This window comes from Furipterus horrens, unplaced genomic scaffold (assembly GCF_987537825.1).
Source record: "Furipterus horrens unplaced genomic scaffold, mFurHor1.1.pri manual_scaffold_10, whole genome shotgun sequence".
Taxonomy (NCBI): domain Eukaryota; kingdom Metazoa; phylum Chordata; class Mammalia; order Chiroptera; family Furipteridae; genus Furipterus; species Furipterus horrens.
In genome coordinates, this window is record NW_028327180.1 from 66601257 (window position 1) to 66720844 (window position 119588).

Consider the following 119588-nt stretch of genomic DNA (forward strand, 5'->3'; position numbering starts at 1 on the left):
CCAGGCCTATCAGAAGTGGGCCTCTGATGTCCTCTTAAGTACAGATGTCATCAAGAACCTACTGTGGGGTCCCTGACTGGTATGGCTTAGTTGGTTGAACATCATGGTTCAATTCCCGGTCAGGATATATGCCTAGGTTGCTGGTTTGGTCCTCCAGTTGGGGCGTGTATGAGAGGCAACTGAATTGAGATGTTTCTCTTCCTTTCTTTTTCCCTCCCTTCCTCTCTAAAAATAAATAAATAAATAAATAAATTTTTTTTTAAAGAGCTTACTGTGGGGGAAGACTGTCATGGACCCTGGAACTGCACCAGAAACTGTACAACAAAATGGGAAAGTTCATGTACCAGATTCTGGAAGAGTCACTCCCCGCCCCACCCCATACAGTCAGTGATAGAGGTTGGTTGCTCCACTCCCCAAGTTACTCAGTGACATCCAAGTCCTAGGGAGCCTCTGGCCTAAGGGCTTCTGAGAGACCATCCAAAGACCACCTCTCCTACTGGCCCTTCCACTGTGTCCATGTGGGTCCCAGAAACCGGTGCCACCTTACAGTACTGAGTGCCCAATGACTGATGCTCTGTGGGCATGGACACCCTGCCTTCCCCACACACACATACACACCACTGCTCCTCATACCACTCACATTTCTCTGCAAACTCAACAGACAGCAGCACCCTGTCTAGCCCCCCTTCCTTGGCCTACCCTAGGTTTGTGCCTCTCAAGCAGCCATTCTCCTTGGGGGTGCTAGAGACCTACGGACACATCTCACTGCACAGCCTGTTAGCCTCCTGAGTACAGGGCCCTTACCAGAACTCAGCCAAGAGGGGACACAGGGTTGTCAAAAATGGCTAAATTAGGGACCTCCTCAGGACCTGGAGAAGCAAACACTGTTGCCCTGATGTAGCCAGTCCCAAAGTGTCCAGGAGAGCGAGAGGGTGGTAGGCGGTGCCCTGGCCAAGCCATGGCACCTGCCAAGGCTGTTCAAGGACGCCCCTGGAGCACAATGGTAGAGAGTGGAGAGAAGACCAGGAAGGGCACCAAGTGAAGGGCTGCCCACAATTCCACCCCCTCAGGCACTTCATGCCCCTCCTGGCAGCACAGCCACTACCCCAGTCACCCCAGCTGCTCCTTTTCCAGGAAGCCTTGCAAGGGAGCAGGAGCAAGGGCTGTGAAGGAGAAAAGCCTCAGTGTCCTGGGGAACAGTGACACCTAGAAGGACAAGACAAGGCAACTTGCTTCTAGACACAAGTCAGGGGCCACCTCTTCCAGAGCCTGCCTGGCCCCCAGGAAAGAGGTTGAGGACCTTTCTGTTCCCATCCCCATACTTGGCATTGCAGGCTGTCATGCTAGGTCTGTGTGTCCCTAACCCAGGCCTGTTCAGGCCCAGGGCCCCCCAGCAGAGGACTCGGCACAGGAAGGGACGGGGGCGCAGGTTTGACTGCCAGGGCTTTGAAGAGGTTGTGAGCAAGGCACGGCCCCATCCCCCATCTGGGCCGCCCCCCACCCCCACCCCTTCCCCGCCGATCCTTCCCTGGGTCGGCACCGTCCCAAAGGAGCTACTTCAAAGGGCCTGTGCCCGAGTTTCTGCAGCCGGGCTTGGGTCCACGGCCCGCACTTCGCAAGCCGGGCCAGGATCCCGGACGTCGGTGCCGTCCCAGCCCTGGGGGTCTCCGAGAACTCGGAGAGGGTGCGAGGCAGGAGGCGCCAGGGCTGAGGGGCGGGCCCTCACAGCCCCCTGAAGTGGGAGGGTCGGGACCGCCGCGGGGCCAATCCGGGAGCGCGGGGGCCGGGCGGAGGGGGGTCGGAGGCCGGGCGGGCCGGGGGCGGGGCGCAGCGTCCAGGCAGCGGTGGCGGCGGCGGCGGCGACGGCGGCGGCTTCTTAAGAGTCCGGCTGTGGTTCCCGCTACGGCTCCGGCCAGCTATGCCCCACTCGGTGACTCTGCGCGGCCCTTCTCCCTGGGGCTTCCGCCTGGTGGGCGGCCGGGACTTCAGCGCGCCCCTCACCATCTCTCGGGTAAGTCCGGTAGACACAGGCCGGTGGGGAGGTCCTGGATCGGTGACCCGGTCCTCGCGATCCACCCGGGACCCGTATCCGCGACGTTCCTGAGGCTTGCAGGCTAAGGGTTTACGTGGGTAACCCACAGAATGTAGAGGAGGCTCCCAGGCCGGGCAGTGTGGCCCCAACCCCCTTTCCTCCCTGCTGCTGGGCCTGCCTGCCCTACCCCTTGGAGGAACACCCCAAGAGTTTACACACTAGCCTCCCTGCTGGCTCATTTTGGGGGAATCACTGTAGGCCAGGGAAGGACCGCTATCATGGGCCTGGGGTCAGGACAGATCTACAGAAGTTCAGAAACACTGCTTAGACTGAACCCAACCTGAAGATTTGGGGCAAAATAATGGAGAATCCCCTCCCCTTACCAAGGGTCTCTGCCAGAAGAGCTGGGGTCCTCCCTGAATCTGAAAAGAGAAAGATTCATTCACTTGGCCTCTCTGGTTTTGGTTAGGTTCTCATCGATGACCTCAGTTGACCTAAGGGGAAGTAACCAGGGTGAATCTTCAGTTTCCAGAGGAAAGAGAGACTTGAGCATAAATAAGCCTGTGAGACCTCTCCCCACAAGGCCAGTGGCCAGAATAGCCTCAGCCCAGTTCCTCAAGATCCCAGGACCACACACTGCCCCAGGCTTAGGACAGAGGAGGAGGGGAAGAGGGCACAACCCTGGGCCGAGGCTAACCTGAGGACAGAGAAGCAGAGGGGGTGCCCATTCTGAGGGAGATGGGATCTTGGCCCATACTTAAGATCTCACAGTTTGAAGGGCCAGAACAGGGGACTCAGACTTGGCCCATTGGAGTCCCATCCTAGGGGAAAGAAGAGGAGAAAACCCAGGCCCAGTCTGGAGGGAAGAGAGGAGGGGACCTGGGCACTTCTGAGAGCCATCCCTTGCTCCCACATACCTGCTTTGGCCTTTCAGGGGCCTGAGTCAGGGGACCTGAGAACCACCTTCCCTCACCCTCATGCCACTTCTTGCCATGGGGGCTGGACCAAGCTAGCTGAACTTTTACACTTCTTTCCAGTTCTTGTGGAGGGGGTGGTCGCCCAGTAGAGCATGGAATCATGGAATCATGGAATCCCGGGATCCCATTTCTGGGTGTTAGGGTGACAGGCAGGCCCAGCTGTCCTGGGAGGCTTCCCATATCCACCCTCACTGCACACTGCCCGGTCCCTGGGGCTGAATGAGGTAGGTCTTCGGCACATCCGGGAGCCTTTCATCTCCCACTTTCCTTCGGGAGCCCGACTGGGGGTGCGTATGACCGTCTGTGTCTGCCTGGGTATGTCATGCTGTGTGTTCACAGAGGCAAGCTGGTGGGGGCACTAGGCCAGCCTGTGGGCCAGGCACCCTGGGTGTGAGGCCGCTGACAGGCTCAGTGGCGGTGGCTGACAGCCACAGGCGGCCGGGAGCAGAGACATCTGTTGCCCACGCGGCTGCCTGCCCGCAGAGGAAAGGCCTCCACACGTCCCAGCAGCAGCAGCAGCAGCGGCGGCGGCGGCGGCGGCTTGTTTGGAGCTGAGAGTGATGCAGGCCCCTGGCAGTCAGGCAGGCTGGGAGATGGTTTGCCTGAAAGAACCACCGCCCCGCCTTATCTCACCCCCCATCCCCCAAAGTCACACCGGGACAGCCCAGGCCTGAGGAGCCAGGATGGCTGAGCCTGGGTTTGGGTGGGATCTGAGGAGATTTATGGGGTTGGGGAGGCACAGGCCACAGCTTGCCCAGCAGATACCTCAAAGGCTGGTCTGCAGACACTGAGGATAAGTGGGAGTGCCCTCACCCAAGGGTTTGAGACCCAACGCGTCCATGCTTCCAGGACCTTTCCCACTCAGTAGGGAAAGCCACACTCAGACAGGACGGAGGCTGGCTGCCTGGCAGAGCTGGCACTTTGCAACCTTAGCCCACACAACCTTCAAGAACATTGTCCAGGGCTCCTTCCCCACACACTATAGTGATTTCTGGCTTTGGCGAATCCACAGCATTCCAGGCCACACCCTAAAGGGTGTTGATCCCAGGTCCCCAGCAACCAGTGCCTGAAAATGAGCACCATTGTGTGCCCAACTCCCCATGGGAGCTTTTTGCCCTGATTATATCAGATAGCACTCACAGCAGTGCATAGAAGAACTGCCTCTGGCCTTACATTATAGATGGGGACAGTGAGGCTCAGAGAGGCTAAGATGATGTACCCAGAGAAGCAGAGCAGGGACAGGCATCCAGGCCTATCTGGAGCTTGCTGTGACTGTATGGAACAATATGGCACCTGAGTCTCTGGCTCCTAGTCCATCACAGCCTCTAGGTTGGCCAGAGTAGAGCAGTGGCTGGGGATATATTAGCAGCTACAGGTGAGGAGGCTAGTTCATGCCCCAGCCTCCCAGTTCTCCTCTCCCTTCCTTCTGTCTGTTTATCCTGCACTCAGCAGCCAGAGGGATTGGCTTGAATCCAACTCTGTCTTGTGACTTCCCTGCTTAGAACCCTCCATGGCTCCCACCTACCTAGGAGAAATGCCAGCTTCTCACCTGGGCCCTCCGGTCTGGCCCCTGCTCCTTCTCTGACTTCATCTCTTCCACTCTCTCCTCACTAACGATGCTTCAGCCACAAGCCTGCTTTTACTCTGTCTCCCAGATGAGCCGTTATACATGATGATCCTTCTACCTGGGACACTTTCTCCCTCCCTCCTTTTTGCAGAAAACCACACAGTAGTTCTGAGCATAGGACTTGGAGCCAGTTGGCCTGGGTTGAACTATAACTCCCATTTTTCAATTGAGCGTCCTTCCATACTTCTCTGGACCTCAGCTGTCTTGTCTAGCAAACGGACTTGCCTTCGGGATTAATGAGACAATGCATGGAAAGTCAGTTGGGAGAGTCACCATTTCCTGGCCTCACGCCCTGTCTGACCAGAACTCTCCAGGCCAGTGGAACTGGCAGGAGTTTCAGCCACCTCTGCTTTCGAGAACTTCCCCACCCACAGGGGCCTGAATGAGCCCTTGTGCTGGCTGAGTCATCCTACAGCTATTGGCCCCCCTGCGGAAGAAGACTCCTCTCCAGGGTAGGGACTGGGGTGAGGTGCCTCTCCCCCTAAACCTCTCTTTCTTTGTCTATAAATAGGGAGGACAATGCCTCTGTCTCACCAGGTGCTGGGGAGGTTGCCATGAGCTAGTTATAGGTAAAGCACTGAGCCCAGGCCATGTCACAGAGCAGGTGTCCATGAAGGGGAGGGGCCTGGATCAGAGCCTTGAGGGCAGGATGGGATGGTGCCAGATGGATGCCTCCCCTGAAAGAATAGGCCTGTGTGGGTACCAGGCCCTATGAGTGAACATTAATGGCGGCAGGTGGCTGAGGGTGTCATGCTCCAAAACATTCCCTGGGGCAGCCTATTTCAGGGCAGGTCAGCTCAGGCAGTACCCATACCAGGACTACAGCCAAGGAGCTGCCAGCACCTCAGCTTTGTGCACTCATTACTGAGCATGTACTAAGCTGAACCTGGCCAGGTTTCCAGAAGCTCTCCCCCACCCAGTGGGAACAGGTGACTGGCAGTTCTTGAGCCTCAGTTGGGCACGGCTGGAGAGACTGGGTAAGGATGGGGGTGCCTAGAATCTGTTTCCAAAGACTACCAGGACTGCAGACAGGGTAAAGGGGTCCCTGGGCTGCCTACTCCTACCTACCTGTATGCCCAGCCCCAGCCTCAAAGTGGCCCTCATCAGGGGACCAGCATTGTAAGAGGTTCAAGCTGTGGACACCACTTGAACCTCTGGGGCAGCAGTTCTCAACCTGTGGGTCGCGACCCCTTTGGGGGTCAAACAACCCTTTTACAGGGGTCGCCTAAGACCATTGGAAAACACATATATAATTACATATTGTTTTTGTGATTAATCACTATGCTTTAATTATGTTCAATTTGTAACAATGAAAATACATCCTGCATATCAGATATTTACATTACGATTCATAACAGTAGCAAAATTAGAGTTATGAAGTAGCAACGAAAATAATTTTATGGTTGGAGGTCACAACATGAGGAACTGTATTAAAGGGTTGCGGCATTAGGAAGGTTGAGAACCACTGCTCTGGTGTCAGTAGTGACCCTGGGGTGGCCTGAGTGCCTGTGCTGCAGAGGAAGTAGAGGTGAAGTTGTGACTCAGGAATGCAGGCTGGCAGCTGGAAGCAGATGACCATGGACGTGCTTGTGGAGGCGATGCCCCAGACCTAGAGTGCGGTGCTAACATTGTTCAGAGAACAGAGGGTATAGGGGCTGCACGAGGTATGGTGACAGTCCAGAGTGGAGGCTCCCAGGGAAAATGGCCTCTCTGCTGGGACCTGAAGGATGAGCAGGAGTAAACTGGTAATGAGGATTTGGGGTCAAAGGAGAGAATGACTGTTCCAGGTAGAGAGAACAGCCTCTGCAGAGCATGGAGGTGGGAGAGACCCAATGCCTGTGGGTACCCCCCTGGACATTCAGATGCTCTAGACTGAGTGTGGGTGGGTGAGGGGAATGTGGGGTGGGAGTGAGAGGAAACAGGTAGGAAGCCAAGGTCACTAAGGGTTTGAATGTCAGTCAAGGGGCTACTATCTGATCTGGCTGGGTGGGGCTCCGTGTATGTAGGGTATCTGTGACATGTGCATGCTTTGTGTGTATTGAAGAGCACGTATATCCCTGTGTGTCCCTTGCATATCCTTGGGCACATAGACAGATCCAAGCCCAGAGAAAGACTCTCACAGGCCCTCACGACCCACCAGGCTTTCAGTGCTGGAGTTGGGGTATTTAAAGCAGAGGCTACAGCAAGGCCATGTGGGAACTCAGCCAGTCTCTTGGCTTGCCCACCCACAGGTCATGTTGGCAGCAGCGCCACACTGACTAGGTTCTGGTGGTTGGAGGGGGTCAAGAGCAAAGCCTGCAGCAAGGCCACATAAGTGACCGTGTCCAGCCATCTGGTTTGTCTACCCACAGGTCCATGCTGGAAGCAAGGCTGCACTGGCTGCCCTGTGCCCTGGAGACCTGATCCAGGCCATCAATGGTGAGAGCACAGAGCTCATGACACACCTGGAAGCGCAGAACCGCATCAAGGGCTGCCATGACCACCTCACACTCTCCGTAAGGAGGTATGCATAGGGCAGGCTGGGCCAGAATCATTGCAAAGGGGGGAGATTTAAGGGGAGGGGAAGTTATGGGTGGGCAGCATCCTGAGTGAGCTGGGCCTCATAGTCTCTCTGCCTCAGCTGCTGGGCACCCTGGTCCTAAGGGGTAGAGCTTTCATGGGGGCCTGGCAGGCACTAAGTATGGGAGGTGGCTCAAGAAGTGAAGAAGCCCCCTTTTAACTCAATGCTGGATGTGTGTTGGGGGACTCATGGCAGGGGGTAGGCATCCAATCCAAAATCAGGGCTGAAATAAGACCTTGGGTAGCCTCTGAAAGGGTGACTTCAGTCCTTTCCCCACCCCATGTGACCAGCTTGATGACCATTTCAAAGAAGTTTCTTATTCAACACCTCTTTGAACCCTCAAACCAACCTGATAAAGTAAAACCTAATGTAGACCTCACTCTACAAGTGGGACAACTGAGGCTCAGAAAGACTAGAGGGTGCTTATGGTCTCACAGCAAGGGAATTGGGAAACAAAAGTTGACCTCCTGTCCTTCTTATCCCAAAGACTTCCCTCCTTCTACTTAACTGCTGAGCACTCCTACCAGCCCCATAGGTATAGTGCCTCAGCTGTCCCCACTGTGGTCTGTGCCTCTGTGCTGGTTATGTCTGGATGTCATGGACTGTGTAATGTTATACAGTCCATTATAAGGGTGAGGGTTGGGAGTCACCAAGCCCCATGTGTGTGCTATAGATGGTCTGGGATAGAAGGTCCAACTGGGTGGTCCTGGGAGGTCTAGGATGGAAGGTCCACCTGGGTCATCCCCAGCTTTGCTCAGGCCCTGGGTCTTTGTTCAGCTCTGATGGCAATTGGCTGGGTTGTAGCTGAGTGGGATCTTCCTGCCCCCTGTCTTGCCTGGATCCAGAGAACTCAGACATAACTGCTGAGCTCTGCCACATTCACTGTTAACAGGGACTTTCCACAACCCTCTCTGGATATGTGTGGGAGAAGTCTCCCCAAACCACAATACAGCTAACCATGCCTTAGAGATGGCAGGGAGGGGGTGATCCATCAGCTTGGAGCCATTAAACATGGTGGGAAGGCTTCTGAAGTAGCCCCTTTTTGTGTCTGGCCCAGGTCTGTGTCCAGACGGGGGTCAGGGCCCCTGGCTGTGCTCTCTGTGCTAAGTGGTTCCAGCTGTAAGTCCAGGCCTCGTGCACACCACCTGGCCCATAGTGAAGAGGCCCCGGCGTGGGACTTCAGCAGAGATGGTCCTCATCCAGACTCTGGGATCTTAGGTTCCCCAGATGACCTCTGTGAGCCTGGGTTTCCTTCTCCATAAAGCAGGATCACATTCTTCGCCCTCTCCCAGACTGAGGCACAGGCTGGCCCGGGGAAACGTCAGCACCGTTCTGGCCACGGGTGGCCTCCACGGCCGCCCACTTGGCTGGGCTCCTGGGCCCTGACTCACCTCTAGCCTTGACTCTCCTGGCTGAATAAGGGAAGCCCTGGTGGTACTGGGGCTGGGGATGGCGGGGGGGTGGGGTGGGGGGGCGGGGAGGAGGAGGCTCACAGAGGGCCTGAGTCAGGAGGTTCTCAGAGGCAATGATGTCAGGGAAGGGTGGTGGGATGGGGGCAGGGTGGAGGGCCCCCTTCCTTCCTTCCTCCCCTCTCTGGTCATTTGTTCCAAGCCCAGCATGGAGGGAGCCAGGGGTCCTCTGACCTGTTCCAGTCTGGGCATTTCAGCCCTCAAATGCTGCCTGGCCATGAAGCAGGTGCAAGCACACTCTCTTTATCGCCATTCCTGCCCCAACTCTGCACTTGGGAACTGCTGTCCTCTAGCCAATAATTTAACCTGAGAGTCCTTAGCTTCCTCAACTCCAAAATAGGGGCTGTCCTGTGATCTGGGGATTGAGTGATGATGACGTACGTACCAAGTCTGCTTGCTCAGGGTGAAAACCTGGGGCCCGGTCCTCCAGGCCCCTATCCTCAATTATCACATCTGCAGATTCTGAGGGATCACGACACAGGGGCCACATTGAACCTTTGGGCCAGCATCTCTTCTCCTGCAAGGCCCCTGACTCTGTTCTCTATCCTGCCAGGACCTGTGCTATGCTTGGGCCCCAAGGACGCCACGTGGGCTTTACCCAGACCAGCTTCCCTCCCTGGCCTTCTGTGTACAGAGGGCTCTTATCCTTCACAGGCTTTTCCATTGGATGAATGATAAAGCAAAGGCCCAGATTCTCTGCTATGCTTATTTTGTCTGTAACTCAAAGCCAGGTGTCCAGAAATTCAAGCTAATCCACAGTTTCTGGGCATGTTCTACAAGTCCAGGACTGTCTGGCAGCAGCTCCAACCCTGGGGCCTTTGGCGGGGCCTCTGTTGCCCATCATTTGTGGTTCAGGTGCTTTTGTACAGCCCACCTTTTTGCTGTCATTTTGCTTAGAGATAGCAGGTGGAGCCACCTGCCTAGCCTGAAGTGAAGGCCTGGATGTGCAATTTGACACATGAATAAGCCCTTCATTCTGATCTGATGCCTTGAGTCAGCCTCGTGGCTCTGGGGACTTTGTGCCCTCTGACCTTCAGACCTCAGACTTGTACTTCTCTTCTGGGCAAAACTTCAGGGAAGTATGAGCAGATAGCCACACGAGATGTCCCAGGTTTACCCCAGTAGAGTTCTCAGTGGGCGGAGGCCCCAGTGAGAGCTGTGAGTTGGGGTGGTCACTTGGTAGCCTGGCTGAGAGGGCTAGAGCCAGATGCCAGCAGTGGTGGTGTTGCCCCCAGGCAGCAGAGGTTGCTGTCATAGACCTCCAGAAGGCTGTGGGAGAGAGAAAAGTGGCTCAAGGTGAGGAAGAGCAGAGTGGGTGTCGACTAAGACCCTCTGCTGAGTAAGCGAGAGAGGTAGGGTTGAGCTGCTGTCCCAGTGGTAAGATCTAAGGAAACCCAGGAGGCCTTTTGGGGTGAAGTGGGGACATTATTCCCCTTTGGTCTAGCCAGCCTCGCTTCACACCCACCGGCCAGTCCAAAGACCATGAGCCCTCCTGGCCTGCCTTCCCACAGGGCTACTGAGCGGCAGGCCTGGTCCCCAGGCCTATAGCCTCTCAGCCCGTCTGCCCTGCTTAGGGCAGGTTTACGATGTTTTTCTCTCTCCTCAGTGGTGTTTGGCTTTTGGTTTCTATGGTGAAGCAGGAATTTCCTAATGGCCTGTTTCCCATCTGGGCTGAGCAGACATTGGTGATGACTCTGCCGGCATCAGCAGGAGGAGGTGCACCCCTCAGATCCTCCGTTCCACCTCCCCCAGAGCCCATGGATGCCTGACCTGCGGGGCTGCAGACAGAGGAGGGATGGGGGATGAGCTGGCAGGTTGACGTGTGAAGCCTGGCTCACCCTGCTGGGAGGGGCCTTCTTTGGGGCCACGGAGAGGGTAGAATAGTGGGGAAGCTATAGCTTCCCCTCTAGGAAGCAGACCAGAGAGGGATAAAGCAGCCAGTAGGGAAGGGACACACAGCCCCATCCCAGGTGGATGGCAGATCTAGTCATGTCTCCTTGCCACAACGGCCACCACTGGGGTGATGTCCTTCTCTGTACAGGGTACCAGGCCTGGTCCTGGGTGGCTTTGGGCCCAGAACCCAGCCCCTCTTGGTCTTAGTTCCCAGGCATAGTAAGCAGATATATCTGACCATTCTAATTCCTGCCACAGGACTGAAGGCAGGAGCTGGCCCAGTACCCCAGAGGATAGCAAGGCTCAGGCACACAGGATCCACATCAATCCCGAGGCCCAGGTACGTAAAGGCTCAGAGCGAGCCCAGGGAGGAGGGGCCAGGCCTGGACCACAGGTTCAACTGCATTGGATGTCCTTACCAAGGCTCTCAGATGCCCAGGCTAGACTGAAGCAGAAGGCCTCTCTGGGCCATGCCCATGTCCCATCTCATGATCCCCATGTGATGGACACCTGTTTGGGGCTCTGTCCTAGATTCTGGCATTAAGGTGTTTCTGGTGGGGAGGAACTGGGCCAGGTCTTGGCTCAGGGCTCCCACCCACACAGCTAGGGTTCACTCTGGTGCCCAGTGATGCCAGACCAGGAGGAAATCACCAGGCTGTGGAATGACCTCAGGCCATGGGGCACTCTTCTGTTTCATCCTAGCCTTGGGTATCCATCTGTTGGGAGCCAACCTCAGGCCACAGGGCTGGCTTTAGAATGTCAGGCGCGTCCTTGCCCTATCCAACGCTGAAATTTTCTCTTGGCCATCCTGTGACTATACCTAGCAGACCTCTGGCTGAAGGCCTACCTGCTCAGTCATCTCTTTGTGTATAACAAGGTGCTGTCCTCAAGGACAGTGAGGGGGTTCCGGCTGCCCTATGGCCTCTTTGCCATGGGCTTGAGGGGCAGCCAGTTGGCAAGAATGAGGTATCCATAGCCAGCTCAGCATCCCTGTGCCCCTTAGCTTGGCCAAGGTGGAGTTTGGACTGGTGTGTGATGGAGCCATAACTGTGAACCCCACCATGTGGGGCCATAGCCTCCAGGGTCTGCTGCATCCACTCTTGCCATGGAGGCTTCGCAGTATCAGAGGAGAGGATCTTCTGTGGCCTCTCCCTCACCATCTATCCCAATTCTCATCTTGCTCTGACATTTGTTCCCTATATTTCCTTTGCTGGTAAGGTCACATGCTTATCACATGCTAGGGAGTACCTGCTCTCCCTGCTCTGGAGACACTTACCCATTCTGGGATGGCAGAAGCCAGGGGTCTAAGAAGTCCATATGACTCTATCAATGGATCATCAGAAAGGGCTTCCTGGAGGAGGGGGTATCTGAACCAAAACTTGAAGGAGGAAGAATAAGGTAGGGAAAAGCATGGAAAGGGGACGTGTGCCAGTAAGCATATGCAAGGGCCCAAAGGTGAGTCTGTACACCACAGAGCAGAGGAAAGAAAAGTCTCAGGGGGTGGGAGGGGAGAGGTGAGGAGTCAGGTGATGGAACAGGGTCACAAAGAGGCTCTTGGTTTGCTCTGTCTAGGACCTCAGCTGTACTTGCAGAGATTCATGGCCACACCTGTGTCTCAGAAGCTTGCTCTGGTAGTCACATGAACCCAGGGCCCGTAGGAGCAAGGGGAGAAGGGGATGAGAGGGACTCATGACAAATCAGCCACACCTGACATGGGCCAGGCAGAGGGGAGCAGCATAGCACAGGCTCCCTGTGTGAGGCTCACGCCAGGAGGGATAGGACAAAGGGGCCTCAGCTTGCTCTGTTCAGTCTCCAGAAGAGGCTCAGGGCCAGTGGGCCTGGGGCTGAGCACTGTGGAGCACCTCCCCCTGCCCTCACACTTCCCTCACTGACCTCCTCTAGGACCAGGCTGCAGAGGCTGGAGGCAAAGGGATTTTCCACAAGCATCAGAGCTGCTGCCCTCCTTTTGTACTTAAAAGGTCATGAACTCCATGGGTGGCAAAAGAAACACCCCCACCCAGCCCCTGCAAAGCTGTATCCCCAGTAACACAGACACAAGGCCCATTGTCCCTCACTGTCCCCACCCTCTGCCGGCAGGCGGGGAGGAGGGTGAGCCCAGCCTGAGCCATCAGAGGAGAGAAAACCACAGTTGGCCCTAAGATACTCTGGCACCAACCCCATGTGGGATGCGACAGGGCTAACAGGAGCTTCAGGCCCACCTTCCACATAGGGTTATAGGAGATGTTCCCATTAGGCCCCACGTGGGAACACAGGAGGCACTTGGCACAGCCCAGAGTGGAGAAAGGATGATGATAAGGAATGTTTTCCTCAAGAGGGTGGCATTTAAGCTGAGAACCAGATGAGGGGTTAAGGCAAGCCAGGTAGAGCAGGCAGCCCTTGTGCACTCAGCCTGTTCTCTCCAGACTAGCAGAGAGCTGCAGCTTGGGTTCTGGAAGGTGCCATTGACTCAACACACACCTCTATCCAAGCTGAGTATCCCACATTCTGACCACAGTCACGTGGAAGCTGATGAGCAAGGAGGCAGTTACCCCCATTTTGCTCACTAACCCAACTGAGGTTTCAACAACCAAATCAGCAGCTGGCAGGTATCCAGTGCGAGCACGTGGTACCAGGTGCACCACCACACAGAGAGGGGAAACCCAGGAATGGGGCTCAGGAATGCCCACAACAGCTGTTTATCCAACGAGCGTTTGCTGTGTAGCAAGCACTATGCTAAGTGCTTTGTATGCAACTGTTTCATTTTATCCTCACAAGGAACTTAGGATAAAGAGATCATCACATGCTCCATTTCACAGATGAAGAAACAGAGGTTCAAAGGTGAAGTGACTTGCTCAGTTAATGAGTGATTGAGCTGGAACTCAAATCAAGACCCAGGTTACCATGTGTGCCCTAACCACTGAATTCAGACCTAGTGAGGCTGCTGCATGGGTGGTCATGCAATAGACTCACCCACTGCTGGGTGGGGGTGAGTGAGGGCCTCCTTCCTCCAGGTCCCTCTGACTTCCCCTTCCTGTTGCAGCCTCCTCTGTACTGGACCCAGCCCTGCCCCCATGGCCCATGGCCCATCTGGTCCCCATTAGAGGTCAGGCCAGCCTTGCCTGCCTGCTTGCCCCGCAGACACACATACTTGAGTGCTCAGATTTCTAGGGGCTCTTGTTGGGCCCAGTGGGGACAGGGACAGGGGTTTTCTTGCTGCTATTGCCTCCTGGGCAGTGAGAGACCCTCTCCTTTGTTGGGTGGGGGGTGTGGTGGTATCAGCCCCATTCAGCTGCTGGCTCACCCATTCATAACCCAAGAGCCTGCAGAGAGCAGGGACAGTCAGGTAGAGCCCTGCAGCTGTGACTGTGCCCCAGTGCTGGAGGCAGCTTGAGTTCAAGTCAGACTCATTCCCCCTAGGTTAGGCATCCTTTCCTCCGTACCTAGTGTCCCTGTCCACACTGTAGAGCAAAGGGAAAATTTATATGTCACCTTCCAGGCGGCGGCTGAAACTACCTTCATGGCCTGAAGGATTGGGCCCCACCCTTCAGTCAGGCTGCTCTGTCCACCAACCTTCTTCCAGCCCTGGAGGTCACCATGGTCAACCTCAGGGTGACCAGCACTGGCTCCGAGTTTGTGTGACTAGGTTATGTAGGTGGATTGGCTGGTGTGTGTTGTCCTCATGCATGTGTTTGTCTGTAAACGCACTTGTGAGAGTGTGTGTGCCTGTGTTCACATTGCTCTGTGCATGTCCCTGCAGCTGGAGTACCACAGCCCCAGCCTCTGCAGGGACAGAGATCCCCAGACCCCATTCAGACCCACACAGAGATACTCCTCTTCTTATGGGCTGAGGAGGCATGTTCAGGGCACTCCTCCCCAAAATGTTTCAGCCATGGCATCCGACTGGCCGTGGAGTAGTGGGCTGGGGAGCCTTGAACCCTGGCAGCCTGCCTCTGCCCCTCAACTGCTATGCCTGCAGAAAGCCACCATTTTGGCCTGATCAGCAGGAAATGGGGGCAGAGGCACAAGCCTAGAGGGGGCTGGCCTCACAATGGCACACCTGAACCTCAACCTCCCTCCCCCCACCAACGGCCCCTGGACACAATGGTTGATGACCCCTCCTGGCTTCATGACAGGAGTTACTTTTTTGTTTCTGTTTCTAGCCATGGGCCGATCCAGTACCCAGGCCGGTTCTGGCAGGTAGGAAGGTTTGGCATGGGGAACAGCTCTACAAGGAAGCCAAACATTCTGCTCCAGCCACATTGGCCTCAAAAAGCTACTTGGGATGGCCCTGCCCCAACACCATCTCTCAAGGGCACCAGTGGTCAGAACCATGTAGGACTCATGAGTCAAGGCTGAATCTCAGGCATTCAGGTTTTTTGTGTCTGACTTTCCAAGGGCATTTCTCATTTCGGGGGGCGAGGGGGGGCAGCGGGGAGAGGCTGAACCAGGAACAACGCTCAGCCCTTCCCCAGACCCCCTCCCTGGCTGGGCACCATCTCCCAGAGATGCCAGAGCAGGGGTAGCCCGCCAGCATCCAGGAAGGCCTGGCATAGCAGAGTAGGGGGTAGGTGTACTAGGAATGGCCAGAGGCCCTACCCCAGAGTGTCCCCCAGTGCCCCAGGCCTCTCTTTCTCTCTCACAGGATGGCAGTCCAACGCCCAGCAGGTGGCCCTCAGCCACAGGGGTTGGCCCAGAAGATGGCAGACCAGGCCTGGGATCTCCTTATGGACAGTCACATCGTCTCCCAGTCCCTCACAATGGCAGCAGCAGTGAGGCCACCTTACTGGCCCAGATGAACACCCTGCATGTGTCTCCACCCCACAGGTAGTACCGGAAATGTGGCTTTTGCATCCACACCCAGATCCCATCTTAAGCCTTGATCCCTCAAACTTCATCAGGTCCCATCCTGACTCTGATACTTGATCCTTGGGTCTCAGCTGCTTGCATTCTGACCCATGAAACTTTCACCAGACCCCAGAGAGGGCAGAGTGTGGCTGGCACTGCAACCGTGTCATTCGCGCATCTCTTTCGCCCAGCACTGACCCAGCCAGAGGCCTCCCGCGGAGCCGAGATTGCGGAGTCGACCAGGGCTCCGAGGTGTACCGGATGCTGCGGGAGCCCGCTGAGCCCCCCGTCACCGCCGAGCCCAAGCAGTCAGGCTCCTTCCGCTACCTGCAGGGCATGCTAGAGGCCGGCGAGGGCGGTAAGACGCCCGCCCCCTTCCCACTCCTGAGGGTCCTGGGACCGGCCCCCTTCCGCCCCCCAGCGGCACCTTCGCAATCCCACGCCCTGCCTCCCAGCCATCCGCCCCGCCCTCTTCTCGGCGTGGCCCCACAGCCCTGGCTGCGCCACCCCTTTTGGGGCCCCTTGCCCCACGCCCTCTAAGCCCTCTCTTCAGTCTGTGTGCCCGTGTTCCCGGAAGCCGGGCTCAGCCCCACACCTCGCAGAGGTAAAATCTTTACCTTTTTTTTACCTTCGCCCGTCCGCACCTGGCTCATGCCACCTGCGCTCCGTCTTTCAGGGGAGCGGCCCGGGTCTGGTGGCCCCCGGAACCTTAAGCCCACGGCTGGCAAGCTGGGAACCCCGCTGAGTGGCCTGCAGGGCCTGCCGGAGTGCACACGCTGTGGCCACGGCATCGTGTGAGTACCCGCCCTGCCTTCCCCACCCCCCTCCCCCCACTTCTCCCCTGACACGCCCAACGACCTGGACCGGGCGCGCTGGCGACTCTGTCGCCCGACGCTGTCCTCTACTGGCATCAGGGGCACCATCGTCAAGGCGCGGGACAAGCTGTACCACCCCGAGTGCTTCATGTGCAGCGACTGCGGCCTGAACCTCAAGCAGCGCGGTTACTTCTTTCTGGACGAGCGGCTGTACTGCGAGGGCCATGCCAAGGCGCGCGTCAAGCCGCCAGAGGGCTATGACGTCGTGGCGGTGTACCCCAATGCCAAAGTGGAACTCGTCTGAGCTGCCCCCGGAAACCCGCCCCCATCCCCCATTCCTCTGCTTCTTTTAAGGCCCGCGTAGCTCCTGTAAATATGTGTCCCCCCCCTCCCCCCCGCCTCTCTAATAAACTCCCTCTACTGGGCCTCGACCCTGTCACAGTCTTGGTCTGCCTCCCTTTAGCGCAGGTCATGGCTTCCAAGGGTTACCTCTGTTCGGAGTCCAAGCATGTCCTGAGCACTGGGTGCTACGACAAGCAAGACAGGGACTGTGCTGTCCAAGAGGCCACAGCCTGGATGGAGGGCAGATGGGAATCACAAGGGGCAGTTCTATTCAAAGAGGCTAGGTCTGGGGTGCTGTAAGGCGACGTCACGCCAAGGGGTATGATCTCGGTTGAGTCGGAAGGTGTCAGCTGAGAACTAAGAAATGAGGAGGAAAGAGCTGTACAGAGTGAGGAACTGTGTGCAAAGGTGTGGTAAGGGTGAGTGCAGACAGGAAAGGTCCTGTCTGGCCACCGGACCAAGCGCGGGCAGCCCCTATCAGCCACAGGAGGGAATGCACAGCGGGGTACCTGGGGAGATGTCAGGGCTCTGTGGGCCGTATCTGTCGCCCTGTATTCTCTGCATTCTCTCTGCTGGTATCACTCTCTTTCTCCCCTCTTTTTTTTCCCCCCCTTCCCCTCTCTTACCACCAGCGAGCGCGCTTAGTGGGGGGTAGGGAAGTTGGGTGGAGAGAAGAGGATGTTTTTAGACTGAACATTCACCTAGGGCCGCAGCACCCTTCAAGATACTGTCCCCAAAGCCCAGAGTAAACTCCACTTAAGTAAGACGCTGGTTGTTTCAGCGTGTGCGGCAATCTCGAGCCTTTCATGGCTCCGTCGCAGGCACGCCAGTACAGGCTCGCACTTTTTAAAAATGTTAATGTTGCTAGACCTGGTGAACTGTGGCTGCTCACAACCCAGGACGCTCCTGGACTCGAGGTCGTGCTCAACTCCCCTCCTTAGCTTGCTCCGGACTGGAAGCAGCCTCGTTTATTTGGTCCCTGTTTATTTAATGGGCCCGAATAATACACGTTTGTGCTATTGTCAACTTTGTACTATCATAAACCACAAAAGACTGTTACCAGTTCACACTCTCACCATCAGCACACAAAAGTACTCACTTCCTCGAGCTCTTGCCAATACAGGATTTTTTTTTTTTTCATTTTTGCCTATCTAAGTAAAACGCGATATGTATTATAGTTGCTTTAAGTTGCTTTTCTCTGATTACCGGTGATGAACACTCACTCAAATATATGTTGTGTTTGCTGTTGGGCGCTGAGCTGAACTCTAAGAGTTCTTGTGTGCAATGCTCTAAACCCTTTGCTCTTTTTTTCTGAGGTTTATTTAAACGTCAGAGATAATTGGTAGGAACTTTTCATATTTTTGTAAGAATCTGTTACTCCCACTGATCTATTTTCCTATTCCTGTGACAATATCACATTGATGTAATTACTACTGTTTAACGAAAAACTTGTTCTTCGTTTACAAACATGTCAAGGCTGTACTTGTACATTTTCAGTTGTCAGAGATTTATATTCAGTTGTCAGGCTCTGGAAAAACAAGCAAACAAACCTCTGAACCCTGAATCTAGGGCAAGCTGCTAGCTGAGAGCTGCCGTCGAGTCCTTTCCTCCCAAGGAATACTGTGATCTGTGGTTACTGCCCCATTTATTCAGGTGCCGAGTGCGCATTCTCATAAATGCTTCCATCAGTTTTCTTCCTGTAGATCTTGTGTTCCTGCTTTCATTTGTTAGGATTCCTTCCAAAGGCCCCTCCCGCCGCTCCCTCCCTCCCTCCCTGAGGGTACACAGGCCAGGGCATTGGGCAGGGGCCCCCGAGACGTGAGATGAGAAGAGAGGCCTGGAGTCCCGGGCCTGGCTCTGCGGGTGACTATGGCCCGCCCCAACCCCGGACCCTTCGGTCCTCGCAGGATCACACAGTGTGCAGCGAGGCCCCGCCCCGCCCCGGCGCTGCGCACGCATGCGCACTCCGGTCCCTCCGCCCCATCCGCTACCCAGCCCTGTTGCCGAAGAGGGTAAGACGGTGGGAGAGTCTGCCCTTTCCTCGCCGTCTGGCCTGCTCACAGGGTCCGGGCCCCATCCTGTCATAGGCAGGAATGGAGGGGAGGACGGGAAGCTGCGGAAGCCATTAGGCTCAGGAACCGGGTTCAAATACATACCGGAGACGCGGGCACAGGCTTCCCACCGGCTCTCAGACCCAAACCCGCATGCTTGGCTCCCCACTCCTACCCAGCCTCCCCACTCCACCCCATTCTCACCCGCCGCTGTAGATGCACCAGTCGCCGGTGCTCCCCTTAATCCCTGGGCGCACAATCACCCTCCCGCCGGGAACTGCCACCCAAGTTGTGGGGTCTTTGAGCTCCCGTGGTATCATCCGCACCCGCAAGACCAACGGCTCCACCCTCACAGGGCTGCAGCAACCAGAGCAGCCATTGCCTACGCAGGCATCCCGGTGAAGGGTCGGGGCACAGGAGCCAACGGGAGTGGCTCCCAGAGCTGTCAGCTGATTTGTCCTCTCCCTCGTTTACTCACTACCCAGTCTCTCTCTGCCCAGTGCCCCAAACACTTCTGCCTGGGGCCCCTGACCGAGCGCAAATGTGATGGACATGAAAATCTAGTGACAGGGCCATATGGGGCAATATCTCTGACCCAGGGTCCTAGTGAGTCAGGGCAGGAGAAAAGACAGGTCACGTCCCCCAACTCCGAGGGCCTCAGCCCACTTGGCCCAGGCCGAACTCTCATTATTGTCCTCAAACCTGCCCCTCTCTTAGATCCCCACCTCTGGAACCTTCACCAGAGACTTGGACATCATCCTCTAAACCCTCACCTCGACCATCCCCGTCCTACCCAGCATTCTGTCAGGGGTTCTGCCCCCTAGGCATTTCTGTGGCCCATTTCAAAGGGCAGCTGGAGGATTGCCTCTCTCCCTTGCTTCATGGACCCCTCCATGACCCTCAGGATTGATCAAGTTATAGGCCTAGCATTTGAAACGTCTCTGACCTCAGGTTGCCAACCTCTTGGTCTCACTTCCCTGCCGCACCAGGCAGTTCACCATTCTTTGAGCCATCTGTCTTTTCATGTGCCTCGGATCTTCTCTCCAGCTCAAAATGCTTTTATTCTGCCTTCTCCATCCAGCAAACTCCTACTCACTCTTCAAGGCCCATCTGCACTGTCCTCTTCCCTAGAGCAAAGCCTTGGTCTGCCCATCCGCAGGCAGAGGTACCAGTTCCCATCCACATGGCCTCCATCCTCTCCATAGCCTGTTACCAACTTGGTAAGAGCCTGGCCCAGACCTACTTCTGTCCTGCCCAGACCCTAGGCCAGGCACTGAGAGGTGCAGGAGCCCTGGGGCCAGCGCGTGCACACACATGCACACACGCACACACACACAGCCTGGGCTTCCTTGCCCCCTCCCCCCGAATCCACCTTCTTCCTTGATGGCAGCTGCCTCCCGCCTGCAACCTTACCTCACTCATTCAACTAATTATTGACTAAGATTTACTGTATTCCAGGCATTGTACTACCTAGGAAAACATTTTGAACAAACATGAGTATGGATGATAGGCAGTGCCGTGAAGGGAATAAATGGGCCATCACAGTAGAGAATAGGTGATCCCTTCATAGGAGGAATTTAGAAAGACCACATGAATACAGAGAACTGAGGTGGTGAGGGGGTCTCTGTGTGGGTGTCTGAGGAAACTGCCGTCCAGGCAGAGGGAATAAGAAATACAATGGCCCTGGGCAGGGCAGGGAGAGGAGGCATGGGCTTGTACATCCTAAGAACAGTGAAGAAATAGCCGGAGTGGATAAGCGAGGTGGCCAGGACCATGCTGACCTTGTAAACCAGGAAGGACTTTGGATTTTACTCCTAGATGAGAAGCCAGAGAAGAGGCATGGCCTGGACTTTTACGTTTTAACCAGGATCACCTGGGCTCCTGAACAGAGAAGAGTGTAAGGGCAAAGGTGGAGGAAGCAGGGAGACCAGTTAGCAGGCGTGACTGCATTCATCCTCACTAATTCCTAACAAGCCCACTCCCCTCAGCTTCCAGAGCTCCAGCCCCAGTCCAGGCCCCCACATTCTCCTGCCCAGGTGCTGTAACAGCCTCCTGCCTGGCCTTCCTGTCTCCTGTCTGGCCGCTCAGTCCCCTCTTCACCCAACAGCAAAGGGAGCTTTTAAAAAGGCAGCTCTGATTATGTCACTCCTGTCTATTAAAACTCCTGGCCCCGCAATGCTTTCAGGACAAAGTCTAAACTCCCAGTCACCGCCCACAGGCCCCAGGATATACAGCCCGGCCCACCTCCTGACAGCCCTGTTTCATGCCCCCACAATTCCAGTCACACTGACCTGCAGGTTCAGCTTGATCAAGTCATCTTCCGGACTCTTGAGGCCTCCCTTGACCCTCCAAGGCGCTTGAAACAAAAATTGAGTCCTTCCCTTAAGTTCTCTGTGTGACACTTATTGCTCCACCTTCCTCCTTGAGGACCAAGGGAAGAGGTGAGGGCAGGAGAAAGCTAGAGGCTGTGTTATGCCAGCCCTCCTCCCTCCCTGGCTCAAGACCCGGCCCCTCCACGGGGCACAGTAGCCAGGCCCTGTGCCCATGAACAGCTGAGGGAGGGAGGGGGGTTGTGAGCTGTCCTGTGATGCCCAGATGACTAAGCTATGGGCCCAGAGAATCCCTCAACCACTTGGGGAGCACCCTGCTGGCTCCTCTACCTCTGGAGCTCCCTGCCCAGCTCACCTACACTCCAGCTCCATTCCACCCAAGCTTCATTCTTACCCAAGGTTACAGCTTCTTACCCTTGGGTCCCAGACTTCACAACTCTGGGTAAGTTCATGATTTACCATTTTCCCACACAATATTCCTCAGCAGCCCTAGAGGGAGGTGGAGGCTTAAAAAGGATTGCGGGTAGTAAAGTGGTCTCTTTAACAAGCAAGGACTGTCCTCCCATGCCCCCACTACCGCAAGTGGGAAACTATTTGGGTCCCTATGGAAACCAAGTTTCATCTTTGCTCCTGTCTGACATGAACCATGTGTGGGGCTGAAGACAAAGCCCAGAAATCCCAGGAGAGGTTGCCAGAGGCTTTACCTGCTCCTGGGGTTGACCTCAGCCAGGAGGGCTCAGAAACCCAACCCTGTGGGCAGGCCTGTCTCCCCAGTCAGGCCCGGTTAGCCCAGCTCTGAGGCCAAAGCACTACCCAGCGGCTTGTTCGCTGACAAAAGTAGCAGTGGAAGGACACTCGGTAGTTCTCCAGGGCCTAAGGCATATTTTCAGCAGAAGCCAGAGCACAGCCATAAACTCTGAGGAAGAGACACAGGTAGATAGCAACTGTAACAGGAACTAATGTGTCCCAGGCATTCATTTCCCAGTCCTTGGGGAACTGATATTACTCTTTTTTTTTCTTTCTTTTTTTAAGTATATTTTATTGATGATGTTGTTACAGTAGTTCCGGTTTTTTTCCCTTTTCTCCCATCTGCCCAGTACCCCCCCCTTCCTCCAGCAATCCCACCCCCACTTAGTTCATGTCCATGGGTCATGCATATAAGTTCTTTGGCTTCACCCTTTCCTATATTATTCTTAACTTTCCCCTGTCTATTTTGTACCAGCCGATTATACTTCTTAGTCCCTGCACCATTTCCCCACTTCTCCCCCTTCCCCCTCCCAGCTGACAACCCTCCAAATGGTCTCCATACCTATGATTCTCTTCCTGTTCTGGTTTGCTTATTTGGATTTTGTTTTTATTTTTTAGATTCAGTTGTTGATAGTTGTGAGTTTGTTGTCATTTTAGTGTTCATAGTTTTGATCTTCTTTTTCTTAAGTAAGTCCCTTTGACATTTCATATAATAATGGCTTGATGATGATGAACTCCTTTAGCTTTACCTTGTCTGGGAAGCACTTCATCTGCCCTTCCATTCCAAATGATAGCTTTGCTGGATAGAGTAATACTGGTTGCAGGTTGCTTTTCATCACATTGAATACTTCTTGCCAGTCCCTTCCTGCCTGCAAAGTGTCCTCTGAGAAATCAGCTGATAGTCCTATAGGCATCCCCCTGTAGGCAACTCTCTGCCTCACTCTTGCTGCCCCCAGGACTCTGTCTTTATCTTTCACCTTTGGCATCTCAATCATGATGCATCCTGGTGGGGTCCCCTCTGGGTCCAGCTCACCCGGGACCCTCTGTGCTTCCCAGACCTGTATGTCCATCTCCTTTGCAAAATTTGGAAAGTTTTCCTTATTTTTTTCAATTCTTGCTTCCTTATTCTGCACTGGTTGACTTTTTTTTCCCTTTCTTATGTTCCAAATCATTGATTTGAACTATGGTTTCCTTCCCTTCACCATTGGTTTTGTGTGGATTTTCCTTCATTTTACTTAGCATAGCCTTCCCTTCTTCTCTTACGTGTCTGCCATACTCAAGCATATCTGTCAAGTCTGTGAACATCTTTATCACCAGTATTTTGAACTCTGCATCTGTTAGGTTGTCTATCTCCTCATCTGTGAGGTTGGCTATCTCCTTGTCGCTTAGTCGCTTAGTTCTCCCACTGGAACCTTGACCCATTTCCCCTTTTAGGCCATACATATCTGTCTCCTCATTCTGACAGGCTCCTGTGTTTGTTTCTCTCCACATCCCAGGTAGAGCTGTCACTCCTGTTATGTTGTAAGGGGTGGAGCCTTAGGGATTTGTCAGTGCAGGGCAGCCTGTTTCACCATGTTGTGGCACTATATGTGGAGGAGGAGCCTGAGAGGGAACAATGCCACCTGCCCCTTTTCCAGGCATCTCTCCCCCTTCCGCACCAGACTGGCACCTCTCTAGCTGCTGCCCTGGCCATTGTTCCCAGATGGGTGGGTCTGTGGAGGTTCTAGGACCGTGGGGGCCCTTTAAACACATGGACTCTGCTGAGAGACCAGCAATTTCTGCCTCCGCCCCAAACCCCACTGGTCTGCACAGTCAGAAGCAATGAGGCTTGATTTTCCCTGGTGCTGGGACCATGAGCTGCGAGGGCCGGTCAGGAGCTGGGAATGCTCCCAGGTATCCCTCCCAACTTTTTAAAACGTGTGACTGGGCTTTCTGCCAGCCTGCTGCTGCTGCTGCTGCTGCTGCCGCTGCCGCCACATTATGTCTTCTCCATCCTGGCTCCGCCCCTCCTACCTGCCTGGATGAGTATTTCTTCTTTATATCTTTGTTTACTGGAATTTCATGTAGTTTGATTTTCTGGAACTTCTGGTTGTTTCTTGTTTTGAGGTAGTTGTATTCCTTCTTAGTTGTGGAGGGAGATGAAGCGTGTCTGTCTATGCCTCCATCTTGGCCAGAAGTCCTCTGATATTACTCTTCATTAATCCTCATGTCAACCTGAAACGACATACACTTACTATCCCCATTTCATGGATGAGCTCTGAAAGGTTGAAAAACTTGCTCAGGGCACCCAGAGCAACCTCAAGTACTCATCTTCCCTGGAGAACACTGCCTGCCCTACCAATGGTCTGGTGACTCTGAGCAGGCCACTCCTGAAGGTTGCTAACCTGTCTCTGCCTCACACAGGGCTGGGCTCCCAGTCCTCTATGGGGAATGGGATGGTGGAAGCTGGGCTTAGACAGGATGACCCTTGAAGATTTGGGTCTGAGTGTAGATGAGACTGGTGCCCACAATACCTGATTGTGGGCTCACATGCATGAACCCACCCCATGCCTACTTGACTTGTTCCTGAGGTCAGATCAGAATCTCTGCCAAATGGCTATTCTGGCTTCTCACCAGGTCCTCAGTGGTTCCTGGAACTGCCAAGATGTTGCAGATGGAGGTGGAGGAAAGAGATAAGAGATAGCTAGAGGTAAAACAGGAAAGAACCTGTTTGGTGTGGCCCACTCTCAGCCTCCAGAGCTCTCTGTCGCTGATTGCTGGTGCCTGCCCAGGCTGGTGTAGTCTCTTACTCCTCAGCACCATCAGCCTACATCACGCTGTGCGTTCTCAGCCTGTGTTCCTGTTCACTCTCCTGACTGTGCCCAAAGCACCAGCATCCTCAAGGCCCTGGCCCAGCTCCTCCTTTCCTCTTCAGGTGCTCATTCTCTAGAGTGGCTTGGGTTGTTTGGGCTGCTTTCCAAAGTGCCTCTGCCCTCCCTTTGTAGACTCATCCAGTCCCACTGGATTTCATCTGGAAGAACAGAGCTCAGAGGCCACCCTAGCCCAACCAAGGGGTGGACGTTGTCTTGCAGGCTCGATCTTAAGCAGACTGCCCTTCTAGGACTTCACCTTGGTTTGTCTACTACCCAGTACCCAGAGCTACCTCCACAACAGAATCCTACTAATCCCCATAGGGTGTCCAGCTTTCCCATCAGTTTTTGGAGCCTGCTTACAACCAGCAACCCCGACTGGCTCTGCTCTCTGGTGACCTCAGCCTCAGAGAACTCTGCCCAAGTCCTCAGGAACTCTGCAGTCCTGACCACTTCTGAAGATATATCTCCAATCCAGACCTCTGACTGACTGGGCATCCCTGTGAGGGCACCCCAAACTCAAGATACCCCAAACCCACCTCCTCATCTTCTCTCCAACCTACTCTTACTCCTATGCTTCCATCTCAGATAAAAACACCACCAACCACTCATCCACCCAGCTTCCCATTTTTGGCATCTTCCTTCCCTTCCCCCCATCCCTCAGCTCACATCTAGTTGGTCATCAAGACCTGTCCTTGTCACCTCCTTTGCAGTTCTTGAATTCATCTCTTTCTTGGCTGCTACCTCCGTCACCCTCTTGGAAGCTGCTAGTCTCCTTGCTGCTGTCTCTGTTTCCACCCTCCTCTCTCCTTTATTATTCTCAGCTTGGCCACCAGAGGGATCTTTCTAAAAACAAAAATCCCATCAGGTTTTCCTGCTGACTCTCATTGCCTCAGAATGAAATCTAAAGCCATTTAACAATTGAGAAAGACTTTTTAAGGTCAGAGATGGTTTTGCCTCTGCCAACCTTTCCAACCTCTTCCCTCTGCTTTTCCCCAACCCTAATTTCGGGCTCATATGGGCAAGTGTCAGGGCTGGACCAGATTGTTCCAGGGTCAGTAGATGGCCTGTGGACCCTCTTGATCCACAGTGTTGACTCTAGGTTCTTGGCTAGAGCAAGCACACAACAGTGGCAAATTGTAAAGGTGGGAAATTGTAACCCACCCCACCATTCTTTTGATGTTATTTCTGTAAGTACTGACTCTGACTAATATGTAGCTGGTAGATGAACAGCATGTTTCTATAAGAATCTTGGGAACTAGCTTCAAGAGATACAGACCTCGACCGTCAGGCATCTTAGCTCTGGGGGATTTGCTGACCTTCATCCATGGGGCCAGGATGACGTGAAGCCAGGATGACTAAACTGGGATGACGCATATGGGACCTTCGCTTGCATTATCGGAATGGCCTGTGCTCGTCCACACGTAGAGAACTTTGCAACCCCCTCCCCTGATCTCTTTGTTCTGTTCTCTTCTCCCTCCTTACAAAAACCTCTGCCTCCACTGAGAGGGAAAGATGGGCTTTGAGACATGAATCCCCCATCTTCCCAGGAGATGGGCTTTGTGACATGGGTCCCCCATCTTTTAGGTGGCCAGAATGAAAATAAACCACTTTCCTTTACATCAGCATCTGCCTTCCAAGTATTGGTTTTTGTAGCAGCAGGCAGCCGAACCTGCAGTTTAGTTACAAGCACAGGCAGGAGTTGGATGTATGAATGAGGCTACCAGGGTCCTGCCTTCCTCATGCTCCTGGGCAGCACCAGTGAGGGGCAGTGCCACCTGTGTCCTCCCCAGTCCTATCTGAGTAGGATGACAGGCATATGACTCATGGCTTCAGAGTCTCTGGGCACACTGTTTACTCCAGCCACTGCTGTGGCAGCCAGCTCCTTCAAAGTGTCCCAATCTCAGCTGCACTATTTACTTCTCACTTTCTGCTGCCAGACTCCTCAGACACTGAGGCATGGGATACCTAGAGATACCTGCTCAAAACTGACTCAAGTGTGGGGGAGTTAATGCCCGATGGGGCATGCCTGAACTAGTGAGGGATAGACACCTGTGGGATATGGGATAAATGCCACCTACTTCTGAACCTTACATTTCCAAGACACATTCCCCCAGATCTCCACAGCTGTAAACAGCTGTAGGCTATGGCCTTGTAGTTGTTTTTCCCTGCAGTCCTTGACTCCTGTTCCCTTAGATCTATTCCCAGGCAGAAGCAGTCTATAAGGCAGACTTATAAGGAAGGGATTCTTCTTCTTTAAATTGTATTTATTCTAAGAGAGAGGGAGGGAAAGGGAAGGAGAGGGAGAGAAACATGGATGTGTGAGAGAAACATCCGTCGGCTGCTTCTCATACATGCCCCAACAGGGGACTGGGCCTGCAACCCAGGAATGTGCCCTGACTGGGATTCGAACCATCAACCTTTCCCTCTGCTGGATAAAACTTCTCAACCAAATGAGCCATTCTGGTCAGGACACAAGGAAGGGATTCTAGAATGGGAACATTACCTTCCTAATAGAGATGGGGCCCCCACTGCTGTTGGTAAATAGGATAATAATAATCTCTGGCATGCAGTTATCAAAACTCTTACCCAAGGTAGTTTGGAATGTGACTCAAGCAGAAACTAAAACATTGCCTTTATGTCAGTGCTTTTGAAATCAGGGGAGCTTTTACCTCCCAGGGGATACTTAGCAGTGTCTGGAGACATTTTTATTACAACTAGAGGAGACTGCTACTGGTGTCTGGCACATAAAGGCCAGAGATGCTGCTCAGATGCATAGGACAACCCCCTACAGCAAAGAATGATGTGGCCTAAAACTTCAATAATGCCAAGGATGAGAAACCCAAGTTATGGCTCTTAGAACAGGGTGATTATAAGGATCATGAAGACAATAGTGATTGTAAGGATCCTGGAGTCGACTAGCTTTTGTTAAGTGCTTTAGAAGCCTTAAAAAAGAAAATGACACATCCCAGTCAGCCAACTGTAAACTTCAGGCACACTGTGTAAGACAGGAGGCCTTCTTCACTTCCCTCTTCTCCTGAAGCCACAAGGCAGATTGTGCTAGAAATCAAGCCTAAGATTTAGTTGATTTAATTGGAATGATGGGAGAGCACAGCTTTCATGGGTCTCCTGTGACAAAGTCATGGCCCTGATTGGAAATGCATAGAACCCTGAAACACAGAATAGGGACATTTGGGTAGATTGTGAGAATTCCCCTGACCATTCAAAGCTAGCAACAGCATTCTCTCCCCCTTGCTACAGGAGAGCAGCTTCTCCTTGCCTGGAATCCCTGCCAAGACTTCTCCTGGGGCAAGTGTCTCCAAAGACGCTTCTTACGCTCCTTAAGATCCTCTCCTACCTCCCCTCATTGCCTCCAGACCCATACCTAAGGTTAGTTCACAGCACAGCCTAAGTTGCTTGCAATACAGTTCCTGAACCACAAGGAAATAGCATACACATTGAAAAAATGACAGGACTTATGTTCTGGTAGGAAGAGAGGTAGCGTGTGGGGATTTATTAACCTGGGAGCACACACTATTCTAGGTTTGATATTCAAGCAAAGATACATAAAGCCATCTTCATATGCTTCTGAGATGACTCTTTGAGCAACTTGGATACAGTGATGGCCTACAGAAATGAGGTGGTGATGCCAGAACTTTCCTGACAGAGTATCAAAGAGTCAGAAGGCACAGGGGAGTGAGAATGTTAGATTGTATTTATCATACTGGACCAGAGAACCTATCACCAGCTTATATTCCCAAGACAGGTCCAGAGGACTCTCCTTTCTCTGATGCAACACAAAATGCACAGGTAAAGGATGCTTAGTGTCAGGACGGATGGTGGGACTCTAGAATAGCAGCAGCTGGGTAGTGGCACTGAATCAACAGAGATGGGGTAGATATAATTATAAGACCAAAGTAACAACCAGACTGCCTAGACCCATGGGGTCAGTAGTGATGGCTAATAGACCATGGTATTCTTAGGGTTTAAATAAATGGGCAGATGACTGGGTATTACATGAATAGCAACCTCACTCCCAAAATTAAAAGCTAGGGAACAGAAACCTAATGTCAGCTGCCCCAGTGGAAAATAGTATTTCTTCATAAATTTCCTAGATCCAGGCCACTTCACAGTCTCTGACCCTTTTGATTGAAAGGGAGGCCAAATCTCCATAAGGAATAACCCTCTTATACTGTCTAAAGTATATATGATCATTATTTCCCCACAAGGTATCAGTGGCTGTCTTAGTCTGCTCAGGCTTCCATAATAGAATACCTCAGACTGGGTGGCTTTGGCAATAGAAATTTACTTCTCACAATTTTGGAGGCCAGATAGTCCAAGATCAAGTTGCTAGCTGATTCAGTTCCTGGAGATAATTTTCTTCTTGGCTTGTAGATGGTCACCTTCTTGCAAGCTCTCTGGTGTCTCTTCTCATAAGGGCACTAATTCCACCATAAGGGCCCCATCCTCACGACCTCATCTGTAAATACCATTGCATTGAGGGTTAGGGCTTCAACACATGAAGTTGAGGGGATATAATTCAGTCCATAGCAGTGGCCTTTTACCAGAGTATGTCCTGAAGAAAAAGGGAAAGACCCAGACCTTTCAAGGGCAGTTGGATTCAGGGTATGAACTGGCCTTGATGCCAGAGGATGGGAGACGCTCAGTTAAAGTGGAGGCTCATGAAAGCCAGGTGGTGAATGAGTTTTCATGCAAGCAGGTCTAATGGGTCTAAAGATTCACACTATATAGTTCCTTGATCCCTAAGTGCATACTGGAATACATATGCTTAGAGCTGGCAAGTCTCTAATATTTGTCCCCTATCCCATTAAATAAGAGCCATTATGGTAGGAAGGGCCAAATGGAAGCCTCTAAGCCCCTCACATTTTTGATAAATTTATTAACTCAGAAGTAAAATCACCTCCTGGGAGATTAGCACTTACATCAAAGAGTTTCTTCTCAATAGCTGTTTGCTTTGATGTGAGATGAATAGCTGTACATACTTGCTTTTTTGCCCCTGGGCCATATGAACTCTCTTGTTCTCTTTCACAACATAGTATTTAGTGACTTTGATTATCTTGATATTCCATGGAAAATCATGATGGTTCACAGTATCGATGGCATAAATGTTAATTTGACCAAATCCTCTAGATGTCCTAGTGAGGTGTAATACATGCATTCCAGAAGACGGGCGGTGGGGATGGGGGTGGGGTATGGCGATTCAGGGCCTCCTCTACTGGTGAACTTTTTTCTTACCTTTTTGTTCTGCAATGACTTAAATGTATATTAAAGTAGACAAACTAATAAAATGAACCCCTAGAACCACCATCATGGTCAATCTTGTTTGATCTGTATTCTCACTTCTTCCATCTCATCTTATTTTGAAGCAAACTGGTTAAGTTTCTGGAGCATGCCAGGTCATCCCCTGTAAGGTAAAGACAAGTTGTTGTACCCTGTACCCTCCACCACTAATAAAAAGACATAATGCTTGGTGGGAATATTACTCTGACCCATTTATTGGGTGCCAGTGAAACCCAGAGCAAGAGAGCTCTACAGTGAGTCCAAGTATAGTGCCAGGTTCCCTGCCATTTGGTCCACATGACCCAGCAGAAGGATGGTGCTAGAGGTGTTTGTGGTGATAAGGATGCTGGGTAGAGTCTCTGATAAACCCAAAAAAGAGTTTCAATACAGATCTCTACATTTCCAGAGCAAGGTCATGCCTTCTGTAGCAGAGAGCTTTTTGCCTTTTCTGAAAAGCAGCTATGGCAATGGAACAAGCATCTATGAAACTAGAGTTGTCCAGTATGAGTTGGGTATTGTCAGATTCTATCAAGTCATAACATTAAGCAGGCACATTAGTAATCCATCTTATAACGGAAGTGGTAGAGGCAGGATCAGGACTGAGCAGGTCCATAAGGCTCATGTAAGTTAATGAACAGGATGCTCAAACTCTTGCGACACATATCTTAGCTATACTAACACTTCCCTTAACTCAAAACTATGGTCTTATGGGATGGTTCTCTATAACCAACTGGTGGAGGAAAAAAAAATACTCAGGCCTGACTCAGATGTGTTAGTTTGATACTAGCAAAAATGAATTGTTACTGCAACACAACCCCACTTAGGGGTAGGGGGAAATTCTCCTAATGGGCCCAGTTCTAAGTGGTGCATTTTGTGTGAAGGGCAAAATCATTTGAGATATGGATTTGTATACTCTCATGGGTAATAGCAAATAGTTTATTTGAATGTTACTGTTTGGTTCTCACACATGTGCAATCTGGAAGTGCAGGGAAGTTAGGCAATGGAGCAAGAACAAGGAAACAAATACCTCTGCATTCTCTATAGCTCTTATTAGGTCCCAGTGGGATAGAATCCCAGTCAGCCATAGCAATGAGGATTGGGACAAGGCTAAGGCAAGTGTAATGAGTGAGGCATTTGGCTCAGGTGCAAAATTTAAGGGGACACTGAAAAGTTCAACGATCAAGATTAATAATATTTAATATATTTAAAAAAATCAAAATCCGTATAAAAACCCATATGAACAAAATATAAACATTTTAAGGGAAGACAGGGTCAATATTGCTAATTTTTTCCTTTGACCTCCAGCTCCAATGTGTCTCAGCACAGCACTGTTACTGATCTTGTTCATGGCCAATGACCAGCTCAATGACACGGTCTTGTGTTGGCCTTACCTTCTTCCTTCTTCATTTTCCCCAGTTCCTCACTCCTGTTCCTAGGATTACTACTCAAAATAAACTACCTCCACATAAGTTCATGTCTCAGGCTTTACTTTTTTACTGGGGAAGAGAAGAATGATGAAATCCAAGCTAAGTAAGATAGTGACCACATTACAGTTAAGTACTCACTTAACTTCATTGATAGATTCTTGGAAACCTTGACTATAAGCAAAACAACATATAAAGAAACCAATTTTGTTTTGCCATAGACTAATTGATATAAACAAGAGTTAAGTTTCCACAACATATTTCTGGCCACAAAAAAAAAACACCAAACTTCTAAATAAAGACCCAAACACTTCTAATAGTAAACACTGAAGTAAATGTGAGCTATACATACACTTAAGAAAAATTAACAAAAATAAGTAAGATCATTATTTTCCAACCTGCTTCTTACAGGTCAGGGTCATGGGTGGCCAGAGACTATCCCAGAAGCTCAGGATGCAAGGCCAGAACCCACCTCACACAGGACACCCTTCCATTGCAGGGCCACTCACACACACACACACACACACACACACACACACACACACACACTCCGACTGGGATGATTGCAACACGTATAGTCACCTTATACACACAATTTTGGGATGTTGGAGGAAGCCAGAGGACCTGGAAAAAACACACAGACTTGGGGAGACATAAAGACAACACACAGTGGCCCAGGCTGGGAATTGACTTTTTCTCTTCAACATTATAGCAAAAAGACATTGAATGAAATGTTATTCGAGGACCTGATATATATGAAAGAAGGATACTTTCATAAGTAAAGGGAAGTGCTATTAATAATTTCACTGAATTACAAGGCATAAATCAGAGTTGTTTTGGCACATCAGGGCATATGGGCTTATTACAGACAAGGACACTGAGGTGACAAGGTGGTGGGAAGCCAGGCTAGGAGGAGGCTTCAAAAAAAGGTGGCAGCAATGTCCCTTGGCCTCTTGACTAGGGCATGGAGAAGAAAACACACTTGTACACAATCTCCAAAAAGGCAGGCCCTTCAGCTTGTCAGTTTCACCTGTCTCAGGACCCTGTGGAAGTCTCAGGTTAGCTCGCACCACGACAGAGGGGACTTAGGCCTGGACACTGGGCAGACTGTGGTCCCTCTTTGGTTACCCTGCTAGATCTGGGCGCCAGACTGGATCTTTTCTCTCCCTCCCTCCCAGTTCCTGGACTGGGGGCGGTCCATTCTGCCAACGGGCGGCTTTCCAGCTGCCCCATAAAGAGCCCTGGGGACATGGAGACAGCGAAGGGATCAAAATTAGAATCTAGGCGTGGTGACAGCAGCGTCTCCATTAAGTGCTCTCACCGTGGGCCAGACTCCCTGTTGAATTCTCTGGAGGCCCAGGCAGGAGCCTGGGATGACCCTGCCCCCTACCTCCTATCGTCCCAGCCAATCTGTGACGCGGCGTGACCTTGTCCATCTCTTCCGGCCTTTGGGCCTGTTTCCCCTTTTTCAAGGTGAGGTTCCAGAGGCGCTTCTCTGGGTGCTGCCGGCTGGTGACTGAATCCAGCCATCCTGGGACTGCTGGGGAGTGAGCGCCCTGTCAGCTGTGCCCGACGCTTGCGCGGCGCGCGTGCCAGAGGAGGGGGCGCGCTGTCACCGCGCCCGCAGAGGTTTCACTGATTCCACTGACTCCCGTCCGCCCCTGCCCGCCCGAGCCCAGCTGAGCTCCGACTCCGGATTGGAAGGGACCTCGGAGAGACCCCCGCCCTGGGCAAGGGTCGGACGCCGACCGCGAGGGCCGAGAGCCTGCCTCTCGAAGACTTTGCTCTCCAGCCTCGGCTCCTCCCTTTCGCCAGCTCTCTCCGGTGCGGCCCAACTCGGAGGCCCGGGTCTGGTTGCTCAGCTCTTCGGGGTCGCCGGGGACGCGAAGGGCTCTGGAGCCGAGCTTCCTCCTCGATACGCAGGTGGCCTCGCTGTGCTCCAAGCTCCTGAAAGGTCCACAGCGGGGTCTAAGGCGGCGGGGAGCCGGGGACCTAGGCGGAGTCGGCCGGGAGCCCCACCCCAGCGGGAGGACTGCCCTTCCCTCCCCAGCCCCAGCCGGGATGGGGGTGTGGTTCCGAGTTTCTGCGGTGGCTGCCAGCTTTGCGTCCAGATCCCACGAACGGTCCAAAGCCCGCAGCAGGTTGCCGGGGAATCGAACCCGGCAGCGAGTCCCAATTTCCGCAGCCTGCCTCCGCCAGAAAGCTCTGACACCCACGGGTAACACCCTCGACCGCGCCTAACACTCCGGGGAACGCTCTTATCATCACCTCCCGTTGCAAGCTGCCGAGCAGCGGCGGGAAGCATGCGGGACTACGACGAGGTGACCGCCTTCCTGGGCGAGTGGGGGCCCTTCCAGCGCCTCATCTTCTTTCTGCTCAGCGCCAGCATCATCCCCAACGGCTTCAACGGAATGTCAGTCGTGTTCCTGGCGGGGACCCCGGAGCACCGCTGCCGGGTGCCAGACAGCGCGAACCTGAGCAGCGCCTGGCGCAACCACAGTGTCCCGCTGCGGCTGCAAGACGGCCGCGAAGTGCCTCACAGCTGCCGGCGCTACCGGCTCGCGGCGATCGCCAACTTCTCGGCACTCGGGCTGGAGCCGGGACGGGACGTGGATCTGGAGCAGCTGGAGCAGGAGAGCTGCCTGGATGGCTGGGAGTTCAGCCAGGACGTCTACCTGTCCACCATCGTGACTGAGGTGGGTGTGCGAGCAGCCCTCCATCTATGTCAGTCCCACTCCAGACTCCCCACTCTGAATGGCATGCCACTGGGTTATGCTTCTAACATAGGTGTGTAGCCCAGGAGAGCAGGACCCATATTAAGCTCATTCTTGATCTCTCTGTCTAGTGTGGAGTAGATGGAGAAGGGAGTGTCACCACCAACTGTCTTCTCCTTTTAGAGTTTCACAACAGATGAAGTTGTTTCTCAAGAGCCTAGACGCTGCCCTAGGGAGACCCAACCCCAGGCTTCCCAGATGTGCAGGCTGAGTCATGTTCTGCCACAGGCAGGAGCAGGGGTGCAGGAGACACTGCTGAGCCCAAGTGCAGACACAAATGGGCAGGCCTGCCTGTTCCTGGCTGCAAACTTCTGGATGCCTCAGAGGGTCTACTGCTCTGCCATAAGCCTAGGGTGAGGCCTGGGGTCCTGTCCTGAGGCTCCAATTTCTCTGGAAAGAAACAGGTCCTGTTGATGCTGGTGTGGTGCAGGGAACCAGAGGGGAGTACCCGTGGTCCCAAGGCACATATGAAGAAGCAGACACACAGAGACCCCTGAGCATAGGGCCCAATGGTGGACAGGGCCTCCAGTTCATGCCATTAGCTCCTTAACACCTAAGTGACGTGGTGGCAGGTTTACAAGTTTCAGAAGTCCAGATACGTACGTACTTCACCCCCTTCATTTCCTGCCTCGCATCTGGTAAGGGCCTGGAGATGCTGGGTCAGGGCATACTTCCTTCTGAGGATGGTGCCCTCACAGACTAGTTTCCTGCCACTAATGCAGTAGGTAGGATTCCCCGCTTCTGGCCCCCCTCTGCTCTATCCCCTTCCTTCAGCACAGTGTGGCAGTCATCAGACATGTGGTTGGCTTTGTGCTGGGCACCGGGCTGTAGGCATCTCAAAGCTCAGATGCCCATGAGGCACACTGGCCATGTTACAGAGAGGGTAACATCAAGCCTGGTTAGTAACGGGGTTCAGGAGCCTGAATTCAAATCCTGAATGGCTTGCTGGGTGACCTGGGGCAAATATATTACCTTTTCTGTGAGGATACCAGGGTGAGGAAATACTGCAAGAAGGGGCAGGGGAGATAAAATTTGAGCTGAGCCTGGAAATATGAGCAGGGCTTATCCAGGCAATGAACATGTCAGATTTTGGGAATGGAATTCCTTAGATCAGATCAGGGTGGCTGGATCTCAGAAGGTAACAGGTGAAGCTAGAAATGCCTGCAGCAGCCAGTTTGCAGTGGGCCTTGTAGGAATGTAGAGGAGTTGGCTTTATTCTGAGAACAGAAAGGGTTCCAAGCAAGGGGTAACATGGCCAGATTTGTGTTTTTAGAAAGAGCTCACTGTAGCTACTATGAAAAGCAAGAAGATTCGTGAGGAAGCTGTGGGAGTTGCCTTGGCAGAGACTGGTGGCGGACCAGGAGTGGTGGCTACAGAATCTACAGGGACTGTGCAAAGTGGGCTCTGCCTGTGGGCCACCCCAGGCTCCCACTGCATTGGAGCCATGCCCACCATGGGCCCTGAGGTGGCCTTGCTTCTCTGGCTTTGATTCCCTAAGAGGGCCTCCTAGTACTTGCCCATCCCTTGCTCACAGCCTGGCCCAGGGGCACCTATGGCTCATCCCACCTCAGTTCCTGGAAGTGTTGTCAGCAGCTAAGCTGGGGCTGGCCCCGCTCGCCACAGCCCTCCCTGACAACTGTGTTGATCAATCTCTTTTCATTTCCTTGCTGGTTTTGTTTATGTCAGGTGTTAGGTGTGGGTAGCTGCTGGTGTCCACTTCCATAGTTACACTGTTGTGCGCTGCTGTGGGGATGCACTTCATCACACACACACACACACACACACACACACATTCCAGGATTTTTTTTTTTTTTTTTCATCAGCCTTTCCCTTCCTTGCTTCCTTTTTGAGTAGTGGAAGTAAAGTAAAGGGCACATAGGCACTGGTGGTTGGGAGGAAGATGGGAGACATCAACAGAGAATTCTCATAGACCCCTTCACCCAGGTTCCTGTAATGTTCACAATGTACATAACCATAATTTGTTTATTTAAGCCAGGAATTTAACATTGGTTACAATACTATTAACTAAATTTTAGACTTTGTTCAAATTTCAGCAGTTTTTCCACTAATGTCCTTTTTCTGTTTTAGGATCCAATCCAGGATTTTACATTGTATCGGGTTATAATGTCTTTTTAGTCTCCTCTAATCTGGGATAGTTCCTCTGTCTTTCCTCTTATTATGAATCTATCAGATATTCTAATGGGTGTCCCTCAATTTGGATTTGTGTGATTTTTCTCTTGATAAGATTGAGTTTGTGAGTTTTTTTAGTAAGAATATCATAGAAGTGACATGTCCTCAGGACATCATAGCAGTGGGTACATGATATCAATGTGGCTTATTCCTGGATCGGTTGTTTAAGTTGGTGTCTGCTGGGTTTCTCTACTGTAAAGCTACTATTTTTCCCCCTTGTAATTAATAAATATCTCAGGGGAGATACTGTGAGACTATACAAATACCCTCTTCCTTGTCAAACTTTTACCCACTGATTATATCATCCATCACAGGACCTTAACTAAAACAACTATTTCTGTGGCACCTGCCTAGTAGTGATTTTTGCATCTTCCACACTCCTTCCAAATTTTGATCAGAATTCTGCAAAGAAGAGCTTCCCCTTCACTCCCATGTATTTACTTACACAATTATTACTTTACAGCAGTACAGATTCATGCATATTTATTCCATTCTATGAGTTATAATCTAATACTATCCTTATTCATTCTGTTGCCTCAGTTGTGCCAGCTTGAACCAAATTATGTTTCACTTTAAAGATAAAGAATGTAAAAGTCAGGGTAGGATCCTTCATCTGTCTCTGGAGTCATGGCTAGAGGAGAACTGGGCGTGGCCCCAGTGTGAGGCATGCCAGTCCCCACAGGAGCATGAGAAGGAACAGGAGTGGGTGGAATCTGGCCCAGCAGATGGAGACTGAATCTTCTGTTGGCGAAGGAAGGGACCCCGAGCACCTCAGACTGTCGGACAATGGAGTCCTTCTCACTGGGACCTGCTGCAGTGGTGAGAGCAGACTCCACAGGCAGGACCTTCTATACAGCCCTGCAGTGTTCTGGGCCCAGAAAGCAAAGGCCCTATGTTTGGGGAAGCTCAGAGGCCTCCAGTCCTGAGGCTGAAGGAGCAGGGAGGGCAGCACGTGCCCTGCACTCCAGGAAGACTAGATTGATGAGAAGGGCCACAGGTGCCTAGCTTTGGGCTAGGGCCTAATGTGGGCAGGCCTCTGCCTCAAACACATCTACTTTTACCATACAACATCAGGTAGCCTCAGCCCCTTTCAGTCTATGGGCAGGAAAAATGAGTCATTCACATCTGAGCCAGGCACCAGTTCTAGGCCCCATGCTCCAGAGACCCTGAGAGAACCTGATTTTGGTAAGAACCAGCCTTCTGTGGCAAGCCACCAGTGGCCTGAGGCAGGGCTGCTTCCTCACCAGACAAACTTGTAACCTCTCCTGCAGCTGGGTGCTTCCTCTAGAAACCCATGGGTGGAGCTGCTGGTGGTTATGCCTTTAAGAATGATAGTGTCTCCAGCAAAGGGCCTGGATCTTTGGAGGCACTAGCCTTGTGCGTCTTTCCTGGGACCTGGGGTCAGGGCATGTACAGAGCAGGACACACTGACTTCCACCCATGGTCTCAAGTTAGTAGGTAGGAACATGGGGGTGTCATCTCTGCTAACAGAACATTTATGGGAGGCATTGGGAGCAGCAGAGGAGGAGACGATGAGCCAGACCGAGCCTGGCATATGACTGGTCACTGCATGGGAGTGCATTCGGCAGCACACAGGGATGTCCCTCCTCTGGAGCCTGGCTGGGCATGACTGGGCTCTGGCAAAGATGAAGACTTTGAGCGGTAAGCAGGTTGAGGCAGTTTTCTTTCCATCATGCCTGCAGGCTGCCTTGAGATATTGTTAGCCAATGTGGAGACCCACAGTTTGGTTATCAAGATAGCCTGAATGCTAACCAAGCTCATACTCGGACCTGCCCTCTGGCAGATCCCAAAGGGGGTGAGGTGTGGGAACCTCTGCCTCCAGCCAACACCAGCAAGACTATTTATTTCCAGTCAATGCTTCAGAAAGAGCTTGCTGGAGAACAAATAAAGGAGACTCAGGGGCACTCCCTAACTCTGGCCTGAACGTGTTTCCCTGTTTGTTTATTAGCTGTCTCACCCCAAACAATTTGCTTGTGGCTTCTCAGCTATGTTTCTCTGACAATGGCCACCAGGATCTCAGAATGCACTTTTGTCCAGAGGCTGTTTTCATCTACACCTCCTGCCAAGTTTCTAGATAAACAGACTTTGTCCGTCCCTTCTGGTGGGCAGCCGAACCCTCACACAGAGTCGAAGAGGTAGAGTGGCATGTTGTCAAAAACAAGGCTTTGGCAGGGCTGGTCAGAAGAGTGGCAGATGCCTCCAGTCCCTGAAAGGACTGCAGTTTCTCCCTGGTGATAAACCAAATTTGTTTCATATTCAAGGCTAATGCAGGCTCGCCTTGTTATCTGCAACCCCATTGGAGTAGTAAACATATTTCTGGAGCCCCAAAGAAAAGCAAGGATCCCCATTTGCAACAGAGCTGGTGCAGAGAATGGAGGCTCTGGGGAGAGGCCGGGTTGACTCAGATGCCCTAGCAATTGGCACAGACAGCCCAAGGCTAGTGGTTCCTGCTCTGTGTTTGCTGGACTGTAGGGAAGGCTCACAGTGGCACAGACCCCATTCCATTTGCTCACATTCCCAGAGTGGCGTCTGGTAGAGCTGTGATCGATTCCATGTTGGGATGCAAGAGGAGAGCCAAGTACCTGAGTGCCCCTTCTCCTTCCCTCAGGTTCTCCTACCTACCCACCCCTACCACCCTACTCAAGGTGCCTGGCTCTTTTGCTTTAGTTAAGCCTCCAATGACCACAGAACTCTTCACTGAGGCCTCTCTACCTATGGTTGCTTCTTATTTACTCCTTACGGGAAGAAAGAAAGATACTGAGAACATTTTAAGGTTTAGCCCACCTTAATCTCCTGAGATCTAAGTTGCAGAGGCTTAATTCTTGATGAATACAGCTGGGATATTAGAGGATCCTATCCTCTAATCAGCCCCTACTTCGATGGTGGCAGCTTTACCCCAGGTTCCACAAACCAAGAATATGGGGACCCTTGTCTCAACTCATTTGTAGGGTGGAGCTTCCATGGCAAGAGAGGCAAGCTGAAAAGACAGAGGCATCCAACTTATAAAGTAGATGTGTCACTCTGAGGGCTACTTTCTCCGCCCCAGCTCTGGATCAGGAGCTCAGAGATTTTACCTGGGGGTCAGGGGCTGTAGTCCCATTAGAACAGAGTTCTGAAGCTGTCCCTATAGGAAACAACTTCATTTGAAAGAGTGTGCAGAAGTTGAAGGCTGAGTGCTATTGAAAATGATGTGGGTTGTGGTGATAAAGAAGAGGAGGATGAGAGTTCCATTAGAGCAACAGATGTCACTAAGAGTTTGGCCAAGTCACTACACAAATCAACAAGCAAATAAAATCAAGCCTCCATAGGGTGTGGGTGGGGCTCACAGAGTTTCCACAATATATTTCTTAATATGTCCAGTTTTCAACCAAAAAATTACAAGACATGCAAAGAAACAGGAAAATATGACACAAACACAGCGGAAAAAGCAGGCAATAAAAACTGAATGATAAGGCCCAGAGGTTATATTTAACAAAGATTTAAAAAAGTAAAAGAAGGTATGGTGACAATGTCTCATCATATATAGAATACCAAGTTTCGATCTACCCTTTCCCACCCATCCATGACCTCCATTTGCCTCATAAGCAGGAAAGGTCATGCGTTGCCTTCTCTTGATACAGCATTCTCTCTTACCCCATGGTCCCTACCGTCTGAGAGGCTGCTGGCCCTACCAGGTCTCCAGCACCAGGCTTGAGCCACCAGAGAAATTCAGAATCAGAGAGGCTGAAAGAGGAGGAAACACTGCTGACTCGCCCAACTTTATCAAACTGGTACTGATTGGCTGGATTCGGAGTTCTCTTTCCATGATCCCCAGGGTACAAACAGCTCAGGACTGAGTCAGGAGACAAGAAGTCACTGGAAGGAGAGGAGACAGCAGTGAGAATGCCATCCAACACTGTGTTGTGAGGTAGACTTGGGCATTCGGGGATGGTAGTGCCACCTCCCACTAATGATCAATGCCACCATTTATCAAATGCTTCCTGTGGATCAGACCCTTTATATGTTTGAGCTCATTGGATCTTCATAACCCCATGAGGTATGGAGTATTATTCAATTAAGAGATAAAATTAAAGTTATATTAAAAATTAAATAGAAGTTCTGGAATTGAAATATATAGTGACTGAAATTAAAATTTACCAGAGAGCCTTAATAGTATATTTGAACAGGCAGAAGGAAGAATCAGCAAAATTTAAGATAAAGGCATAGAAATAATGCAATCCCAAAAAAGAGAGAGAGAAAAGGAATGAAGAAAAAAATGAACAGGGCCTTAGAAAAATGTGGAACACCATAAGTACACCAACAAATGCATCATGGGAATACTAGAAGGAGAAAAGAAATAAGCAGGAAAAAATCTAGTAAAAAAAATAATGGCTGAAAACTTCCCAAATTTGATGAAAAACATTAATCTACACAGATCAGAGCTCATCAAACTCCAAGTAGAAGAAACAAAAAGAGCTCCACACACAGACACATCATGCTAAAATTGCTGAAAGACAAAGGGAAACTTTTTAAGCAGCAAGAAAAATATGACTTGTAATATACAAGGGAACCCCAATAACATTTACATTTGACTTATCATCAGAAACAACAGAGGCCAGAGGCAGTGGAATAGGATAACATATTCACAGTACTGAAAGAAAAATGATGTTAACCAAGAATCTTATCTCTAGCAACATGATCTTTTGAAAATGAAATATTTTCAGAGAAAAATGAAGAGAAGTTTTTGCCTGCAGTACTTCCTTTAAAAAATACTAAAGGAAGTTCTTCAGGAATTTTTTTTTTTAATGTAAAATGTGCTCTGAAAGCATGTTTGAAAAAAAGTCAAGACCTAAATAAATGGAAAAAGAACTCTTGTTCTATTCATAAAGCAGAAGATTTAATATTGCTAGAATGGAAACACTCTCCAAGTTGATCTACAGCTTCACCACAAAAGATGCTCAATGTTATTAGTCATTAGGGAAATGCAAATCAAAGCCACAATGAGATACTTCTTAACACCCATTGGGATGGTTACAATTAAAGACATACAGTACAATAACAAATGTTGGTAGGAATAGGGAGAAATTGAAACCCTCATTCATTGCTATTGGGATTGTAAAATGGTGCAGCCATTTTAGAATAAAGTCTGGGAGTTCCTCAAAAGGTCAAATGTAGACTTATCACACAACTCAGCAATCCCACCACATATATAAAAATAAAAACAAAAAATAAAAGCATATGTCCATGCAAAATCTTGTACACAAAAGTTCATAGCAGCATTATTCATAATAGCCAAAAAGTAGAAACAACTCAAATGTCTGTCAATCTATGAAGGGCTAAATAAAATATGATATTTCCATACAATGGTATGTGATTCAACCATAAAAAGGGATGAAGCACTGGCACATGCTACAACAACAAGGATGAATCTTGAAAACATTATACTAAGTGAAAAAAGCCAGTCATGAAAGATCAGATATTGTATGATACCATTTACATTAAATGTCCACAATAGGAAAATCCATAGAGACAGATAATATTATCAGTGGTTGCCAGGTCCTGGGGGAAGGGAATGGGAACTGACAGCTAATAGGTGCAGGGTTTCTTTCAAGGGTGGTGAAGCATTCTAAAATTAGATAGTGCTGATGGTTGCACAACTCAGTGGATATACTAAAAGCCACTGAAATGTACACATTAAAAGAGTGAATTTTATGGCATGTAAGTTATATCTCAATATAGCTCTTATAAACAAAAAGAATGAAATAGCCAGCTTCTTTTACCCCAATAGTCAAGAAATTTCCAGCTTTAAATCAAAACTAAGTCATAAAGAAGAAATTGGGGTGATGTGTATTCTATTATTAACTAACTACTACTTCCTGTGTTTCCCCCCCTGGAATGAAAAATAACTATAAGAAGGTGCAATCAAATTCCATTTTTCATTCATAAATGGATTAATGTTAATTTTTCATTTACACTCATCTCTGAGATTGAAGGCTATTTATAAAGGGATTTTATGCCTCATTGTAAAAGCTTTTTGGTCATTGAATACAAAGTTCTTGTTTCTAAGAATCTCTTTTGCTTAATCAGGTTTAAGTGTAACCTGCTCTGCTTATTCATTCATGCTGTTGTTCTAAGTCATCATTTTGCTTAGGACAAAGGTGTGAAGTTAGTAGAGAGGGAACTGACATTTAATGAGGCTTATAACATGTCAGACACCATGTCAGACACTCTACTTACATTTCCTGTCCAGTGCTCACAACATCCCCACAAGGAGGATTACTGTCTCCTCTTTGAAGATGAAAAAGTAGGCTGACAAGGGTGAATGAGTGGCTCAAAGTCACACAGCTGTAAATAGCAGGGCCCAAGACAGCCTGTGCTCCTTGCTCAACATCAAGTTGCTGTCCAGAGTGCTCAGTTCTGTGCAATTCTTTCTGGTCCTTCATGGCTTTGGTAAAGGCTAAAACTTTGGCTACTTGGAGATTCAAGGATGAGAATGATTTTCAAAGCACAGTGTATGATACCACACATTTTCCAAACTTATTTTTCGTTACTCCTAATTATTCAACATTGGCTCATCAACAATTTAAGCATGTGCCATGTGCCTACCCTTGTGCAAGCATTAGTTATCTCAAATAATTATGTGAGTAGGTTCAGATTTTAGCACTCTGTCCATCTGGAGGAGAACGAGGAAGGGACACCTCTTTTCAACTCTAGCCAGAGAGCAAGGGCACAGTGGCCTGGGACAGAGCCTGCCCCACCCAGGACTGCTGGCCTCATGCATGCCCATGTGCATACTTGATCTGTCCTATAAAGTATGCTTGACCTTGAGTTCTGTGGAGGCAGCAACCATGTCTGTTTATGCCCCACACAGAGTCTGGCCCAGAGCAGGTGTTCAATGACAGTTGGATAAATGATTAAGCAATTCCCGTTACCAGTCCACTAGAATGCTTACTTCCATGCTTGGTGCCTTCGTTTTCTCATCCGTAAATGGGGATGAAGAGAGGACCCATTTCACATGGCAACTTTGAGGTCCCATGCGACCATACAATGCACACAGTGAGCACTTAAGACACTGTAGTTGTCATTCCCATTATTACTGTTGGGAGGGATGAGAGATGCATCCTTCTATGGCAAGAGCGACCTCCTATCCCGTTTTACCTGGTGATCTGGGTTTTTATTTCTTAAAGCAGAGCTGAAGGCTAGATGGTCCAGCTATATGGAGCTCACTCTGCTCTGTTGGGAAATCTTGGTCTGAGTCCCTGAGGATGAGGACAAAGTCACCCCAGGGCACATTCAGTGACCCCACCCTGCACAGCATGGGTCAGTTGGTTCCCACAATCCACTCTCTTTCCAGGGTGTGTGTGTGTGTAGGCGGGGATGTTACATTTCATAAACATTAGGATTTGATCTGAAATCACAGGTTCAGAGGAATACCTCACCACACATTAGCCTCTGAGCTGGCCATGTAGATGCCTGTCTGCATGTGTGTGGGTGTACACACATGCACAGAGACCCAAGGCATAGAGCTGTCCTGACAAGGAAGAGACTGCCTCCCACTGAGCCTGTCTTGTCACTCTTAAACACACAGAGCTCCTTGGGGCCCTGACTAGTGGGGCCCCAAGACACACCCCTCAAACCCCAAGGGGCTAGGAGCAGGCAGGAATGGGACTCCCCAAGAATAGCCCTGTGGAGAAGAGGGCCCATCTTCAGGCTGACTGCTGATTTACTAGACTGCAGCTCCATGAGCCCTAGCTGGAACTTTGTCTACCAATCCTGAGTCCTATTACCAGCTTTCCAAAAAGACTCCTTGGGCACAGCAACTCCCCAAGAGAGGGCAGCCCTGGAGCCATCTACGGGGAGCCATGAGGTCCAGCTGCCTTCCTCTGTGGGTAGGAGCAGGACCTCTGAAAGTAGAGGGCAGCCTGCAGGGGCTCGGTGGCTGCTGTGCACACATGGCCACCTCCTGGGCACATGATATTGACAAGGCTTCTCTAGCCCTTCTTCACAGAGGGAAGGGGGGACCTAGAGGCAGGGCTGCATGGCCCCCAGTGAGAGAATAATGGCTCGCTGGCCCTCACCTCACACTTGCCAGCACCCCAATTCAGAGCGCCTCTGCTGCTCCAGTCCCCAAAGAGACCAAGCTCGACCCACTACTTGAGCTGACTTCATAGGTGAGCAATCTGTGCAGTGAACACAGGGTTCCTGCATTTTCAGCGTTGCACAGCGCCTGCAAATTAGGGGCCAGTCCTGCCCATGGCCCTTGCTCATACGATGTCTGGCTCCACACCTGACACCTTTCCTCTTTCCTTTCTGTCTTTAAGTCTTCTCTATCTTCCTTTAAGGCAGGGTCCTGACAGAAAAAATTCAAAAACCTCGCAGTCTCCTTGTATTTGGAGGAGCTTTTCTCTCCACTGCAGGTGGAATGGTGATGATCGATAATGGACACTTTAATACCCTTACCAAGCTTGAGATCTTCTTGGCTCTGTCCAGGACTAAAGGCTGGCTGAAGGCTTCCTTCCCCTAGTCCTGTGTCACGCTGCTTGACGAAGTGTAGAGGATGGAATTTAATGAGTTCATTTTGTCCGACGTTCGGAGTTCATGTCCAAAGTTGGACATGTGTACAAGGTTGAGTTCAGAGACCTGAGTGGGTATGTCGTGTGTCCTTTTACTTACTATGACTTCAGACAAACCCCAGTCTCAGATCCTCAGTATACTCTTCTGCAAAATGGGTCACACTCCACATCATGAAGCTTTGGCATCTCAATTGCTAATCTTGCTGTGTGTTGGAATAGATCCTAAGCCTTTTCTGACACTTTGGCCAATGAGTTTTGGAAGTGGGTGGCCATTATGCCCTAACTACTCTTTTCAATCCCTGGGCTGGCCAGGCCCATGAATCTGGCCATGCAGTTTTGGGGAGTTTGTGACCTTTCCTCCCGGAGCTTGTTCAGGGACCCCAGGTGAAGCAACCCTACTCTGGCCATGGTCTCATATTTCTCCTTGGATTGTGCCTGAAGGGTGGAGAGCCAAGTTCCTGGGCCATGTTGTTTTTCTTCTGCAGAGATGTGCTTGGATGTCCCGCTTGTGGCCAGTACCAGGGGCCCTAGGAGAGGCCGCCTCATGAATCTTGCTGCTATCTTTAGGGCAAGGGTACTCTCAAGGATGTTTTCCTCAATATCACCGAGTGACTCCTTCATGGAAGAGCGTGTCTAGGTCCCAGGTCCTTCTCCCAGGTCCTGGTACTCAGGAACACTGAGCTTCTTCAGAATGAGTTTGTCACTGTGCACTTTGGTCCTCAGCACTGAGCAGCTGGGGCACTCAGAGCCCGATGTCAGGGCCTCCGTGACATATAGGCAGAACCCTGGGCAGAATGGCCAGTGGTCAATGGACCTCAGCTTCATTATTTTGCAGGCCCTCCTCCCCTGCGCTTTCTGTTCGCCCCAGTTCCCTTGGCTTTCTGTTCCGTACTTTTCTCTTGTATGTGTCCTTATACATACCTCTCTCTGCTGCAGAATGAAGTGTAATAGAAACATGTGAATTCATTTTTAAATCTATGTCAGCCCTGACCGGGTGGCTCAGTTGGTTGGAGCATAGTCCCATGTACCAAAGGGTTGTGGGTTTGATTCCTGGTCAGATTATGTACAGGAGGCAACCAATTGATGGTTTCTCTCTCACATTGATGTTTCTCTCTCTCTCTCTCTCTCTCTCTCAAATCAATAAAGAGCCCCAGTTAAGGGTTTGTTTGTTTATCTGTTTCAGAGGAGTTGTGAGGATTAAGGACTGAATTGCTTTGCAACTATGATGGCAGCAGCACCATCACTGAGTGGAGCTGGGATGGGAAGGTGGGGGTGGGAGGCAGGGGGTCCTTCCTCTGGACCAGTTATCTGGCCACACAGAACAACCTCCAGACCTATTCTCATTGGTACCTGCTTATTTTTTTAATGAATAAAAGTTCACTGAACACACCCTGAAGTTTTTGCAACCACCCTTGAGATTTTGCTGACTTGATTGAAGTCAAGAGCCGGGAGGAACTGAAAGTCTGGGTGAAACGCTCGTTTTATGGAGCAACCAGCAGGGACTTGTTAGGGACTCTAGCAGCCCATGGGGCCCTGGGAATGGGAGGGCCCACACTTCTGGGAAGGAAGGTGGAGGAGTGTAGATGGCAGATAAGGTGCCTCTGCTCAGTGGGGCCCTGGGTGGGGCCCCAGATGGGACCCCAAGCTTGGCTTCTGGTGTGAATGGACCACGGAGCACAGGGTTCTCCAGAAGATTCTACTCAGAGCATATAATCACAGACCCTTGGGGATGACTTGCCCGTTCCTACAAAGCAGAGGAAACTTTTACACCCGGACCAAGTGACCATGGCCCCTGTCCTGCCCCTCAGGAGTTCGTAACACGTCTGATGCCTTCTGAAGTAGACATGCCACCTCTGCTTCATCCTACTTTGCAGCTGAGGGCCCTCAGTCACAGCCCTGGCTACAGCTCACTGGTGCTGCATGCATGTGAGCAGAGCCAGAGGCATCCCCTCCCTTTCAGAAGAGGAAGGGGCATCTCAGAGAGGACAGTGACTTGCGCGAGTGAAAAGTGGTCAGGAGCCCACCCAGGGCTGTGGGGTGTATGTGTGCCCTTTGCACAAAGGCGAGCCTGCCCTAGCTGCTGCTCCTACACCCTCAGAGCTGGGCTGGGGCTGGGCCAGCTGGGGAGCTGGGCTCACACGTCTCACTGTGTCCCCTGGCAGTGGAACCTGGTTTGTGAGGAAGACTGGAAGACGCCCCTCACCTCCTCCCTGTTCTTCGTTGGCGTGCTCCTAGGCTCCTTCGTGTCCGGGCAGCTGTCAGACAGGTAAGGAGGCTAGGAGGAAGGGAAGGTGGGATAGGGCCCCTGTCACTTCCTTGCCTGTGTTGAAGTTGGACTGACTTCAGGGTATTTCTAGCCAGAGAAAGGGAGGCACCTCAGGCCAACAAGTCAGTGACAGGAGGAGCCATGATGTCTCCTGTTCTTCCTGCCCTCAGCCCCTTTCCAGACCCACTGGAAAGGGGAGTCCTCCAATCACACCACCATCACCACACCACTGCCTCCTCCCCACCCCCAGCTCATGGATGACATGTGATCTGTCCACAAGCAGCCATCAGCCAGAGTCAGGGCCAGACCTTGGGCAAGCGCTCGCTAACTGTGCGCTCTCCTCTGCTGTGGGCCGGGCCCCTGGCCGGTCACAGGGGCCACAGAGCTGACTGGGAGCCCACAGTCTGGAGGAGACATCAGAGCTCCAGGAGAAGTGCCCCACTGACTCCTGAATGTTCCGTGGGGACCAGAGCAGGAAGGCAGGAGTGCCAAATGCCAGTGCCAGGGGAGACTGCCCAGAGGGGTGGCTGTCCCTCCCCTAGTTACAGAGCTCAATGGGACCCCAAGTGCAACGGCCTGAGACCTGAGTTTGGAAAATGGGGTGGGAGACTGCTCACACCTGTGCTCCATTCCTCCCATCAGGCACTATCAGAATGTGAAAGTGAGACTTAAGTCAACTATAGGGTCACTAATGAATATTGCTGGAAGGTGTGCATTCCGTAGAGCAGTGGTTTGCAGCAATGGTTGCACATTAGTAAGGATCTTGGGAGGTGGGTGTGAGCCACAGTATTTTCTGAAGGTGATTCCAAGTAGAGGCAAGGTTGAAGACCACTGCCACAGAGGGAGTCTTCATTCTGTATTGACAGAATTCCCATGTTGCTGATATCAAATGGGCCTGCAATCTGTACTCTACCCACCTTCTAAAAATGTGGTGACAGCTTCTACCTGTGGCCTGTCTTAAAGAGATTTCTACGTGGTCCTTGCATAAGCTGCTCTGTGCTTTCAAGATATGGTGTTTCCACAGGGGGCTTAGGATCTCAAAGGGCAACTCCTGGTCAGATGGATGCCTGAGGCCTCAGAAGGGGGAACCTGGACAGATGTGGTGACTGGGAGAAAAGTCTGTTTTAGTCTTGAACAAATTGAAGTCTGCAGCGATGCCTGACTCTGCACTTCACCATGCCCCGAGGGGCAGTGCCGCTGTCACCAGCTTGTGCCGTGCATTGTACTGTGACTGCCACATGCCATGATTTGTGCTATGCTGTACTCCACAGGTTTGGCAGGAAGAGCATCCTCTTTGCCACCATGGCTGTGCAGACTGGCTTCAGCTTCCTGCAGATTTTCTCCATCAGCTGGGAGATGTTCACTGTGTTATTTGTCATTGTCGGCATGGGCCAGATCTCCAACTATGTGGTGGCCTTCATACTAGGTAGGAATGGTTTCTGACCCTCAGGACTTCTCCTTCCAACACTCTGAGTGGCCTGGGAAGAGGGGGCCACCAAAGGGAACACAGGGAGTGCTTCTATTCAGCACAGAAGGAAGCACCTCAGTCTAGGAACTGTGCTTCCAAAACATGATCAGCCTCAGACACATTTGTTGCTACCGCCCCGGGCAAGGTGGATACTCACGGAACTGGCTCTGTGCCAGGTTCTGAAGCATGGTGGTGAAGAAGCGCTTGGGCTGGTGGGAGCCAGCACATAATAACCGAGAGGCATTTCAGGAGCACAGGGCTTGAGAGAGGCATAGAGTGGGGGCCTTAGGGGAGGGATGGCGGAGGGGTGTTTGTGATCTGAACTGTGAAAGCTCAAGACTTCTGCCTGGAAAAAGGCCAAAGAGTATTCCTGGCAGCTGTGCATGGCCCATGGAGGGACTTAGGATAGTTGGTATGGCTAATACACAGGTGGAAGGGGCATGTTTCAGGCAGGAGCTCAGTGCCAGCCTGCCATTGCTGGGCAGACCTGCTCTCACCCTGGGTCAAAGCCCACCCCGAGAGCATATCAGCAAGACCAGCCTCATTGCTGATAGGGGTGCTGTCTCCTGGCAGTAGCCCTGCTTTCAGAACAGCAGGCTGCCTGAGGGGACCCACTAGCTAAAGACCTTGCAGAGGCCCCAAGGCCCTCACCAGCTTTTCCTGGGAGGAAGTGAGGTGGGCTCCAGGCAAGTGGATCCGGGAGTCCACAGGAGTTAGCGTCCCCAACATGCTCCCTGAGCCCACCTACTCTCGCTGAAGAGGTAAGAGAAGGGGAGTTGAAGGGCACCTCTGGGACAATAGAAACCAAATCCCATAGTGTCTAGTGTGATCATATACCTTGTGGGCTCGGTGCTATCCTGGTTTATCTGCATTGTCACAGTGTAATTATTAGCAGAGCCCCTTTAATGAAGTCTAATGATCCTTCTTGTCTCAAAAGTCTGGATGTAGTGAGATGATTCTGATCACCTTTAGAAGTCTGGATTTAGAGATAATGTGTTTTCTTAGTTGAGGATGTGTACACCCTTTGTCAGGTTGCCAAGATGGAATTATTCAAATTCCACTCCTTTAATCATTTGCGGAAAAACCCCTGCCAGGGGCCCAGCCTCTCGCTGAAGAGAGGGGGAGGGGAGAGCATGTTGAAGCCACATGGGCCTGGCAGATAGTGTGCTCTTCACAGGCTCCAGTGGGAGGGGGCCTCTCTCCTCCCTGTAGTGGGAGAGGGGAGCAAGTGTTTTCTAAAGAAGGTCATATGTGTAGAGGACACAGAGAGCTTCAGGAAACTGGTGCTGGAAACTGGAGACTGGAGGAATTGGGGACAGAAATTGCAACCTTGTAATGCCTGATGGCCCCAAGGACACAGGATTTGGGGGCACAGCAAAGCCCCCCATTCTCATGCTCTAAGTACTTCAAGAACCCATCTTCTTTGTGGTGACCCTCCTGATACTTGAAAAGCCCAATGTGTGGCTCTGCTTGGGCCAGGGACATGCTAGGAGGCTAAACAGATCTCCTCAAAACAGAGGGCTCCTCCAGAGGCAAGCGCACCGGTTTAGGGGGATGTTAAGGACCATCTGAAGTCAAAGGCAGCGAATTATGGTGAAGCCAGGGAAGCCCTGTCGTTGGGATTGGCAGCCAGGTGGGGTATGAGTGGCACAGGGATCTTCTAGGGCCATGGAGCATCCCTTGTAAGAGTGCATGAGGCTTGGACAGCCCATCCTCAGCCTCCTGCAGGAAAGTCCTGCCCAGATGGCCCTGACGCTACAACCTACTCCCCTCCCTGCTGCCTGAGCTGAGAAGAGGGGGAGGGCCAAGGGCAAGTAAGATCATGGAAGATCAGTCAGAGCCCAGATGTTCCAGCCAGGGCAGGAGGCTGGGAGCATCAGGCCCTCCGTCAGCGGGAGCAGGGCTATGGAAGGGTGCTTGGAGGCCTCCCTGGCTGTCTTTTACTCCACTGTGCTCTGTGGGAAGCTGCTGACTTGGTGTCCTGGTTTGAGACTCTTCATGTTGGATTCTCTTAGGAGAGTCACTAAAACTGCCCGGCCTCCTGCAGCAGCTGGCTACCTCATCAGTGCCTGGGGAGCAGTGGGGTGAATGGACCCAGTGCGAGGGACTGCTGTGGCTGGCTGGCCTGTAGCATAGCAGCTCCCTCTGGTGTTTCAGGGCTAAAATAGTGAACTCCTGGTTCTGACCAACATGAACCAAAGCTTGGGGTCTGGGCTGACAAGTTCTGTCTCGGCCTTCACGTTGCCCTCTGGCTCTAGGGAAGAGTTGGCAAGACTCTACAATGATAATCTCCAGTCTTCAGAGTCTTCACATTCGTTCAGGAAGCTGATTTACACCCATTCTCTAAGCAATGCAGAAATGAAGTTTCTCCTTGCTTTGCTTTTTAAAAAGCCTGCCAGAATCATGGGAGACTAGGAGAGGGACAGAAAGAGCCGTACTACCCAAGAGAAGTGAGGTAGCTGCCTGAATGCCACTGGTTTAGGAGGAAATAACCACTCAGGACCAAGGACATTGACCTTCCCTGCACTCCAGCTGCCACCACAATCTCCTACTGTTTCCCAGAAATAAGGTCTTCAACCTGGACACAGCCTTTTGGGTACAATGCCAGCGGCATCCCTCATAAGTAGCTGCTCAAATTTATTTCGCACACTTACCTGCCTTCTGTCTTGACTGATTGAGTATTTTCACTGTATTCCTAACATCAACCTCCTATACAGTATTTCTTCCAGTATGTTGAACTATTTAAAGCTCTGTTTCCTCTGACATCTAGATGTGTCCTTCCTTTTGCTAAGTATGCAACTGATTGCATCCTCCTTTGTTACTTTGGCTACCAGGAAGCTCAGGCAAAATTAAAATTTAAGTACCTTAATTATACAGATTTCATCAGCCACATATTTTTTAACATGTTTTTAAATTGAGATATAATTTCCACATCATTATACTCACTCTTTTAAAGTTTATAACTCAGTGGTTATTGGTATACTCACAAAATTGTACAACTATCAACTCTTATTTAACTCCAGAATGTTTTCATCACTCCCAAAAGACACACTGGACCCATTAACAGGCACTCCCCTTTCCCATCTTTCCCCGGCCCTGAAACCACTAATGTGCTTTCTGTCTATATGGATTTGTCTGTTATGGACATTCCTGATAAGTGGAATCATACAATATGTGGCCTTTGTAACTGCCTTTCTTCACTGAATGTTTTCAAGGTTTGTCCATGTCATAGCATGAATCAGTATTCCATTGTATGGACTTACCACACTTTGTTCATCCACTCATCAGTCAATGGATATCTGAGTTGTTTCCACTTTGGGATATATGAATAATGTGCTATGAATATTCAAGTACAGGATTTTTGTGGATATATGTTTTCAGTTCTCTTGGGTATGTCCCTAGGAGTGCAATTGCTGGGTCATATGGTTATAGAAGGGGAATGCCCCCTTCCCCCCGAAAAAATGGAATTATCTTCTGGAGGGCAGGCCCCTTGTAGTACAGGCTTTCCCCATTAGGTGAGTGTTCTAGGAACCCATCTCTATCAGTATAATAGCTGGTGTGGTTGTGAGAAGCTGCATTCGGTTTCAGTGAATTTTTCTGGAAGATTCTTCCAATGAATTTGCCCATTTATGAGCACACTTACCCACACTGTGCTGAGTGGTCAGCAGTTTTTGACCAAAAATGAAATGACCTCCATGCCCCACCCTCCCTATTCACCTGATCTTGCCCCAAGCAACATTTTTTTGTTTTATTTTGTTTCCCCAATGAAAAAAGCCCTTAAAGGGAAATGTTTTGCTGATGTGGAAGAGGTTAAACATAAAATGGTAGAGGCACTAAAAGGCATCAAAATCAATGAGTTCCAAAAACTGTTTTGAGTAGTAGAAAAAAGTCTCTATAGGCATATTGCATCAAATGGAGAGTACATTGAAGGAGATGTAAGTTTAAACATGTAAGAATAAATACACAATTTTTAATAAAATAAATTCTGTTTTTGGGGGGTTCTGCCTCATATTTGTTTAATCATTCAAGGAACTATCAGTCTGTTTTTCCAAAGTGATCAGTTGCATATTTTTATTCTTTTCTTCAAGAAAGAACTTTTAACCTTTCCTTATATTTTATTTTAATGCTACCATCATCTTATTATATCCAAATTATAAGATATCTCAAAATCCTCAAGGGATGAATTGGGGGCAGAAATACATTTAAAAAGATGCAGAGATGTGCTGGCACACCCGGTCTGTACCGCCTTTTGTGAGGGAAAAGCAAGGACGTAATGCATTCTATTTCAAGGAGCTCACCTCTGGTTGACAGAGGCCACCAGTACAGTTATTACTGAGGACGTGTGTCATCATGGGTGGGGCAGGAGTGGAGGGAGTGCAGATCCCTTCTCTGGGTATATGCAGCAATAGGAAAGGTTTCTTTTAACTAGAATGGCCTGTGGAGGTTCACAGAGGGGAGGTAGGAGGGCCTGAGCAGGGAAATATGTTAATTTGAAGAGAATTCTGATATTTTCTGGGGAGCAAAGAGAGGTTTTGCTGTCTTCCATTAGATCTATTGGTCAAAGGCACTGTGCTTTCCTTCATTTCCATAACAGGTAGCACATTTCAACTGTTTGACCAGGATAAAGGAAATTTCTGTTTCAGAGCACTGACCATGTGCCAGACTTTTCACAAGTCACTTTACAAACATTATCTCAGTTCCTATAGTAATCACTTCATAAAGTAGGACTATCAAAGTCCCTCTGGCAGCCTATGAGCATCAAGGAGCCCAGGCTCTCTGCACATGCCTGACAGAGGCCACTCCCAGACCAGGACTCCCAGAATCCTACCTCATATCCAGGAACCTGCACCATGCTCTTGCTTCTTGGCCTGGGGTCTGCTGTAGGCCTCCATTGGTCATTCATGGAGGGGCAGGTCTTGCCTCCATGTGGAATGGAGTCAGTAGCTCCTGACTGGATCCATGGCTGACTAGCACAGAAAGGCCCTGATCAGTGTGGAGGTGGGCCTGGCCCCCTCGAGTCACTTCCTCTGGGGGAGCTTAGATGCAGTTGGCGGTAACAGGCAGTGGGCAAGCACTCTGGCCAGGACTTGCTCCTTTGATTTTATGTCAGAGTTTTACTCCTTGGAGACACTCAGAGGCCCAACCAGACCAAGACCAACTGAGAGCAAAAACCTAGGAAGTAGAAGAGGTCAGTCAGGAATCCCAGCCAACAGAGCCTGAAGTCACCACTGTCACCCGTCTCACTGCCAGCCAAACACACGGAAGGCTTGCAGCAGCTTCAGGTTGTAAAAGGTCTACAGGAGTCGGGGCTCCTGTCTTAGGGTTCCTCTACCTGGTTGGTCTCCAGTTGGTTCAAAGACCAGCCCAGGCAAAGAAAATGAAATCCTCACTTCTGAAAAGGGGATATGGCCTCACTCATCTCCCATGTGTGTCTCCAGTAGACTCTTAGTTGAAGGACTGCTCGATAGGACCAAGGTTTTGCCCCCAGATGATTTTTTTCTAGACATTATCCATAGATCAAAAATATCAGACTTAAGTCCTGGCTGCCCCATTTATTATGTGTCAATTTAGGCAATTTGTTTCAGCTCTTTAAGTCTCAGCTGATTACACATAAAATAGAAGTAATATTCTTCTATAACTGTTGTGAAGATTCAAAGAGATAATACAGTTAAATACTCAGTCTGGGACCTGACTCAAAGAGCCTACTCAAAAAAAATGCTAGCTGAGGAGATGATGATGATGATGGTGGTGGTGGTGGTGGTGGTGCTGGTGATGCCGATGATTGTTAAGAAAGGTGATTATCTAAAAGTCAGAGAGCAGGAAGGTGTGCTAACAAGGAATTATTGAGGTTCATGCTGTTCATGTTGCTCGACACATAGAAAGGCAGAGAGGTAGATTTATGGAGCTCCTGTCCCCCATGATTACTCAGCAAGGTAAGAACAACTCTGTTCTGGTGTAGGACCTGTACTTAGAGAGGGAGACTACCCAGGAGTCCAGCAGCAAAACTGCTCTCTTATCTGGGTCCTGGAGCCACGAGGGAGTTTCCTCGGCCTCACGATTCTTCAAGATTCTCACATGGTCCTGTGCACTTTCTGTTTTCTGCAATCCAGTCCTCTGTTGCTTCACTTCTGAGTCTCTGCTTAGGAATACAGTAGTCCTTCTCTATATTGCAGTTCACTTACCGCGGCCTCACTGTATCGCAGGATTTTAAAAAATATTATATTTAATTTTCGTGGATTTTTTGCTATATTGCAGGATTTTGCAGTACTGTAAAGTAAATACTAAAATAAATGTAAGGTTCCTACTTCACAGATTTTCACCTATCATGGGGGGGGTCTAAAATGTAATACCTGTGATAAGTGAGGGATCAGTGTAAAGCGCCCCCTATTTGACTCCACATCACAATAGTCACAAGCAAAATTTCTAGAAACCATGGCATAGACAGCCTTCCATTGGAGCAGTAGGAAGATCATTAATGATCTTCCAGAGAAGATCTGAAAATAACATTCACAATCCTCAAAGAGGTCAGGACTGACCCTTGGACATGAACTTAGAGGCTGAGAAATGTCCTAGGTAGTTGGGTCTCTTGTCCGCAGTCTAGGATAGGAGAGGCACGCAGTGCTGGCCACTTCATCAGTCTGATTTTAGAAATGGCTGTTCCAGAGGGAGCCACTGAGACACGTGGCTCAGTCCTGCTGAGTGAGGAAGGGAGAGGGTAGGGATAGGAACAGGTAGGTGGTGAGCATGGGAAACCAGCTGAAGTGGTCATTTTACTGCTGCTTTGGAATTAGCCTTTTATTTCTTAGCCTTTGTTCAGGGCATGTAAACACAATTAAAAAAAAATTTCTCTTGAAAGTCAAGCCTGAATGGCATTTGAATGGCCTGCTTTGTATTTCCGAGGCTACTTCTTTGTAGTGGTGGAAAGACCTCAAACAAAAGGCAGAGTGGTTGCCATAGCCCAGGTCTCCGCCCTACGAGTGAACTCTGTGGAAAGGGCCTGGGGCTCTGTGAAAACAGAAGGAGCCTGTGTCTGGTTCTGAAGGGCGGGCATGTCTCTGGAAGAACAAATACCGAGCCAGCCATTGTGGCACTGAGCAGAGCAGGACTCACAGCCACCTGCCTATTCTTTCCCAGAACAGGGTCCCACACTGAGCAGTCCTGGGCCCTTGTGGTGTTCTGGGAAAGCTCTGTGGAGTCCCCTGGGTTTGTGGCTAGCTCCAGAGCTGCCACCAGTGGGCTGGCAGAACAGTGCCTTCTTTTCTTGGTCTGGATGGCTGGGGCCTGCCTGGGGCAGATTGCTGGGCATGATGTAGCTGCAGGAAAATTCAGTCCCTGGGCACAAGGGGCCTGCTCTGTGCACCTGCAGAGCCCGCTGGATCCCAGGGCTCACGGGTGGCTAAGAACGTCCTAACATTATTCAGCAACTGTGAACACTGCACGTTTCCTGACAGGCCAGGGTCTGTGTCTGTACAGTGGAGAATTGTGGGAAAGGCTAATGCACTGTGACCCACACAGCCACTCCAAAGAGCCCCCACTGTCTCCTGGAGCACCTTGCTATCCCCAATCCTGGGGCTCGGATTTTGGAAATGTGGCATTCCCCGAAGAGATTACCTCTTGGGGCTGGGCTTGCTATTTTGTATGATATAAAATGATCTTTAAAAAAGAATCTGTAACTCCTTTAAAATCTCATGAAAACTTACCTTCCATAAGGCATTAAGTCTTGAATCCCTTCCCACCTTCCTCCACTCTGACCACAGCTGCCCTGGGCCATGAGGTAAATGCCTTTTCCCTTTTAAGTGACTCTAGTTTGAACTCTGCCTGGTAATGATGTAAAAAGCAAATATTAAAGTGAGTGAAAATGCTAATATTCCTCCCTTGTTTTGAACAGGCACAGAAATTCTTGGCAAGTCAGTGCGTATTATATTCTCTACGTTAGGAGTGTGCACATTTTTTGCACTTGGCTACATGCTGTTGCCACTGTTTGCTTACTTCATCCGAGACTGGCGGATGCTGCTGCTGGCGCTGACGGTGCCTGGCGTGCTGTGCGTCCCGCTGTGGTGGTGAGTGTGGCTCGGCCCCAGACAGCCCCCTGCTGCAGGCCAGTGCAGCCCAGGACCCAGAGCCTGGGGCTCAGCCCAGTGCGGCCTCCCTGGAGCTGTCTGAGCATTCGCCTGGCCGGGTGGGTGTGTGCTGGGGTTGAATTCTCCACTGTCCCACAAAACACCCTTCTCAGCAAATCCAGGCCCATCTCACCCCAGGCTCTTGTCTGCTGTTGGTGGTGGTTTTTATCTGTGGAGATGGTCCTGTTGAGTTTTATTGTTTTGAACTCTATCCCCCTGCTCTTTTGACATTCTTCTCTCTCTAGGAAATATCTTTCTCCTTATGGACCCAACTAATGTAATTTCTTTCCTCAAGCATCTAAGGTGTGCCTGTTTATCTGCTTTGTCTGGAAGTGTGAGAGAATTACTTCTGTTTAATGAGTTGCTAGAGAAATGTTCTCTTCTCTCCTCCCTCAACCCTCCAACCCAATTTTGACACATCAGTATGGGAATCCCAAAGACTGCAGATACCAGCTCCACTTTCACCCAATATGGTTATATGGGAGATTTCCAGTGAGAGAATGGATTAAGAAAAGGACAATAAGGTCCCAGCTCTACCCTCTTTGTGGGGATTCCTCATTTCTTTCATTTTTCACATTTAAGCAAGAGGAAAGGGGAGTTCTTCCATCTCTGGCTGCACCCCCCCCCAATTCTTTCTGCTTTGGTTTCATATCAAAATCAAATCTCCCAGCAGTGACTGGTTTTACTGAACTGTTTGATCTCTTCCTCCTTACACACAATGAATATTTCTTTGATCATTTTTTGGAACTCACAGTTTAGCCCTCATGGTTGCCCTGTCGTTAGGACACACTGCCTGAGGAGTTACCTAGAAGATTACTTATCTTGCTGTAAGTGTTAGGCAGCCATACAGGCTGATAGGTAGCATGTCTTGGCCTTGTTGGAACAGAGGCTCAGGTTGGACACACTCCAAGCTACTGTCTTTTTTATGACCTCTAAGACTGCTATGGTTTTCCGGTGTAAATTTTTTGCATGGGTGTGCATGGTGGGAGGGAGTACCTTTTCTTTTTTCTCACTTACCTGGAATTTGAGAAACACTGTGTTAAAGATTAGCTACTATTCAGATTTGGAGGTTTCCTCTGGAACCCAGTCTGAGGGTCAGAAAGCTTATGGTGAGTAAGGGCAGGCCATTATCGATACTGCTCCGCCTCCAAGGAGAGCAAGCACTTCAGATCTACAAGATCAGGGCAGCTTTCCGGAATGAGAGTCAGCATCATCATCATCATCGCCAGCACCATCATCGCCATTGCCATCATCAGCATTGCCATCATCAGCACACCCTCTCCACAACCTCCTTGCTAATAGAATCTAGTGTAAACAATGTTGGTGACCCAAGAGTCTCTGAAAACACAAGACAAGATTATTCATAGGTTATCTTCTGCCTCTTGAGGTGAATGATTTTAATAATTCATGTTCCCTGGCTCTAGGTGTCCTTTTGGCATGAGACCAGTACTTTTATAAGATGTTTTCATCAAACCTATAACTGTATAATTCTATCAGAGAGTGAGAGAGAGAGAGAGAGAGAATGAAGATAAAAGGGCTCTGATTGACTGTAAGAAATTAGCAGGGATTTTAATTTGGGGAGGGTTTGGATCTTTGCCTCAGGACCAAATAGCACAGCAAGGAGTAACTCTGATGGGTTAGCCCCTGCATTTCCAGCTGAGAAGGCCCATCCCATGAAGAGCAGCCTCACTCTTGCCTGAAAGAAGAGTTCTTTCTCTGCTGCCCATGGCTGGTCTGGGAGTGCTCCTGACTGGGATCACACTGTCCCAGGGACAGTACCGCCCCAGAGAGAGGCAGCCCAGGGCCAGCTCGAATGAGCAACGTGCTCATCCTGAAAGGTTAGAACGACAGTCTTATCATTTTCCTCTAAGAACAAAATCGCTTTATTCTGAACATCTTCTCCTTATGGGTGGGCCTTGCTGAAGCAGTGCTCATCTGTCCCATGGGCTTGGATGATGAGGGTGTGCCTCAGGCTGCTGGACTCCCCACTGCCTGCTCAGTGGTGACCTAGCCTCTCCAGTAACACCCTCCCCTGTTCCTCAGGATTGAAACTACAGAGAGGCTAATGTCTCCAACCTCATTTGGTGTTCCACTACCTTCTCAAATGATCAGCCAGACTTGATTCTTCATGAATCAAAAAACCATGGCAGTTCTAGAGCAGAGGCTGCAGTTGGCCTGAGTAGGTGGGCTGGCAATGGGAGGGGAACCTACACAGAGTCACTGCAAATGGCATGGAATATTTTACGTCCCAAGTTCCCTTTAAAAGGCTTGGCAGTAAGTGGTCACAAGTATGAATGGAGCATGGGTCTGGGGTGGGGAAGGAGCCAATAGATGCATCATGGGGGTAGTCTTGTAATATTGAGCTGCCTATACATTAGGAGCCTGGGGTCAATGATGGCCTTCAGGGCCTGTAGCAAGAAAGGTAGGATATTTTAAAGAACAACCTGGTTGAGGAAAGATACTGCTTAGAAATAGAAGAGCCCAGGATGTACACAGTGACTGTGTAGTGAGACCTCTAATTCTGCACTATGACAGTAGTCACTAGCCAAATGCTGCTTTTTAAATTAAAATTAAAGTAAATAAAATTAGAAATTCCTTTTCTCAGTCACACTAGTCACTCCAGCTCAAAGCCACATGTGCTTGGGGGCTACTGTATTGGACAGCCCAGCTCTGATTACAGAAGCTCATTGACCTCACCTCATCACAGCTGCTTGCTACAGGGGCCAAGGAAGGGCATGGGTACTGGGTTCAGTTTCAAACACAGTGCTCGCAGGCTGGGGCAGGGAGCCGGGGCTTGGCCATTTGATACGTTGTGTTTTGCTCTGAGATAATTTCTACCCAGGCTTTGGAGGGGTCCATCTGATCTTAGGAGGCGTCTGTATCTGCTACATGTAATTTACTTCCTAGGATAACTAAGTACTGACAAATAGGTAAGGCAAACAAGAGCTGGCAGAAGAATGGCTGAGAGATTCTAAGAAATAAAAGTTAGGAAAGAATTAAAAAATGTAAATAAACGTGTATTATAAAAATAAATAGAAATGGGGGAAAAAAAGAAAAATTAGGAAAAAAGAGAAGTCAGCTGTCTTTGACCATCAGTTAAAATGTAAAAAGATTGCATAATTTAAACAATTAACTGTCTAGACATTTTTTAAAAAATATACAACATTGGCTATCTCCCCAAAACTGGTTTGGGAGCTGACTGACCTGAGAATTGTTGATGTTCACGAGGACAGCCCACGGGAGGGTGTCCAGGCACCCATCTTCTCCTCAGACTACAGGAAAAGCCGTCCTTTACCCAATAAACTTATGAGCATTACCAGGTGGGCACCAAAAAGTGTCCTCAGGATGAACACACTGAAGACATGAGACTGTTTCTTTCCTGAGCCACACTTGGCTGTTCAGTTTTGGACGGCTCTCTGCAGCTGCCATGCTGAACCACACACCCCGTGGCCCTATCGTCTGCTCCTGGCTTCAAGTACAGCTGATGACCAGTCTTGTGATTTGATCAGAACTTTGAAACTTGAAGGTGCTTTTATTTATTCCTATAATCAACGAAAATCCTATGAGGCCTCTGCGCCCCCCAGCCCGATTTTCTTTGAAAAGACAAATTAGAATTTTTCTAATTAAAAATTCTTTTGGAGGTTAACGAATGGTTAATAGTATCAAACCCTACCATTGTGGAAAATTATAAACTATTCAAAATGAATTCTAGGTTTATTCCTGAATCTCCCCGGTGGCTGATATCCCAGAGAAGATTTAAAGAGGTGGAAGATATCATCCAAAAAGCTGCAAAAATGAACAACATAGCTGTCCCAGAGGTGATTTTTAATCCTGTAGAGGTAAGCATTTGCAGATGTTTCTTTCCCCTTGAGGTCAACCGTGCATTCTTGATTTTATGGAATTTAACTTATTTCAGTGTTTTGAGCACCCACCATGTCCTAGGCTCTAGGCTCTGTCCACAATGATGAGTAAATTCTGAGATAAAACTCACCTCAAAGGGCTGTGTGTGAGATAAGTGCAATAATATACACAAACTGCTTAGCATAGAGCAAGTATTAAACAAGTACTAGTTCCCTTCCCTTTTGCAAGTTCATATTCAACTTTTTATTTTTATTACTCCATACCATTGGTGCAGCTATATCCAGATTTATTTAATTAATTAGTTAGGTTTTTTTAAAGATTTTATTTATTTTTAGAGAGAGGAGAAGGGAGGAAGAAAGAGAGGGAGAGAAACATCAATGTGGGGTTGCCTCTTGCATGCCCCCAACCAGGGACCTGGTCTGCAACCCAGGCAGGTGCCCTTACTGGGAATCAAACCAGCAACCCTTTGGTTCACAGGCCGGCGCTCAATCTACTGAGCCACACCAGCCAGGTTTGAATGTCCATATTTAGTGGAGAAAATGTGTTTGAGGGGCATCCCACCATGCACTCCCCAGTGAACCCTGACTCTTACCAAAGCCTGCTGAAAAAGTTATGCATGTCTTCTGTCCTGCTGTGTCATGTCTAGAACCTTAAGGCCTGAGAGCACAGGCTGAGGATTCACCCTGAAGGCAAGAGGCCAGCAGAAAAGCTGACACACTGTAGGAGCAGCGACCCTTTCTGACAGTCATTGAGGACTCACAGTGTCCCCGGCCATGCACTGCACTGGCTCCTAAAGAAAGCAAAAAGTAGACACAGTTCCTATGTTTAAGGAGTGTGGAATGTCATTAAGAGCATCAAGAGGATTAGGTGAAAGATAACATGAGGGAGGAAATGCTAAGTACCCACAGAGTGGACACTGCGTGATAGCAGAGAGAGAGAGAGAGAGAGAGAGAGAGAGAGAGAGAGAGAGAGAGAGAGAGAGCTGAGCAACTCAGGGCTAAAGGGGCAGGTCCACACCAGGGAGAGGATGGGGCATGACATTCCTGGCTAAGAGAAGGGTAGGCGGCTGCTCTGGACATGAGAAGACCAGGATGGCTATAGCGACAGTGTGCAAGTCTGCAGGGCTCCGTGGAGGGTGGCAAGCATGCCAGTGCTCCACCCCAAGGCTTCCTCCATCCCTGGTCTCCAGGATCTTTGACAGAAGCAGATACTGTGGCAATGGCTGAGAATTAATTACAGTGGCCGTGAACACAAGCTCTCTCAGAGGGTTACCAGGACAAACATCTCTTAATCCTTCACTCCTCAGACCAAGAATTCCATTCCCAACTTCAGTCAGTTTAACTGGGTGCAAAAATAACATTGGGAGTATCTAACACTTCCGCATCTCAGGGCTGTGCTGGACATTCACTGGTATTTATTGGATATGCAGTCAGATGTCCTGTCTTTGAGGAACTTACAGTCTAGTAGCAGAGATCAGAACTATATAGGTAAACACAATCACAAAACATATGAGGGACAGAGTTATAGATGTATGAGAACATCCACCTGGAGAGCCCACCAGATGCCAAGCACTGTGTTTGGCTCATTTCATGCTCATGCTAGCCATGGGCCTTCTCAGGAGAGGAAACTGAGGGACAGAGAGGTTAAGTAACTTGCCCAGGCTCACAAAGCTAGAAGTCTCACTAGGTCTCTCCAGTGCCAAAGTGCTTACACTTACCTGGGCTTTCTTACCAGATGGGAGGCGCAGCACATTCACTTGGACAGGAAAGAATATAAAGTAAGTAGTGTCATCCTGGACAGCAATCCCAAGCTTCTCTCACTTCCTTTCTGAAGCACCTTCCACCTGCTCATGGTGCCTGGTGCAAAGGCATTTTGCTAGCTCCACAAAGGGCAAGCACCAGCACTGGATAAAAGAATGTTCTTGTCCTGAGGTTTCCAAACATGGCTGCTTAATCACAGTCACCCAAGGGGCTTAAAAATACAAATTCAGTCCTGGCTGGTGTAGCTCAGTGGATTGAGTGCCAGCCTGAAAACCAAAGGGTCGTTGGTTCAATTCCCAGTCAGGACACCTGCCTGGGTTGCAGGCCAGGTCCCAAGTTGGCATGCAAGAGGCAACCCCACGTTGATGTTTCTCTCCCTCTCTTTCTCCCTTCCTCTCTCTCTAAAAATAAATAAATAAAATATTTAAAAACAAACAGATTCCTAGCCTCTGGGCCCCAGGAGTTTGATTAAGCAGGTTTGGGGTGGGACCTGGCAATCGGCATTTTCACAGGGGCTCTGTGGAAGCATCAGGTATTAGCACAGGCCTGACCCTTGGGCCCCATCTGTGCATGGCGTTACTCCCAGAGCCCTACAGTTTCCCTCCAGCTAAGCAGGGGCTTTGCTTCGTTGTCATCACAGAGAGCAGCACATTGCAAATAGTGTAGAAGAAACAATGCAACATGCCTGTCTGACTATTCCTGAAAGAAGGGTGCTGCTGGCAGGGCAACACCCACTGCAAGGGCAGGGCTGGTGCCCTCACCGCTTTCGTCAGAGACTTACTTGCCTTCCCAGCCTCACTTGGGCACACACTCCAGGGCCATGGAGTCCTCGCACTTTATCCCCAGGAGAACCCCCACCTCAGAGCCTTGGGACTTTTTTTTTTTTATTTTTATTTTGTTTATTTTGGTTTTTCAATTACAGTTGTCCCCTTTTCCCCTAATTCATCTCCCCCACCCAACCCACCCCCTCTCCCGCAATCATATCCCTCCCCGTTGTCCATGTCCATGAGTCTTTTATACAGTTTCTTTGACTAAACCCTTCCCTTACTTATCCCCCTTCTCTCCCTCTCCCCTCCCCCCTATTGACTGCTATTCTGTTCTTTGTTCTATTTAGTTCCTTTGTTTGTGCTGTTCTTTAGTTTCCTGTATTAGGTAATATCATATAGTATTTTTCTTTCTTTGCCTGGCTTATTTCACTAAGCATAATTCTCTCTAGTTCCATCCATGTTGTTGTAAATGGCAGGAGTTCCTTCTTTCTTTCTGCTACATAGTATTCCATTGTGTAAATGTACCACAGTTTTTTGATCCACTCATCTACAGATGGGCACTTAGGTTGTTTCCAGCACTTAGCTATTGTAAACAGTGCTGCAATGAACATAGGGGTGCATAAGTTCTTTTGAATTGGTGTTTCAAGATTCTTCGGGTATAATCCTAGTAGTGGAGTCGCTGGTTCAAAAGGCAGTTTCATTTTTAATCTTTTGAGGTAATTCCATACTGTTCTCCATAGTGGCTGCACCAGTCTGCATTCCCACCAACAGTGCAGTAGGATTCCCGTTTCTCCACATCCTTGCCAGCACTTGTTGCTTGTTGATTTGTTGATGATGGCCATTCTGACTGGTGTAAAATGGTATCTCATTGTGGTTTTTATTTGCATCTCCCTGATGGCTAATGATGTTGAGCATTTTTTCATGTGTCTATGGACCTTCTGTGTGTCCTCTTCGGAGAAGTGTTTGTTCAGGTCCTTTGCCCTTTGGTTTCAATGCTCATAAGCTTGGTTAGCTGGATTCATAACACATGGCAAGTTAATGCCAGTAAAATAAGAGCAAAGGAGGGAAGCCCTTTGATAGCAGTGAGAAGCCGCCACGCACCACTGACAGCCACGCACCACTGACAGCTAGCACCTTCTCCTCAATGGTGCGGTCATAGTGTCAACAGTTAAAATGTGTTAGGCATTTACGTAGCTCAAGTACTATGCTAAGCTTTAGCTATATGATCTCATTTAATCTTCTCCCAGTTATTATACCCATTTTACAGAGAAGTAAACAGGGGTTCAGAGAGGATATATAGTAACTTTCCCAAGATCCCCCAGTTAACCGAAGTCTGTTCTGACACAGAGACACCAAGAAAAGTATAGAAGGCAGAAATGGAGCTCAAGGCAGTTTGGGTCTATACGGCATTGCCCACGCACCAGGCACAACTCAGCATGATTCAGGGACCTAGAGCCATGAGCATAAATCAAGGCAAGGCTATGTTATCAGGCTTTCTATAAAGAGACAGTAGAGCCAATATTATATATTTTAAAGGCTTCTAAAATGGGCCACAAACATCTGAAAGTGTTAGAAGAAAGCATCATATATGTAGATGTCCTTACTCCCCACGCATTCCAGACTTCTAAGCATATTCAGGGTACAGCGAGATTTATACGGATAAGTTTTTTCCACAATGTCATGGTCAAAGATGCTTCCTCACTACCTCTTAATCTCATGGTTATTTGCATTATTTTAGCTACAGGAGCTAAAACCCTTGAAGCAACAGAAAGTCTTCATTCTGGACCTGTTCAGGACTAGGAATATTGCCACAATAACCATCCTGTCTTTGCTGCTATGGTAAGTAATAAATAATCTGGAAGTGCGGTACACAGCACGTAAGTATTTGATCAATTTTCTTTAATTCAAGGGAACATCAGGACAAGGCCTGGGTCTTCCTGAAACAAAATAAAAATTATAAAATTTTAAGTTAATTGGAGATAGCTCAATTCAATTCATGGAACTGGATACTGAAAAAGAAGTCTCAGGGAACAATATTTAAGTCTGCAGTACTGTGGCCCACAAAGAAGGATCTCTCCCCTCCTAAACTTATTGGGATTAAGACTAATTAATGATGTGCCCTGGCTGTGTGGCTCAGTTGGTGAGCATCATCCTGTATACCAAAGGGTTGCAGGTTCAATCCCTGGTCAGTGCACATATGGGAGGCAACTGATCGACGTTTCTCTCTCACATAGATGATTCATTCTCTCTCTCTCTCTCTCTCTCTCTCTCTCTCTCTCTCTCTCGCTCTCTCTCTCTCTCCTTTCCTCTTTCTCTAGTCCTAGGATGAGGATTAAAAAAAAAAAAAAAGACTAATGATGTCCCTGAGGCTGGTATGCTAATTCAGCTCCTGCTTCCTGAAGCTGTACTGGCAATTGAACAGTGAGGTTGGAATAACCTGAACCCCTACTGCCCGTATTAGAGTTTTGACAAGCTTTTCATACTTGCCAATTGTGAACTAATGAGGCATCAAAATAATGAATTGACTCTGTAGACTAGATTTAATAATGAATTGCCAATAAATGAAGAAGAAAAGAACATGCCTATCCCATGATGGCAACAGAAAAAATGTTCATCAGGACTAGTTGGTTCAGACTGCAGTTAGTCTATTTTTAGGATCATCCTGCTTTGCAGTTGGAGGAAATCAATGACAGAGCTTATGACTAAATTAAGCAAATGTGTCCAGGCACCTGGCTTTCCACCCTCATTGCAGGCCTCCTTAGTTCTCACCTGTCGGCATAGTCACTGGTTTTTAACCTGAGCCACTCTTATTACCAACTTTGAAAATAGTTACAATTCCTAGAGAATGAAGTTTAACTTTTGGTTGTGTTTTGGATTAGCCCTCGTGCTACCTAACCTAGTTATGTATGCATGAAAATATCACAGTGTCCTGAAAACATTTTTTCAGATACCCTCTGCTTTTCAGTCATGTTAATAATAAGCAAACTTCTGCACAGGGGAGTCTGCCTAGGGCAGTAAGTTTTCCACAGAGAAGCTTTTACGTGGATGTTAACTATATGACAGGGTATGTGGTATATGCACTTTGTGATACTTTGAAGCACTATGGGACTTTCATTCTTTTCCCTAAAGTGAGTTTTACTAAATCCATTGGAATTTACTCTAAGTGGATCCCATAATACTACCACCCCATCCTCTTCTCCTCCTCTTTCTTGTTCTTTGATAAGAGCGAAGTCTGCATTTTATGTTCACTGACATAAGTGACATACACCCTTTCTTCAAATAATAGCTCTGAGGGAATGAGGATGTACAAAGCTTTGAACTGTAAAATTAACCAGATCAGGGTAGAGGTTGGTGCACGCTGGTACAGCTAGGCTCGCACTGTCCAATGGAACATTCCCCAATGAGGAAAATGTTTTTATCTGTGTTGTCTATTATAGTAGCCACTAGCCATGTGTGGCTATTAAGCAATTGAACTGTGGCTAGTGTGCCAGAGGAACTCTTTGATTTTATTTCATTTTAATTTATTTATTTTTAAATAGCATGCACGATTAGTGGCTACTTATAGGAAAACAGAATCTAGACAATTTCTTGACCATTACGAAAGCTGAGAGTAATTCACACCATCCTTTTGTCACTTTTGCTTTCCCTTGTCTTTTAGGATGCTAACCTCAGTGAGTTACTTCGCTCTGTCTCTCGACTCTCCTAACTTGCATGGAGATGCTTACCTGAACTGCTTCCTCTCCGCCTTGATCGAAGTTCCAGCTTACATTACAGCCTGGCTGCTCCTGCGAACCCTGCCCAGGCGCTACATCATAGCTGGAGTGCTGTTCTTTGGAGGAGGCGTGCTCCTCTTAATCCAAGTGGTACCTGCAGGTAAGAAGTTGACCAGTATTAACAGCTTAATGGAAAAGATCTACACCTTGACTTAGGTTAGTTATACTGGTCACTGTTCCCTATCATATACCATTCATAAGTCAGCCAGACAAATGATTGCTAACTATGTGACTTCATGTGTTCAAACAAACACCCCCCAACAGATGAGTCAGCCTTGGAGACTTGGAAATCATTACCTGTGGAGGAAAACTAATGCTGCAGTCATCCCCTTCACAGAAACATTCACCCAAACCCCCAAACCTCTTTCTTGAAGTCACAACCCTAATTCCCAAGTTCTTGGTACTTTCTTGATACTTTCAAACCTTTTGTTGAGGTATATACTTCAGTGTTCGAATTGGTACTACAGCCAGTTCCCATATAAATTCAGTGATCTGGGCAGTCTATAATGTTTTAGTTAAAGAACATGCAAAGGGACATTCTTCTCTCTTCCCTCTGTCTAACCTTCTCATATTATTAACATGTTAAGGCAAAAGATTATTGATACATAGTATTATACATAGGAATATGCATTTCTTAATAATAATAAACAGGATAGAAAGGATTGGTCCTTCTCTTTGAAAATGAAACATAACTAATAATTAACATGCTAACAATTTACTGTGAAAGTTTTGTAACAAATAAAAGTGGACAAAGGTCACGGAAGGCATAAATTTTCTAAAATAACAATAGAGTGAAGCACAAAGTGACCCCTTACTCTCCACCTTTGTCCACATTGATTATTAAGACATTTGAAGAGAAAGTGTTATTTGGGGAATGGTTTTACATTGTAAACAAAACAAAACAAAAAAGCAACAACAAAAACCATGCTCTTTCAAGCAAAGAGGACAATGAAAGCAACTGAATTGAGACTTTATCACTTCCCAAAGCGACCCTGTTTACATTGGATCTCTTTTCCAGATTACAACTTCTTGTCCATTGGCCTTGCGATGTTAGGGAAATTTGGGGTCACCTCCGCCTTCTCTATGCTGTATGTCTTCACCGCAGAGCTCTACCCAACCCTGGTCAGAAACATGGCTGTGGGGCTCACGTCCATGGCCTCCCGAGTGGGCAGCATCATCGCTCCCTACTTTGTGTACCTTGGTGAGAGACATCCTGTCCATGTGTTCCTTTTCTTTTTAATATAAAAGTAATATATTTTCATAGTGAAAAATTCAAACAGCATAGAAAGTACTGGAAAAAGTACTCTCTTCTCTCTCAGATCCCCAGATCACAGCTCTAGAAGTAATTAATATTACCAGTTTGGTGTGTAGCCCTTCAGACATTTTGGTTTAATTAAAAAAAAAAAAACACAGAAAAAATTATATGTATATTGTTTCATAACTTTTTTTAACTTAACATAGTATCAGACTATCTTTATTGGTATATATATATACATATATATATACATATATATATATTTCTCATACTTCTTTTTTAGTTAGTGCCTCGTCTTCCAATGTACGTGTATACATAATTTAACTAGGTTCAATGGGTGGACATTTAGGCCATGTCTAGGTTTTAGTTATTACAAAAAATACTAAATGAATATTTCCCTGTGCCCCTGCACCCTTTGTTTGATTGTGTATATTTGGATTCATAGATTGCTGGAGCAATTTAAAAATTTTATAGATATTGCCAAGCTGACCTCTAAATATTGTATCAATTTACAATCCAACTATCAGTACATGAACGTGCCTGTTTCTCCAAATCCTCACCAACAATGGGGATTATCCAGTTTTTAAATCATTGATAATCTGTTACGTGAAGAATGGATATCATTGTTGTTTCATTTCCATTTCTTTAATTATAATGAGGTTGAATATTTTTTATATATTTATTGACGTTTTATTTATTTTTTTCAGTGACCTGATAGTTCATGTCTTTTGCCCATCCTTCTAATGTTTTTTTTTTTTCAATTTTTTATCTTGGATTTGTAAGAGCTCTCTGTAACTGAAAAAAATTAGCCCTTTGTATATATGTTTTTCTATTGTCCTGGCTGGGTAGCTTAGTTAGTTAGAACATCATCCCAATACACCAGCATTGTGTATTCTGTCCCTGGTCAGGGCACATACAAAAACCAGCCAATGAATGCATGGATGAGTGGAACAACAAATTATGTTTATCTCTCTCTCCCCTCCTCTCTCTCAAAAAAAATCAATAAAAAATTAATATTTTCCTAGTTTATCATTCACATTTTGACTTCATGATATTTTTTGCAATGCAGGAAATTTTAGTTTTTATACAATCAAATTTATCACGCTGAAATAACACCTCAGAGAGACTTTAGTGGCATGTTCAATGGATGCAAGATCTAGCACTCCAAGCCTAATCCTCATTAAGGACTCTACTGATGAGAGGTGTAGACATACCTCCTTATTCTTCCTGGTCATCCATTGGTTACCTACTAGTTCGAACACACACACATACACATCCCCAAAGAATACATGAATTCTCAGAAAAGGTACACACAATTCTTAGAGAAACATTTTCCTATCTTAAACATCCTCTGAACGACACCCAAGAAAACACATTCGTGTGTGGAATGGTATCATTTCCCCTTTGTTCTTCCCTCTACTTTCAAATTATGCTCCTATAGTCTCATAGTGGACCATTGGTACATAGAAAATGGAGGAATCTGAGGCAGAGCTTCCTGTTTCACAGTCACTACTCCTGTCAGTGACACAGAGGCCTCAGAAAAGTTTCAAGATTAATGTTTTTTTGTTAAATAAAATCCTTGGGTGTGTTGCTCCTCTGTAATCTCTTTATGCAGATGAGAAGCAAAATCGGGACCTATTATTCTGCTGAGTGGCACCATATAAAGAAGAAGCGGAGGGATTCTTCCAATTACATAGAAAACCAAGACCACGAATGCTGTGAAAAGAAACCAAAGCTCTGCTTTCATAGTGTCTGACAGTTATTGATTTAAGTTGGATTGAACATATTACTTAGATTTTTATTTTTAGAGTCTCATGACTCTGGGGACCTAGCTTTCCACTGCAGCCTACTGGTTTGGTCTAAAGCAAAGGTCACACCAGTCATGCTGGCCTGTACCTGTCGCTGCAACATCCTGGTCAACCTCTTTCCCCTTGATGTTCTTCCATCCCCCCCCCACCCCCCCAATTACCTCCACCTTCAGAGGAGAACTTTGCTTGGCAAAGATTTCTATCAAAGAAACATCTGTCACACATGATTAAATAGTAGCTTAGGGAATACCAGCTCACATGAAAGATCTTCTGATAACGCAAAGTTAAGTAGGCAAATCATTACGGAAATGCTGAGGCAATGACATCTGCCAAAAACAAATGGTGTATTTTGCATACGTTTTAACTTCTGAAAATGTTCCAAATCTGTCAAACACTGTTTGCCACCTTTACAAGATGATTCTTGAGAGCACCTGGAGCATCGCTGTATCTAAGTGATGTCCTGTGCCTTACAGGGGCTTACAACAGAGTTCTACCCTACATCCTCATGGGCAGCCTGACCATCCTGATTGGAATCACCACTCTGTTTTTACCTGAAAGTTTTGGAATGACTCTGCCAGAGACCTTAGAGGAGATGCAGAAAGTGAAATGGTAAGTAGATCTTTTAAAAATGATATCGAAATTCCTCAGAAAGAATAAACATGCAAGAGTGGCTAGGAAGCTTCTCAAAAAGAAGAGTAATAAGTGAAGAGTAGCTCTATCATATAATAAAGCGTATTATTGAGCAATGGTAGTGAAGACAGTGTGCTAATTGTATAGGAATAGAAATCACTGGAATAGAGTCCAGAATTAAAGCCAAGAAAATATGAGAATTCAGTATATGGTAAAAAGTAGCAATTCAAAAGCCATGGAGGAAAGTTAGATTATTCAGTGACAAGTGTTAGAACATTCAGCTAGCCATTTTGGATAACTAAAAACTTGAATCCTACTTCAAAATGCATCCACATAAGTTCCAGAAAGATTAAAAGCTGAGGCCTAAAACATGCTGAAATAAAACATAAATATTTTTATAACTTTTGAGAAGGCTTTTCTGAGCATGATATGAAAAGCAAAGAGCCATAAAGGAAACGATTGATATATCTGATTGTGTAATTTTATAAATTGTTGGCACAGCAAAAAAGAAACCACAAATAAAGACAAAGGTCAACAAGCCAGGAGGAAAATCTTTGCAACACGCGATATAAACCCAGGGCTGGTAACCTAATATACATAAAACTCTCAGTGATTAGGAAGGAAAAACACAAACAACTCAGTAGGAAAACTAGCAAAGTTCATGAACAAGCAGTTTACAGAAAAAGACATTTCAGTGGCAGATATAACACTTCAGTATCTTTTTTTTTTTTTTTTTGAGGGTTTTTCCTCCTGATACCAACCAATTCTGACACCAACTGGTCTATAATTTAATTCATTTCTAACACTAATTACCTGGAGTTTACATCAGATTACACAGATTTGAGGGTTCAGGCCCCCAAGACTGCCCTCCCTTCAGATGCCAGTCCCAAGTATCAGGTCCCCAGGTGACTCACACTTCTGTCCAACTTGGGTACAAAGTAGGTGTTCCTGCAAACCCCACTCCTGAAAAAAGTTTGGTAATTTGCTAGAACAACTCACAGAATTCAGGAAAACTCTTTCCTGATCATCACTGGTTTATCATAAAGGATATAAATGAACAGCCAGATGAAGAGGTGCACAGGTTGAGGTCCAGAAGGGTCCAGAGTGCAAGAGCTTCTGTCCTGTGGGGTTGGGGCATGCCCCCCAGCCCAGTACATGGATGCATTTGCCCTCAGAGGCTCCCTGAACCCCAGTGTTTAGGGGGTTTTATGGAAGTTTTGTCACACTGACATAGGCAAGGTCAATTATTAATTCAATCTCCAGCCTTCTATTCCCGCCACGGAGATTGGGGGATGGGATAAAAGTTCCAGGCTTCCAATCAAGGCTTGGTTTTGCTGGCGACCAGCTGCCATCCTCAAGTTATCCAGGGGAGCCCAGCCAAGAGTTGCCTCATTTGAACAAAAAACAAGACACTCCTATTACCCAGTCTCTTGGGAAATTACAAGGGATTTATAAGCTCTGTATTTGGAATGGGGACAAAAACCAGATCTCTTTCTATAGCACCACAGACTGGCAAAGATTTAAGAGATGGGTGGTATGGTAGGAGGAGCTGAGATTCTACAAGGAAACTGCCAGCTTCAAATCCCACATCTGCATAAATTTTGGGAAATTTAATTTCGGGCAAACTTAATTTTCACTAAACTCCAGTATTCACATCTGTTATATGAGGACTAGTTCCCATGGCTATTGCCAAGTTATATAAGATGATGTGGTTTTAGTGCCTGGCCATGACAAAGATGAGTCTTTATCACATGACTGGAATCTGATCCCCGGCAACTTGTAGAGGAAAAGGTGCCCATTGTTGATAAGCTGTTTTCTTGTAATGATACGACCATTTCAATATCAACTTTAACTCACCAAGAACTTCATTCTTACCAATCTATCCTTTCCTCAGGGAAACTGAAGGAGTGTACGTTCTGGGCTTTGTTTATGTTTAATTAAGAAAATGACTCCAAATATTCAAAATAATCAAACAGACTTCTGAGGTTCTTATTACAGTTACAATAATTACTTGTTCATTGACTAGAAATGTTTTTCAGTTTCAGTTTAACATTTTGAGGAAGAGAGTCTTGAATATATAATTTTCTTTAGCACCTATCTTGTTTTCAGGTTCAGGTTTGGGAAAAAAACAAGAAATTCAGTGGACAATGAAGAAAATCCCAAAGTTTTAATTACTTCATTCTGATAAAATTTCCACCCCATCTGATGAACTGAAAAACAGATACATGAGACTCAGAAGAAACCAAAGCCTTTCCTGATGTTATGGACCTTCTGTAACCATGAATGGACTCTCCTGTTGAGAAATGCTGGTCATATAGCAAGTTCTGGACCACTCTCACAGATAACCTCCTTATTTTTTAAAACTAACCATTTCTAGACAGTTCTCCTTACTAATTAATTCAATGAAATGGGTTTGTAAGATTGTTTGAAAATGTGTTGGTTAAGGGCTGGTCCATGCATATAAAGATTAACCCTCATTTCCAAACATACAACTATCCAAATAAAAATAATATTGTTGTATTAACACAACTATCAGGTGACAACAGTGCATGTGTGTGTGTGTCTGTGTGTGTGTATGTGTAGAAATGAACCAGCACATTCAAAATTATAGTCATTTCTGAAGTGAACTCATATAGAGCCATAATCAGATGACTATACGCAGCATTCCTAACCAGAAAATTTTATACACTCCTTTGAGAGGAATTGATGGCAGTTGTTAATAGTGTTTTGCAGGAGGTCAAGTAGCCTGGCTCCTGTGGCCAGTGGGCCTTTAAGAAGGGAACCAATGCAGGTCCTAGCTACAATGTAAGGGGTACAGCTCACAGCCTATTAAATGAGTCACCTCTGTTGTGTTCTTTTTGAGCATGTGACTAAGCCTTCTGTTTCCTAAGACTGGCTTATGAGATATTTTATTGGTAAACAGAGAATCAGCAAAACAGATTAGTCGAGATGTTTTGTGTACCCCACAGCCAAGAGGGGTCAGCCCCCAGGAAGAAGGTTGTCCAAGCCAACCATTTGGGAGCCTTTTATAACACTTCTTTCTGTTAACACACCTTGCACAGTATGCAGCTCTATCCTCTCCAACCATGGGTGTGTCTGATCAGCAATAGCAGAACCTCTGTTCCATGAGTGAGTGGTGTAAAAGATAAAAGCTACCATAATCTCAGAAAATAAATGTCAGCTTGATGTTGCACCATGTTGCAGGCAGGCCAAGATGATAACATAGCAAGAAGTTACTTGTGGAGACTTGGTGGCAGCATGCTTTCATTGGCTTCTCTGCGAGCAGCATGGTGACAAGCTACTGATGACCCTTCATATCCAGGGCTATGGTGTGCTTGTAGAAATAGGCAGCCACTGGTTTTTAACATGCTGAGTGGTGGCATCATCGCCTCAAAATAATTATCCCCAAATGTTAACTTTTACTGTCTAAAACATTTTTCAAACCAACCTTTGATGAAACATCCTGAGATACTCATTATCCCACTTATTGGTGCATTCATTGGATGATCCCCTGACCAGGGATCAGACCTGCAACCTTGGTGTTTGATGCTCTAACCAACTGAGCTACATGACCAGAGCTACACTCATTATTTTGAAATTCTTACCTTAAACTTTTCAGATTAGCTCAGAATTCTTTTGTCTCTACCGCCATATTTCTAACACATTTTATATCCTACTGACATACCGATCCTACATTTTGATCGTTACTTAAAATCCACTAGAATATATTATAATCGTTTATGTTTTGTCATTGGGGACACAGGTGACAGCTTTCTCCGGCTAGTGCTTTGATCTTCGCCATCAATCTGATAGCCATTCCACCTACCCTGCCAGGCACTAGGCTGCCTGTCCCAAAGAAAGGAGATCATGCTGACTCCCAAGAAACTCTCCTTGAACTTCATTCTCACCACCGTGACTGTTCACTCTGCTATGCTCTTCTGGTTCTTGTTACCCTCACTCAGTTGGGCTCTTTCCTTGTTATCCCCAGTCCCCACTTCAATATGGCTGTTAGCTCTTGCAGGCCAGGGACCTTGTCCTGCTTATCTTTTGATAAATATTTATTTTAATTTAAGTACTTTATAACTCTAGCTTGGTAAATGTGTTATTTTTGATACATAGATATTTGAATACTTAAACACCAAAATAGAAAATGCTCTTTTTCTAAATATAAAAAAGATGTGATAATTACCTTTTATTGCTGTTTGTATGGGTGCTTTATATTTTATAATAGGAAGAGATGACTTTTATAAATCTGTTCATAAAAAGGCAACAAATACCCAATTGATTACCTCTTTGGTAGTTCAAAGACCAAGTTGACCTATACATGCCAAAATAGTACTTAGCTTAATTCAAGATATATTCCTGATTTTTAAAAACTACTTTTAAAGTTAGGTCTACAAAGCACATTCTTAAACTTGCATGTGAATCTCAATCTCAGATTGACAGCCAATATCACACTGCATGTTAGCATGAAATACTAGAGGCATCCCATTAACAGAAATTTTATGGATACATGTTTTTAGCATTCATTCTTTTCAACATTTTTGAGTAAGTTTTAGTTACTATAGTCATAATATTCTATTTTTAAAATTCAAGAGAATTAACTAAAAATTCTTACACTTACTAGATTCAGTTCAAGTGGAAGAATATAAGAAATATTCTATTTTTATATACTAGGAATAACCAGCTAGAAAATATACTGGAAAAAAAACTAGGTTCCACTCATAATAATTATAAAACATAAAATACCAAAAAATAATGTTAATAAGAAATGTATAAAAGCCTAAGCGAAGAAATGATTCCATTTTATTAAGACTTGAATAGAGACGTGCCATGATCCTGAATGCATAGAATGAGTGCTCACCTAGCTAATAGTGCCCTCTTCTATCTGCCCCTACCCTTTTGGTCTCTGATCTCATCTCCTATTACTCTCTCTTTGCTTTCTTTATTCTGTCTACCAAGGTCTTGCTCTTCTTTGAACATAATAGACATGCTTCTTTAAGCTCCCTCTTACTGGAATGCTCTTCCCAGATATCTACATAGCTTGCTCCCTTACTTCCTTTATGTCTTTGTTCAAATGTTGCCTGCTTAATAAATCCTTATCTGACCACTCTATTTTAGATTGTATCCTGTTCTCTCTCTGTCCTAACCTTACCCATCCCTGCTTCATTGTTCTCCATAGTTCTTATCACCCTCTGATATCCTAACTAGTTTACTTCTTCATTTTGTTTATGTTCTTCTCCTTCCTCACTTAATTGCTTCCTTATATGCCGTGAGGACCAATTCTGTATCCCCAGTTGTTGAAAGAGCACTTGGCAGCCCTGGCTGTTATGGCTCAATTGATTGAGCACCATCCTGAGAACTGAAGAATCACTGGCTCAATCCCCAGCCAGGGCACATACCTGGGTTATGGACCAGGTCCCCAGTTGGGGTCATGCAAGAAGCAACCAATCTATGTTTCTTTTGCACATTGCTGTTTCTCTCCTTCTCTTTATCCCTTCCTTTCCCTCTCTAAAAATAAATAAATAAAATCTTTAAAAAAAATTATTATAAAAACAGTGCTTGGCACATAGTAAATGCTCAATAAATATTTGTTGACAAAATGAATATTATTATCATTATAATAGTTAAAGGGGCAAAAGTAATGATTAGTTTTCGAACAAAAAAACATTGGTCAATAAACATACAAAAAACAGGGTTCTGCTTCACAAGTAACCAAAAGAATACCAACTGAAGTGACAACATAATGCCATTTTTCAACTCAGAAAAATGTTGCATTTTGCAAAGGCTACAAAATGTATTTAATATTGATGAGGGTATGATTAAATACACTCTCATATTCTTCTGGTGGGAATGTAAATTGTTTTACTTTTTTAGAAAACAGATTGGCAATGTATTCAGAGCCTTAAAATGTTTGGATTTTTTTTTTTTTTTTTGAGGCATTAACTACAACTAGGAAATAATCAGATGTTTATCACTGAATTACTTACAATTTTAAAAAACTAAGTATGGCCTAGATCTGGCCAGTGTGGCTCAGTTGGTTGGAGTGTTCTCCCATAACTACAAGTTTGCAGGTTTGATTCCCTGTCAGAACACATAACTAGGTTGCAGATTTGATCCCCGGTTTGGGGATGTAAGAGCTCCTGTCTGGGTGTGTGCAGGAGGCAACCAATTGGTATTTCTCTCTCACATCGAAACAACTCTCTCTCCCTTCTTCTTTCTCTAAAAGCAATGAAAAAATGTCCCCAGATGAGGATTAAAAAACAAAAAAACTAAGTATAGCCTAAAAAGGAGGTAAAATACTTGTACACTGAAAATGCAAAACATTGCTAAAAGAAATCAAAGAAGATACAAATAAATGGAAAGCCCTCCCATGCTCATGGCTGGGAAGACTCAATGAAAATGCCCATGCTAACCAAAGTGGTCTAGAGATTCAAGGCATTCTCTATCAAAGTCCCAATGGAGTTTTTGCAGAAGTACCAAAAAAATCATCCTAAAATTCATATGGAATCTCAAGGAATCCCCAAATAGCCAAAACAATTTTTTAAAAAAGAACAGAGTTGGAGGCCTCATACCTTATGATTTCAAAACATACTGCAAAGTGATAGTAATCAAGACAGTGTGGTACTAGAATAAAGAAAGGTATAGAGATCAATGGGCCAGAATGGCCTAATGATTTTCAACACGGGTGTCAAGACTACACAATGGGAAAAGAATAGTCTCTTCAACGAATGGTTTTGTTAAAAGTGGATATGGACACGCAAAAGAATGAATTAGACCCATACCTTATACCATATATAAAATTAACTCAAGGACTTCCGGCCAAGATGGAGGCTTAGACTGACACACTCGGTCTCCCTCTACAACTAGAAAGGAATACAACTACCTCAAAACAAAAGATAACTAGAAATTCCAGAAAATAAAACTACACGGAAGCCCAATGTACAAAGTTATAAACCAGAGGCACTCGTCGGACAGATAGGAAGAGCAAAAGTGGGCGGTGCTGTTTGCAGTAGCACCAGGGACAGCAGCAGGGAGAGCAATCCTGGCTGCAGTCAAGCCCCGGCAGCTCGGGACCCCAATGCTGGGAAAAGCAGCCCCCGCATTGCCTCCCACGGGGAGGCCCAGAGGGCGGGAGGACGGATCCCGGTCTGCCAGTGGAGAATAATGGCAGGAATCCATCTTGGACCCCCACCCCCACACAAAGCGCCACAGCGCCGCAAAAAAGGTTGCAGATCACCACCAGTCACCAGGTAGTGACAACAGAACACCACAGTGTGGCAAAAAAGATAGCGGATCACCCCCGGTCGCCGGGTTGTGACGAGTACACTGTCGCAGGGTTGTGACGACTACACAGGCTCCGCCCCCTACAGCCTGCCCAAGAAGCAAAGCAAAACACAAATCTGTCAAAATGAGGCAGACAACTATAGAAATCCTGGTGACGCAGCTCACCAGGCAACAGATGAAGAATCTGACAGACGAACAAATAAGAAACCTTTCAGAGGCTCGATTCAGAGCTATAGTCATTAGGTGGCTTACAGAATTAACAAAAGATTTGGAAAAGGACAAGAAAGGATTGAAAGCCACTCATACTGAAAAGAACGAAAACACATACGAGACAAGTGGTGAGGAAAAAGAAATCCAGAGATCAAATCAACAAACCACAACATAGGGAAGGAACAAACAGTCAACCAGTGTGGAAAGAGGAAACAGAAAGCAAGGAAAGTGAGGAGAGGATCAGAAACCTCTGGGACAGCTATAAGAGATCGAACATACGAATTATAGGATTGCCAGAGGATGAAGAAGAACTAGAAATTCAAAAATTATGTGAAAAAGTAATGAAGCAGAACTTCCTGAACTTGGGGGAGGAAATAGACTTACAGGTCCAGGAAGCACAGAGAGTTCCAGAAAAACTGGACCCAGGGAGAAACACTCCAAGACACATTATAATCAAATTGTCAAAAATTAATGATAAAGAGAGAATCTTAAAAGCAGCAAGAGAGAAGAAAAGAATCATGTACAGAGGGGTCTCAATTAGACTATCAGCTGACTTCTCAAGGGAGACCCTGCAGGCAAGAAGGGACTGGCAAGAAATATTCAAAGTAATGAAAATCCAAAACCTACAGTCATGAGTACTCTATCCAGCAAAACTGTCATTCAGAATAGAAGGGCAGAGAAAGTGCTTCCAGGACAAAATAAAACTGAAGGAGTTCATTAGATCCAAATCACTATTATATGAAATGTTAAAGGGACTGGGTTAGAAAAGGGAAGATCAAAACTACGAACATTAAAATGAAAACTGTATCACAAGAACCAACAACAGAAGCTAGGGAATTGAAACAAAGGCAAACTAAATAGGCAACGAGAGTGGAAAAAGAACTATAGGTATGGGGACCATACTGGGGGGAGGTCAGCAGGGAGGGGGAAGGGGGAGAGGGAGGGAGATAGTACAGAAATTAAGAAGCATAGTAGGAAGGAATGGAATAGACAGGAAGATGTTGAGGAGAATTATATGCACAACCAATGGACATGGACTAAAAGGGGGGACAACTGGAGGGAGGGAGGCCACCAGGTGGAGGGGAGCAGAGGGAAGGGAAATTGGGACAACTGTAACAGTATAATCAATAAAACATATTTTTTAAAAATTAACTCAAAAATTAAAGACCTAAAACTATAAAACTCTGAGAAGAAACGCTTTAGGACAACAACTTTGACAATGACTTCCTGGATATGACACCAAAAGCACTGGCAACAAAAGCAAAAATAGCCAAATAAGATTACATCAAACTTAAAAACTTCTGAGTGTCAAAGAAAACATCAGAGTGAAAAAGCAACATATGCAATGAGAGAAAATATTTGCAAATCATACATGTGACAGGATTAGTATCCAGAATGTAAAAGGAACTTTTACAGCTCAACAACAAAAAACCTGCTTTTAAATGGGCAAAGGATTTGAATAGACAATTCTCCAAAGAAGACATGCAAATGGCCAGCAAACACGAAACATTGCTCAACATCAGTAATCATGAGAGAAATGCAAATCAAAACCACAGTGAGATACCATCTCATACTTATTAGGATGGCTGCTGTCAAAAGAACAGAAAACAGAATGTTGGCAAGGGCATAGAGAAATTGGAATCTTTGTGCACTGTTGTAGGAATGTAAAATGGTGCAGCTAATAAGGAAAATAGTATGGAGTTTCCCCCCAAAAAATTAAAAATAGAATTACTATATGATCAGCAACTCTACTTCTGGGTATATATCAAATATAATTCAAAGCAGGATCTGAGAGATCTATTTGCACCCCCATGTTTATCACAGCATTATTCACAATAGCCAAGAGCTAGGAACACCTGAAATGTTCATAAAGAAAATGTGGTAGATACATACAGTGAAATGTTATGTATCTTAAAAGAAGGAAAGAAATCCTATCAGATGCTAGAACATGGATAAACCTCAAGGATATTATGCTAAGTAAAATAAGCCAGTCACAAAAGGACAAATATTCATATTAAGTACCTAAAATAGAAAGTAGAAAGTAGAATAGAAACAGAAAAGTAAAATAGAAACAGAAAGCAGAAAGATAGCCACCAGGGGCATGGTGGGAAAGGAACAAGGGAGAACCAGTGTTTAGTGGGCTTCAGTTTTACAGGATGAAAAAGCCCTAGAGATCTGTGTTCAACTATGTAAATATGCTTAACACTATTGAACTGTACACTTAAAATGGTTAAGATGGTAAAATGTAATGTTATGTGTCTTTTTAAACACAATAAAAAAAAAACCAATCATGAAAATAGTTAAATAATGGTGTGTTCCTATGAAAGAATATTATTCAGCCTTTAAAAAGTGTTTAAGAATTATTTGTATTAACGTGATAAAATGCCTATGATACAATGCAAGTATTAAAAAACAGCATATGATAGTATTGACCAAATACCCATGAATAAACTGTGCTTAAAAGGCATGAAAAAAGAAAATCTCAAGATATTAACAGTAGGTATGTTTAGATAGGAGATTATGGATGATTTCTGTTTTAGTTTCTTTTCTGTAGTTTCCCATATTTTATAAGTGTTTCACAAATAAATTATTTTATAATCATAAAGATGTTTAAAAATTAAAACTTTTATTGAGTGTCAACTAGGGTAAGGTCTTAGGAAGCAAGAGTGAAGATCATGAAAAATGCTAAGTTCCTGCTCTTGTTGGACTCTGTCTAGCCAGGTAATAAACTCTTACCTTTGTGGGCACAGCAACTAGCCCAGTGTCTTGCTTGGGGCTGAGCTCTGTGGAGGCGAAACCCAGGTCAGTCATTTTACGCCCTCCAGACCTGGGCATTTTTATATCTCTCCTGTACTCAACTTGAGCAGCAGTCACCTCTCCCCTGATTTGGACCAAGCCAAGCTTGCTCTGCTGAGGCAAGTTACCTTATCACTATATTTAACAGGCTGCTGAATGGATTATAAAATATTATGAGGATTTGAACTGTCACCCAATGCCTCTGAACAGAGAAGTCTTCAACCCGATTCTCAGAACCTTGAGACCATCTTTCTCCAACACAGCAAATTTAATCCTTCTTGTCAAATACTCTCTGTCCCTGCATGGCCCACCTCTCACCCTCTCACAGTGGCTTTCCCTACTACCGTGAAACCCCCATTCCATTGAGGACAAACAACTCTCCTCCTACAAGTTTATCCCCGGTCGCTCTCTCTATGTCCTGGCCTTGACAGAGACCCAGCTTTCCCCACACTCTACTTCCCTCCTGGTTCTTCCTGTCTCTCAAATGGAGGCTGTTCATTTTCCACTTCCTGTGAACTTCAGAGCCAGATAAGGTCTCAGCATTTTCCTTGCTCCCCACTGCTGTTTCCAAACCATAACTCCTTCATCTTCACCTCTATGAAATGCCGCCGAGGTTTGCCTCGTGCCTTTTGGTTTGTGTTCTCAACAATATGCCCAGTAGATTGTCCACATCCTGTGAGCTCTCTGGCACCCAGCCAGGGGTAGTGATGACTTTTATACTCAGGAGGCTGAGTAATCCTACACGTCAGCCTCATAGTACTTGACCTGTACCTCAATCCCTCCCTTCCAAGGGCACATCGGAGAAGACTCACCAGTCACAATAACTACCTCATTCCAGAACCTTTTATTTTCCTCTCGACCCTTTAGCTCTGACCTTGACATCCTTCCAGTCTATACCTCATGATCCCCACAATCCACTCATACCCTGGTCCTTTCATTTACTCATCTTGCAAAACCTAAACCCAAGATAAGCCAAACTATTTGACTCTTCACTCTCAATTGAAGTTGCTGAATTAAGATATAGAAGAGAAGGGAGATCATTATGAGTTGGAGAAACATGTGTGTTGCCAGAGAGTCAAGTGGGTTGAAGGTTCAACCATGGCTGGAAATGTAAATTTGTAGAGACACAAATTCATGTGGTTGTGTAATTTTCTCCAGTGTCCCAGGGTAGGAATAATGTGCACTAATGATTATACTTGGGTTTTGACAGTCCAGGTGAGCAGAATGACCAGATAATGGAGGAACTGAGATTGACTGAAGGAAAAGACTGGTATCCAGATTGAAGAGAAAGGGAAATAAAAAACACAATAACTTCTGTTGATCCTAGTATGCTGTGTTCACCTACCTTCTTTTCCTTTATTTGTGGTGTAGGAGAATGTGGCACAGTGTGAAGATCCAGAGTAGTCAAAAGAAGAGACTGCAGATCAGTCTAACTAAGGTGACAGGAACAGTGCCACCTGTCTCAGACCATTCACCAACACAAAGCTGTCCCTATGCTGATATGAAACCCAAGGAGTAGTCAGTTGGTAAGGGTTGAGGGCTAGACTTCATTTTCAGGATAATGAGATGTAGCATTAATAATTGAAAGTATAGGCTTGTAGACCAACCAGAGTTCTAATTTAGACCTACCACATACTAACTATAGCAACTGTGTAAATTATTTAACTTCTTTTGGGTTTCTTTGTCTGTAAAGTGAGGACAATACAAATACATATCTACAGAGCTGTTGTGAGGACTCAGTGAGGCCATGGGCTATCGTTAGTGTTATTATTACAATAATACAATAGCAAGCAGGTATACTATGTACCCAGGGCATTCTAATTTCCACCCTAACCTGGTATTTAGCTCAGAAGAGTGAATTAAGGTCATCAATAACTTAGATTATCCAAATTTAACTCAGTTGAAGGTTCTTGATATCTTCCAATGGAATCTTACTCTAAGATGATTCTCCCATAGGGAGACCTAGTTCCTATGTTTCTTCTCTCTTGGGTGATTTCATCTACACCATGGCTTTAATACCATCCATATGTGTGTCAACATAAGAAACATCCAAACCTATAGAGAATTTTGATGACTTTATTAGAGCCAAATTGACAGTTGCTGGAAAGCAAGATCTCAATGGATTGAGAAAACGTCCTGAAAAATGGCAGTTTTGCAGCTTATTTTATACATTAAAATCAGAGGAGGAGACGTAAGGCGGGGGCGGGGGGGTTGTATGAGTTACATTAGTGGTAGATTAAGGAGGGGGGAGAAAGCAAAGCAGGGAAATCTCTGGAATTAGATAAAATGTAAAATCGAGAGACACATACCTCTTTTACAATACAGGACACTTAACATCTACAGCACATAGACATGGTATTTGGAGAACAAGATAGCAATGAGGATACTGTGGTTTCATGAGGGGTCTGGAAAAGACTATAGTCTGACATTTCAGAGGTACTTTAACTTAGATATAAAAAGACAGTAGACAGGCTCACATAAGACAAAGATCGACTTTTGTCAAGGAAGCTACCAGTCTAGGATCTGCTTTTAGTTAAGAATTTTTATGTTCAGATTATCCTATGTAGTTCCTTTCAGTCTCTGGCTTTTTAAGGTCTACCACGCAGGCCTCTCCGATCTTGTTGGGTTTAGAATGTGGTCCCTTTTTCATTCACATGTGGATAACTCACTAATTTGTATGTTATGCTGGCCTCTCCTATGACCTTCAATCTCATATAGCCAGCTGTTTCCAAATTTATGTTTTAAAATAAATTTAAAGTATTAAAATAATTAAAGTTTATTACATTTTTTATGCTTTATGTTTATTTATTATGCTTTAAATAAAAGTCTTGCACAGGCAACAAAATAGATAAATTGAACTACATGAAACTTTAAAGCTTTTGCTCATAAAGGGACACAGTCAACAGAGTGAAAAGGCAACCCATGGAAAGGGAGAAAATACTGCATTTCATATAGCTGCTGAGGTTAATACCCAGAACAAAGAATTCCTACAACTCCACAACAACAACCAAACCACCTGAGTTTAAAATGTGCAGAGGATTTGAATAGACATTCCTCCAAAAAAATAATTATACAAATTGCCAACAAGCACATGAAATGGTCTTTGACATTACTGTTATTAGGGAAATAGAAATCAAAACTACAATGAGATAGCACCTTCCACTCATTAGGATGGCTGTGATAAAAACATAGAAAATAACAAGTGTTAGTGGAGATGTGGAGAAACGAAACCTTTGAGCACTGTTACTGGAAATATAAAATGGTATTGTCCCAACAGAAGATACCATGGCAGTTTCTCAAAAAATTAAACATGGAATTGCCATATGATCCAGCAATTCTTCTGGGTACATACCCAAAAGAATTGAAAGCAGGGACTCAAAGATATTTGTACACTCATGTTCATTGCAACATTATTCACAATAGCCAAAAGGTGAAAACAACCTAGTGTCCATCAACAGATTAATGGAAGAAGTGTGGAATACAGTGGAATATAATTCAGATTAAAAGGAAGGGAATTCAGTCCTCCATGAACCTTGAGGACATTGTGCTGAGTGAAATAAACCAGTCACGAAAGGATAAATACTGTATGATCCCATTTGTAGAAGGTACCTGGAGTGGTCAAATTCACCAAGACAGAAAGCAGAAGGATGGTTGCTAGCACCTGGGGAGAGTAGAAAATATGGAGTTATTGTCCAATGGGTGCAGAGTTGCAGTTTTGCAAGATGAAGAGTTCTAGAGATGGCCCTGGTTGGTGTGGCTCGGTGGATTGAGCATCGGCCTGTGAACTAAAGGGTCATGGGTTCTATTCCTGGTCAAGGCACATGCCTAGGTTGTGGGCCAGGTCCCCAGCTGGGGGTGCCAGAGAGGCAACCACATATTGATGTTCCTCTCCTTCTCTTTCTCCTTCCCTTCCCCTCTCTCTAAAAATAATTAAATCTTTTTTTTAAAGAGTTCTAGAGATGGATGGTGATGGTGGCTGTACAACAATGTGAATGTGCTTAATATCACTGAACTGGACACTTAACATTGGTTAAGATGACTAATTTTATGTTACGTGTCTTTTATCACACACACAAAAAAATTTTCTAATTAAAGGAAAAATTAATAGCCCACCCTACCCAATTCCCTCCTTTCAAATACTGGCACCAAAGCCACCAAGTTGTTTTGTCCCAAAATCCAAGAGTCATCCTTACTTTCCTTCCCTTATGCCCATATCCAACAGTAAGTCATGTTACCTTTTGCTTTCAAAATGTATCCTGAATTCATCCATTTATCCCTTCCACTGATGCTACTCTGGCTCAGCCCATCACACGTTCTCGTCTATAATGCTGCAATAACTTCCTAACCTATCGGCCTGTTTTCATCCTTTTCAGTTTATTCTCCACATGGAAGCTGAAGGCTCCTTTTGTGATAGAAATCACACCTTATCCTTTCTCTGCTTCAACATACTCTGATAGTTTCTCATTGCACCTGAAATCAGATTCAAACTCCTTGCCACTTGTAATTCAAATATAAATGAACAAAACAAACAAACAAACTTTCCACTGTCTTCAAGGCACTAGATGATCTGGTCTGCCAATGTTTCTGACCGTATGTCCCATTGCTGTTCTCTTTGATCACTATGTTCATCACACTGGTCTTCCCTCTGCAGTTTGACCAAGCACCTGCCCTTACTTCACAGCATTTGCACTTGCTGCTTCTCTGCTTGGTACACTCTCCTCCCAGATTTTCAAGTGTAGGTTTCTTATCAACCCTTACATCTCAGCTTAGATATCACCTTCTTAGAAAAGTATCCACTCATCATTCACTCTACAGTAGCCACCCACTGTTGCTCTTTATGCCATCATCCTCTTTTATCTCTTCTTGGTCTTACCACCATAGGCAGACCATGTTTTATTGCATTTTGCTTTATTGCTCTTCACAAATGTTGCTTCCCCCCACCCCCCACCCCACAAATGGAAGGCAGGATCCGCCACCAGCAAAAAGATTACAACTCGCTCTATTTCTCTACTTGCTTTATTGCAGTGGTCTGGAACTGAACCTACAGTAGTATCTCCAAGGTTTTTTTGAAATTTGTATTTATTTTTTCAAGTTTATTGTCAGCTTCCCCATCTCCTAACTAACATGTGAGCTTCAGGAGAACAGGTATCTTTTCTCTTTCCTCAATTTCTAGAATCCAGAACAGTGTTGGGCAGATTACAATCTATGCAAATATTTGCTGAATGAATAAAAGTAAATAACATTAGCAACCCAATTTTCCTTCTATGTCACTCACATACATACATAAAACCCTTTTGGGAAAACTTGTATTTCTCACATTAGCCATCACCAATGTCTTTTCAATCTATTCTAGAATGTGATAACCAGTCTTTAAAATGCAAGCAGCATATTATATTTTACATCTCATTGTATGTGGATACACCTTGAAGGGAGTGAGGTGCAGTCCTACTGCCACTCAAGTTGACAGCAACGGGTAATTATTTATATGGAATCTTAAATCCCTCTTGTATCTCTTGAAGCTAAATTGTGGATTTTCACATTGGAAATAACACATATTCAAAGTAAAAGTCTGAACATCTAAATGCTTTAAAAAATGTTCCAAGGATTTGATTACCTAACTTTTCTAGTCTGCAGGAAGTTTCAAGGTCCACTCTCTTCATGGTTAGTTACCTATGTGTACAGGCCAAAACAGAATGCGGTTCAAATTCAGGGACATATAAAAGTACAAACGTGACTTCTCTGGCCCTACTATTTGTGCAACCTCAGTCTCCCTCTAAGTCAAACCCACTGCATCTGCAGTGGATACATGGGAAAGAGCACGAAAGGGCTGCATACACACTGAGACGAAGTCCTGCTGTGCCCCGAATGCTGACAGGTATGACCAATGACATGCCACTAGAAATAATGGATGAGGTGGATAGGCTCCTGTTCCTCCAATCTTGGGTCATACTCAGATGTTCTGGGGCCAAGGCAAATAATGTCTCACAGAGATCCTAGCAAAAATAGCTACTTCAGATTTCACTCAAGGTTCCCTTTCCATAAAATTTGTGAGATCAACAGCAGACACTGAACAGACCAGACCCTCTGCATTGTCCTCCACTCTGATGCTGAAGCTATAATATTGGACTTAGTCTGGACCCTCTAGTCTTCTCCCAGAGGAGGAGTTATTTCTTTGCAAGTTTTCTCTTCCTCAGGCAAATGGGTGCTGATTGCTCTAGTCCACATAACCTACAGACACGTCCAAATCTATGGGGAACACTTAGTTTGCAAGGTGCTCTTTTAGGGTTAATAATCAAAATAAAACTAATAATTATAGCTAATATTAATTCAACAAATTGTTAATAATCTGTATATTAGTGATTTATTGCTACATAAAAACTCAGCCCCAAATTTAGCAGAACAACCATTTATCTTTCACAATTTCTGAGGGTCAGGAATGGGGGAGCTTCTTAGCTAGTGGTTCTGGCTCAGGGTCTCTCGTGAGGTGGCAGTCAAGCTGCTGGCTGGGGCTGCAGTCATCTAAAGACTAAGCTGATGCTGAAGTGACCACTGACAGCCTTGCTCACTTGATGGTCAACTCAGTTCCTCATTGGCTGCGGGCAGGATTCTTCATTGCTTGCCACTACCTGGGCCCCTTACAACACAGCAACTTGCTTCTCCCAGAGAAACAGAAAGAGAAAAAGAGGAGGGAAGGGCATTCAAGATGAAAATCTTTTAAAATATAATCACTAAAGTGACATAACATCCCTTCTGCTATAAGCTATTAGTCACCAATCTTGGTACAAAGTGGGAGGAACCTACAACCGGGAATGAATATACCAGGAGGCAAGAATCATTGGGCACTATCTAGCTACCACAGCTGCTAGAGTTTTACTCCATTTAATCTAGGATTCTAACCCTGAACCTGCTCTCTGCCATATACATGTTTCATTTTTCTCTTATATATAAAATAAGAACATCCTAATGTTACAGAGAGAAAGGGGGTTCTTTCACGTTGCGCCTTGGTGTAAAACCCAACAACCAGTGTTGAGGAAAACAGGTCTTTATTTACTGTATTTCAACCTGGGGAGGGCAGTGAGCACTTCAGCTCAGAGCCCTGCTCTCCCACGGGACCCAGCACTTCCCTTGCTCCCAAAAGGCTATGCGCCAAAAACATGCTCAGAAGTTCCCCATCCCTTATCTGTCAGCTGTCTCCTTTAGGATCTGGGGTACGATGTCATCAGCCTCTGTATATCAGTCCAGGAAAACATGTGCTATGTTGCACTGGGTCACGTATGGTTCTCTCTTCACCCTTTCAAAGCCGCATGGTATCCTTCTCTATCTTTCTCTGCCTTCTCTTCCTCTCCTCTTCTCTTCCTCTCTTTTCTTCCTTTCCCAAATGTCTGCCGCCCTCTCCTTAAATCCCTGACCGTGGACTGTGACGCCGTAGGCGTGGTAACTGGTTCTGACCATTCACAGAACCTTCCGCAGACCTTGCTTATTCACTGCTCATTATTCCTTGGAGCTGTGGAAGAACCGAAGTCATTTACATAACCAAGACCCTAGCTACCAGCCGTAGATATGCAAAGGTATCCTAAAAGCTGTTTCCCTTCTCCCATCCTCTAAATCACAAGCTCTGGGGTTTTCTGGGGGAACCCACTCTGTAACACTAATTCAGAATCTTGAAAGTTAAAGGCTCAGATTCAGAGTTCAATCTCTCTTTTAAAAGATTAATTTAAATAATAATAACATTCAGATGTGTAGTAATTACTGCCCCACCAAGAACTGGAAGGCACCTTCCCAGGTTGCTCTATTTTGTGCATGTGGACAAGCCAGCTCCGACAAGCTTTTTTTTCTTAAGAGCTGCTTTTTTTGGCAGACTACTGAATTATTTTCAAATGCTTTTAGAAGTGTTTTCTGATGCCAGACTGATATTTCTTAAAATAAGGTTTTTTTCAACATGCTTGGTTTTGTCAAAGGAATTCAAAAAGTTTCTGGAGGTTTGGGCTAGAAATTAATATTAATTCAGAAGTATTAGGGTTTACAAATGGGAACACAGCTAGGCAAAAAAACCCAGAAGTGCTCCAAAGAAGAAAGAGAAGTTAAAAATTCTTACAGTGAAAAGTACATTATTGAGAGTTACTGGTTGATCCAGGATTGGTCCAGGATGGTTATCAGTCAGATATCAGGTGGTGAGGATAATGGATGTCAGGCGACCTGGTCAGGAATCCTCAGAGGGTTATCTGAAGGTCTGGTTATACATCCAGATGTGTATCCAGGCATTGATGCAGGATTGGAAAGTTCAAAGAGTTTAAGTCCCCAGACTGTTAGAACAAGAATAGAATCATTACCTCATTTCTCACTTATTTTAGTAATTTAGCAGATTGACTACATTTCTTCACTTTATTCCTCAGTCTGTGCCCAGGTCAGCAGTCTTCCCATAGAAGCTTTCATTTATTTTTAAATATTAAAACAATTTTGCGAGTTGATACAAGAAACAGGTTTAAGTTTAAGAAGCTTGGTTTTCCTTTTCAGTAAGTTCCAGTAAAGGACTGTTACTTGAGATAAGATGTTGGAAAGAACTAAGGACATTTCTGAAGGCACAGCAGACCATCTTCAGGAAGCAAGAATACTGAATGATAAGTATAAATGAAATGACCAATACCTGTGTTAATGTTTTTATCCTAATTTTTAAAAATTTTACTATGCTTTATGGAAATGTTAATATTTCCTTGTGTAAAACATGCTGGCAGAGTTAGCTTCTCATTCTCTTTTTATTTTCAATTAAGAATATAATCACCATTGAAGTGTTTATCCAACAGATTATGTTACAGAAACAGGGGAGTCCAAAAACAAACCCCAGAGTTTGCGGCTGGGGGATGGGGAGAATGAAGCAGCTTTCAGAATGCCTCCACATGCCTGAGGCTGACAGCTGGTGTCTTTCGTTATGCAAAATTGCTTGGATGCTTCCAAGGCCTCAGGTGGATGGGAGGGGTCTTGAACCACCGGACGGTATGGAGAGCACACAGAGCCTAAGTGGGGTTCTGTGAATGGTCTGAACTGTTGGCAACACCCACTGCGTCAGAGGACGCAGTCAGGGATATATAGGCAGCTGCAAACACTTGAGGGCAGCGCGCTCTGGGGCTGTCTCCCTCGCTGGCGGGTGTTCGCAAGGGTGCTCTGGCGAATGAGAGGAGGTCCACGCGGTTTACAGAAAGAAGACAGTTTGCAAGGAGGCTGAGAATCCTGGCGGTTTTGCATTGAGAGCTGAAGGGCACCACAGCACAGAAAGGACCTCCCCAATCAGATTGAATGATTGGCAGCCACTAGTAAAGCTGAACTGTGTTTGGGAAGTAGGGAAACAGTGTTTCTGACCTTCCTAAAACTGGCTAGGTTTGGTAGGGGGAAGGCAAGGATATGTGTAACTGTTAAATAAACAATTTTTTTTTCACTCAACTGAAGCATTAAGAGTTGTAATTCTGGTGGCGGGCAATCGGACCCCTAACTAAAGAGCCCGTGGGTTTGTTTTCAATTGGAGCAGCCCAGGAGTTCTGTAACAATTACATTTGTAAATGTACATTCAGTTCTCTTCTATCACTAAGCTGCTATTATTATTAAAAGGAATATGCTGCAATGTTAAATTTAGCAGCCCTAGCTACACGTGGCTACTGAGCACTTAAAAAGTGTGGCTAATCCAAATTGAAATGTGCTATAAAATCACACACTGGCTTCTTAAATTATGTATATATATGTGTGTGTGTGTATATATATATAATTAAATATATATACTTAAATGTTCATCAATGACTGAAAAATATAGGAATGTAAAATGTTTCAATTTTTATATTGATTACATGATGAAATAATGTTCTGATATATTGAATTAAATAAATATATTACTAAAATTAATTTCACCCATTTCTTATTACCTTGTTTTTTTAATTCTGAAGAGCTAATTAATTAAAGCCCCAACTTTCCCAAGTCCATCCAAAAGGGAACGAAAGATCAGTCCCAACAGAGCTAGGAAAAATTTTTCTTTAAAGAAGGGGGAAGGATGAAAGTTGGTAACCATTCTCTTTCGAAAAGAATAAAACACTGCTTCCTTAAATCACCACTCAGAATGTCACTTAATAAAAAGCTAGGAGGAAAATAACTTTATATTTGCCTATATACAGTAATAGGTAATTAAATGCCAACATAGCTATTTAGGAATGGCTTGCTAAAACATTGAAAAAGTGAAAGACTTCATCCTTGTCACAGACTGCCACTTTTGTGGAACAGTTGGTGCACATAACTGAGTGACAAGTTTCTTCTGTCTCTGCCTGCTCTGGCAGCACCTTCCTGGTTAGACCTCATCTTATGGCCTCGCTTTTTCTTCTTGTTCTCTGGGGTTTTGTATCTTAGAACCTCCTCTTTGTTGACAGAACAAATTCATCACCAACATTGCTCTATATGTATTGAGTTTTGTATGCTTCATGCCTTTGAAAATCAAGACACAGTGTGGTCATGCAGGCAGGGCAATTCAAGACAGCATCGCTGCTTGGAACAGGCTGTTGCTGTTGATGTGTCCTCTGTATTCCAAAACCATGGTAAGCCTCTTCTCTGAGCATCAACCCAGGCCAATCTGTTATCTTTTTCAGGATCATGTAGCAATTCATTTGTTGGAATCCTGTGTCGTTTCTTCTTCTTGGTCTCTCTTGCTGCTTTGTCTTCATCCTCAGAATCAAGACATATATCTCAGTCCTTTGTCAGAGCTGCTCCAACTTTCCCATTTCCTGAGGAAGACCCTGTTTCCAGACAGGATAGATAATGAGTCCTCCATTGTTATTCTGGTATTACAAATGTAGCCACTTACTCTATGGCAGAGTAAAGCTTTAGAATCACCGAGTTGCTTTTTGAAAAATTATTTTACTGCCAGTCAACTCCCAAGTTAAGGCCTATGCAGAAACAACTAACCTGAGAATATTTAATCCTGGGCTGGGATCATCAATAATCTTAAAGTTAAAAATTTACATTTGTTCTCACATGTGAAAGGATAATAAAAGGGCTTGTTACAGAGCAAAATATGGAAAGGGTACCTCAGTTAGAATTTAGTCATTGCTCCCAGCCTCTTCATTGGGGTAGATAACGGTTTCGGTTTGAAAATAATCCCTGCCACTCTTACATGGATGGGCAGTGTAACGGGCCCTAACCGCAGTGAGACCCTGGGCCTGTCCCAGTCCCTCGTCGGCCTCGGCAAAACGTTGTGAGGTGGAGGCGGTATTTTTAATACTGTAATTGAGCCTCGCTGCCCGCTCGCCAACCGTCTCCCCCAAACCCCGGCTCCGAGCTGGGGCAGCGAGTCTGGCTCAGTCACGAAGGCCGAGAGCGTCAATGCTTCCGAGCCCGAGCCAGGTCTCCTCCAGCTGCAGCTTCCCGGTCAAGCCCCAGGTGCCCGCCGTCGTCGGGCCCGCCCACCGGCCGTCACGTGCGGCCCCAGCTCCTCCCACGCCGGCGCCGCACTGCGGACTGTGGGGCGGGCCTTGCAGCCCTAGGCCAGAACCCTCCTAGGCCCCGCCCTCTATGTAAGGCCGGAGGCTGTGGCCCGGCCGCTACGGCGGCGGGAGTTTGCGATCCTGCTCGTTCGGCGGACAGTCACCCGGTTAGTCCCTCGTTTGGTCGCGCAGTGCAGGCCCAGCGCGCACGCGCACACGCCCTCCGCGCCCCGCGTCTGCGCGCCGCCGCGTCCCCCGACTCCCAGAGGGTGGCATGCGGGACTACGATGAGGTGACCGCCTTCCTGGGCGAGTGGGGGCCCTTCCAGCGCCTCGTCTTCTTTCTGCTCAGCGCCAGCATCATCCCCAACGGCTTCAATGGTCTGTCAGCCGTGTTCCTGACGGCGACTCCGGAACACCGATGCCGGGTGCCGGACAGCGTGAACCTGAGCAGCGCCTGGCGCAACCACAGTGTCCCGCTGCGGACGCAGAACGGCCACAAGGTGCCTCACAGCTGCCGGCGCTACCGGCTTGCGGCGATCGCCAACTTCTCGGCACTCGGGCTGGAGCCGGGACGCGACGTGGATCTGGAGCAGCTGGAGCAGGAGAGCTGCCTGGATGGCTGGGAGTTCAGCCAGGACGTCTACCTGTCCACCATCGTAACCGAGGTGGGTACCAGCCCCGTGTCGGGGCCGGAGACCCGGGTGTCGGGAGGACCTTCGCAGTTTCTGAGGTCATGCACTCTACCCTTCGCAAGGTGCGTGCTGATGTTGCCGCTTCCATTCCCGCAACACACTACGTACTGGCGATGGTTATCCACCCTCCAGCCAGATGGCTCGGAACGCTTTCCGCGTTGACTTCGAGCCAGAGATGCTCTCTGAGAGTAGGGTGTCGAGCTGGCCATCCATCCTGATGGCCATAATGGAGAGGGCGCCAAGAAGGCCCTGGCAGCCCCTGGGCGGTGCTTTGTGTGGTCAAAGACTCCCTCTAGTTGGGGTCAAAGTGTGAGGAGCAGAGACAGAGCTTGGGTCAAGGGACTGTCACCGTTTTTCTTCCAGCATCTTGGCATCTGTTCCGGGAGAAAGGAAACACACCTTTTCTTTCCTGAACTTTTAAAGTTAAGGGAAGCGTGTGTATAAAATTGTTTTTTGCTCCTTTTTCCAGTTACTCCTTTTTCAACCATCCTACCCCAAAATGACAGTCTGATCATGCCTTCTAAGGAATTATTTACATTTTGCTCATGGTTAGTTATCAGCCTGTTAGCATCTGTCCATGCACCCAAAGATCTGTTTAAAGCGACTTGTTGACCTGAAATGTTATAGCTAAAGCATGCAACCTTAATTCATAGGGAGTGGGGAGAAACCAAAGTTCTCATTCCCCAGCCACTTGGATTTTTGTGTTGGGTGGCTTTGTCTCTCCCCTGGTGATAGTCCTTGGAGCTGGGTGTATGACATGATGTTAATGGATGAGCGGAGTGTGGATGTGCATTGCATCTTACTCAGACGCTGGCTGGCACTAACTCACTGGAGCTTCAGCAGAACTAAGCAGGCAGGGCAGTGAAAGAGCCCTTCTAGATAGCTACCAGGGCGTACAGGTTCACTGAGTGTCAGGATCATGGATTTGCAGATTAGGGAAGGCTTCCTGGAAGAGGAGGCCTCTTAATGAGTCTGGGGTGTTCAGCTCAGCAGATGCAAAGTCTGGAACAGCAAGAAACAACCTAGAGGGAGGTCAGAATTCAGAGGGAGGGGGATGAAGGGGAGCCCCACTGGGATCTCACAGGTAGTGGCATCCTTCTATAGTGTCCTGAGGTATTGACAAAAGAGGCACTGAATGGAGGTAGCTGACTGTTTTTTGTGGCCCAAAAGTCCATGGAGAATCAAAACTTCCTGTCATCACAAATCCTCAGCCCTAGACTCACAAGCAAATCTGTCACCTTCTTGAAAGCCAGTGAGGGTCGTGAAAGCAGAGACTGTGCCTCTGGTGGCGGCAGAGGCCGCAGAGGGAAGAAGCCGTATTCTGTGACACAAGATTCCCTACAAATTCTGCTTCTGGTTTCTCATGGAAGGGGCGAGTCAAAAAAAGTGCATGGCATCTCTTGGGTTTCACCCTGACCCCCAGGATCCCTTGGCTCACAGTTGTCATCTGCTCTTGCTTCGCCACTTTATCCCGCCCTAGGTTGAGGGTGGTGGCGGTGCTGATGAGTTCCCCAAGGCTGGCTGTGTCAGAGGGTCCTTGAGCTGTGTCGCTACCTATGTCAGCTTTTCCATCTTTATATTTAGCCTATTTATTTCACTGTCTTAGCAGTTTCATAAGAGCTCTTTGCCCTTTCACCTACTAACAGGTTGTCAGTCTTGACTGGGAGGCCAGATTAATACCTTACTTAGCCCTTTGTCTGGAGATGCTGGAATGTCTGACTTGACATTCAGGGCTGCTCATTCCTCCAGATAAACAGTCACTGTTGGAAGCTGTTGCATTAACATTCCAACTCCATTTTTCTAAGGTTTGTTTTCTTTCAATCTAGACCTGGTGAGCTGAGCACTGCAGCTAGTCCTGCGCCTGCCAGGCCTGCCCTCCACCCCACAGCATACATATATAAGTACGCTGGTATTGAATTCCTAGCCAAATTTTTCAGTAGAAGATGAAAACCCCGTTTCCCCTGTGTGATATCTGCCTTTGTTGAAATTAAAGTGTGTACGTGTAAGGACGAAGTTGGTGGTAGATGTACATCTTTGCATCTCCTACAGGTCCTGACCTGACACTGGACACAGAGGGTGGGTACGCAGGAATGTTTTTGTTGACTGGGTTAATGAAGAATTTAAGAAATCTTTTCTAAAGTTTGAGAATTGAAGAAGAAAAGGACAGTTTCATTTATAGGAGGGAAATTTGAGGGTGGTTGAAAAGCATTGACAGAAACATTTTCAAGGAAACATAATCTCCCATGCCGTGGACTGGGGCTTGCCCATTATGTGGATCCATGACAAGGCATTGGGATTGGCAGAGTGAAGGGGACACTGTTAGGACATGAAACATTTCAGGAACAGTTTGGTGGCTTCTAGGCTGGCCCCTTTTCTGGCTTCTATGTCACCCCCGAGTGAGGGATCAGCCACCCTACCTTGTTGTGCTGCTCCAGTCCATGAGTGCCTCTTAACCCAGGACTGCCCCCTCCTCTGGGAACCTGGGCAATTTTTCAGCCTGCCTGGTCCACCTGCTTTTTGGTGCCCCCATAGCCCAGCCTGCAGAAAAGTTCCTTTGCACCCATGAGTTGGTGTCTCGTCAGCTAAGCCCTGGCAGTCCTCTTTGTCCCTTTATCTCCTGCCTGTCTCTGCTTCCCAGAAGCCCCCTTCCCCAGCCCTTGGCAGGACTCCGTCTTCCTCCCTGCTGTCCTAGAAAGCCTCTTACTCTCGACTAGCTTATCTATGGGCCTTATGTCATACATAGATAGGTTTGGGAGGTAGGAGAGCCCCCACTGTTGTCCGCAGCCTACCTCCCTGAAGGAAAGGCCACATCACCCAGGGAGGTGGGGCTGGGCTGACTCCAGGGTGGAGAGTTGGAGCAGACCTGCAGCTTGTATGGCACTACTTTGCCCTTGCTGACATCTCTAACTCAGGGAGAGCGCAGACCCTCAGCCCTGCCTTTGCAGCTCATGGCAAGCCAGAGAAGCCCCTCACTGGGCACATGCAATTCTAACAGGTCCATCCAGCCATGAGTGATCGATCAGATTGAGCCCTTCTCTGAGTGCCCAGGAACCCCAATCCTGGGTCAAAGTTTTGACAGCTGACACAGGGAGCGGGCTGAGGAAGCAAAGAAAATCTGTTCTAGAGACGAAGTTCAGGGTTCATCTAGGCTTTGGGCAGCCAAGGCCAAAGATCAGACCGAAGGCTACTGTGATGTTGAAGGTTCACAGTCCTTTCTTTTTCAGCTGTTCACTACGTACCAAACAACTACTGAGCCTCACCTCTGCTGGGCACTGCCAGGCGTTGGGGAGGTTGTGCCAGGAGATACTTCTCCTTGCCCTGACAGCCTCGGGGCAAGGATCAGCCATTCACTGAAGCAGGAAGAGAACGAAATGTGTGTAGGGATAGATGGCATCCAGTAACTGTGGTGCCTGCCGACCAGTGTGTCTGACCATTGAAGCAGTCAGGCTGGGTATGTCTCAGGGAGGAGCTTCTGCCCTGTGGCACAGTCCCTGTCTTTCCCTTCCAGCCAGCTCACAGGTAAGAACATTTAGTTCCAGAAAACAACATCATCACTCTACTTTCCATAACCAAGAAGCATCACTGATTGCATACTGTGCACATGATACATACTTCTCTCTCTCTCAAAAATTTTAACTGTATTGAGTTATAAGTGGTCTAAAATAAACTGCACATAACTCAAATGTGCAACATGAAAAGCTTTCACAGACATGAAAGGCACACTTTTTGCCAAGAAGGATAGCAAGCCTTGGCCCCTTGCCAAAATTGCTCCCAGATTCTTTCAGGTTGTATCCTCACAGCCCACCTAGCTGAGGGGTCATGATGCTAGACTCATGATCTGAATCTTAAACCCACATTTAGTTCTACCATTGGCACCTGTTATCAGCCAGTACAGCTCACCCAGTGCACCAGGTGGAGGCATTGATGAGCTGGTCTGGAGCTGCTCTAGTCGTGGCTGGGGAGCCAGGAGCTCAGTGTAGGAATGCTGGATTCCTTTGTAAACACTACAAGCCCAGGGTTCATGGCCTGCACTCCGGGCTTCTCATCACACCCTTCCTTAGGGGGATTTTGCCAAGTCCTGGAACCACTGCAGTCCATTCGGTGGTTGACAGGTAAGTGGATTGTTGGCAAGGGGGGACCTAGTTCATGCTTGCCCTTGTGTTCATTTTTTGAGACGTATTACCTTTCCTGACCTTACACACATGCCCCCGCTGTGGCCAGTAGGAAGTGTTAGCCCATGTTTGCTTTTGGAGGGCCCAAAGCTAGGCCCTGAGAACTATCAAGAATTGTCAGTGGTGGATAGAGAGGCCAGTTACTCTTGGGAGTTACACACTTGCCCAGAGTAAGGGTAGGTTGGACCAAATAGCAGGGCTGAAGCTGAAGGAACTGGAGACATGATCTGGGAACCTGTCGCAAAAGGAACACTAGTCACCTAGTCCCTTGTCAGCCCAGATTTTTCTAAAAGCCTATATTGGGAGACCTGGCATGGTTGGGTGGACTATCACCCAAAAACTCACTGCAGAAGCCCCTGTGGACTTTTAGTCTAGCTCAGCTATATTATTCCTCAACCCTCATGAGAGACCTGTTGAGATACAGCTACTAAGTCTTTATTCTTTTTTTTTTTTTTTTTTTTAACTCTGTTGCAGCAAAAGTAATGTGTGCTAGCTGGGAATAGATCCCATCTCATTCAAAAGCAGCAAATAGCCATGATCTGGCCCACGAAGCGCTGCCTAACACCCTACCTAATACCCAGAGGCTATCACCTGTCCCCAGGTCCCTCAGCTCCGACTCCCTGCCACTCCCATCCTGGCTTTATCAGCCACATCTGGACAGGGGCATCTCGGTGCCATCACCCTGAGGCTGCAGAGGAAGGCAGGCTGCCAACAGCTCAAGTGTTCAGGCCTTGTGCTTTGAAATTCTGGCCTCCTGATAGTCTGGACTTCCCCTAGCTGTAGGCACTGGGGACCCTCTTTTCTTCCCACGGGTGGGGGCCCAGGCGGTCCTTATCATCAGCTGCAGGGAGTTCCGCATCCAGCCTGAGTGCTGCCCTGCCACCCTCTGAGGTACCCGGGGCTGTGTGCACACACTGCCCAACAGAGCAGAGAAGCAGACTGGTTTTCCCCCTGTCGCTTAGCCTGGAAGCGTTGCTATATTCTTGGAAGCCACACACTCCCCTGCTTTTTTGTGTTACTGGGGAGCCTTCAGTCTCCATGGAGGGCAGGCCAACGGCCTGGCGCCAGGCAAGGAAGGGTCTGCATGCCCTGGCGGTGGTCTTGGTTCCTACTGAGCAGCATCTCTCTGTTCTGAGAAGCATTTTTCTGGGAACCACCAAGCTTCCTGTTTTGGCTTTTCTTCCTCCTTTGACCTCATGTTGGAATGGAGCAACCTCACATTTGAATTGTTCAGCTGCTTCCCCAAGCCCATAGATGTCTTTTTATGGTAACCATTGATGAAGCTGCATAGGGTGCTGGGAAACTCAAGCTGTGTAGCCTGTTCCCTACCTCAATCCCTGTTTTACAAATGAGGAGATTAAGGCACAATGAGAGGAGAGTCTTGTCTGGGGTTGGATAACCAGTTAACAGTAGAATAGAGGCTAAAAACCAGTGTCTTGACTCCCAGCTCAGAGCTCTTGGCTGTGATTGGGCCTAGTGTTAACACTGCGTCAGGGATCCCAGCTCTGAATATCACCAAAAGGACCCAAAAGTCATTGGCTCAGGGTAGGGGCCTGAGCAGAGCTAAAGGAACAGATGCAAATGGTACATCTCTGGCCCTCTGGCCTCGGTTCCTTGCTGAGCGACTTGACCCTGGGAGGCCCAGAGCCCTGCCCCAGAGCCACTCCTGTGCCATCCTGACAATGACCTGCCCCACTGAAGGGGCACCCTGCCTGTCCCCAGCCCTGTGCCAGCCCAGGTTCTTCAGTGACCATGAGAGGCCTCGCCTTCTCCTAGACCGGAACATGGGTAGAGTACTTGCTCCCCGCCTCTCCCTTCCTCAGATGAGAAGCAACAATAGGGTTAAAAGCTGTGAAAACCCGGACAGGGAGGGAGCCCAGTCTCCCTGTGAGGGGTGCTAGTCCCCAGGCTCACTGCCCAGATCAGCTGTTGCTGTCTGAACGAACTCACACACCTACGTGGTCATGTAAACAGAGTGCAGGGATGCAGGATGTTCTGATTTCATTTTCCAAGAAAGCTTAACTTTAAAACATTTTTAAAAGCAGTGAGTGATACATCCCTTTGCTCCTCTTACAGTGGAACCTGGTGTGTGAGGACGACTGGAAGGCCCCACTCACGATTTCCTTGTTTTTCGGGGGCGTGCTGGTGGGCTCCTTCATTTCAGGGCAGCTCTCGGACAGGTAAGGTGGGTGTCAGTCTCCTGCTGTTGCAGGGGACCCCAGCACTGAGCAAGGGGTACGCATGTGCCAGGCACATGCCTTCACTTGGTAGTATTCTTTCAGCCCAGGGCCTTGTGTTTTAAAAGAGAGACCCAAGCTACAGTACAGACGCCACACCAAGTAAGGAGAACCAACAACTTCCTCTCCCTGATTCTTGTAACCTGAGCTGAGTGGATCCATGCTAGATCAACTGGATTTGACCAGAAGTATCCCATGATTCACTTCTGCACCAGCCCAGCTGGCCCTCCCTAGGTGAGCATAACTCTTTCTTGTCACCATGCGTGGGAGAGGTGGACACCACACAAGCACACACACAGTATTGTAGATCTTAAGGTGTGGCCATTGCCGTGTTCCCAAAGCCACTGCTTTCTCTGAAAGGTGAGAGGAGATGTCAGTAGGCCGTGGTGGGAGGATGGGCAGAGCTCATGTCCACAAGACTGATGCCCCTTACCTCAGCCCATGGTTGCGGCACTTACTTCACAACAAGCAGGAAGTGTGCTGTTTTCACCCATAAGCGTGTGATTTATGGAATTCCAAGGCTATTAACTCATGGTTAATTCATGACTTAGGGAGTCCATGTTCTCTTGAAATTATAGGCCAAATTTTAGAGATTGTATGTGAGCATTTTTCTGGAGAGAGGTGCAGAGTTTCTGTGAAGTTCTCAGAGGGGTCTGTTATATTGTTATCTCTCTACCCCAGAGCTGCAGAAGCCCAGGGTAAGAAGAGTGACCTTCAGCAAGGTCCTTGTCCGCACTGTGTCACCCAGTGGAGAGGAGTTCCAGCATCGTCCCAGCTGGTTGGGGTCCCTAATAGAGAAGTTCAGGATGAGGTTGTCGTGTTGCATAAGAACAAAGCCGTTTTATCCTGTAGCACAGATTCAGGGTGATGCTGTGGCATGTTTCCCCTCTATGGATTATTATCTGCACCTGAGAAGACTTTCCTCCTGAGGAATACATACATTTCTCACTAGATTGGTTTTTTCCCAGAGTATCATCCAGTGATTTTAAAAACGGGACAAATTCCTATAGTCACCAGTAAGCATTGAGTTAAGCAGGCCATGACCACTGAAAGGTGAGTCTAGACAAACCATAGACACTTGCCCCTTCGGGGCAAAGGCCTGTGCTTCTCTCGATCCTGTATCTAGCAGTACCTAATCAGCTGGTCACTAATATTTATTTATTTATTTACTCTTAGATGGGAAGGAAGGGAGAAAGAGAGGGAGAGAAACATTGATGTGCAGAGACACATTGATCAGTTTCCTTTTGCATGTCCTCAACTGGCGACCTGGCCTGCAACTCAGACATGTGCCCTGACTGGGAATCGAACCAACGACCTTTGGGTTCACAGGCTGGCACTCAATCCACTGAGCCACACCAGCCAGGGCAATATTTATTTAACAAACACATAGTATCTAATATGTACCAGACACTCTGATAAGCACTGTACAAGTTAAATAATAATAATTTAATCTTCATAACCTGTGAAGGAAGAATTATTACTATTCTCATTTTATAGATGGGGAAGATGAGACCCAGAGGAGTTCAATGACTTGCCCAGTGTCACAGAGCCAGCACGGGGCAGACCTGGGATTTGGGCCCAGAGGGTCTTGACCCTCTGTTTTTTGTGGACTGCTGTTCTTGGGCCTGTTCTTCTAGAACTTGCCTTCTAGCAAAGCAGAATGTATTAAACAACTAACTGAGGGGAGAACTTGTTATCCTTGGTGGCAGTAAGCGACACAGAGAGTTGCAGATGCTAAGAGAGGGTCTGACAGAGGAAGCCAGGAGAGGCTTCCCTGTGAAGGGAAGACATGCGCTGGGAGCTGAAAGACCAGTGCAAGTTAGCCAGCTACTGGGGTGGGGAGAGGAAAACCATCCTGAGTACAGAGAGCAGCATGAACTTAAGCCTAGACTCAAGAAGCGGTGCAGCCCATGTTAGAACTGCAAAAAAAGCCTCTATGGAGGTGTGGAGAATGGTTAGAGGCAGAGTAGTGAGACAGTCAGGGCCCCAAGCACAGGAGCAGGCAGGCTTAGCAGATGAGAGCTAGGAGCTTGGGCTTCAGTCACAGAGCCTTGGGGAGCCATTGAGAGTTTTTCAAAGCAGCAGTGTGACATAATCCGATTTGCAGTTTTTGAAAGATTATTTAATAACTTTGTGGAGAGAGGATTGACAGAGGAAGCAAGAAGGATTATGGCAGGACTAATGAGATTCTCACAATAATTTATGCAGGAAATGGTGGTGGCTTGAACTAGACTGCAGGTGGTAGCAATGGAGCGGAGCAGTAGCAGGTAAAACCAACAGCACATGGCTATGGGTTGGGTGCGGGAAGTGAGGAGAGGAAGGTTCCTGGCCTATACAACCAGATAGATGACAGTACCCTTCTCTGAGCACGTAACTCTGGAAGAGGACCGTGTTTGTAAGAGAAGAGGGTGAGTTCAGTGAGAACATGCTGAGATTGAGGTGACTGTGAGACTTCTAAGTGGAGGAATTGAGTATGCAGTTGGATGTGTGAATATGATGCTCCATGAAGGGTTTGGGCTGAAGAAGGACATTTGGGAATTGTCAGCTCATAGAACCCTCATCACAGCCCCAAACATGGATGAGATCACCTGGGGAGATCACAGAGAGGAGGGATGCCTATCCAAGTGGGATGCTGGGAAATCCCCTCTCTTGGGGTTGAGTGGCAGCTGAGACTCAGAGGAATTACTTTGATGTGGAAAACAAGGAGTCACCCCAAGATCAGAGTTGAATATCGGTGTATTTTTCTGGGTCACCTGTGTCATGGGTTAGGTGGGTCTTTGTGGGCTAGCGAAAGACCCTGATTCTTCAGGAAAGTGTTTAAGTTCCAATGGTCTCCCAAGGAAACAGAAACAAAATTCTACATTAGTCTTCAGAAGTGCTAGTATAGTGTTTTCTCAAAACTTGAAAAAAAGTGTTGTCGGCAGACTTCTTTTCAGTAGGATCATTTGAATCCAGTAAATGAAATAGCTCTAAGTATGGCAGTTCTGGCTGTAGCCTCTGCTGCCTACTCCCAGCACCACTCCTGAAGCTTGTCTGCATCCCCATGGGAGGCCCCAGGCTCAGGGGCTGGACAGTTTCTCTTCTCATTACCTCTAAGTAAACCAGTCCAAAACCTAAGCCAAACAAATTACCTAAGAGCAATAGATTAATTTCCTTCACCTGTTGTCTAGGATACCAATAGTAACTTTTTACATAGGATAAAGGTTTCACCTTCTTTCTGACATATGAATAAGGCTGAAATACAAGAGCAATAAAATAATCATGGGTTGTCACAGCCTTTTTTCTGACATTGAGTTACCTCTAAGTGCATGAATTATAAGAGGGCACAACCCTGGGAAGAAGTAGACTGATATTTCCTGGCTTTGTAGGCATGTATATGTTTGATGTTTTGTTAACATACTTTAAGAGTGAGTGTTTCTGACCCCAAGGGGCTCGTGCTATGTCATGGTTCCCCGGTATTTCTCTTTCCCACTGTCCCAGGGAGCCCTTGGGTGGGGAAGGCAGGGGTGGAGGTTACAGCTCTTTGCCTGTAGTAAAGGACTGCCCTTGGATGGCATGTGGGGTGCTCCTGTAACAGAAAAATGCCAGTGGGGAGGGAAGGCAAACTCTCCTTCTAGACCAGGGTTTCCCCACCTTGACACTCTTGACGTTTTGAGCCAGAGAATTCTTTGTTGTAGGGGGCTATCCTGGGCATTTTAGGATGTCTAGAACATCTCTGGCCTCTGCCTAGTACATGCCAAAACAAACAAACAAACAAAGGAGACCCCAAAACAAAAACAACCCCATTGCAGTGAGCAGAAGCACCAAGCTCTTTAACATGGCTGCAAGGCCTGTCACTGTTACTCCTGCCCACTTCTGCAGCCTCCGAGTGATTAGCCAACACCAGCATGCTGGCCCCTGGTGTTTGTCATGCTCCTTCCAGCCACACTTGTGTGCATTCCCCACCCAGCCCCCATGGCCTTCCTTGACCCTGCAGGCTGACTCAGGGTCCCTGGTTTACATTACCCTGGTTCCTCATGCCTTTCCTTCAGAGCACCCATCAGAAATTGTGATGATTAATGTTGGTCTCCCTGCTGTACTGTGAATATCGTTCAGAGTTCAGTACCCTACTCACCCTTGTCAACAGGTACTTTTCTTTTGGACCTCATTTCAGTGTCCTATCATCAGGGAGACCCCTGAACACCCATGCACCCAGCCCCTACATTCCAGGGCAGGTTCCTTCATTGTGTTCCTGTGGACCCAGGTGCTGACCTTTCAGTGCCCTTGTCTTCATGTGTACCTGAGAATTCAGTGACGTGGCTTTTTTATTACAGTGTGATCACTGTCTGTCTCACCACCTACAGACTATAAGCTCGTTGAGGGCAGAAACAGCATCTTTTTAAAATTCAGATAGATCCCTAGTGCCTAGTATATAATACATGTTCAACTAACCACTCATTGAATGAAGATGGGTGTCAGCTTCCCTGGCCAGATTCAGGCTGAATCCAATGGGTTGAATGAACTAGACTGACTTGTTCTTCCCCATTTGTGGCACTGTCTTTAAAACCAAAAAAAATTTTTTTTTAAATTCTTAAATTGAACACAGATACAGAAAACCACATAGAACAAATATGTGGCTTGATGAATTATTCCAGGGAAATAACCTCGTAACTTCCACCAAATTAAGAAATAGAACTTTGCTGGCCACCAAGAAGCCCTGCCCAGGTGTCCTTCCCCCATATGTAACCACTGACCTGACTTTTATAATAATAACTTCCTTGTGGTTTTCAGTCTACTTTAATCTAGGGACTCTCCCCACATTCCTTCCTTTGCCTCCCAGTTGATTTTTGAAGAACACTGGGCTGTTCCTCCTCTAGAATTTCCCAGACTGGACTCAGCTGACTGTATACTCACAGTGCAGTTCAGTAGATTCTTCTTTTATCTGTATTTCTTGCAAAGTGGCAGCTAGATCTAGAGTCTTGACTACATTCAGATTCAGTCCTTTTGGCAAGACTATAGCAGTCATGCAATGTTCAATTGCCTCTATGATGTGAACAGTCATTAAAACGTAACGCCCATGTGTGTTCACTGATTAGGGGTTCTAAAATGGTAATATTCTAATTTGATCACTTTCTTTTCATTCGATAGTTGGAATACTTTTATAAAATGATATTGCCCTCATCTATGATTGGTTATTCACAATTGGTTATTCACATAGTTTACACAGGAAAGTCAGGACAAATGTTTCTTTCCCTTTATTTACCAGTTTTCATTTATAATGAATTGTTTCTCCACCACCCTCCAAAGTAAACCAGTTCTTTTTAAAAATTGTATTATAAATGTATGGATTTAAACAGAATAAGTGTGTTTCAATCCTCTGCAATCACTGACATAATCGTGGCACTGCCTTTTGGGCCACACTGGTGCCCAGGCTGCATATTGGTCCTGAGGAGGAGGGGCAGGGTGGGTAACAGCATAGGGACTGGGAGACTGGGGCTTTCCTTGCACCAAATGCTCTGGCAGCTCTGTCCCGACACTGCCCTGAATGGTCCTGGGGGAGCCCCTCTTGGAGCTGGTTCCTGCCGCCTTCTCCTGGTGGTTCTGAACTGCCCCTTTCCTTCGCAGGTTCGGTCGGAAGAATGTGCTGTTTGTGACCATGGGCATGCAGACGGGCTTCAGCTTCCTGCAGATCTTCTCCAAGAACTTCGAGATGTTTGCCATGCTATTTTTCCTTGTAGGCATGGGCCAGATCTCCAACTACGTAGCCGCATTTGTCCTGGGTACGGCCATCAGGTTGGAGCTGAGGACTTGATCCTGCATTTGACCAGCATCTCACCACGCACTTCCTGGAGACAGCTGTGCTGTCCCTTGAGTGGAAGTGGTCTCCAGCAACACCAGCCAGGGCTTTTTTGAGAACCCAATTTGTAGGCAGGGAGACAGAGTTCACCAGTTACCCAGCCTTGGGTGCCCAGCAGCACAGCAGCCTGGCTGCTACGTTCCAGCTCTTCCCTGGCCTTGGAGGTGTGGCACCTTGGCCTCGTTAGTACTTGATTGCCATTTTACTAGGACTCACCCAAGATCCTCCATCAAAAAAGGGCTTGCCAATGCCAGGGCTGAGGCAGCTACAGAAAGAGGGAGGCATGCGTGAGGAGCAAGGGCCAAGGAAGAAAACTGCCTCTTCTGCCAAACTGTGGCCAGTGAAGTTGACAGGCAAGAAGAAATTGATAAGAAAGGGCTTTACTAGTGTGACCTTTCGGCTTTTAACTCAGAGCTCACGCTGCAGGGCTCTGAGCTGTTCTCATGGGAAAATGATCCATCTCACTGTTGGTAGGAACCTGACTCTAGCTCATTGGTCTTTGGGTTCTGTGGGTTGTATTTTTGAAGGATTATTTCTTTCTCTTCACTTTCAACTGAATGTTTTTTCTTCAAGGATAACAGTCAGCATATGCAGCCTTAGTAATGACTTCCCCTTTGATGAATTCTTCCTCATGTAAAGACTAAATTTTGGCATTTTTAACATGGCTTCAGGAAGTGATGACATTTTCATGAGCGAACTGTCACTGAGAGGCCACCATGAGGCACTCCCAACAGATGGTCACACTGGGCTGGGTTCAGGATCCCATCCCTCAGGAGGACTTAGCAGTCAGAATTATCTCAAAGTTTCTTTCTCATCTTTACGTAGGAGAAGATTAATAAGAAAATAACCTAAATTACATACTAACAGGACTCCTCCCTTGTTTTGAACAGGCACAGAAATTCTTGGCAAGTCAGTGCGTATTATATTCTCTACGTTAGGAGTGTGCATATTTTACGCACTTGGCTACATGCTGTTGCCACTGTTCGCTTACTTCATCCGAGACTGGCGGATGCTGCTCCTGGCGCTGACGGTGCCAGGCGTGCTGTGTGCAGCGCTCTGGTGGTGAGTGGGGTGCTGTGCCCAGGGGTCACCACCAACAGGACATCTGTCTGGCCTTCACTAGGGGGCAGCAGCAGCCCACAAATCCCTGTTTGGACTCTCAGAGACAGGAAATGTAAATTATTTATAAGTTGTTTCAGAATGTTTTCTCCACACTCAGAAAAGCCAAAGACAAATGAAATCCCAAGACATCAACAGACTTGTGTTCGGTCCCGTGCTGGGTTGGTGAGAGTTCAGGGAGAGGGAAAAGCCATAGCTGCAAGATGATGGGGCCTTGTGACCACCAGGAAGTTGTCAGACCACAGGACAAGACAGCTTAAGCCCCGCCGCTGGCTGCGGGCTGCTGCTGGAGCCTGACACAGGTGCTAGGAGAAGAGGAAGAGCAATGGAAGCAAGAGTCCCCAGGGTGGCTACACAGGGAAGCCAGGTTCCATCTGAGCCTCCAGTAGGAGTGGGACAGGCAGCGAGGAGGCCATTCCTTACCAGGGAGGGAATGTGGCAGAGGGGCTGAGGCGAGACAGCCCCCTGTAGGTGGGGTGGTGAGGGCACTGCCCCACACGTGGCAGAGAATACTTCAGAGCACAGCACGGGTCCTGGTTATAACTGAAGGGCAGGGGCTGCCCAGTGAGGTAGAAAAATAAGCGCCACATAGTCTCCAAAGCAGCCCCGTGCCTTGTAAGTATAGGTAGAGAGTCTAAGTCAATTGAATGAATCTGGGAGAATGAGGAAAAACTAGAGGCTAAGAGACCAGTGCAGAAACTTCTGTGGATGCCAGGGACAAGCAGTGATTACAGGTGGGCAAGGGTCTGGGCCTGGCCGAGCCCACAGCAGGAACCAGGCTTTGGGAGCCCATCTTGCCAGGTCTCCTTAGTGTCCAGCAGGTGGCGCCACTGCTCCTCAGAAATGGAGGTGGTCGGCCAGGGGCCGAATCCCATCCAGGTGAGCAGGCCTCTCCAACTTCTGTGCACTCCAGTGTACTCAGAAGCTCACCTTTCAGGTCATTACTGGGTGTGGTATGGACCATCTCTTTGCTTCTGGCTTGGAAACACCAAAAAATTCCCCAAACCTAGCTCTGGTTCTGAGACTCCATTTCCCACCTCCACTTAATGTTGCACCTGGTCTGTTGGGCAGGAATGCCTCAGTGAGATTGCTCCTTGTACTTCAGGTTCATCCCTGAGTCCCCTCGATGGCTCATCTCTCAGGGACGGTTTAAAGAGGCAGAGGTGATCATCCGCAGGGCTGCCAAAATCAATGGGATTGTTGTACCTTCCACCATCTTTGAACCGAGTGAGGTAAACACTGAATGGAGCTGGAGGGAGGGTCTTGGTGACGGGTCTGAGGGCAGCACTACAAAGGCCGGAAGCCCTCCCTTCACACAGGAGCCCAGCCCTCCACCGCTGCCCCAGGCAAGCCTTACGACATCTCAGAAGCTGAGAAGGTGCCAGTTGATTTTAGGTTCTCATACTTTATACACTTCTTTTCCAGGCGATCATATAGTCTTACCGTTACTTTTAATAATATGCACTCTTTATGATTAATAGTCCTCCCACAAGGTTGGCATTTGGGGAAATCACTGTTTCTCGTGCCTTAGGTAGTTTCTCATCATAAGAAGATAATAGAGTACATAAAATGTGAACAAACAGATTTGGAGTTACAAGTGTCCCGTGTCCTCCCACCCACCCGTGGTTAGTTGTTGCATGATCTTGGAACCAGGCCTTTTCGATGTCCGACCCTTTGCCCTACCCCACCTCTGCCTGCAAACCCTGTTCTCACGCCATGAGTAACCTCTGGCCCTGTCTGATGCCTGGGTCTTGCTTCCCCTATTGTCTCAGAGCTTCCACCCTCCCTGCAGCAGGCAGTTCTGTGCAATCTCGTGGCAGAGGAAGAGGTAGGATGCTGTAACTGCTGGCTGATACAGCTCTGAAGTGCGTGTCTGGTCTGACAGGAAGACGGGACTGGCTATGAGAACAGCCTCCAGCAGTCCTGCTGAAATGCGTGCAGAAGGCATGTTAGAGATACTTGAGACAAAATGCAGACCTGGGGCTTGGGAAAAGAGGGACCACTTACACACAGCAGAGAAGCTGCTGGCTACTGCCAGCCCTGCCGCCCGCACAGTGCAGCTGCTACTCCCTCCCAGCACAGGTTGGAAAGGGCTCTGGTGTACAAAGGTCTGGCAGGCGCAGATGGCAGAGAGGGCTCTTAAGTGAAATGGCTCTGGTGGCTTTTCAGTGAAGGGTCAGTCTGGGTGAACCCTAAGCCCCACCAGCATCCTTGAGGAAATGAGGCTATTTCAGGGGATCCATTAAGTCTAAAGTTGACCTTTTGTTGAACTGCTAACTCGGGAAAAACAAGTTCCAAAGCTGGGTTTGCTTATGAAAGGAACATCAGTGTGTTTAGACGTGTGGTTTATTAATGTCCTTGGCTGTGCTGAGTTTCATAGGAAGTTACTCCGGGTGAAGCTGAGGTCAATTTTCCTGTTTTTCTATCTGAAATGTTTTTGCTTTTGGAAGTAGACCAGTAACTACATGGTATGAAGACTGAAAACATTAATTCTTTTAAAATAGCAGATCAATAGATGCCACAGCCAGTGTCTCTCTGACCCAGAGGGCAGGGATCCAGCCACGGGAAGGGATACTCAAGGCCTCCCTGGAATGTGGCCACTGTTGGCGGGTTCTGCCTGACGTAGCTGTCAGCTTGGGCCTCACCTTGGCTGGGTCCCCTGAGGGGACTGGTCACCTACTTTTCCTCCACATTCTTGATCACTCGTTTGTTACTGACAAGGCCAGGGGAAGCCTTCCACTGCCCAAGATTCAGCCAGCATACTTACTCTTCTTTTCAAGAAAGAAACAGAACACTTCCCAACCCAGAGATGCAGAAAGCTAAGCTGCTGGGGCTTCAGGTGTGTCACTGGATCTCTGAGTCTCCGACCTTCTCCCTCCTGCAGCTCCAAGACCTAAGTGCCCAGAAGCAGCAGTTGCACAGCATTCTGGACCTGCTGCGGACGCGGAACATCCGCATGGTCACCATCATGTCCATAATCCTGTGGTGCGTAAGTGAGACCTGCTGGGGGCTTCCACGCAAAGCCTCTGGTGGTGGCTGGGATGCCTTTTGTTGGCACGTGTCTCTCAGACCAAAACTGAAAGCCCATGTCACCAGCAAGGAAAAGGGATGTGTCTTGCCATCAGAGAAACAGGTGTGTCACAATTCTTGATGGAGCTTCAAAAAAGGAGAATGAAAATTGCTGTGGTGGCTTTTGAGGAGAATATGGGACTGTCGGGGATCCTTCCAGGTCCTGAGGGGAACCCTTGCTCACTCCAGGTCCTAGTTTAGTTGTTTATGTGCCCTGTGCCTCCAGCAGTGGCTGAGGAAGACAGGTGAGGCCATCAAGAAGGCTCTAAGACACCATGTCCTTTCAGTTACAGAGACTGCTAAGTACTTTCTGGAAATGTGTGTGGAAACAGGATCCCTCCTTCTGGTTTGTTTGGAGAAGGTTCTGGAAGCGGGGCCACAGCTGGGATGTCCTCATTAGGTTCCTTCTAACAAGCGAAGCGTTTCACCAAGTGTGTCAGAAAGGAAGTTGAGTTGGCAGAGAGAGAACATGGCCGGGTGTCAGGAGAGCATTTGCTCAGTGGCCAGACCCCTGAGAATAGAGGCCACTACCTGATCCGGCTCAGTCAGGAAGGTAGACTTTGCCTCAGAGTCCTTATTACTAGTCAACCAGCCTTTGGGCAGCCAGCCATCTGACTCCCCAGAGGCGACAATGAGTCACCCATTTCCAAGGAATAGCCCAGGATCCCGCAGGGCAGTGCCCCACCCTGAAGCCACCCCAGACAGGGCCAACATTCAGTCCACATCAGACTCACCAGTCCCCACTCTGGTTCCCCCAGGCACGCCCAGCTCTGATTTCTCAGGAACTCCTGCATGTGCCCTTTTCCCTGGTTGTGCAGCTGTGGTTTCAGCCTGCAGACAAGTCCAACCTAACCCATAAAGGTCTAGTCTGCCAGAGAGAATGCCTGCCTGCTGGGCACAGGGACCAGGCCAGGGACTCCGGGGTGGGGCATGCAGATAAGAGACCATGTGGCGCGCTGTCCCTTGTGAGGGGTGGGTGGTGCTGGTGCCAGCTGCCTCTGACCAGCCTCTCCCTGGCTGGGTGCCACGGAGGGTCTGCTCTCGCTCTTTTTCCAAGTGTTTTACCAGAGGATTGTTCCTTATTTGATCTTATTCCTCAGTCCTGTTCCTCCCCACTTGCCATCTGCTTCCTGACTCATTCCCCAGCTTCCCTGCAGTTGCTGTGTTTGGTGATGTCCAGAGAGTCAGGAAGTAGGTTTCATGAGAGCTTCAGCTTAGGATTTCTGAAGCCGATAGGCAGGTTGGAGTTGGGGTTTTTTGTTTATTTGTTTGTTTGACTTGGTTTGTTTTTTCCTGACAAAGTAATTGTCTGGCTTGTATGTCTTTTTGCTGTTTGGGATGCTCTGAAAGTGGTCTGGCCTGGAGTTGACACTGGGCTGGGGGAGTTAATCTTTTGTTCTAAGAAGTAAGATTTGGTTCAATCTGCTGCCCTCCCAAAGGATCGTTTTGAATTTCCTGCCATAAGTGTATGTGAAAAGTTGCCCCGGTTGGGAGGTACCCAGGGTGCTGCTGTACCTTCAGCTTCTGCACTCTGTTTTAGGATGACCATATCAGTGGGCTACTTTGGGCTCTCCCTGGACACTCCTAACTTGCACGGCGACGTCTATGTGAACTGCTTCCTGTCGGCAGTGGTGGAAGTCCCGGCGTATGTCCTGGCCTGGCTGCTGCTGCAGTACCTGCCCCGGCGCTACTCCATGGCCACCGCGCTCTTCCTGGGCGGCAGTGTGCTCCTCTTTGTGCAGCTGGTGCCCCCAGGTAGGGACCGTGGGCATCTTCTGTCTTCGCTGAGTCACTCAGTCTTTGCCAGGCTGTCTCCCCCAGTCAATAAAAGGAATAAAATCATGCCATCATAGCTCACTTGCATATCTTCATTCTTGGCCAAAAAAATTGAGAGAAAGTGTCTCCTGAGACCAGACAACCCTCATGGCCTGGGCTTGGAGGAAGTGGGCAGAGAAACTGCATGGGGCTGGTGGTTCATTTGACTGTTTACCAAGTTAGTGTGCATATTTGATTTTTTCTGCAGGGTAAGGGAGGGGGGGGGACAAATAGCCCTCCCCATTACTTTTTAACCTGCCCCTTAATCATTCATATCTTCACCAAGGAGCTAGGGAATGAGTGGCCAGGCACTGTGCTCCTGCCTGTGATGCAGGAGTAAAAAGGCCTGCGGAGCCCAGGTCCTCTGCAGCTCCCACTCTAGTTGAGAAGACAACAAACAAGTAAATAAAGGCTTAATGTAGCGCTCACTGTGTTACTTTTACAATAATGAGAAAGGACTGTGGAGGGCTGGTGTGTGGGGAGCGGCCACGGGCAGTGTCCCTGGAGAAGGCAGGTGAGCGGAAGCATAGATGAAGGGTGAGAAAGCTGTGGAGAAGTAGAAACAGAGCCCTGCAGGTCGAAGAGACAGCACAGGTAGTGACCCTGAGGAGGGAGTGAGCCTGGCATGTTGGAAGGCAGAGAAGGAGCTGGAAAGAGATGAAGAGTGGGGAGAAGGGAGGAGCCAGGTCACAGAGTGGGTCTCCTAAGCCACTAACAGGATATGATTCTTAAAACTGTCTCAGTATCCCACAGGTTGGGGAGAAAGCCCTTTTGACAATTTATAGAACAGTTCATGGACTCACTACGGTACCTAGAGTTGTCACTGTACTCATGCATTTGACGGCCTCTGGTGTTGGTTTGTGGGTTCCTGAGGCTGGCAGCACTACCTGGGAACAGCCCACACTGTGGCATGGCAGGGCAGCCCAGGAGTGTGTGTACTGTGTAGAGGTTCACGTCCGAGCTCAGGGTGACCTACACCGGCCACTCACAGCAAGCAGGATATGTCGTTTCTAGTGGTCTACGGGTCTGTGAATTGTCATGTCTAAGTAGAACAAAAGCATGAAATGACTGAGAATTGGGCTTCCCGTTCATGCACCAGCCATCAGTTAACCCAGCAGTGCTTGTCCCCTATAGATGTGTGTAATGACTTCTGGCCAGGGAAGCAGGTTTGTTGGGGCTTGAGGGGAGTGCATGTCCTCACACAGCTTCAGATCCAGCTTCCTCTCAGGGCTAAACATTTGGAGGGACATCTAGGCTATAATCCCTTAACCCACAACAGGAAATTACAGAAACCGCCTGCCCCCCCCCACAAATTGCAACTTTCAATTGCAGTGCACCTTTAGTTGGTACCTTCTCCTACTTTCTTCCCTTTGCCTCTCCAGACTTGTATTATTTGTCCACCGTCCTGGTGATGGTGGGCAAATTTGGAGTCACTGCTGCCTTTTCCATGGTCTACGTGTACACAGCCGAGCTGTACCCCACGGTGGTCAGAAACATGGGCGTGGGCGTCAGCTCCACCGCATCCCGCCTGGGTAGCATCCTGTCTCCCTACTTCATTTACCTCGGTAAGTCCCATGGGCTGAGGGTGCGTGGGAGCAGTGGGGTGGGAGCGCTGATGAGCTTGAACGTGAGCTGGAAATGGCTGGGAAACAGGACAACAGGCACACATGACAAATGGGATCTGTCTGATGTTGGATCTGTGCCTGGGATAGGCTCTTGTCCAGGTACGTGGGCTGTGGTGGAGGCGCTCGCTTGTACGTGGAAAACAACCTGTAGGTTAGCTAGGAATTGATAAGAAAAGTAGGGAGTTTTGCTCTTGATTTAGCTACACCAGGCCTTCCATGAGAGAATAGAATCCCCTTATCCTAAGAAACTACCGAGCGGCTTCGGAAGTCAGTGTACTTAACTGCAGAACGCTCTTCTTGGAATCAGAGTTTAAAAAAGGAACAGCAAGAGGGAAAGAGGTCCATTCAAGACGTCTGATGAACTGAGACTCCTTGTGACTTGGAACATGTGACACAAGCATTCAGACCTGTGTGAAGATGTGCTTTGTGCCATCTTCTGTAGCAGGGCACCCTTTTCTCTTTCTCAAAGTTACTTTCTCTTGGCAGCCACTGTTTCCCACACAGCCCTCACCAGCACGTTTCTGGGGAGGGGTGCACCCACCTTGAGAGTACCCAGGATGCTTGGCGAGCATCCTCCATAGATCTGACAAGCAGAAACATCTTGCTTGGCCCGTAGGCAAATCGAATGGGTTGTAACACATCTGGAGAGGTGGAGGAACTATTTCTGTCCCTGGACGAGTATCTTGAGTTCCTTGGAAACCCAGCATTGGGAAATAGGCATAGTAATCATCATGCTCCCCTCCCCTGCCCCATGAGGCACTGATGGACCTCTGGGCATGTCGCTGCCAACCCTGGGTGCTGAGACTTGTCTAGGTGCAACTCCAACTGTGGGGCACACTGAGGCTGAGAGGACAGGTGATCCCCTTTAGAGCCCTGGAAGTACAGAAGGCTAGAGGGAAACCGGGTCTAACTGTACCCCCGGCTTCAGGCTGTTGTCTGCTTCACCCTAGGCGCCTACGACCGCTTCCTACCCTACATTCTCATGGGAAGTCTGACCATCCTGACTGCCATCCTCACCTTGTTCCTCCCAGAGAGCTTCGGCACCCACCTCCCAGACACCATTGACCAGATGCTAAGGGTCAAGGGGTAAGGAGGCCTCCTCTGCACCACATTGATGCACCGATCTGGGCCTGGCAGAGTTTCCCACAAACTCAGAAACACCATGGACTAGTTTAGCCATCAGAGGTTTAGAAATGGCAAGGAGTTTGAATCTGTCCCCTCTGTTCTGACCCAGACCACCATGTCACCATGTCCATCTCCACAGCAACAACAGCTCTGGGATAGTGCAGAGACTGGGAGAAACCTTCTGAAGCCACTGTCTTGATTTTTTTCCCCTCTTTAGTGAGATAGACACAGTTCTAGGTTTGGTTTATTGGTTTTGAGACTGGAGGATGTCTCTTTAAGATTTGTTACTAACATTTGTTCCACTTGTTTTTATAGAATAAAATACAGACAAACTCCAAGCCACAAGAGGATATTAAAAGATGGTGAAGAAAGCCCCACAGTCCTTAAAAGCACAGCCTTCTAACACCCTGCAGGAAGTGAGAAAGTGAAGAGAAAAGACCACACCTTGTCGGAAATGGTTTGTGTGGACACAGAGTCCTTCAGTGACAAAGGTCTTTGCTGTTCATTCTGTTGACCCTCTGTCTGACTTTGCTCGCAGATGGGCACCTGGACTTGGAGGCCGCCTGGGGTCCTAGTGCCACCGTCTGTCCAGCGACACTGTGGCTATCAACTGACAACTCCAGAGAAGTCCTAATACAGTGATGGACAGGGCACTTCCTAAGAGGTTAACTAGAACCAGCGGGATTTAGAAGAATATGAGAGGCATCTGCTAAATTTTCATTTTAATTTAGACTTCCTGAAAAGGCCCCTGATAAAATTGGAGGTCTAAATCCCACCCCCCAAGACTTTCCCTCAATGGTGCACTTTAGAGGAAAAGAAATCATTTCACAGGGAGTTTGATTTCTCACACTTTCTCAGTTACAAAGATTAATAACTGGGAGCGCTGCTGCTCCAGGGCAGGAGAGCCCAGGTCTGGGAAGTCTGCAGGTATTAACATGGAAGGATCTGAACAGGTACAGAATATGGGCAAGCACACTGACTGTGAGCACTTGGACCAGTCGGTGTTACTCCTGGGTAGACTTGTTTACATCTGATCAAAGCACTGGGCTTGTCCAGGCTCATAGCAAATGCATCATTGAACCTACTATGTTTTCATGCGAGATGAATTAAACCTCCTAGCTATTATGGTTTTGGTGCATAGTTTGAAGGAAGTGTGTCAGTGAGAAAGAGACAAGCAAACTTGTCTCTTCTCTCAAAAGCATAGTTTGTGTGTTGTCTGTTTGTTGTTTATTTGTTTTATTCCTTAAGTTATTTACCCTTCAGAATTGACTTAGGAAAGACTGGTTCCTTAACCTCCTAGTGTGTATCTTTTTTGGTCAACCCAGAATTGCTCTGATAATGGTCCGCAGCGACCACCTGTGCAAGACCTTATCACCTTTAGCCACCAGCACTTCTTGGAGTCCCAAAACTGACGTCATTGTGTGGCTTCCTTTTGTGATACCTAATCATGGGGAAAATTACAAAGAAGAAAGTTAAATCATGTTCACAGTCCTTCAGAATTGCTCACTCCAGTCATGTGACATTGGGAGATATTTGTGTTTGGTGTGACTGTCTTCTCTTTTCTGACTGTTACTGTGGTTACTGTGGTACTCCTGCTGCATATGCTTTACCTGCTTAAAAACCACGTTTGGGAAAGCTACTGAAGTGCCTTGAGAAATGAAGATGTTTTAATAAATAAAATGATTTTTTAAATAATAGCAATTGCCTATGACTTTTATTTCCACAATTTGGTGACCAGTGCCACACTATCACCTGACTCTTCTCTGTGTCACCTTGGGCTAAATCTAGCAGTGGTTTGTGATTAGCCTCTAAGCCCGAGATTAATCCCTGTGTGCTAGAAACCTTCACTCTGTTGATTGGCTATGGACTGAGCCAGCCTTCTATACAAGTGTCTTAGTCTGGGTTCCCCTGAGAGCAGAGCCTGAGACCAGTGCTGTGTGCCCTGATCTGGGAACAAGATTCCAGGGAGGAGTAAAGGATGGCGTGGGGGCGGACAGGGAAGAAGTGAGACCCAGCACATGGGTGGTGCACTTTCAGGTTGAGACAGCTCCATCCAGCCAGAACGTCTGAGGAACCTGAGGAAATATAGCTCAAAACCATCTGCATGTAGATAAAAGGGAGAAGCATTTCTCTACTGGCCTCCATCCCCCATTCATCAAAGGCAGCTCCATAGATGTCAGCTTCCTGCATTCCCAGGTTGCACATGCCTGAGTCCCAAACAGGTTCTGTCCCCTGGGTAGAAAGCAAGAGGTGAGACATGGCAGGCTGATGTGAGGCACTGGCAGGCCATGTACAGTGGTCAAAGCTGCTGTGGACTGGTCTGCAGCAGTGACTGAAGCGAGTGGTGGGACTGAGAGGATTGGGGCTGGACATAGTGCGCATGCACACACACACACCACACACATATAATGTGTCATGGGGCAATTTGAGCTAGAATGTGTAGATTGATCTGCGTAAGAAGCTTCAGTGTTGCAGAGAGAACTCAAAAGGCACAATGCATAACAACAAGCAGCATCAACCTCAGGGAAGGAAGGAGGCTGTTCTTCTCTAACCCCGGGCTTCTCCATGCTCCTCAGAGCCGGGCCTGTGCTGGGCTCCCGATTCACTGATGTCACAATGACTCCAGAACAGGAGTTAACAGCCCTGCCTGCCCTTTCTCCTGCTGCAGGAATGGTTTCTGGTTCTCAGTGTCATTGATCCCAGTTTGTTGTGGCCTTCTGGGAGCAAAAGTCATAATCACCTGAATGCTTAGAGCTCTTATCAAGGGAACAATAGCCCAGGCTGAGCCAAGTACCTGGAAATCCAAGGCCTCTGCCCTGGCCTCAAGGACTCTTGTGTGGCTTGTTTCCATCCGAACCATGACTTTGGGATGACTGACCAATATTCTGATTGGGGATCTCCTCTCAGGAAGAGAGGCATGCACAACCTATAGTCACAAGAATGCTTGGTAAGTAACGAGGTCCTCAATTAATACCTGTAAGATTTAGAAGCTGGGGTACCCATAGTGATACCAAGGATAAAGCAAAGGAGGTAGAGAAACAATTCAGATTAAAAACAATAAAAAATGTTCTACCACAGATCAACGTGAAAAGTAGGGTTTACCTCAACCTTTTCCTATTCTTAAGAACTAGTTCCTGTCTCCATCCGAGTTCCTTGAACACTCTCATAAATTCCAGTAGAGCTGATGATCACCAAAGAGAATTATTCTGCTCACCACCTAGTCTGAATGATGTGACTGAGTGGGGCAGAGGGCCCTGTTCTATTGGGTAGTAAGTAGCACAACAAACCTTTCCCTAGGTGTTTCATTTAATCCATTTTCCTGAAGGGCTTTTATGCTGATATAAAGAAGCTTATGCAATACATACAACCTCAGCAGTACTTTATATTGTGTGCCATTGCTATAGAAAAGCAATTTGGGAAACACATCTATTTTCTTATCTCCATAAACATCAAATGAGATTGATAGAGGGGCCCCAGGATGACTGTATTAGAGGTTTGTCAGCAGAAATCATGTCTTCCTGGAATCTCGGGCAGACCCACCCCAGAAGGTCTCACCTTGGAAAGAAGGGGCCTTCTAAAGGACAATTGTGCAGGAAGCTGCCAGCGACAATGGAACATCACAACTCTGCTGGGTTAGCCAGAGGACAGCAGCCAGGCACCTGACTGACACTTTTACCCCAAAAGTCTCACATGAAGAACTCTCCATGGATGTGTGGGAGAGTTGAAATAAACCATACACATCAAGGACAGACTACTAAATGAATGCAGTGGTATCAGTATTGGAAAATATCTAATAAGGGGTTAATATTAAAAATATATAAAGAATTCCTACAATTCAACAATAAAAAATTCAAAAGGAGCCAGACTTAAGTAGACATTGCTCCAAAGAAGATATACAAGCACATGAAAAGATAGGCTAGGGGGTTCCCCCCGCAAAAAATGAATAAATAAATAAATAAAAATAAATATTAACACCAAAAAGAAAATACATGCCAAATGTGATGAGAAAAATAATAAAGTTGGTACGCGTTACAGACAAAAGAGAAAAAAAGAAAAGATGCTAATCATTAGGAAAATGGAAATCAAAACCACAAGAAGATACCACTTCACACCCATTAATATGGCTATTAGTTTAAATATATCGTCGTCGGCAGCCGTCCGTCTCGAGAGACGATGGTGTAGCTTAAGAGTCTATCTGCACCGCCGAGAATGGCTGTGCAGTCCGACTCGGGAGTGACACGGTATCTGTCTCCTCCCGTGTTGAATCGACATCTTGCGATGACGCTGGAGTGTCCTCTCCAGTGAAGCTGAAGCTACAGAGCCTGGGCAGGGTGATATGGAGGGTCTGCTGTTGCCCATGCAGCAGACCCCCCCTCTCTTCGCAGCTGAAGGGTCCAAGGGAAAGACGGAGTCAATACAGCTTGGCTTCAGGTGTGCCGCAGGAGTTGCCGGTGATGACTACAACGTCAAACCGCCTTAGGGATTCCGGCTCCGGATTTTCTGTCGGGGTTTACTCCCTTAGCCTTTCCCCTGAAGAGGTATGCCGCAAGGCAGTGGAGGTTTTTTGGAGTCAGAGTTTTCCTCCTCTGATGTGCCCTGACTGGAAGATCGAACCAGCGACACTTAGCTCGCAGGCCGATGCTCAATCCACTGAGCCAAACCAGCCAGGGTTAGTTTAAATATATAAATATGTATATATAAAACAAAATAACATGTATTAGCAAGGACATGGAGAAATTGGATCCCTCATGCATTACTAGTGAGAATATAAAATGGTACAGCTGTTAATGAAAAACAATATGGCATTTTCTCAAAAAAACCAAATGAAATTACCATATGATCCAGCAATTCCACTTCTAGGTATGTGCTCAACAAATTGAAAGCAGGGACTCAAACTTATTTCAACACCTATGTTCATAGCATTACTTACGACAGATTAAGGGTGGAAACAACCCAAGAGTCCATAAGTGGGTGAGTGTATAAACAAACTGGTCTATAAAAAGGAATGAAATTCTGATACATGCCACAACATGGATGAACCTTAAAACCATGCTAAGTGAAACAAACTAGACACAAAAGGGAAAATATTGTGTGATTCTGTTCATATGAGGTACCCAGAATAGTCAAATTAATAGAAATAGAAAGTAGAATAATGGTTTTCAGAGGCTGAGGAGAAGGGGTAATGGGAGTTAGTGTTTAATGGTTGCAGAGTTTCAGTCTGAGATAATGAAAAATTTCTAGAGATGGATGATAGCACTGACTGCACAACAATTTGTACTTTAATACCACTGAAATATACACCTAAAATTGTTAAAATTGTTTTATGATATGTATAGTTTACCACAAAAATTCATTTTTAAAAAGAATTGTTCATGTGCTTTATAAGGGCAAGAATAAAACATTCTTAAATATTAAATTCACATTTTTAAACACCAATAATGAACTATCAGAAAGAGAAACTAAGAAAACAATCCTACTTACTATTGCAACAACCAAAAAATAAGATACTTAGGAATAAATTTAACCAAGGAGGTAAAAAGAGCTGTCCTTGGAAAACTACAGAACATTAAAGAAAGAAATTGAGGAAGATGCAAATAAGTGGAAACATATACCATGCTCACGGATTAGAAGAATTAACATCAT

The 119588-nt window shown here is 47.4% G+C and overlaps 3 protein-coding genes and 1 pseudogene across 8 annotated transcripts; 3 read left to right on the forward strand and 1 right to left on the reverse strand.

The window, feature by feature from the left end:
* Window positions 1–1847: 1847 nt before the first annotated feature.
* On the forward strand, window positions 1848–16654 carry PDLIM4 (PDZ and LIM domain 4). Of its 3 annotated transcripts, XM_090288029.1 has the most exons (7): window positions 1848–2011; window positions 6988–7139; window positions 10817–10898; window positions 15201–15382; window positions 15595–15761; window positions 16080–16197; window positions 16318–16654. In XM_090288029.1, exons 1-7 carry the CDS (start codon window positions 1919–1921, stop codon window positions 16520–16522), a joined length of 999 nt encoding a protein of 332 aa, XP_090144155.1. In that variant the 5' UTR covers window positions 1848–1918; the 3' UTR covers window positions 16523–16654. The 3 variants fall into 3 exon arrangements, with proteins under 3 accessions (XP_090144155.1, XP_090144156.1, XP_090144154.1); XM_090288030.1 differs by lacking the exon at window positions 16080–16197 and having other exon boundaries at window positions 16318–16452; XM_090288028.1 differs by lacking the exons at window positions 1848–2011; window positions 6988–7139; window positions 10817–10898 and adding an exon at window positions 12313–14755.
* A 16041-nt stretch (window positions 16655–32695) lies between these two features.
* Window positions 32696–90235, forward strand: SLC22A4 (solute carrier family 22 member 4). Of its 3 annotated transcripts, none has more exons than XM_090288034.1 (10): window positions 32696–33958; window positions 46962–47065; window positions 48337–48491; window positions 56422–56593; window positions 60366–60492; window positions 64780–64880; window positions 66700–66914; window positions 67833–68015; window positions 70351–70486; window positions 89315–90235. In XM_090288034.1, the coding sequence occupies exons 1-10, from the start codon at window positions 33566–33568 to the stop codon at window positions 89325–89327; spliced, it is 1599 nt and encodes a 532-aa protein (XP_090144160.1). In that variant the 5' UTR covers window positions 32696–33565; the 3' UTR covers window positions 89328–90235. The 3 variants fall into 3 exon arrangements, with proteins under 3 accessions (XP_090144160.1, XP_090144158.1, XP_090144159.1); XM_090288032.1 differs by lacking the exon at window positions 89315–90235 and adding an exon at window positions 72599–73052 and having other exon boundaries at window positions 32699–33958; XM_090288033.1 differs by lacking the exon at window positions 89315–90235 and adding an exon at window positions 72617–73052 and having other exon boundaries at window positions 32715–33958.
* A 693-nt stretch (window positions 90236–90928) lies between these two features.
* LOC150000541 (E2F-associated phosphoprotein pseudogene) lies at window positions 90929–92529 on the reverse strand (annotated as a pseudogene).
* Window positions 92288–115640, forward strand: LOC150000542 (organic cation/carnitine transporter 2). 2 transcript variants are annotated; one of them, XM_090288035.1, is made up of 10 exons: window positions 92290–92920; window positions 99196–99299; window positions 104961–105115; window positions 106083–106254; window positions 107417–107543; window positions 109196–109296; window positions 110921–111135; window positions 112578–112760; window positions 113771–113906; window positions 114261–115640. In XM_090288035.1, exons 1-10 carry the CDS (start codon window positions 92528–92530, stop codon window positions 114346–114348), a joined length of 1674 nt encoding a protein of 557 aa, XP_090144161.1. In that variant the 5' UTR covers window positions 92290–92527; the 3' UTR covers window positions 114349–115640. The 2 variants fall into 2 exon arrangements, with proteins under 2 accessions (XP_090144162.1, XP_090144161.1); XM_090288036.1 differs by lacking the exon at window positions 113771–113906 and having other exon boundaries at window positions 92288–92920; window positions 114261–114322.
* Window positions 115641–119588: the final 3948 nt, after the last annotated feature.

Excerpts from the sequence above, each read along its gene's own strand:
- PDLIM4 (XM_090288029.1), top strand. The coding sequence starts at position 1,919 with ATGCCCCACTCGGTGACTCTGCGCGGCCCTTCTCCCTGGGGCTTCCGC. Across the intron at positions 2,012-6,987 it reads CGCCCCTCACCATCTCTCGG|GTCCATGCTGGAAGCAAGGC; the intron begins GTAAGTCCGGTA and ends GTCTACCCACAG. Across the intron at positions 15,762-16,079 it reads GCTAGAGGCCGGCGAGGGCG|GGGAGCGGCCCGGGTCTGGT; the intron begins GTAAGACGCCCG and ends TCCGTCTTTCAG.
- SLC22A4 (XM_090288032.1), top strand. The coding sequence starts at position 33,566 with ATGCGGGACTACGACGAGGTGACCGCCTTCCTGGGCGAGTGGGGGCCC. Across the intron at positions 48,492-56,421 it reads TGTGGTGGCCTTCATACTAG|GCACAGAAATTCTTGGCAAG; the intron begins GTAGGAATGGTT and ends TGTTTTGAACAG. Across the intron at positions 60,493-64,779 it reads TGATTTTTAATCCTGTAGAG|CTACAGGAGCTAAAACCCTT; the intron begins GTAAGCATTTGC and ends GCATTATTTTAG.
- LOC150000542 (XM_090288035.1), top strand. The coding sequence starts at position 92,528 with ATGCGGGACTACGATGAGGTGACCGCCTTCCTGGGCGAGTGGGGGCCC. Across the intron at positions 105,116-106,082 it reads CGTAGCCGCATTTGTCCTGG|GCACAGAAATTCTTGGCAAG; the intron begins GTACGGCCATCA and ends TGTTTTGAACAG. Across the intron at positions 106,255-107,416 it reads CTGTGTGCAGCGCTCTGGTG|GTTCATCCCTGAGTCCCCTC; the intron begins GTGAGTGGGGTG and ends CTTGTACTTCAG.